The 144,179-nt window shown below is 40.5% G+C and overlaps 5 protein-coding genes and 1 pseudogene across 5 annotated transcripts; 4 read left to right on the top strand and 2 right to left on the bottom strand.

The window, feature by feature from the left end:
• The first annotated feature begins 25,472 nt into the window (after positions 1 to 25,472).
• Positions 25,473 to 27,967, top strand: LOC122659616 (pectinesterase-like). Its single transcript, XM_043854714.1, has 2 exons — positions 25,473 to 26,514; positions 27,255 to 27,967. Exons 1-2 carry the CDS (start codon positions 25,473 to 25,475, stop codon positions 27,965 to 27,967), a joined length of 1,755 nt encoding a protein of 584 aa, XP_043710649.1.
• Positions 27,968 to 39,693: 11,726 nt separating this feature from the next.
• LOC122659615 lies at positions 39,694 to 57,152 on the top strand (annotated as a pseudogene).
• Positions 57,153 to 61,901: 4,749 nt separating this feature from the next.
• LOC122659614 lies at positions 61,902 to 63,952 on the bottom strand. The gene is made up of 3 exons (XM_043854711.1): positions 63,328 to 63,952; positions 63,117 to 63,237; positions 61,902 to 61,950 (listed from the first exon to the last, which is right to left on the bottom strand). Exons 1-3 carry the CDS (start codon positions 63,950 to 63,952, stop codon positions 61,902 to 61,904), a joined length of 795 nt encoding a protein of 264 aa, XP_043710646.1.
• An 11,677-nt stretch (positions 63,953 to 75,629) lies between these two features.
• Positions 75,630 to 107,509, top strand: LOC122660456. Its single transcript, XM_043855766.1, has 3 exons — positions 75,630 to 76,948; positions 77,067 to 77,136; positions 107,031 to 107,509. The coding sequence occupies exons 1-2, from the start codon at positions 75,868 to 75,870 to the stop codon at positions 77,129 to 77,131; spliced, it is 1,146 nt and encodes a 381-aa protein (XP_043711701.1). The 5' UTR covers positions 75,630 to 75,867; the 3' UTR covers positions 77,132 to 77,136; positions 107,031 to 107,509.
• A 3,254-nt stretch (positions 107,510 to 110,763) lies between these two features.
• On the bottom strand, positions 110,764 to 136,999 carry LOC122659612 (importin beta-like SAD2). The gene is made up of 20 exons (XM_043854710.1): positions 136,684 to 136,999; positions 136,353 to 136,525; positions 136,067 to 136,237; positions 133,756 to 133,866; positions 133,573 to 133,650; positions 125,481 to 125,677; positions 125,327 to 125,387; positions 124,700 to 124,774; positions 124,232 to 124,309; positions 124,041 to 124,103; positions 117,989 to 118,072; positions 117,678 to 117,838; positions 116,020 to 116,059; positions 115,788 to 115,931; positions 115,474 to 115,593; positions 115,162 to 115,380; positions 114,212 to 114,388; positions 112,123 to 112,801; positions 111,327 to 111,526; positions 110,764 to 110,979 (listed from the first exon to the last, which is right to left on the bottom strand). Exons 1-20 carry the CDS (start codon positions 136,826 to 136,828, stop codon positions 110,764 to 110,766), a joined length of 3,192 nt encoding a protein of 1,063 aa, XP_043710645.1. The 5' UTR covers positions 136,829 to 136,999.
• On the top strand, positions 123,273 to 142,320 carry LOC122660457. Its single transcript, XM_043855767.1, has 4 exons — positions 123,273 to 123,284; positions 138,431 to 138,437; positions 141,128 to 142,026; positions 142,130 to 142,320. Exons 3-4 carry the CDS (start codon positions 141,132 to 141,134, stop codon positions 142,258 to 142,260), a joined length of 1,026 nt encoding a protein of 341 aa, XP_043711702.1. The 5' UTR covers positions 123,273 to 123,284; positions 138,431 to 138,437; positions 141,128 to 141,131; the 3' UTR covers positions 142,261 to 142,320.
• Positions 142,321 to 144,179: the final 1,859 nt, after the last annotated feature.

The following is a 144,179-nucleotide window of genomic DNA, read 5'->3' as shown; positions in this document are numbered from 1 at the left end:
GCAAGTGTTGCTTCCATTGTTCATACTGTAGACGAACAACAATGGCAGCCACTAGAAGTGGGTTACATTAAATGTAATTGTGATGCAAGTTTGATGTTGGATTCAACGTTGGGTGGTGTTGGTTATGTATGGCGGGATTCTACTGGTTTGCTTCTTCGTGCAATGTCTTCTCCACTGGAGTTTGAAGATATTTTGTTAGGAGAAGTGTTGGCTATGCGTCTATGTTTATTGGATCTACAATCCTTTGGCCATATGAGAATTATTATAGAGTCCGATAATCTAACTCTTATCAGACCTCTATCGGCTAGAAGCACACCTTCACCACTGCTGATACGGCCTATTATGGATGATATTTCTCATTTATCATCTATTTTCACTTCTTGTATTTGTTTCTTTTGTTCCAAGGGAGATCAATACTGTGGCTGACTCCTTGGCCCGGATGGCCCTGTCGCTTACATGCTCAACAATTTGGCCAGTTTCCACTCCTTGGTTACCTAAGTTATGTCCGCTCTCCAACCTTGTGTTGTAGCATGTTTTCCTTAATAAAGTTCTTCATATCAAAAAAAAAAAAAAAAGACCTCTATCCCCTATGTACAAAACCATTTAGTTGTTTCATATTGGTGTGCTTCGCATGCCGCTTGCTCAAAGAACCCTCTCCCCAAAAGAAGTAAACTATAATTTTTTAACTAAACAAGATATTTCAATGAGACAATGGTGAATAACAAAGAGAAACACGATAAGATTATAAGAGAAAGTTTTTTGTTGCCATCTATTCATCCATCGCAGCGTAAACTTATGATGGACTATTTGCGTATGATAAGTGTTAAAAGATGCATTTATCCACCCGTGTCCACCTTTGGATGATCCTCCATGTTAGAGCTCCTGTTCGATATACATATTGTTTCCTCCCTTTCCTACAAGGTCGGTCGTTAAGAGGAAGTGGTTCCAACATGGTATCAAAGCAGGCAGAGGTCATGATATCGAGTCCCCCTGGGAGCGGGCAGATCTTAAAAACTGCATTTCTCCACCCGTGTCCACCTTTGGATAGTCCGGCGTGTTAGAGCTCCTGTTTGATATACATATTGTTTCCTCCCTTTCCTATAAGATCCTCCTTTTTGAGGAAGCAATAAATTTATACGAGAAAATTTTTTCTCGCCATCTTTTCATCCACCAAGGCGTAACCTTATGATTGGATTATTGGGCAAGTGAGTTTCATTATTAACTCTCACCCTCTATTATATGGAGGCAAGAACATCCTTTCCCAGTCTAATCCAAAGGTTGAATGTTGTCACTTAAGATGTTCTCTTTCATCGTTGGTGAAGGAAAACTTGGTCCAGCCATCTTGTTGGTTACAATGTAATAAAGAGTTGTTTGCCTGTTATACAAGACAGAGTGCATCTCTTACCACCAAGAAATACTTTAAGAGACCAAGTTGGTTTGCAAAAGAAATTGTTGGTGAACCAATCTCGTTTTTGAATTAGATGTTTTCAGTGAAGGTGAATTGGGATTGAAAATTTTGTGATACAACCATAGCTTTGCTTTGTGAATTTAATAAGCCAAATCAAGGAATAAGGGGATTAAAATTCTCTGCAATTCGGGCATCTTGTGATGCTTTGCAGTTCGGGCTTGACAGCTCGACACGTGGAAGATGCTTCATCCAACAGTGCGAGCTTAATCGAGCCAGTTTTTCTTTCTTCTCGAGCTTGGCACCCGTTGGATGTTGCATCTTCCACGTGTCGAGCTCTCAAGCCCGAACCGCAAGGCACCACAAGATGCCCGCACTACAGAGGATTATTTTCCTAAGGCTAGCCAAATACTTACGAGACAATAGCTTCAATGGATTCCAAATAGGACAATCCAACAAAGTCGACATTTCTTCATAATGATTTTGGTACTCATAAAAAAATAAAAAAAATAAAAAAAAATTCAAAGTGAAAACCCAATGAAAATGATAAAGACCTATTCACGAAGGGGAAATTGCCACTTCATGACCCCATACAAATAAGCTTACCTAATTAGTCCATGTAATTCTGTCACAATATGATATAGCAATTCTGGATTGGGTAGAAGGGCAACGTCTAGCTAGAGCACACGCAAATGCCAAGCTCAATTCCATTCAAATATTCTCCCTTATATGTCTATGGACCTATGTATTTTCAAAAAATCATAGATTAGAATGCACTCTCAATAGTATTCTCATAGTCCTGACTTTTAAAGCTAGTTTTGCCACTTGGGCCAGCTACAATTGGCTGGAACATGACAGGTGAGTAGAGCACCTTAAGGTCATCGATAAGTTCCACGGGGTGACAAGTCAGCTGACTGATCCAATAGTTCAACAAACAACTCAATGGAATCTTTCATAAAACATAATTATCTTATTATTATTATTATTTTTTTTTTTAAGGAGATAGCCTCCCCTGTTGTATTAACAGTTTTAAGGAGTTTGAACAAAAAGACTGAAGTCAGGGAGTTATAATATATTCAAAACCATAGAAAACATAAGGACACCAATATCAACAATATCCAAGTACTGTCAACAGATTATGTACTAGAAAAGAAAGAATACCATAGAATATACTTAGTAAATATGGTCTTCATTGCCTCATCATTTGTTTTCCCATTCCCAATTAGTTTGTTACCAACCTTAAAATTTTAATTTCACCATAATCTTATCATTGTTCAGACATCAAATTTTAATTTTTTTAGTTTAAGAACAAACTATGTTAAGAAAAGCATTTCCAAAAACAGTGTCAATAAGTTTCCAAGTCAGCTGACTGATCCAATAGTTCAACAAACAACTCAATGGAATCTTTCATAAAACATAATTATCTTATTATTATTATTATTTTTTTTTTTAAGGAGATAGCCTCCCCTGTTGTATTAACAGTTTTAAGGAGTTTGAACAAAAAGACTGAAGTCAGGGAGTTATAATATATTCAAAACCATAGAAAACATAAGGACACCAATATCAACAATATCCAAGTACTGTCAACAGATTATGTACTAGAAAAGAAAGAATACCATAGAATATACTTAGTAAATATGGTCTTCATTGCCTCATCATTTGTTTTCCCATTCCCAATTAGTTTGTTACCAACCTTAAAATTTTAATTTCACCATAATCTTATCATTGTTCAGACATCAAATTTTAATTTTTTTAGTTTAAGAACAAACTATGTTAAGAAAAGCATTTCCAAAAACAGTGTCAATAAGTTTCCATTATAAAGGAGTATAGGACAGCACACAAAACTCACTCCAAACTATTTTAACTTTGGCTTCACATATTCTTGTCTTGCAGTCCACTCTAGTTACGGAAAATTTTTCAATTAGCCAATAAGCGGTAATAAGCCTTATGTCTCTCTCCACCACATAATGTCAATTCAACAAATATATAATGATGTAAAAACTTCACTATTTTCAATAAGTAGTTCTTATAGATGCAGCTTCTCCCCTTTAATGAGTAGTTCAACAGGGGAAATAAGCAGCATTTCTAAAAGCCCTTCTAGTGGCCTGATTAATTAAATCGAAAAGAATTTATGTGAAAAGTATGGCTCACTACCTCACTCTTATCCAAGTAACTTAACTTTGATTCACATGGAAAGATCTTAAGTAATTACAATTGATGGGTAAATTAAATATCCCTTTCACGTCTCCCAAGTGCATTACTCCCAACAAAGGAAAGGAGAGGAATTTTTTTTAAGAGACTAGCATTTTACAGAAAACATGCAAGGGTCAACTCATGTCTTCAGCCAACATTTCCTTCAATTTGAAGGCAAGCAACTTGAAACTTAGATTGATTATTGCATTGCAAATTCAGATAGTTGCAAGAATGGTAGATTCAGTTGTGTGTGTTTTTGAGATGAAACAATAATTTCAGAAAAAAAAATATAAAAACACAAAAGAGGAGGAAACAATGGTAAATATAGGAATAGTAACTTGACGTGTATCAATTACCATGTCAATAAAATGATAGTATATTATTACCTACTCCCTCCCTATTCTATTTATTCGTTTCTACTTGTTCAATTCCATCTTTGGCATTGAGTGGAACAAAACTCTCAATGCATATTGATGAGCACATTTATGTGTGAAATCTTAGGGCATAAAGCATACATTTTACCACATTGGACAGAGTTACTCGGTGCTTTCTTGTGCTTTTCAGGTTTTAGGTGAATTCTTGTGAAAATGGAGAAGATGATGCTAAAAAAATGTTTTTAAGCTGTTTAAATGTGTTAATGGCTTGGATGTGTAGCCCATCGAGTCAGGTTCGCAACGGTTCAAACGGCACTTGATTCCGAGTTGAAACGAAGAAGTTATGGCCGTTTCCGTAACGAAGCACGAAAATGGTCTGTAGGAGTTTATTTGTAATTATTGACAGTCGGCCGGGGACAAAGTGAAGCGAAAGTGAAGATTTTAGGGGCCTTAACGCAATTATTAGAAGTTATATTTCCTGTACCCGAAAGATTGCATTTGGAGGGCTCTGGACAGTCCAACTTCAACTTGAGATATCTTGGGCTCCCGAACTCCAAATTGGACGAAATTTGGGTCTATTTTGGGTGATTTCTCACAAGGAACACAATGGTGAGGCCTATATAAGCACCCCATGCTCCACGTTTTCTGAAGGAAAGAATGGGTATTTTATTTATTCTTGAAGGAATCCTAGTCATCACCCTTACTCTCTCTCTCCTCCAACTTCTCAAGGGCACTTCTGAAATTCTACTTGGGATAGATTTATTTTGAAAGATATTCTCTCACCTATGGAAAGTTGAAAAATCAAAGATGCTTTGATTTTATTGCTTGGAGAAGATATCTACAAAGAAAAGGAAGCACTTGTTAGAATTGGAAGTTTACTTTTCTAGAAATAGAAGGTCTATGTAAACAATCTTCTCTTCTTCTTCTTTTTATTGTTTTTCTTTTTTTTTTAAGATTCAAGGCATTGTAAAAGAGGAAAGAGAAGAGAATATTCTCTTTTCTTAGGAAATATTTCTCCTACACTTCCCTCTTCTCCTCTCTTCCCCCTATAAATACTCCTTGCCCTTTGAGTTGTAAGAAGTTAGTTTTTTAGTTAGTTTCTAGTTCAATTTTAATTCAGTTTTTAGTGTAATTTTTAGTTCATTCACTTAGTAAAATTTCTTTTCTTCTTTTCCTTTTAAGTTGTGATTTTTGGCTTTTCTAAGTTCTAGTTTGCTTTTTGATTTTCATTTACTGGTTGTAATAGGTTTAGTTTATGCTTTAATTTCAATTTAAGTCTTCAATTGGGTTGTAATTTCTTAATTCTAGTTTAGGTTTTAAGCCTTCTAGTCTAAGTTCTTAAGTTGATGACAAGACTTGAAGATTTAGAAGAGGAGGCCAATGTAAGTTTATGAAGTATTCAAGCTTTTCAGTTACATTCATGCAAGCACATCCAGGTTTTACTATCTAAACTCTTAATCTCATTCTCCCTCTCCTCTATCTCTCTCTATCTTCTTCTTCTTCTCTCTCTATTTCTTTTATTTTTTTTATATGGTTGTGGTTTGTGGATGCACTTTTATTCCCTTATTCTTTTTTATGTGGTTATTATGTGTGGCTGCATTTTTATTCCTTTCAATTTGCGTTAGTTTGATAGGTTAGATGCTCATGTGTTAGGATGCCAATTTAATCCCTTAATTTTGTTAGATGCTTATGAGTTAGGATGCATTAATTTTCATTAATTTAATTAGTTTAATTTAACACTTTAATTTGGTTCACTTGGCATTACTTTTAAGTTAATTAAATAGAGTGGCGTATATCTCCTCGTGTTCGACCCGTAGCTACGATTGACCCGTACGCTTGCGGTATTATTTTAACTCAAACACATATCTCTGTTTTAATCATATATCAAACACCATGAATCCTCTCTACGGGGATCATACATGAATAGCTCTCTCGAATCCTTCGCGAGTACAATTTCACCATTCTTTAAATAACATACAGACCTAACAAACATAAAAGACCTCATCCGTGTTAGTTGTTTGATCGAGAACTGATTCTCCCAAGAGTCTCTCATTCCATAATCCTTTATAACCCAAACCTCAACACTGACCTTGTCGAAGTTACAGACCATGCAAAGCTGTCCTCCAAGAACCCCAACAATCACGTCAAACTTATCATTGTCCACAAATCAGCAGTGCCACCTCTCGATACAGCTCATCTTTAAGGTCAAAGAAAACGATAATTTTGGGGACGATGAAAGGTCCTGTAACAGTGCAACCCAATAAAGAGTAGAATTATAAGAACCCCCATCAAGGCATATGTTGATGAGGAAGAGCATGTCCCTGATCGTTCTCCACGAGTTGGTATGAACTGAGCTCCATGAGTAGGTGCTAAGTGAGTAGACCTTTACCTCCCAATTTCAAGAGTAGTCATCACCATAAAATTGCACAATCCTTACCAGCTTGTAATCGTCGGTGGTGGGGTTAATTGGATTCAGTAAAAAATGCTTTAGCCATTGCAGAATCTATCAGGAGAATCTATAGGTGTAATGGGTAGCTTTTGATGCCTTCTAGTAGAAGGATTCCAGAGGAATATGTCCCTCTCCAAGGATATACAAAGTAAGCCATTGTAAGAACCCAATACTTTGATGGTTTCATACCATGAAGATTTGAGTGTATGAATGAGTTTGCAAGCATCTAAGACAACAGAGTAGAGATAGGAGAAGTTTCTGAAAATGAGGCTGAGGTTGCTATTGCTTGCAAGGGATTGGTTGAGGTGCATTTTGACGAAAGCAAGATCGGTTATAGGAGCACATACACCAGGCTTTGAAGAGACTTGATTTGAAGCCTTGAAAGTAGTTCTTAAGGGCCTTATTTTTTATAGAGATTTTCTTATTGACACCCCTCAAGATGTCAAAAAAGTTGTAACCTAACTTTGTATGCAATTTGTTTCCAATAAGATTAATAGTGTCATTTTTATGTGTATTCAGAAAATATGTATGATAATGGACACACACACACACACAAAAAGATAGAGAAAGAGAGAACTCTAGTAAGATGCACGAGAAAAATTATCAAAACGGAACATCCATGAACAACTCTCGTGAATCCTTCACAAGTACAATTCACCATTCTTTGAATAAAATACAGGCCTGAAAAACATAAAAGACCTCATCCGCGATAGATGTTTAATCAAGAATTGATTCTCCTAGGTGTCTCTCATTCCATAATTCTTCATAACCTAAACCTCAACGCAAACCCTGTCGAAGTTACAGACCATACAGAGTTATCATCCAAGAACCCCAATAGTCATGTGAAACTTAATGTCCACGAACTCAGGCAGTGGCACCTCTCGAAACTCCTCATCCTTAAGGTCAAAGGAAACGATTATACTGGGTGGGGTAAAAGGTCCCTTCAAGCGATCTGCAACCCAATAAAGAGCAGAATTTGCAAAAAATCACAGTTAGGCTTGTGGTGAGGTGGAAGGCCATGTCCTCGATCCTTCTCCATGAGTTGGTGCTAAATGAGTAGACCTCCCCCTCCGAATGCCATGTGTAGCCATCATCACCAGAAGTCTGTACAACCCTTACTAGCTTATAATCGTCAATGGTGAGTTCGTAACCGAATCTGTAAGCAATGAAAGGGTTAATGCAGAATTTGACAGGAACCTCTATGCTCCTAAAGGGAAGCTTATGATGCCTTATTGTAGAAGGATTCCAGAGGATTATGTCTTTCTCGCCTTTGGATATGCAAAGTAAGCCAATGCAAGAACCCACTACTCTGGTATCGTATAGAGCCTTGAGCGGATGATTGAATTTTTTTGCAACTTGTTGTTCGCAAACATTTAATTTGATAAAGTAGACAAGGCCTGTTAAAATGAGGCTGAGATTGTTATTGCTTGCAAGGGATCGGTTGACGTGCATTCTGACGAAAACACGATCACTTATAAGAGCACACCAGGTTTTGCATACGCACCTAAGCCTTAAAAGAGACTTGACTAGAAGTATGTCCTTGATGACAACCTCAGGGAGATTCTTGGTCGGCATTGTCTCTTCTTTCCTTTTCTTTACCTTCTTGCTATCCTTCACCATGGCTACGGACTAGGGTTTCCTTCGGATAGAAGAAATGTACGAAGAGAATACACAAGAACCACACACACAGAGTAGTCAGCACAGAGGAACACAGGATGGAAAATGGTGGGTCCCTTTAGAAGCTTGAGCTGACATTTATAAATGATCCAAATAATATTGGCCTTGGGCTGAAAAATTATTCCAAGTCTCAAACACTAGAATGAAATGTCAAATTCTTTCCAGCTTCTGCTACTCCTTTGATTTGATTCTTAGTAGAAGTTTCCTTTAGGTTGTGTGTTGGATGCCAAAAAAAGAAAAAAATGATCTAGAATTGTAAAAAAAAGAATCTAGAAGGATTTTTACCAAATACGAGAAACATTTTTAGGACCCATTTTCTCCTCCCATGGTGAAGTGAGAACCTCTTGACCTACCCTATCTGTTGAGCATCTGATAGTCTAGATAAGTTATTTCGTATCATGAACAATAGGGGTGGGAGTTAATGATAAACCCAAAGTCCATTTACAGTTTCACATCATCTTTAGTGAAGAGATTCTTGAAAGAAAACTTAATCCAACATTTTATTGAGACAAAACTGTATCTTTATCTTGTTGCAATGAAGTCCTGAAAAAAGTGATGTGACAATTGGGAGAAATATCAGTATAGTGCCAGTGTATCTGTCGGGTCAGGTAATCAAGCCTGCACTACCTATGATGATTGGAAGTTATTGAATTGTCCCCTACCGTATCCCAGACCAAGCATCGAAAACCAAGCTGGAGCCACTCACCCTCTCCCAAACTATCCCATCCAGTTTGTTGGCCAAACCATGTCACCTACAATCATCCCAGACTTTCCTTTACAGGCCTATATGCACCCAGCCATTCCCCATTACAGGCCCACCTACATGAATAGCCTAGTACAGCATAATAACCAAATGGCCTATCTCCAAGCTTACCTAAACCTTCATCCTGACCTTACCCATGGGTTGTTAAACCTCTTACCCCAACTTGTTGCATGCTCTATATCAAACCCACAATACAACCCAGTTGTAGCCAATACCTAATGCCACAACCAACCCTAGAAACTTCAAGCCTGGAATCACATCCCATTGCCCTGTTAACCTCCCAACAACTACCTCACTCCCCCCATGCCCCCTTAACTCACCACGCCGTTTTAACCATCACCAACCCAGCTCACCAATAGCTACAAAAAAAAAAAGCATGATCAATCACCAGTCCCCTCAACTAAGTCATCTTCAGGGCAAACTGAACCTCAAACCCCTAGGTGAACCAAGCAAAACTAGATCCAAAGCTAAGAGAGCCAAAAGAACAAGCAGACTGGTAAGTCAAAAAATGGAAATTTAAAATTTAAAAGATGATGGAAATCAATTTTTACTGAATGGCCCTGTAGTGGATGGGGGATATCAGTCTTATGGGTCCCCATGAAAGTCTTGAGCTATAATTGCCAAGGATTGGGGAGCTCCTTGGCAATTCATTCATTGTGAAGCCTCTCCAAAAATGACAATTCGGTTATCATTTTCCTTATGGAATTGCGCTATAACTCGACCAAGCTTTTGTGTATTTGTAGAAGTCTTAATTTTTATTCTCACTTTGTCGTCGATGTAATTGGCACTGCTGGCGGACTTACCATTTGTTAGCAATCAAATGTAAGTTTGAATATTTCTTATTTTGATAATAGAATGCTCGACTGTGTTGCCTCTATGTACTAGAAAGATCCATTCCTCCTTACTTGCATCTACAACGATCCAGTTTGTGCTAATCGCCAGGTCGTTTGGGATAAATTAAATAACATGAGGGCAACGATGAATGAACTATTGTTGTGTTTAGGTCTTCAACTCCTATTTGGGTTGGCATGAGAAGGTTGGAGGAAGTTCCAGCATCTGAAATGACTCCATTCAATTCCAAGACATGATCAATAATTACAACCTCATGGATCTGGGATTAAAAGGGCCTAATACACTTGGAGTAATCACATAACAGGCAATGCTAATATACACATACGCCTAGATCGTACTTTCTCGAATGCAGCATACAGGAGAACATTTGAAGATGCAATCGTCTTTCTTCACCCAGCTCTCGGGTGAGACCATAATCCAATTCTTGTTGACACATCTAGAGGAAAACCCAAGGGGCCAAAACCATTTTGCTTTAAAGCAATGTGGTTAAGGTACCCACAGTGTAAGGCGACAACTTTGAAAGCTTGGCATACCCCACTATATGGATTAGCTGCTTCCCAATTCCAACGTAGAGCTGGTAACTGCAAGGAAGTTTTCAAAGGTGGAACAGAGAAGTCTTTGAGCATATCCAGACCAACATCAATAACCTCAAGAAGGAGCTGGAGCGCTTACAAAGCATGGATCAATCTGGTGTCACCCAAACAAGCATCAAAACAGTGTATGACTTTCTAGAAAACGAGTTGGCAAAGGAGAAAGATCTTTGGGCTCAAAAGTCTTGGGTGGAATGGCTTAAGAGTAGAGATCTTAATACTACCTTTTTCATGCCACAACAGTTCAACGACACAATTCCTACAACATCCTCAAGCTCAAGAAGAACTCTGGTGAATGGACTACCTCTAATATTGAGCTACATAGACTTATTATGGAGCATTTTAAAAGAAGCTTCTCATCAGAACATCTTAACCGTGAAGCTCTTCATTTTGTTATTAGCCAAGTGGACACAATGGTCTCGATGGAGACCAATGACATTTTATGCCTTTAGTCAACTTTAGAGGAAGTTCGGCAAGCTCTATTTTCCATGGGCTCCTTGAAAATCCCTAGCCCTTATGGCCTTCCCCCAATATTCTACCAAAAGAACTGGGACCTTGTGTGCACTGATTTGTTTGATTTTGTAGCTGAAGTTTTTAGAACTGGCCATATGCCCTCTAAGCTCAATAAGGCTCTGATTTGTCTCATACCCAAAATTCCAACTCTAGAGTTAGTTGCTCACTTGAGGCCTATAAGCTTGTGCAATGTTGCATTCAAGATCATCACCAAGATAATGTCTACTTGACTAGACGGTGCTCTTGATAACATTGTCATGGCCAACCGGTCAACATTCATTCCATTAAGGTTAGTATCTGACAATATATTCATTGCTCATGAACTCTTCCACTACTTGAAGAAGAAGAAAAAGGGTCGTAATAAATTTTTGGCTCTCAAGCTGGGCATGAAGAAGGCCTACGACAAGTTGGAATGTGCTCTTATTGAAAAAAATGCTTCTTAAGTTCGGCTTCCATGAAAGATGGATTTCTTTGGTCATGGTTTGCATATCATCAGCCAGCTACAATCTCTTAATCAATAGCACAGTTAGAGGGTCAATAAAGCCCTCAAGGGGTATAAGGCAAGGTGATCCCCTCGCCAGTTATCTTTATACTGTGCTCACAAGCTCTCTCCTCACTTATTTCTAAAGCTATAGCTTTCGATCTTCTCCATGGTGTTAAGATCCACAATAGAGGGCCTCCCATCTCCCACTTAATGTTTGCTGATGACTACCTCTGTTTTTTTTAGAATTTAAGCTTGAGGAAGTGTGTAATCTAAAGGTGTGTTTAGAGTTATATTGCTAGATCAGTGGACAAGCAATCAATGTCAAAAAAATCTCTATTAACCTTCAGTACTAATACGCCCAAAAATTCAAGCGTTGTTTCTTTAGGGTTACCAAAGTCCCTTATGGCAATGGCCCGTCCAAATACCTTGCCTACCAACTGAATTTGGGGTTTTTAAAGCACAGAATTTCAAGGAGATTAATGACAAGGTCGGGAAGAGATTCCAAAGCTAGAAACATCAACTTATTTCTCATGTGGACTGTGAAGCTATTATCAAAGCAGTCGCCTTTTCGATACCTAATTTTACAAGCTCCCACTTTAGAATGCTTATGTCCATCCATACCGAGCTTACGAAGAGAGCGACGAACTTCTTTTGGGTAAGAAGGAGAACTCTTCTAAAATCCATTGTGTCTCTTGGGCTCGTCTTAGCCTCCCAAAGGCCAAAGGGGACCTGGGATTTAGAGACTCGACTCTGCTTTGTGTGCAAGCCTATGCTGGAAGGTTAGAACAGGCCATAAGATTCGGATTTTGGAGGATGGTTGGGTCCCTACATTGAAAGAGTTCAAACTGCAACATCTGAAGCCAGAGGGATGTTTTGCAATGTGTCAAATCTTATTGACCATGACAACAGAACCTGGAATCATGAGCTCATATGTGGTGTGTTCCACCCAGAAGATAAAGATGAAATTTTGAAAACACAGCTAAGCCTATTTCCTCAAGAAGATTCACAATTTGGCTGGCATCAAAGAATGTGTCTTACTCAGTTAAGTCGACTTACCGACTACTTTCAGATCAGAGCTTCCATCATTAACAAGCTTGAGCATTGTCTTCAAGGATTCATGGTTGGAACCAGGTGCATGATAGAGTCTGGGAAATCTTTTGGGCATGCCCAATGATGAGCACATTTATGTGTGAAATCTTAGGGCATAAAGCATACATTTTATCACATTGGACAGAGTTACTCGGTGTTTTCTTGTGCTTTTCAGGTTGTAGGTGATTTCTTGTGAAAATGGAGGAGATGATGCTAAGAAAATGTTTTTAAGCTGTTTAAAGGTGTTAATGGCTTGGATGTGTAGCCCATCGAGTCAGCTTCGTAACGGTTCAGACGGCACATGATTCCGAGTTGAAACAAAGAAGTTACGGATGTTTCCGTAACGAAGCACCTAAAATGGTCTATAGGGGGTTTATTTGTAATTATTGACAGTCGGCTGGGGATAAAGTGAAACGAAAGTTCAGATTGCAGGGGCCTTAACGCAATTATTAGAAGTTATATTTCTTGTACCCGAAAGATTCCATTTGGAGGGCTCTGGACAGTCCAACTTCAACTTGAGATATCTTGGGCTCCCGAACTCCAAATTGGACGAAATTTGGGTCTATTTTGGGTGATTCTTCGCAAGGAACACAATGCTGAGGCCTATATAAGCACCCCATGCTCCACGTTTCCTGAAGGACAGAATGGGTATTTTATTTATTCTTGAAGGAATCCTAGTCATCACCCTTACTCTCTCTCTCCTCCAACTTCTCAAGGGCACTTCTGAAATTCTACTTGGGATAGATTTATTTTGAAAGATATTCTCTCACCTATGGAAAGTTGAAAAATCAAAGATGTTTTGATTTTATTGCTTGAGAAGATATCTACAAAGAAAAGGAAGCACTTGTTAGAATTGGAGTTTACTTTTCTGAAATAGAAGGCCTATGTAAACAATCTTCTCTTCTTCTTCTTTCTATTTTTTCTTTTTTCTTAGGATTCAAGGCATTGTAAAAGAGGAAGGAGAAGAGAATATTCTCTTTTCTTAGGGAATATTTCTTCTACACTTCCCTCTTCTCTCTTCTCTTCTCTTCCCCCTATAAATACCCCTTGCCCTTTGGGTTGTAAGAAGTTAATTTTTTAGTTCAGTTTTTAGTTAGTTTCTAGTTCAATTTTAATTCAGTTTTTAGTGTAATTTTTTGTTCTTCTCCTTCTAAGTTGTGATTTTTGGTTTTTCTAAGTTCTAGTTTGCTTTTTGATTTTCATTTAATGGTTGTAATAGGTTTAGTTTATGCTTTAATGTCAATTTAAGTCTTCAATTGGATTGTAATTTCTTAATTCTAGTTTAGGTTTTAAGCCTTTTAGTCTAAGTTCTTAAGTTGATGACAAGACTTGAAGATTTAGAAGAGGAGGCCATAGTAAGTTTATGCAAGTATTCAAGCTTTTCAATTACATTCATGCAAGCACATCCAGGTTTTACTATCTAAACTCTCAATCTCATTCTCCCTTTCCTCTATCTCTCTCTATCTTCTTCTTCTTCTCCCTCTATTTCTTTTATTTTTTTTATATGGTTGTGGTTTATGGATGCATTTTTATTCCCTTATTTCTTTTTATGTGGTTAGTATGTGTGGCTGCATTTTTATTCCTTTCAATTCGCTTTAGTTCGATAGGTTAGATGCTCATGTGTTAGGATGCCGATTTAATCCCTTAATTTTGTTAGATGCTTATGAGTTAGGATGCATTGATTTTCGTTAGTTTAATTAGTTTAATTTAACACTTTAATTTGGTTCATTTTGCATTACTTTTAAGTTAGTTAAATAGAGTGGCGTATATCTCCTCGTGTTCGACCCGTAGCTACGATTGACCCGTACGCTTGCGGTTTTATTTTAACTCAAACAAGTTTTTGGTGCTGTTGCCGGGGAGATTATTAACCACTTTATTTTTCTGATGTTTAAGTAATTCGAAGTGCTTTAGTTTCTTCTCTTTCTCCTCTTCTCTTAAAAAAAAAAAAAAAAGGTTTTGGAAAACCTCTTCTTGTTTCTCTTCTGTTTCAAATAGTGTGCGCCCAACTAAAGTCCTTCATATGCCCAAACCCAGTCAATCTTGGTGCCCCTTGATTTGTTGGGTGGTTTGGATTGGCATGTGACTTATCTTTGGAGGTAACCACTCTTGATAACAGGAAAGCGACATTGTGAGAGCATTGGAAACATAAACGTATAGTAGTCCTCCACCCTATATCAGAATCCATTTGGAGTCGCCCGTAGGTGGCTCGTGAAGACTATACGGGTTCCCTTGATGTCAACCTATATGACAACCTTACAGCTTTGGAACCATTGTTTCGATTTCTGAGGGATAAATGCACTATCTACCTTGGGCTCCCTCTTGTTTTTAGTATTTTTTTTTCTAGTCTTTTATTTTTCTTTAAACTTTTTTTTATGGGAGACCTCAATTTGGGATAGGTGGTTAATTTAGAATAATGGGAGATACACTTCCATATAAGACTTTGGGGGAAAGATGGACCTATACTAAGGCAACCATGATTTTGGAGGAAATATTTAAACATGTTAGGGAAGCCAAAAGTAGTGAGATAGAGAACAATTTTGCACCACCCCAGTACAATTTTGCTCCCCAACCCAACTATTGGCTTTCGGGAAATTTAAATTGGTCACATCCCCAGACTATCCATGTTATGGAAGGATGCCCTAATCTTTATGGGGGTAGCTATGGTAATGAGAATATGAATCCTCAATTTCAATGCAATTCTTTTGGCACTTACAATCACGGGTGGAGTGATCGTCCTTATTTCTCGTGGGATCAATGGAATAACCAAGCTGGACCACCCAATTTTCAATATCATGGTCAGTTTGGTCCTCCAATGCCCAACCCTCCATTAAATCTCAATGGGCCACCTTTCCTTGAACCATATCACCAACCCATTGAGTTTCAAAACATGGGTGAGGAGGCCAGATTGAATGAGCTTGAGAAATACATAGACCTTCTCACAACAAGCCAAAATACGATGGAGAAGCAACTCTCTCAACTGATAACCATGGTGCAAGAGGAGGAAACGGGTACATTACCTAGTCAGCCTGAACTGCCTCATCCCCAGTTTAATGATATTGAAAGTCCACCACCCCAATTTGAGGTTAATGAGAGTCACTCCCAACAAGATGCTTTTCATGATAATTTATTTATTGAGATTGAGTCTCCTAAAGATATTAGTGAAGCAAGGTTTGATGAGCTACCTGGGGAAGTCCACCTTTTGCCTAAATTTTTTGATTTTAGTAAGCCTAGTGAATTTATTGATTTAGAATCAGATTTTCATGATAACATAGAAAGCCAGGAGATTCGATCTCCCCCTCTCTCTTTGGAAAACTTAGATAATTGTCATTTTGAGGAGTTCATTGTCTCACATGTTGATTTGTCTAAACCTCCTAGGTTTGACGATTTTATTGAGGAGGACAATGTTAGTCATAATGCTTTTCAAACATATTTCCATGATCCTTATTTGGCAAACCAAGTTATGCAAAGAGCGGATAGTTGTATTGCTAGGATTGATTTGAGTAAACCTCCAATTTTTTATGATTATTTAGATGAGGTTATTCATATCCTTTTTATGCTTATTGTGATCCATTTTTGATTGGTTTTTCAAAAAATGGTAGGTGTTCTACATTGCAAACGGGAGAGGAGGGACGGATTTATGGCCTGAGTTTTAATGCCTTCATTTTCCACTATCCCATTAGGATAGATTTTTCTATTGGATATTTCTCAGTTGTGCTTAACTTCCATATTATTTCTCGCTTTACTAAAATTCATGGTCAAGTGTTTTCTGGGTCTGAAGCTATTTCTCCATTTACTGGCCATGGATTGAGATTTCTGTTGCTGCTCCTAGCACTTTTTATAGATCTCATGACTCTTCATGATCCTCGTTGTTGATTATATCCGGTAAGCCCCTTCATCTTCTCCCTTGTCCTTATTCTTTCTTTTATGCATGCATTGAGGACACTGCATGAATTAAGTGTGGGGGGGATGTTGGGCTTAATTGATGAATTTTGATTGTGACAATAGTTTGGTTTTGTGCATATGTCTCTTTGATTGCAAAGCGAGAGAAAGAGGAAATTAGGTGTTCTAGCATGCGAAATAATAAAAAATCCCTTTTCAAGGACGGTAATTGGTTTGTATTCGGTGAGAGGGATTGAATTGAAAAATATGAGCGTTATTTCATTTGATGGCTAGATTCCTCTATGTGTTTTATGGACCCTTTGATCTTTTGGCTAGTAGTTGAGACCAATTTGTTTGTGGCAAGGCAAGGCATGAAAGTGGAAGTGAATGAAAAAAAGAAAAAGAAAAAAAAACAAGGAATAGAAAAGAAATTGGAATTCCTTGGGACTAGACAGGGCACTGTGCCTCATGAAGCAGGGTGACTTGATCGAAATTCCTTGGAAGGAAACTCAAAAAAAAAAAAAACTCTTGCATCAATGTCTCAATGTCTTATGGATATATGCAAAAGCGAAACTACCAAGTATTTGGGTGTCGGTGTATGCTCCACCATGTCATTCGAGAGAATAGTAGTGGAGTAGAAATAGAGTTTGTGGTTGAGAAGAAAAAACTTTTGCCTTAATGCCTGAAAAAAAAAAAAAGTATGGTCAACAATACTCAATGCCTAAGTCTTTGGTTCCATCGATGCTATGGGGGGTTTACTTGAAGGTGAGTAGTGTTCAGAAAATATGAGGAGATCCCTTGAACTTGATGCATGCTTGTTACTTGAATTGATGTGGGGTGATAAAATTCAAGTGTGGGGGAACCTTTGGCTCTTTGATCTTTAGTTGAACACTTTTTGGGATTATGTGCCTGTCCTACTTATGCCATGATTAAAATTTGCGGCATTCATTTACAATTGAATTTTGGGTGTATATTCACCGCAAACACCCATGAGACAAAACTCATCCACTAGGGGTAACCTAGGGGTTTAAAGGCTTGTTGCACATGCTAAGTGCAACCGTGATTCCTACGAAAGTGAGTTAGGATTTTTGCATTCTAGGTTAGTTTTTCTTTTGTTTACTTGAGGACAAGTAACGTTCAAGTGTGGGGGAATCTGATGAGCACATTTATGTGTGAAATCTTAGGGCATAAAGCATACATTTTATCACATTGGACAGAGTTACTCGGTGCTTTCTTGTGCTTTTCAGGTTGTAGGTGATTTCTTGTGAAAATGGAGGAGATGATGCTAAGAAAATGTTTTTAAGCTGTTTAAAGGTGTTAATGGCTTGGATGTGTAGCCCATCGAGTCAGCTTCGTAACGGTTCAAACGGCACATGATTCCGAGTTGAAACAAAGAAGTTACGGATGTTTCCGTAACGGCAGACAAAATGGTCTATAGGGGTTTATTTGTAATTATTGACAGTCGGCTGGGGATAAAGTGAAACGAAAGTTCAGATTACAGGGGCCTTAACGCAATTATTAGAAGTTATATTTCTTGTACCCGAAAGATTCCATTTGGAGGGCTCTGGACAGTCCAACTTCAACTTGAGATATCTTGGGCTCCCGAACTCCAAATTGGACGAAATTTGGGTCTATTTTGGGTGATTCTTTGCATGGAACACAATGGTGAGGCCTATATAAGCACCCCATGCTCCACGTTTCCTGAAGGACAGAATGGGTATTTTATTTATTCTTGAAGGAATCCTAGTCATCACCCTTACTCTCTCTCTCCTCCAACTTCTCAAGGGCACTTCTGAAATTCTACTTGGGATAGATTTATTTTGAAAGATATTCTCTCACCTATGGAAAGTTGAAAAATCAAAGATGTTTTGATTTTATTGCTTGGAGAAGATATCTACAAAGAAAAGGAAGCACTTGTTAGAATTGGAAGTTTACTTTTCTAGAAATAGAAGGCCTATGTAAACAATCTTCTCTTCTTCTTCTTTCTATTTTTTTCTTTTTTCTTAGGATTCAAGGCATTGTAAAAGAGGAAGGAGAAGAGAATATTCTATTTTCTTAGGGAATATTTCTTCTACACTTCCCTCTTCTCTCTTCTCTTCTCTTCCCCCTATAAATACCCCTTGCCCTTTGGGTTGTAAGAAATTAATTTTTTAGTTCAGTTTTTAGTTAGTTTCTAGTTCAATTTTAATTCAGTTTTTAGTGTAATTTTTTGTTCTTCTCCTTCTAAGTTGTGATTTTTGGCTTTTCTAAGTTCTAGTTTGCTTTTTGATTTTCATTTAATGGTTGTAATAGGTTTAGTTTATGTTTTAATGTCAATTTAAGTCTTCAATTGGATTGTAATTTCTTAATTCTAGTTTAGGTTTTAAGCCTTTTAGTCTAAGTTCTTAAGTTGATGACAAGACTTGAAGATTTAGAAGAGGAGGCCATAGTAAGTTTATGCAAGTATTCAAGCTTTTCAATTACATTCATGCAAGCACATCCAGGTTTTACTATCTAAACTCTCAATCTCATTCTCCCTTTCCTCTATCTCTCTCTATCTTCTTCTTCTTCTCCCTCTATTTCTTTTATTTTTTTTATATGGTTGTGGTTTATGGATGCATTTTTATTCCCTTATTTCTTTTTATGTGGTTAGTATGTGTGGCTGCATTTTTATTCCTTTCAATTCGCTTTAGTTCGATAGGTTAGATGCTCATGTGTTAGGATGCCGATTTAATCCCTTAATTTTGTTAGATGCTTATGAGTTAGGATGCATTGATTTTCGTTAGTTTAATTAGTTTAATTTAACACTTTAATTTGGTTCATTTTGCATTACTTTTAAGTTAGTTAAATAGAGTGGCGTATATCTCCTCGTGTTCGACCCGTAGCTACGATTGACCCGTACGCTTGCGGTTTTATTTTAACTCAAACACCCAACTCTTCCCAAAATAAAGAATTTTATGTGGAGGGTATGTGCACAGGGCTTGGCATCGGCAGAAGCTCTCCATCACAGGCATATTCCTATTGATCAAGCTTACCAGTGGTGTGGTGCCCTTGTCGAATTAGTTGATCACATTCTCCTCGACTATAGCTTTGCTCGGGTGGTGTGGTTTGGTTCCTCTTTATCCTACATGGTTCCTCAGTTGCAAGAGCCTAAATTTCACCTATGGATCAAATCATGTGACTATTCACCAAGGGAACAAGAAACTTTCTAAGGAGACAGTGGGTTTGGCATCATTCATTGGCTGGCGAATTTGGTTAGCTCGGAACGATCTTATCTTTAAGAGGATGTTATGGTCTCCTCAGGGGGTGATGTAGGCCAAAATCGATTCAACACCTACATCTTGAGTTCAAGGCCATGCACAGTCCAACCAATCCAGTCCACGGAGCAACTCGGTTCACGCATGTCCAACAACTTCCTCATGTACTAATGAGTCAATCATCCTTTTAGTGCGTACCACATCATCAGTTCTATGCTGAAAAACTTTCCCAATGTCAATTAAGGAAGTCTTGAGGAGCAAGACTTCATTATTTAGCATATGCTTTAATTTTTAGTTGGAAAGCCTATCAAATGGGATTTGCACATGTGCACATGCTTTATTCCTTGCTCCAAAATGGTTATTGGCAATTAAAACCACACATGGCAGCTAAAAATGGACAACATCTTGGCCGATTCTAATTGATTTAATTTTATTAGCAATGTAAGCTTAGGTTAGTTTCCTTTTATTTTAATAATATTGTGTCAAGGATCCCATCAGTTAAGGGTTACCTTGATTAAGTCTATTGTATCTACAAAATCTCAGTCGTAGGATGGGGCTTGAGCTTAGGATTTTCTCTTTTCTTTAAATATGTAATTAGAGCTATGCTCAAAGTAGTGAAAGTTTATAAAAATTAAGACTTTAGTTTTGGATCTCAAGAAGAGTATCCCCACTGCAAATGTTAGTGCTTGTTTGATTGATCAACTCCATGACGAATTAAAGCGTTCTCAATTCTCCAGGCTGCTTCAGGAGGTGATGGAGGCAACTCAAATTGCTCACTTGGAGTTCACCCAACAAGCTGCACACCACGTTTAGAACTTCACCACCAACTTGGATGGACGTCAGCAATTGCGAGGGTGGCACCCTCCTTAGCAAAGGATCCTAAAAATCAACTGCGATGCTTCCTTAAATCAAGATTCAAATAGAGGCTTAGGTTTTGTCATTTGAAACCACCTTGGAGCATGTTTAGTTGTTGCCTCCATTCCAGCTCGATTCAATCTATCTTAGTTGGAGAAGCCTTGGCCTTGAGATCAGCCCTCTTGCAAGTTCTCGTTGATGGCATGGATAGAGTGCAGGAGGAATCAAACAACAAGGAGTTGACTATGCTTATTCAAGATGTAGAAAGGTCCAGCCCCTTTGAAGTCTCCCCTGTAATTCAAGATCATTGCCAACTTGTTACCCTATTTGAGAATTGCACTGTCAACCATGTTTCTAAGGAGAATAATAGTCTTGCTGACTCCCTAGCTAGGAGGGTAAGACGGTTTGGTCCAATTCCACTCCCTGGATCCAAAACCTTTGTAATTTGGATTCCTTGGTTACTTCACATAGATTCCGGATCCTCTCCAACGACATTGAAGAGGATTCCTCTCCAATGACCTTCTCCAAATGCAACATTTGATGTCAATTAACAGAGAGTTAACTTTCATTCCCCTATTTTTTTTGTTTTTCTTTTTTCCTCTCTCCCTCTTTTTTAGGAATTCATAAATCATGATTGAGATGGAATAGGTAATTAAGATAGAGTCCAGAAATCTGAGTCCAGAATCTAATCTCAAATCCCTCTCTCTCTCTCTCTCTCTCCCACACACCTTATGCGAAAGAATCTTGCAACTCAAATTGGTTTCTCTTCATTATCTCTTTACATCTCTTGCTTGTGTCTATGTTTTGCAAAATACACTGCAAGTGCTGCATCAACCAATTTGGATCCTCTAACGTTGCCCGTCCTGCGTCATGTTGCACAGACACAGGGCCGCACACAATGACCGCCTTACCCCTGCCTGCAGCCCTGTGTCTGTGCAGCACGACGCCGGACAGGCTGCACGCCATAGAGGATCTGGATCCTGCATCAACTGCCGTGTGAATTGAGGCCAAAGTCAGAATCGGATCGGCCAATTCATATCAATATTGGTATCGGATCGGCCAATTCGTATTAGTATCGGTATCGGATCGCCTAATTCGTATCAGTATCGGTTGAGACCAATACTGATTCCGGACCGATCCTGTCACACCCCTATCCCGACAAGGGATAGAATACAATATCAGGGTATGATTGGGGTGACACGCGTCATCCCACCTCACCGCCAGGATCTCGATGCAGTGGCCAACTCACAGTCATAAACCAATATTAAAATACAATAATATCAGAGTACGAAAGACAAAGGAATATTACATTCCAAGACAGGTCAGAGTTTGCGAAAGCGTAAATGAAATGATTATAAGATGTTCATTGGCTAATGATAATAAGTAACATAGTTATAAAATTCCTATGACCATCAAGTAGCTACCAAAAAGGTAAAACATAAAAGTTTATACAAAGCACAATGCTCTAAAATAATAATAAAACGGGAACGATCCCAAGTAAAGACAACCCGCAGCACAATCATCATGGGCAACCATCGCCATGATCCTCGATCCACGGTCTCGGCTCCACAAGAATCATCTCGCATCCAAATCTAAAAAGAATGTGTACACGGGGTTAGCTCCACCGAGCTAGTGAGAGAGAAAAGGGGATGCACAATCACACAATCACAAATAGTCCATGGTGCATGCTATTATTAATTCATTTACCACCTAACACACAATGCTAAGTCAATGGGTATATGCTCGCAATAACTCGGGAAGACATTGTGGATCCTTCCATTCTCACCACAATGCAACCTCAATTATTACTATGGAGCCCGCACCGGTCGTAGTCATCACCACCCAGAGGCAGACCCCGATAACCATTACTACCCCTGGCCTGGCCTCTCTAACTCTCCACAGGCAGCAGGTGCTCTGGCTACCCAACACCTAAACCCCTGTTGGTAAGGGTCATAGCATAGGGAGCTGAGCCTAACCACAGATATACTACATGAATCCTATCGTGTTGAGAGGTACATCCGGGTGTGTCAACGTCCCATTCCATCTAACACACGGTACCAAGACAACACGGCGCATACAGCAAGAATGAGATGCAATATATAATTCCACGTAATACGGGGGTTCCGGTGCCAGTACTTCCCGGCACCGTAACCCAACACAAATCTATATCATCCAAATCATCATCATCGAATAAGAATAAATGCAAATATGCAATCATGCTTGAATGATAATGTCACAATATAATTCATAAATGCATGAATAAGCAATAGTAAACAAGCTCAAACAGTCACCCAAACCCACTCACCAATTACTTCAAATAGAATTTGTATAAGCGCAACGATTCCCACTCAAAATCACTCCATTGCACATATGTTGGCGCCTATAGAAGTGAATAAGAGTGTGAGAGAGTGTAGGGGAGGCCTCATAGAGAAACCCCACAGTTTACATAAGTTATAAGCCTTAAAAACTGTATCGGAGGCAACGTCGGACTCAGCAGGCTTGCCTCCGACCTTGCCTCCGACCTTCCTGCAGGCTCAGGCCACATCGGAGGCAAACATCGGACTCACGCAGTCTTGCCTCCGACCTTGCCTCCGACCTTCCCTGCAGGCTCAGGACACATCGGAGGCAAACATCGGACTCACGCAGTCTTGCCTCCGATGCAACCCAAGTGTGATTTCAAGGTCTTTAAAAGCCCAGGGTTGTCCCATTTGGTTCTCTAAGCCTCAAGGGACTAGGGAGGGGTGTCTTGGAGTCTATTTGGGTCTTAGAAACACCCAACATTCAAAGATTTAAGGGGTTTAAAGGATCAAAAGCTCAAAAATCCAGATTTGGGGTTTCCTTTGGTGGTTGAAGCTTTAGAATCAAATAGATTCAGCAAGAGGTCAAATAGAGGTCTTTATAGGATTGTAATGAAAATAGGAAAGCATCCTACAAGGGGAAACTACACATGACTCGAGCTAACCCTTTGGGTTTCAAAAAGAAATCCCCATCTTGGGGCTGCAACCAAAGAACCACCCAAGCTCAAACGAGCAAGGGGGAAAGAGAGAAAAAGGGGGGAAAAGGGGCACTTGGCTTACCTGGTCTGAGATACACAAGATGTGCCCTCTTTAAAGCTCCAAACCCAGCAGCCATTTCCTTCTTCTTCTTCCCTTCCTTCTCCTTCTTCTCCTCCTTGCCGCCTCCTCTCTTCAAAGCTCTCCTCCTTTTCACGATTAGGTTAGGAAAGAAAAGAAAAAGAAAGACTAAGGAATAGTCTTACCCCTCTCTCTCATATAGAAAATCACTTTTAATGGCCTGTTTGGATAAGGCCTCATAAGTGTAACCTAGGGTCTATTTGGGTAGGGTCAAACATGGCAGGACACCCATAGCACCTTAGCCATAGGGTCTCACCCACAAGAGTCCTTGTCGCAGACATTGGATGCGGGTCGGAGGCACCGAACCTTGCATCCGATGCGAGTAGGAAGGTGGTTCCCACCATAAGAGGTCGGGCCTTTGGACCACACTTCGAGGGCTTTGAGAGGGCAGTAAGCACACAATAAAATTTGGTCAACTACTTACCCCTGACACGTCAAGGGGCAACCTCCATGGTCCCGACTAGTTTCCACAGGCAACCTCGTACTATGGTCAATATAGCTGGGTTTGACCACCAGTGAGAACAACTCACCGACATACGTGGTAGTGATAACTACACGTCACGGGGAAGAATTAATAATTAATTATACTCCCGGGGTGCGGGTATAACAGATCCCATCTCGGTGGACCAGTACAAACAAGGGTAAAAATTTAAATTAAAAATCTACTTTTTCTAAAGGAAGCAGGGGTAAACCTAACCGATCTGGATCGGTAGAGACGGATATCGATTATCAAAACCCGTGGTTTTAGTGCATGGTATTGGATCAGGTATCGGTCACTTGCAAAACCAATATGATACCGCTACGGTATCGACAGGGATCGACCATATCTGACAAAATTGCCCTTGATTTTCCTTTAAAAGAAGTTATTTGACTATTTTACCCCTTGTCCGTACCGTGTCACCGATACGATATCAACACAATATCTGGATCGGCCACAATCGAAACCGTTACATATCGCCCCGATACGAGCGATATGATACTGATACATATCATGGACGATGCGATAATATCTAATACCATGTTAAACACTCTAGTCAAAGCTTTCAAATTTAACTTTAACAATTTGTAATTAAGGTTTTAACACGGTTGAGACATATCTTAATTACCTATTTCAACTTAATCACGATTTATAAATTCCTAAAATCAAGGGAGAGAACCAAAAAAAAATAGAAAAATGATAGTTAACTCTCTATTAATTGACATCAAATGTGGCATTAAGATAAGGTCATTCGAGAAGAATCTCTTCAATATCGTTGGAGAGGATCCCGACTCCTTCACATAATCCTGATCATTAAATTTTGCAGTTACCAAAAAACAAAAAAACCTAATCGTGTGTACAGTGTTGAATTCTCACCACTGTCATAAAACCTCTCTCTCTTGTCTACCTGCACCAAAGATCAATTATAATGACGTGTGAGAATGAATCATGGTCGAATAAGGAGGAGCGATGGCCGTGGAGTGGACGTAGAAGCTAGCTGATGTCATTATCTCTCTCTGTGTGTCGCGGGGGCTTTTTGTGCGGTCTCTCAATCAATCCCCAATTGTCAATCCTCTGGGTGAGTGGGCTTCGCTGTGAACAGTGAAGCCAGCTTAATTTGCTTTGCTTTGAACAGTGAAGCCACCGATATATATAGGACAAATCAAGTCACCATTATCTAAATTTAATGTTCATCAACTCAGCTCTCACGAATGCATGGACAACAACAAATCTCTATGTTAGTTATCTGTTTACCCTGTAATTAGGCAGATTCATTTCGTTATGAAAGCAATGCCAGCCCCCCTACCCTACCCTCACCCAAGGTGTTCTTTCTTATCTTCAATTAATCCTGAATTTCTTCTCCTAGCTAGTATATATATATATATATATTACCTATATACATACATCCATTGGCTAGAGACCGGGGAAGTACGTATGTGAGAAGGTCTCTTGTCCGGCCGAGGGCACATTTCTTTCCGAAGGAGTGCACGACCACTAGAGCATGGGCAAAGGCAAAGCAATAATTGCCGGTTCTTCACTCATTCTCGTGGTAGTCGTTGTGGTCGGTTTGGTGGTCGGAATAAACCGTGCTAGCCGCAGCTCCAATAATGAAGGCAGCATCGACGTCAACTTGTTGACGAGGGTGAAGAGTGTTAAGATCGTCTGTGAAGCCACGAGCTACAAGGATGTTTGCATGCACACCTTTAGAGAGGTTTCACAAAATGAAACTGTTTATCCCAAGGACTTCATCAAGATTGCAGTTTCTGCCACCCTGGATGCGGTGCGAACTGCTATGGATAAATCAAGTGTCCTTGAGAAGGATAACAAAATAAACACCTTCGAGAAGAAAGGTTCATTTAAAATCTGTAAGGAATTGATACAAACCTCCATCGATGAGCTCCAAGAGTCGATCTCAGTGGTAGATGAAAATGATTTGAAGACAATAGTGAACGATCGCGTACCGGATCTCGCGAACTGGTTGAGCGCCGTGGTCTTTTACCACGAGACTTGCCGGGATACAATTGGTAATCCAGAGCTGAAATCGACCATGACAAATGTGCTCCACAATTCCACCCAGCTCACAAGTAATGCGCTTGCCATCATTGTGAAGTTCTCCCAAATCCTTGCTGCCTTGAACATACCTCTCGACATAGTAATCCCCAAGTCACGACGGCTCTTGGAGGCGGAGGAGGCCACTCAAGTTGACAGCCAAGGTTACCCTACGTGGTTAAAGGCACCAGACCGCAAACTCCTGGCCGCCAAAGGCCCACCAACGCACAACGCAGTGGTCGCTAAGGATGGGAGCGGCCAGTTCAGGACAATCACCGCAGCTCTAGCCGCCCGCCCTAAACACAACAAAGATAGGTACGTTATCTACGTTAAGGCCGGCATCTACGACGAGCACATCATCGTTCACCAGGTTAATGTCTTCATGTACGGAGATGGCCCCAAGAAAACCATCGTCACAGGAAACAATAGCGTAATGAGCCTATCCAATACGAAGGTGAAGACGGGCATCGACACGCAGGACACAGCCTCCTTCTGTAAGTTCAATAAAACCAAATGGATCTTTACCTCTCAATTTGCCTGCATCCCTGTACTTGACGTAAAGTATCTACCAGAGGGGGCGGAAATGATTATCCTACCCCTTTCCCTAACACACTATCCGAGGTGGGGTCTACGTGGGATCCACCTCCCTCTATTAGAAGTACTTGACGTCAAGCACGAACAGGCAAATTAAGAGGATAAAAATTCGAAACCACATACATATAAATATTAGACTGCATTCAAATTAAGCAAGATCATTTTAATTTTACAAATTCCTTAATTAGTTCCAGTAGTATTACTAGGGATCTTTATCCTCTCAATTACACTGCCCGTACTTGACTCAAGTACATCTAACAGAGGAGGCAGAAATGACTATCCTACCCCCTACCCGAACACACTGGCCGAGGTGGGGTCCACCTCCCTCTATTAGATGTACTTGACGGTCAAGTACGGGCAGTGTAATTGAGAGGATAAAAATTCGTATTACTAGGGGATCTAGATCTTCTATGGCGCCGTGCTGCGCAGACGTAAGGCGGCGTGCATTGACCGCCTTATCCCTACCCGAGCGCCTTGCCCGAGCAGGGGTAAGGTGGTCATTGCATGTAGCCCTGTGTCTGTACAGCACAGGTAGGACAGGACAACGCGCAGAAGATCTGTGTTGATTACTAGCAGCTAGCTAGCCCTGTAATAACTATTAGGGATTAGGTATCTGAATAATAATTATATATATATGCAGCGGCCATAGGAACTGGGTTTATAGCCAAATCAATGGGATTCAGAAACACAGCGGGCTCAATAGGAGAACAGGCCGTGGCTCTCCGAGTCCGATCCGACAAGTCGGCCTTCTTCAACTGCAGGATAGAGGGGTACCAAGACACATTGTACGCAGAGACACATCGTCAGTTCTACCGCAACTGTTACATCTATGGTACCGTGGACTTCATATTTGGTGACTCTGCGACGTTGATCCAAAACTCTCAGATAATTGTCAGGAAACCTAGCGTAGGTAATAAGAATATAGTGACTGCACAAGGGAGGACCGACAGGAATGAACCGAGAGGTGTGGTGATCCAGAACTGCAGCATCGTGCCCGATAAGAAGCTACGCCCCTCAAAGTTTACGTACCTCACATACTTGGGCCGCCCATGGAAGGACTTTTCAACGACGGTGATCATGGAGTCCTCACTTGATGACTTCATCCAGAAGGAAGGATGGTTGGACTGGAACGGAAATACCACCAGACAAAACACGGTTTACTACGCTGAGTACGCCAACAGTGGTGGTGGTGCCAAGACTGACGGGAGGGTCCGATGGAAGGGCTTCCATCTCATTGACAAAAGAGAGGCTGCTCAGTGGACTGCCCAACATTTCCTCACAAATGGATCTTCTAAGGCTTACCATTGGTTGAAGAACACTGGTGTACCTTTTAACATTGGCTTCACACGTTAAAACTTGTTGGAATTTTTTCAATAATTGTGTGGACGATTTTGGGTCATTCTTTGGTTCAATGTTGGTCTGATTTTTTGACGGTTTTGGGTCATTATTTGGTTCAATGTTGGCCTGATTTTTTGGCTAAGGGGCATGTACCTTCAAAGAGACATATCCAAGGAACATGTATCTTCAAAGGGACATGTATTTTTAAAGAGACATATCCATTTGTATAGGTGCATTCATAGCACTTGGATTAGAATCTTTTAATCTAATCTATTGATCCAAGAGACACACCTACACAATGGGGTATCTCCAAGAGACACACCTATACCATGGGGTATCTTCAAGAGACACTTACATATAAATGCTTGGATTAGAATCTTTTAATCCTGTCAACTCATGTCAATGGACACACCCATTCCATGAGGTGTCTTGAAGGGGTACATCTACCACTATAAATAAAGGTGAAATAGATAGTCCAAAGTATTCAATTTTTGTGGTACGATTTCAGTCAGTCAGGCATTAACAAATTCTCTGATAGTTTTAAGTGATTACTATCTCTGCAAATCAGTAATCAGTCCAGCCTGTTTTATCTTGGGAGGCAGATTTGCTGCAACCCAGTGCAGTAATAGGGTGCAAATACTGTCTTAAGGACAGAGCGTTCTCGTTCGACTTAGGCTATCTTTCTGTCATCTTTCTTTTGATTCCAGTATTTCTAACAATCTTAAGACAGTATTTGATCAATGGAGGAGACAACAGTGATGAAAATACCTGGGAACGAGATCACCAAACTGGACAAGTTTGATGGTTCATTCTTTAAGCATTGGAAAGGGAAGATGAATTTCTTCCTCACTGCTTTGAAGATTGCACATGTTCTGAATGAAGAGAAGCCAACAGCACCGACAAACACCACTGGAAAAACTTCAAGTGGAGAAACACCAGTACATAAATAGCAGCGCCAGAAGTGGGAATAAGACGACTTCATGTGCAAGGGCTACATTCTCAATGGGTTGTCAAACACACTTTATGATGTGTATGGGCCCAAATTTGCAGACAGCACGTCGAGAGAACTGTGGGAGGATCTTGACAAAAAGTACAAAATTGAGGATGCTGGCAACAAGAAGTTTCTTGTAAGTAAGTTATTTGATTACAGAATGGTAGGTGATAAGTTTATTATTTCACAAACTTATGAGTTGCAAGATCTCATGAATCAAATAATCTCTGAGGGCCATTCTCTTAATGAGTCTTTCCAAGTATCTACAATTATTTCTAAGTTACCTCTTGTTTGGAAAAACTGTCGAAAAGAGTTGAAACAAAAGAAAGATGCAATGACTATGCAAGAGTTAATAAAGTATATCCAAGTTGAAGAGAATTCTCGTAAATTAAATAAACTTGAATTGGAGGAAAAATCTCCAAAGGCTCATGTTATAGAAAATGCATCTTCTAAGGGCAAAAAGAGAAAGTTTTATGGGAAAGGATCTGTTTCAGAAAAGAAGAAGGGTCGTTTTACTAACCCTAAAGCGGCTTGCTGGAAATGCGAAAAGTCGATCATTTCAAGAAATAGTGTAGAGTCTTTCTCAAGGAGAAGCAACAGAAGGACCAAGCCAACATGGTTGAAATGATGATTGGACTGCTATAATATCTGAGGTATATACAGTGGGTGATGATGAGGAATGGTGGATAGATTCTGGTGCAACCAAACACATTGCCAAGAACAAAAATCTATTCAAAGTTTATGAACCTATAGCAGATGGACAAGATCTCTTTATGAAAAATTCTTCAACTGCTAAGGTCATAGGTAAAGGCACAGTGGTTCTGAATCTCACCTCCAGAAAGAAGCTTACTTTGAATGATGTACTTCATGTTCCTGATATTAGGAAGAATTTAATGTCTGTAATGACAAACATGGATTTAAAATCCTATTTGAGTTAGGGAACATCATCGTGTCCAAAGGGAGAATTTATGTTGGGAAAGGTTATACACCGAATGGCATGTATATGTTTAATATGATTAATGAAAATCCATCTTCTGTTTATATTGTTTCTACTTTTGATACATGGCATTCTAGACTTAGGCATGTTAATTATAAGTGCATGAGAAATATGGTTAAATTAGACTTATTACCAGAATGCACATCTTCTAGTCAAGACAAATGTTCTGTATGCATCAAGTCTAAAATTGCTAAGAAGTCCTTTAAGAAAGTAGAAAGGAATACACAACTCTTAGAATTGGTACACTCTGATTTGTGTGAGTTAGAAGGTATTCTAACTAGAGGTGGTAAAAGATATTTCATCACTTTTATAGATGATTGTTTAAAATATACATGTGTACCTGTTAAGGACTAAAGATGAGGCCTTGGAGAAATTCAAAATTTACAAAGCCGAAGTTGAAAATCAATTAGATCATAAGATTAAAATCTTACGGACTGATAGAGAAAGAGAATACTTCTCTACTGATGATTTCTGTGAAGTTTATGGAATTATCCATCAAACAACGGCACCCTATAGTCCTCAACAGAATGGAGTAGCAGAAAGGAAGAATAGGACTCTAACAGAAATGGTGAATATACTTTTACTTACTTCTGACTTACCAAAGAATTTATGGGGTGAAGCATTAATGACTGCTTGTCATATACTTAATCGCATACCCCATAAAAGGACTAATATTACTCCCTATGAATATTGGATGAAGAGAAAACCTTCTCTTGGATATTTCAAAGTATGGGGATGTAGAGCATTAGTAAGATTAACTGATCCTAAAAAACCTAAATTAGGTGAAAAGGCAATTGAATGTATTTTCATTGGCTATATCCAACATTGCAAGGCCTATAGATTCCTAACGATAGAATCTACAGAGACCGTTTGCCAAAATATAATTTTGAAATCTAGAGATGTTGAGTTCTTTGAGGATTCATTCTCTAGGAAACGAAAGAATGAAGATACAAACAAGGAGGATCAAGATACTACTCAATCAAACTCTGAGAATAATGAGAGTGTTGAACTAAGAAGAAGTAAAAGAATTAGAGTAGAAAAATCCTTTGGCCCAGATTTTTATCAATTCTTGGTAGAAGAAAATAGAAATGAAGTTATATATTCTTGTGTGTATAATGTTGAACATGATCCATTGACTTTCCGAGAAGCCATGAATTCTCAAGATTCCGCCTTTTGGCAAGAAGCTATAAATGATGAAATAGATTCTCTAATGGGTAATAAAACATGGGTTTTAATAGATTTACCTCCTGGATTTATACCTATTGGTTGTAAATGGATCTTCAAGCGAAAACTTAAAGCTGATGGAACCATTGATAAATTTAAAGCTAGGCTTGTAGCCAAGGGCTTTAAGCAAAAGGAAGGTATTGACTATTTCGATACATATGCTCCAGTTGCTAGAATTAGTACAATTAGATTGTTAATTGCTTTAGCATCGATTAATAAACTTGTTAAATTGTTAGATCCTCTGATTCTATTTCTTTATCACAATCTCATTACATAAAGAAAATCTTAAAGAAATTCAATCATGAGGATTGTAAACCAGTTGCTACCACATATGATCATTCTATTAGATTAACTTCTAATGAAGGAAATTGTATATATCAATTGGAATACTCTAGTATCATTGGCAGCTTAATGTATGCCATGCAGTGCCCTCGTCCTGATATAGCTTTTGCAGTTGGTGTTTTGAGTAGGTTTACTCATAACCCTGGACAAATTCATTGGAATACGATTCCTAAAGTACTTAAGTACTTAAAGGGCACAATGAATTATGCATTAAGTTATAAGGATTTTTCCGCAGTACTAGAAGGATACACAGATGCAAATTAGATTACAGGATCCGATAAATCAAAGTCCACAAGTGGTTGGATATTTACTTTGGGTGGAGGATCAATATCTTGGGGATCCAAGAAACAGACTGTGGTTTCACACTCCATTATGGAGTCTGAGTTTATTGCTTTAGCAATGACAGTAAAGGAAGCAGAATGGCTTAGGGACCTATTAACAGAGATTTCTCTGTGGCCTAAGCCAATGCCTGCTATGTCAATATCTTGTGATAATGAAGCAACATTATCAAAAGCTTATAATAAAGTTTACAATGAAAAGTCAAGGCATATCCGTTTAAGACATAGCTATGTAAGGGAATAACTCATTAAGGAAATTGTGACTATTAGTTATGTAAAGTCAAAGAAAAATTTGACTGATCCCTTTACAAAAGGCCTAGGCGGGGATGTAGTATGGAAGACTTCCAGGGAGATGGGTTTAAAGCTTTTAAATGAGAGGTAACCTGCAACTGAAAATCAACTAAACACTAGACCAACAACTAGTCATCTAGTTCAATGAAAAAACACTTGTAGTAATAACCAGTTATGCACTTAATTAGTAGAGATAATATCTCTTATCATCTCAAGGTAGTGCATGTATGTATGGAGAAACAGACAAAGGATAAGATCAATCCTTTAATGAATCTATGTCATATAGGAAATGTAAGTCATACATTTGCATATTATTAGATTCACCTATATAAGTGCAGGAAGTGGGGCCGCTTCTGCGAGATTCAAAGCTTGTCTCTAAGGCACTTATGAAAACCTAAGATGAAAGCACAAGGCTATAAATGTGTGGGTATTTTTGAAACTATGTCAAGTAAATCATATGTCTAGTATATGAGATTTGTCGCTATAAATTCTAAGTTCAAGGCTTCGTCCACTTTGATTTTGACAAGTCCTAATGTATTTTGACAACATGAAGGTTCAAGTCGAAAGACACCTTTATGTACGTATGATTTAAAGGTACAAAGAGGTTATTGACTGAGACTCAATTATTTTAAAAATTGGGGAAAATTGTTGGAATTTTTTCAATAATTGTGTGGACGATTTTGGGTCATTCTTTGGTTCAATGTTGGTCTGGTTTTTTGGCGATTTTGGTTCATTATTTGGTTCAATGTTGGCCTATTTTTTGGCTAAGGGACTTGTACCTTCAAAGAGACATATCCATTTGTATAGGTGCATTCATAGCACTTGGATTAAAATCTTTTAATCTAATCCATTGATCCAAGAGACACATCTACACCATGGGGTATCTCCAAGAGACACACCTACACCATGGGGTATCTCCAAGAGACACACCTATACCATGGGGTATCTTCAAGAGACACTTACATATAAGTGCTTGGATTAGAATCTTTTAATCCTGTCCACTCATGTCAATGGACACACCCATTCCATGAGGTGTCTTGAAGGGGTACATCTACCACTATAAATAAAGGTGAAATGGACAGTCCAAAGTATTCAATTTTTGTGGTACTATTTCAGTCAGTCATGCATTAACAAATTCTCTGATAGTTTTAAGTGATTACTGTCTCTGCAAATTAGTAATCAGTCTAGCCTGTTTTATCTTGGGAGGCAGATTTGCTGTAACCTAGTGCAATAATAGGGTGTAAATATTGTCTTAAGGACAGAGCGTTCTCGTTCGACTCAGGCTATCTTTCTGTCCTCTTCCTTTTGATTCCAGTATTTCTAACAAAACTTTTCTACATCGATCTCAATTTTAAATTAAGCTTTTTCATGGATTTAGAAACGTACTTATCTTATTCTTAATTTGTGGTGGGGGGGGTTCGATGTACAATTAAATTAAGAGAAGAAAGGTGAGCGTGAGAGAGATGAGAGAGAGAGAGAGTCGAGCAATTGTAGATGTTATATATCTGTCTCTTCTTTTTAATCTCCTAAGCGGATTAATCAAGTAAAGAACATCAAAACGTTGTCCTTCTGGGAAGGGAAGGAGATAATTGCAAATGATGGAAATTCTAACAATCACCTCCCCTCCTCTGCCACCAATCTAAATTATATTTTTTTCACCTTAATTATAAATCGTTTTGATGACCATTTTGGTCAGTCAGGGGATCAAAAATGAAAGTTTTCAATAGTTTGATACCATCAATCTTCTGTCTAGTATTTTAATGACGCCAATTCATTCAATCCAGGCCACCGGCTCTGGGAAGCTCCACTACATTACCAGTTTAATTAGTCTCTTATACCCGGTTTGGTTGCACTTCCATTCAGTCGTAAGGTTCTTTACAAAAAAAAATTTTTTTTTTTTTTTTAAAATGTTTTCAGTTCATTTATGTGAGACTGATCGATCTATAGTTGAAGTTTAGAGTTTGGTAACACTGTCCCAAATGGATCTTGAAACACAGAGAAATATTGAAACAGCTTTTGGCAGACATTTGACAGAATCACTCACGTAAATGTCATTACTCTTATCATGTTTGATACTATAATCTCTCTCTCGATCTTACGTAAATGTCATTACAGAACTAGAGTCATTTTCTCACCCTGGATTAATGGGGAAATATCATCCCCCTCCCCTCTAAGCTTCCTAAATATCAATCCAATACCCAATTTTTGAAAAATGATAATGCCCTCCCCTACTTTTTAAATATTCTATCAACCGTACCTTAAGGGGCTAACGCTGTTAAAACAGCAGTTCAAAAGATGATAATGCCCTCCCCTCCTCCTCCTTCTTCTGGTTTTCTAAAAAGGTAACATGTGGGTTCTGGAAAATCGGCCCGATTGCTTCTTTAGTTTAGTATTTGTTACAGAGATGTTCAGAGACTGAGACGCCTCGCCGCCTCAGGCTTGATGGTTGCAAGGTAGATCCACTCAGTCAAATCTGGCCCCATTGCTTCAAATTTTTCTCCTCTCAGGTTCCCTGCCCGGTCAGGTTCGTAGGTTCCTCTCATAGGGAGGGCAAAAATGACGACCTCACCCCACCCGGTCAGTGTGTTCGGGCAGGGGGTGAAGTCATCATTTTTGGCCCCCTATGAGAGGAACCTACTAACCTGATCGGGCAGGGAACCTGAGAGGAGTTAAGTCCGCACCCTCAGTCCCTCACCTCCTTGGTTGCCTTCCTTTCTTCCTTCTTTATCTCCAATCGTGTTTCTATTTTCTACGTAACCTTGTAGTTTCCTTTTGTGTCGACAAACGCCTTTGGAAAACCGCCTCTTCTCGCTAGGGTCTCCTTTGTTTTGTTTTGTTTCATTTCATAATTATATTACCAACACAATCATTCTCTATTAACTGGTTCGATTCAAGTAACAGAATCCCTTACTTTCCCCTTGTTTGTGATTTTAGTACTCGAATTGATCAGATATCATTCGCTGTAAATTCTGGAATCTGATTCTGTGTTTTTCATTTGATTAACATCAGAGTGGGAAGGAACTCTTCCATAATGCCAAGGTCGTTCATCTATAAAGCCACCACGATAAATACCTGCTAGCGGATGAAGATGAAGAATCGGTGTGCCAAGAACGGAACGGCTCTTCTCGGAATGCCAGGTGGACCGTCAAGTTCCTCAATGACCCAAACTTCATCTGTCTCAAGAGCTGCTATGGCAAATTACCTCATCGCCTCCAACGTTTCCTTCTCGGGATGACCGGTCACAGGGTCCTTCAAACTCTGCCTAGGAGGCTTGATTCCTCCGTGGAGTGGGAGCCCATTAGAGAAGGCTTCCAGACGAGGATCAAGACTCGCCACGGCAACTTCTTGCGTGCAAAGGGGGGTCTCCCTCCCTGATAAAACTCCATCACCCACGATACACACCATATAAGTAAAACTAAGGATTGGGTGCTTTGGGACTTTGATATCGTCGAGATATCGGCCTTGATTCCTTGCTGGGCTTGCTTTAGGGGTTTTGAGGTTGAAGAGGGCAAAATTGGAATTAAGTCATATTAAGGGTAATCTGGGGTTTTAGAAATTTTGTACATGCCACATCATCACTTAATGGTGTTTTTTAACTGTTAGGATACTGTTGATAGAATATTTAAAAAGTAAGGGAGGGCATTATCATTTTTCAAAACTTGGGTATTGAGTTGATATTAAGAAATCTTATAAGGGAGGGGGATGTTATTTCCCCTTGATTAATCGATGGAAAAAGCAATTTGGATCCTCTACTGCCGAGCAGCCCTGCAGGACCGTGCTGTCGAGACACATTGAGGTGGGGAATGATCGCCTGACCCTTGCTTGGGCAAGGCGCTCCAGATCCTTCGCTTGTCGTGCCACTGTCTCAGTTTCCATGGTGTTCTCATACCTGCAACTCATCTTCCCCAATCGATTTAGGGGAAGATGAATTGCAGGTTTGTTTTTTATTTTTTTCTTGTAAGGACAATTCTATCGGTTCGCAATATATTTTTTACGTTGTTAGTCATGAATTGACGAAATGTGTGTATTTGTTAACGTTTGTAAATCTCAGGGGAGTATGCAGAATTATCCAAAACTGGGGTAAAATTATACTTTTGTTAAGCCTCAGGGATTGTATATGTAAATTACCCTTTTTTTTTTTACAGAACTCTTTGTGAGGGGGTGTTTTGTTTGTGGAAAACGAAGGGAAGATGGGTCTAACTTCTGTGTTCTGCTAACAAAGTGGAATAGAATGAGGTGGAGGTCTACGGGAGAAGGAAGTGGGATAAGGTTGCGATTTGGATTTTCTTTTTCTTTGAAAGGAACTGGGGGTGGAAATCTCAACAAACCCATCCCCCTTTCTCTGTTTATCCCCTTTTTTTTTTTGTTTTAATAAAACTCTCGTCTTACTTTTACCATTATAGAAAATGGAATCTGAAAATTGGACAAGAGGAAGGAGATGGGTGAAGGATGTATCTCTTTACCCAATTCGTTGTTTATGTTCTCAATAATTGAATTATCAAATGGATTTCTTATTCTTGAAATATTTCATGTTGATGCAACCAAAACAATTTTAATGTCTTGACCACTAATCTATTTGTTGACTATTTCATGAAATCAATTCAAAATTTAAATTGAAATTATACCAAATCAGCCCTAAATCATGAGATAAAGATTGAAACAGGATGCAGGTGTAGGGTTTCTGGATTTCTATTCGGACTTAGACGTGGGCTCAGATTCAAAGTCAAGTAAAATTTTAAGTTTGTGCTTTTAGGAAAAAAGGGGGTGGGGGAGGTTTTCATGCATCGCCATGTAAAGGCGGTGCACAACGATTCGTAAGATAGGGTATTTAGTCATTTTGACTCCCATTGTTCCCATCCAAAGACATGAAACCTTTTGCCAAAAAAAAAGATAGAGCAAATTATTGTTGCTAGAAAGTTATGTTTTTCTATTCTACCACATAGATAGATGATGTGTAGGTTTCGATGGTTGGATAAAGAGCACATGATCTATATTAGCCACATGTCAAATTTCATTCCTTTATGTATTGGCACACATCCCGTGCTTGTCCATACATGTGTACCAATGCTATGAACATTATTATGCACTCTTGCAACTCGATCTATTTGTAAATAAAAAAATAAAAAATAAAAACTAAAAATGAATGGCTCAAATTTGTTTTATGCTTTTTGGAAAGATCACCTTCCATTGTTATATGGATAATTAGATTGAATTTTTGAGCCACGATGAATGAAAATTTTCTTCATTGATGGACATCATTGGCCTTGGATGGGTGCTAGGATAGTAAAGGATATTTTGGACCTCAAATAAATAAGGGGGAGAGTAATAATGACCTAGAATTGCGGATGAAGGATAATTTTCTCCAAAAAAAAAAAAAGAGAAAGAGAGAAGGTTTTTTTTTTGGGGGGGGGGGGTACACCGTTACACTAGCAGCAGCCCTCTCTCTATCTCTCCTCAAATGAAATGACCTCTCTAACCCCATGAACAAAACCATTTAGTTGCTTCATATTGGAGTGTTTCCAATGCCGCTTGCTTAGAGAACTTCTCCCCAAAACAAGTAACTCTATGCGTTTTTTGGTAAATAAATTATTTCAATAAGACAATGATGAACAACAAAGAGAAACACGATAAGAAAAAATGGAAGCACAGTAAGTTTATAGGAGAAATTTTTTGTCACCGTCTTTTCACGCACCACGTCATAGCCTTGTGATTGGACTATTAGGCAATGGAGTTTCATTATTAACTCTCACCTTGTATCGTATGAAGTCAAATACACCTTTCCCTAGTCTAATCCAAAGGTTGAATGTTGTGACTTAAGATGTTCTTTTTTCACCGCGGGTGAAGGGAAACTCAATCCTGATATATATGGCTGAGTACATCTCTTACGCCACGAAGAAATTACCTATTTATTAGAGACTTTATTCTAAGAGACCATGTTGGTTTGAAGGGGAAAAAAAAAAAGAGTTGTTGGTGAACCAATCAATATTGTTTTGAATTAGATGTTTCAATGAAGGTAAATGGGGATCGAAATTCTTGTGATACCTCCATAGATTTGCTTTGTGAATTAAGGCCATACATGATAACATTTCTGTTTATGGGTCAAGTTTCTATTCTAGAAATAACTTTTTGCATTTATGTTTTTGGGCCTAATTTTTTAACCTAAAAAAAAACCGTATTGGTAACATATAGTAATTTCTATTTTTGGAAATAAAAAATTTCATTGAATATCCAAAAATTTGGGTGGGGTGGTGTTGGAGGTGGTGAGAATGGTGGTGGTAGCACTAAAGGTGGGGGTGGTTGTTGGGCAGTGGTGGTTGAAGTTGCATTGGGCCTAAATTTTTAACAAAAACGTGTTGGTAACATATAGTAATTTCTGTTTTTAGAAATAAAAAATCCCATTGAATATCCAAAAATTTGGTGGTAGTGGCAATGAAAATAGTGGTGGGGTGGTGAAGGTGACAATGGCGGTGGTAGCAGTAGTAGAGGTGTTGGTGGCGGTAGTGGTGGTGATTGAAGTTGCATTGAAGGTCGTATTCTATTTTGAACATGAAATTATTGGTTTGCCCATTGATTTAACCATGTGATCATTAAAAAGCCACTCCCCCGTTATGTCTCCTTTTGTATATAGAAGCGTGAAGTTTCAAACTAAAGCTTCTTTTTTGGTTTTCTCAATTATTTTGAGTGTGGTTCAATAATTTTTAGGAACAGTCTGATAAAAAAAATCATTAATTCTTAAGAACAAAAAAATGAACCAACGGGAACAAACACGGATTTCTATTCCTTTCTTATTCTCATGAACCACAAAAAAAAAAATACAGAAATATTATCATGTTGGCCCTAATAAGCCAATTCAAAGAATAAGGTTAGTCTAATACTTGCAACTCCTCAGCTTGGGTGGATTCCAAATTTTATGGACAGTCCAGCTCACATGTTAAATTTCACCTTAAATAGAGTTAGTAAATGAAGGTTTTGTTTGGCTCAAATATTACGCAACAAACAAACATCAATTAAATGACGTGGGAAAATGATGATTCGTTGTCGAAGCAGAGGAGCGATGGCCGTGGACTGGACAAATTAAGGTAGAAGAAGCTGGCATCATTATCTATTTATCTTTCTCCGTCGTTGGGGCTTTTTTGGCGGTTTCTCAATCTTGGATTCAGATCCTCTATGGCACGTTGCTCATAGAGGTCCCAGCCGCGTAGACTGAGCTACGTGGGCAAAGATAGTCTTACTCCTGCCCAAACACTTTGCCCGAAAAGGGGTAAGACGGTCATAATGTGCACGACCCAATCTGTGCCGCACAGACCGCTACGAGCAACTGCACCATAGACGATCAGAATTAGGGCTTTAATTGCTTTGCTGTGAACAATAATGCCACTGATCTAGAACCAATCAAATTTAGGCAGACTCGTTCGGTTATGAAAGCAATATGCCACTATATACTATACTATATATTACCCATGTATATTCATCGACTAGAGACCGGGGAGGTGAGATGAGTCTCTTGGTCGCCGAGAGCACATTTCTTTCCCAAGGGCCACGCGACTAACACAAGATGATGGGCAAAGGCAAAGCCATAATTGCCGGTGTTTCACTCACTCTCGTCGTAGGCGTAGTGGTCGGTGTGGTGGCCAGAATAAACCGTTCTAAACAAAGCTCCAATAATGAAGACAGCACCGACGTCAACTTGTCGACGGGGATGAAGACTGTTAAGGCCGTCTGTGAAACCACCACATACAAGGATGTTTGCATGCGTACCCTTAACGAGGTTTCCAAAAATGAAACCGTTGATGATCCCAAGGCCTTCATCAAGATTGCAGTTTCTGCCACCCTGGATGAGGTGCGAGCTGCTATGGTTAATTCAAGCGTGTTGGAGAAGAAAAACAAAATAGAGAGCGAGCAGAGTGCATTTGCAATCTGTAATGAATTGCTGCAATTCTCCATCGATGATCTCGAAGAGTCGATCTCGTTGGTAGTTGAAAACGATTTGAAGACGGTGGACAATCCCATACCGGACCTTGCCAACTGGTTGAGCGCCGTGGTCTTTTACCACGAAATTTGTCGGGATTCAATTAAGGATCCGGATCTGAAGTTGGCAATGAACAATGTGCTCCTCAATTCCACCCAGCTGACAAGCAATGCGCTTGCCATTATTGTGGAATTCTCCCAAATCCTTAGTGCCTTGAACATACCTCTCCCCGACTGTATCCCCAAATCACGACGGCTCTTGGAAGCGGCGGATGTCAACCAAGTTGACAGCAGTGGTTACCCCACGTGGTTCTCAGTAGCAGACCGCAAGCTCCTCGCCGTCAACGGCGACAAAATTTTGAAGCCAAACGCAGTGGTTGCCAAGGAAGGGAGCGGCCAGTTCAGGACAATCCGCGCAGCTCTAGACGCTTACCCTGCTTACCAGGACAAAAACAGTAGGAGGAAGACGAGGTACGTTATCTACGTTAAGGCCGGCATCTACCAGGAGTACATCAACGTCACCCAGGAACAGATTAATGTCTTCATGTACGGAGATAGCCAAAACCAGACCATCGTCACAAGAAACAGGATGTGTGGAGATGATAAAGATGAAAATGCCCCAAAAACCCGAACGACCCTAACAGCCACCTTCTGTAAGTTCAATCAACCACGTACATACATAAATAAATATTATTGCATGCAGCACGATTGATCGTCTTAATAATTAATTTTGAATATATATATATATATATATATATATATATATATATGCATGCATGCGCAGCGGTCATTGGATAGGGGTTTATAGCCAAATCAATGGGATTCCAAAACACAGCCGGCCCAAAAGGACACCAGGCCGTGGCTCTCCGAGTCTAAGCTGATAAATTGGTCTTCTATAATTGCATGATTGACGGTTACCAAGACACATTGTTCGTATAGACTGTTGGGATAAGAATACCGGCTCGGTCAGAACGAGCTACAGCAATCGTGTAATCCAGGCCCAGCTCGAGAGGACGATCGAGGGACAAAGGTGTCATTGTACATGCCCAACGAGAGATATATCCTACGAAGCTTACGTAGGACACTCCAAGTCTATTAGGTGTTCGACATGGTCCTAGACTTCCGCCCACGTCATGCCCAATCAGGTGCGTGGGAATCGACGGATAAACATTATCTCCGGATTACACTCTCCAACGGTCTCACTCCACTCCGGGATTTCAGCTTCCCTATTCAGGCACAACTCGGACTCTCCACCACCTTAAATAAGGGAGGTAACACACGTATAAGCCATCTGAATTCTAATTTTTCTGACTATTGCTCAGGGATCTAACTTAAGCGTTAGAGTGAGATCACCGGCCTGGCCCGGTACTCTCTGCTAATCCTTGGCTTGCAGGAAGGATCCGCTCCAAGAGGATTTCTGACACAACAGTTTGGCGCCATCTGTGGGAACGATACAATACTCAAAGCCTTAGACTCTCCGTTTAACTGAACTTGAGATCATGGCCGGAGAACCCAACATCGTTCCATCCAATGCTCAAGCCCCACCAGCCATAGACAACCCGGTGACTCGTCAGACGACAAAGAACACCCGGGGTGGCGGGAATGCGGGAAAGAAGACCCAGCAACGGCGGACGACAACTGCTTCCGTCGACCCTCAATTACCCACGGCAGAGGAAGGGGCAAGAACTCAACCCTCTGCCACATTAGAGGCTGACCCAGCGGCGACTCAGAATCAGGGCCAGACCAGCCGCGGCGTACAGGCTTTACCACCTCCGCCACCTGTGCCCCAGGGATTTGTCCCTGAAACAGATCCCGGAGCGCCCGCCAATATCGGCCAAATCCAGGACCTACAATTGCAAGTTCTGAACCAGAGTGGGATTCTAAGAGAGATAGCTCATGAGGTGCAGGTGTTAAGGACAGCCACTGCAGTAGCCACCGCGGCTGCAGGTCTGCCACCAGCACCGATACCACCACCGGCACCATTGCAACCTCATGTACTCCCAAGAACTGCTCGGGAGAATTCAAGGATAGCAAGAGACGACGTACGAGCATCGGGAAGTAGAGCAGGATCATCACACCCATCCAGGCGAGAGCTACCTCCTCCGGGAACAGTGCGTACAGGGAACCTGCCTACTCGGAACAGGCCCTCGCATGCGAAGGATCAATCAATTTCCACCGGCCAGAGAAGTCACAGTCTGTCTGAAACAACTCATTCCAGGGCCTCAGACATACGCACTAATCAGGTAGACCCATCAAGGCTACCCTATCCAGATCTCAGGGACGAGTTGAACGCACGTCGCACATGCACAAACGCCATCAACAACCAGGTCGAAGAAAGCGAGCTTTACCGTAAGCTCAGGGAGATGAACACGAAAGTTACGGCCCTGGAGAGGGGGACAGCCCCGGACGAAAGCTTCAGGCCGGGCCAACATCCCTTTACGAGGGAGCTCATGGGAGCAGAGCTTCCCAAGGATTTTAAAACCCCCACGTTTAAGGCTTATGATGCGAAAGATGACCCCAACGACCACATCAGCTACTTCAATGCCATGATGACAGTCTATGGTGGGTCCGATGTGGTGTCCTACTGATCTTTCCCCACCTCTCTCAAGGGGCCCGCGGCGTTGTGGTTCACCAAATTGAAGCCTAACTCGATCCGAAGCTTCACAGAGCTGGCCAAGGCCTTCGTTGGCCGTTTCCAGAGCAGTGTCAAGCAAAAGAAGACCACAGCCAACTTGTTGGCTGTCAAACAGCGCTCTGATGAGTCCATCAGAGATTATATCACCTGCTTCAATGCGGATAGCCTGGAAATCAAGGACCTGGACGATGCGATGGCTTTCAATGCCCTGCACAACGGAGTCACCAACCACGATCTAGTAAAGTCGCTAGCGCTAGATCTGATAACGACTATGCCACAGCTACTAGATCATTGTTACCAATATGCCAACATGTTCGATATCATGAAGGCGAGAAAAGCAATGGATGGAAGAGCTCCCGAGAAGAAAAGGACGAGTGAAAAGGAAGACAAGAAGGGGGACGACAAGAGAGCGAGGTCAGAGAGGGATTCAAGTCCCGAGTATACCCCAATCAATACCACCAGGCTAAAATCCTGATGGAAGTATTGGATCGAGGGCTACTGCAACGGCCCCGGCCAATGTTTTCAAAATTGGAGGATCGGAATCCGAACAAATTTTGCGAGTTCCACCGAGATAGGCCATGACATAGAGGACTGCAGATAGCTAAAGAGGGAAATAGAAGATGTGATCCAGAAAGCCCACCTGAGGCGTTATGTCAAGGAGGCGAGAGATAACCCTCGAGGCCAAGAAACCACAAGGAATGACTGGCGAAGAGATGATAAAGCCCAAAGAGGGGGAGATAGGGATCGCCAAAGCAATCAGAGAAACAATCATCAGGAAGTCAGGAGAAATCAGGACGAGACCAACACATCCACAGTCCCGGCTATCCTCACCATCCTGGGAGGACCAGGGCAAGAGTCAACTCGCCAAGCTAAGGCGAAAGCAAGATTTGTGGCAGTAGCAAAAATCTCTGAAAAGAAAGCACGCACGGAGCCCGAGATCACTTTCTCAGACCGAGACATGGAGGGGCTGAGCTGGCCGCACGACGATGCTGTCGTGGTCCAGGCGGTTATAGCCAATCGAACCGTCACAGGGTCTTAGTAGATACAGGGGCATCCGTAGATATGCTATCTTACGATGCATATCTACAATTCGGGTTCAAGGATGGTACGTTGAAGCCCGAGACCGCACCCTTATATGGATTCTCAGGAGCACCAGCGCCAATTTAAGGGTCAGTAGAGCTCCTGATGACAGTGGGAACCGCCCCATGCCAAAAAATTGTGAAGGTCAACTTCATGGTCGTTCGGGCAGCAACGGCCTACAATACCATATTAGGCAGACCAAGTCTGAACGAGTTGGGAGCGGTAGTTTCTACCAAGCACCTGAAGGTCAAGTTTTCCACCCCTAATGGCATAGGGGAGTGCCAGACAGAGCAGAAAAAAGCCAGGGAGTGCCACGCAGCATTCCTAAAGGGCATCAAGGGCAACTGTAGAGGAACAGCCTATCAGGTAGAGGTCATTGACAACCGCGGAGGAGACAAACGCTATCAGAGGGGTAAACCAGTTGAGGAGCTCGTGGAAGTCTAAGTAGATGAGCAGAACCCAACCAGGACAATTAAGATCGGGTCCCCTCTTAGCCAGGAAGAAGCCAGGGAGCTCACCCTATTCCTACAGAAGAACAAGGACGTGTTCGCTTGGTCGCCAGCAGATATGCCAGGCATACCCCGATAGATAGCGGAGCATGCCCTGCACGTAGACCCCAATAGAAAATCGATGCAACAAAAAAGAAGGACGTTCGCGCCAGAGAAGTAGACCGCGATGAAAGAAGAAATAGAGAAGCTAAAGGCTTCCGGCTTTATCAAGAAGAGCAATTTCCTACCTGGCTCGCAAATGTGGTAATGGTACCCAAGCCGAATGGAAAATGAAGAATGTGTGTTGACTACACCGACCTTAATAAAGCTTGTCCTAAAGATGAATATCCATTGCCCCGGATTGATCTGTTGATAGACGCAACAGCCGGGCATGAGAGGCTAAGTTTCATGAATGCATACTCTGGATACAACCAGATCCTCATGAAAGAGGGGGATGAGCTGTATACAGCATTTCAGTCAGACCAGGAGAACTTCTGCTACCTGGTGATGCCCTTTGGTCAGAAGAACGCGGGCGTGAGATACTAGAGAATGGTAAACAAGATTTTCAAGGCTCAGATAGGCAGGAATATGGAGGTGTACGTACACGACATGTTGGTAAAAAGCGTTAAGGCCCAGGATCACCTGGCCGGCCTAAACGAGGCATTCCAGGTATTACGGGCCCACCAAATGTGGCTGAACCATGCCAAGTGTGCCTTCGGGGTTAGCTCAAGCAAGTTCCTGGGCTATATGGTATCCCAGAGAGGAATTGAGGCCAACCTGGAAAAAATCAAAGCCATACAGGAGATGAGCTCGCCTAAGACTGTTTGTGAGGTACAAAGACTGAACAGGAGAATAGCAGCACTCGCACGCTTCGTGTCTCGTTCGGAAGACAAGTGCTTGCCATTCTTCAAAACTTTGAAGAACTTGAGAGAAGTGAAGAGTTTTCAGTGGACAGAAGAATGCCAAAAGGCCTTTAAAGACCTCAAAGTATACCTCGCTAATCCTCCACTATTGACGAGACCAGCGCCAGAAAGGGAGTTGCTCCTATACTTGGCAACTTCACCAGTGGCTGTGAGTGCCACCTTGATAAGAGAAGAAGACAGAGTCCAAAGGCCAGTATACTACGTCAGTCACGTCCTATTGGACGCAGAAACTCAATATCCCCAGATCGAGAAGCTCGCGTTTGCGCTGGTGAAAGCGGCCCAGAAGCTTAGGCCGTACTTCCAAGCTTACCCAATTGTGGTCATGACAGACCAACCTCTAAAGAAGGTACTTCATAAGCCAGACATATCCAGAAGATTGACAGCTTGGGAAATTGAGCTAAGCGAGTACCAGATCGAGTATAGGCCTAGAACGGCCATAAGAGGCCAAGCTCTAGCAGATTTCATAGCTGAATGCACCCCGGGTGAGAACGAGCAAGAAGAAGAGATCGTGTCAGAAGAAAAAATCAGCCCAGGGACATCCTAGACAATGTTAGTGGATGGATCGAGTAACGCGGAGGTCTGAGGAGTAGGCTTTGTCCTAACAAGCCCGGAAGGTTTCCCAATATAGTTCGCGCTACGCCTGCACTTTCCCGCCTCCAATAATGAGGCTGAGTACAAAGCACTGATTGGGGGGCTACGAACCGCAAAGGCTGTGCAGGTGAAGAATCTAGCCGTATGGGCTGACTCGCAACTGGTCGTAAACCAAGTCAATGGAGATTATGAGGCCAAAGATGATTGCATGGCAGCATATTTAAAAGAAGTGAAACAGTTGCTCAGCTCGTTCGAGAGCTTCGAGATAATCAGGATTCCACGTTGCAAGAACAAGAAGGCAGATGCACTTTCACGTTCATCTAAAGAAGAACTAGCACAGCTTGACAACTCGGTATATATTGAACAACTTTATAGACCCACTCATCTAGTTCGAGAGGTCGTGTTGGTCGAAGTCGAGCCCAGCTGGATGGATCCGATCGTTGCGTATCTGAAAGACAACGTTCTACCCCAAAACAAAATAGAGGCACGAAAGGTTCAAAGCCGCGCCGCCCGATATACTTTAACAGAAGGAGAGCTTTACAAAAGGTCAATCACAGGCTCGCTGTTGAAATGTCTAACTCCCACACATGCCCTGAACGCCTTGTCAGAGGTCCATCAAGGCATTTGCGGTAGTCACATGGGGGGACGCCACCTGGCCTACAAGATACTGAGAGCTGGACTCTATTAGCCCAACATGCAGAAGGACGCCATCCAATATGTGAGGAGGTGCGAGCCATGTCAAAAGTTTGCAGACATACCGCGGCAGCCCTCTACAGAGCTGGCTTCTATACTTAGTCCAATCCCCTTTGCTATGTGGAGGATGGACATACTGGGTAACTTCACTCTAGCCTCAGGGAATAGAAAATATCTCGTGGTCGCGGTAGACTACTTCACCAAGTGGGTAGAAGCTGAGCCTTTAGCCAAAATCACGCGATAACAAATGGAGAAATTTTTCAGGGACAAGATTATCTACAGGTTTGGCCTGCCAAAGATCCTGGTGACAGATAATGGGAAACAATTTGACAACCAGCAGTTCGATACATTCTGTGCCCAATACGGCATCAAACATCGAGCGACCTCCGTAGCATATCCACAAGCCAATGGTCAAGCAAAAATCACAAACCGCACCTTGCTCGTAGGAATAAAGAGAAGGCTAACTGAAGCAAAGGGAAGGTGGGTCGATGAACTACCGAGTGTACTATGGTCGTACAGAACTACAGTTCGAACGCCTACGAGGGAGAGCCCGTTCAGGCTTGCCTATGGAAGCGAGGCACTGGCTCCAGTAGAGGTCGTGGTAGGATCACTCTAAAGTTTAAACTTCAATGAAAGAACATACCAGGACGGGCTGAGGGAAAATCTGGATTTTCCAGACGAAGTCAGGGAGGACGCGTTGATGAGAAACGTGGAGTACAAACAAAGAACGGCCCGTTATTATAATTTCAAAGTCAAGGAAAGGACATTCAGGGCAGGAGACTTAGTGGTACGAAAAGTTAGCTCCTCCCAGCCATAGCACCAAGGCAAGCTGGACGCAAATTGGGAAGGACCATATGTGATCTCCAAGCAGATCAGGCCAGGGACCTATAGCTTGAAGACCCCAGGGGGCAACACGATACCTCGACCAAAAAATTATCAGTAAGTGATTGATGTAAAGTTATCCTTGATCAATGCGATATCACTTCGCGGTTCGAATATTGTGCAAGCATCCAAGAAAGTCTGACTCCCGTAATCAGCGCAAAAGCCTAGCTCGCAAGGGCTAGCACAAAAGTCTGACTCTCGTAGTCAGCACGAAAGCCTAGCTCGCAAGGGCTAGCACAAAAGTCTGACTCTCGTAGTCAGCACGAAAGACTAGCTCTCAAGGGCTAGCACGAAAGTCTGACTCCGTAGTCAGCACGAAAGCCTAGCTCGCAAGGGCTAGCATAAAAGTTTGACTCTCGTCGTCAGCACGAAAGACTAGCTCGCAAGGGCTAGCACGAAAGTCTGACTTCGTAGTTAGCACGAAAGTCTGACTCTCGTGGTCAGTACAAAAACCTAGCTCACAAGGGCTAGCATGAAAGTCTGACTCCCGTAGTCAGCACGAAAGCCTAGTTCGTAAGGGCTAGCATGAAAGTCTGATTTCAGTAGCGAGCACAAAAGCCTAGCTCACCGGGGTAAGCACCCAAGTCTGACTCCCGCCGTCGGCATGGAGGCCCGAATCGCAGAATTAAAAGAAAGACATGGTCTCCTCAAGAATAGAGCTCAAACATCCGAAAAAGGAAATTCAAGACAAGTGCAAGTAAAAAATAAAAGAATCTTTTATTAACCTCTTCAGAAATACAAGTATAGGCAAAGATCGCGATATACAAGAAAGTCACAAAGATCATTCTCGGTGCAAATACAGTAACCTGTAAGGAGAAAACGTGGAAAACTAAAAGTTCCACGGCCCTATAAGCCCATGGATGAAGAGTCGGCACCGGGGGTCATCAAGGGTGAGACAGGAATAGCATTAATAACCGCAACGTCAGACGGGCTGATACAGAGCCCATCAAAAGTCACGGCCCTTGAGTGACCCAAAAACTGGAGAAGACCGCAATAGTAAATGGGATTCACCATGCAAATGCTCTGGGCCCCAAGAAGCTCAGTCATCCCCTCCTCCTCCTTGGCCAGGAAGAAGAGTTGGGGAGGAGTAAGCGCGAGGAGGCTTAGGGCCCTTCAGCAGCTTCGATAACTTCACATCCCAACCTTCCATGCACATTAACAGTGGAAAGCAGCAGCGCCGGTCTCCTCCAGATCTTCTACCCTTTTGCAGTAACCTTGCCACCCTAAAGAGATTGGTATGAAAGGAAACACAAAGGGGATGCTCCACGGCCAATCGCCGGAAGGACAGGACTTGTTGATCGAGGATTGAAGCCGTGAAGCTCAATGTCGATGGAAGATTGAAGCCGAAAATAGAATGAGACCGAGTCTCCGAAATTTGCAACCCCTGCGTCTAAAGAAATAATGGAGCCACGCGCAGCGGTAGGAGCATAAGTCCTTAGTGAGGATGAAGAATGGTGAACTAGCAAAGGGAGCCATGACCCTGTGAACGATGAAAGAATTGAAGCAAGCAATTCCTATTTAAAGAAGAAAAGCGATGGTTCGATAACCTAAACTGCCCAGGAGGCGTATAAAGCCTCAAGCCACGTGGACTAATCCCGCGGGCTCACATTTTTTAAAGACATCGAAAAGGATACGGGCGCAGCAGGATGATGGTTCAAAACTCGGAGTAACATAAATGGCAAGATACATCGTGAACCACGTGGCCAGATCTTGCTAAAGCACACGCCTCTCCTAAATGCTAGTAGCGGCGTGAATACAGGATTGACAATTCAATTCCCATATATCCAGCGGCACATGGTCATCCCACATTGGCCCAAGGAATAATTTAAAGAGCGTCATTTTCGAGAAAGCAGTTCAAAGGTCAGTTCCCATAAATAGAAAAAGAAATCAAAGGTCAATCGAAAAGAAAAAGCAATAAAGGCCTACTGGGAGGATTCACAGAAGATATTTGGGGAAAGGCCCAACGTCATAATGAAGCACGCATCTCGAAGAAGTAGAAATGTTAGAATTTCAAAGGGAAGAAAGAATGGCGTGACCCGAGGGTCAACTAGCTCGAGCGAAAGAATTCTCGATCAAAGGAAGGAACACGTTCCAGTGCTTGAGAAGGGAGTTTCATTAACAACAAAACCAAGTTTCTACATCTTCAAGACAAAAATAGGTCTCTACATCTTCAAAAAAAAAAAAAAAAACATCAAAGCCTTCAACTGCTAATGGGGGGATTGGAGATAGTGGCTGCCTCAGTGGGAGAAGGATCAACCGAAGAAGGGTCCAACGAGAGGCCTGCAGAGGCCAAGGTCGCATCTCCAGGGGGAGAAGGGGACAGGACAGGCTCTTCTGAAGGAGCCACGATAGCGCTAGGGGGAGACGCCGGGGCAGGGAGATCCTCCTTGTCCACTGGATCTTCTGCGCCCTCGGGCACGTCAGGGGTCACAGGAACAGGCGGAACATAGTAACCGGAGCCAGAGAAGTCATATCCCAGGGTCGCCTCAAGGACATATTTCACAGTGTCATCAACCCCAGTCATGTAGCCCTTACGGCTCACCTCCTTCATACGCTCCCTCAGTTCATCTGAGGACTTGAAGGCCTCCAGTGCCACCTTGACAGCCTCGTCGATAACTTGAGGCTGCTTCTTTTAAAAGACAACGAAGTCCGCTGCGATGGAATCAGTCTTCCTCGCCACTATGGCAGCGTCATTCTTGGCTCTTTCCAGCTCTGTCTCCAACATCGCAATACGCTCGATAAAGCACTTGTTAGCGTCCTCATAACCCTGAGCTACCTCCATCATCTTAGAAATTATGGCCGCGACAGACTCTACTTGCTCCTCCACGAGATCCCTCATTTTCTTCTCCTCCTCGTAAGAGGTAGAGAAGGCCGCTACCCACCGACGTAGCTCGCTCGCCCCCCGAGTAACCTGAGAAGCAAAGAACACATCAGAGAAGACTTCAGAAAGAACTACGAGAAGGACAGCCTGATTTGAGATATACCTTGGCAAAATCCATTGCGAACGAGTTCAGAAGCTCCTCGGCCGGGCGAGATAAAAAATTCTTAACATCCTCGGAAGGATCGTGGTCCATCAGCTCGCCATCCACGCGAGGAGAGTGAAGGGAGGACTCGCCCTCGTAAACCTCCCACTGAAACTGAAGGCGATTCTTCCCCCTGGGAGGAGGAAGAACGTCGGGTGAGCCCTTGCTAGATTTCCCCTTAGGAACGTCTTGGGGGACTGACTTGGGGGCCTTCAAAGCTTGGATGGCCTCCCCCGAAGATGCAACACCCTGAGCGGCTCTTTTCGGGGCAGGATCAACACTCATCGCTTCATCACGCGGCCTCTTCTCAGGGATCTTGGGTGGCATGACCTTGTTGGGCACTCTCTCTTTACCCTTGGAGGAATCTTCCTGCCTCCTGTGGCCGCCGCTGGCAGAAGAGGAATCCCCTATGGAGATGCCTGGGAGCAAAGAACGAGTAGGACGCCGAGACTGTCTCTCCAGTACCTTTTTCCTGGCTGACGCAACCTGTTCGCAAAGATCGTGGGTGTCCGGTTTGTAGTCCACTGGAAAAGATAGACGTAAGGTCAAATACGGATCGTGATCATAAAAAGATAAATCCGAGGCGAAAGGGACTCACCCCGCGCTGAGGTCAGTTCGTGCTCAATCAGCAGACCCTCATTTGCCAAACCACGCACATCAAAAATCGTGCCTATCGCCGCCATCTCGAGAGATTGTTGATCATAAGAGCTTAGCATAGGGACCTGATTCCCAGTCCGCAATCGAGCGGGTCCCTAGTCCGTTCTAAAGGGGTTATTCTCAATACGTGCAAAGAAAAAATAATCTTTCCATTTCTTCACTGAGTCGGGGATATAGGAGACAAAGGACTTGGGTCCATACGACCCCGAGGGACTACGTCGAGCCATATAGAACCACACATCGTCGGAGGGCTTCAGGTTGTAAAGGTACAGGAATAGCACCCACGAGGCCTTACGGCCGATTTGGGCAAAGAACAAGTAGAAGCCTAGAAGATGCTTTCAGGAGTTGGCAACCAGCCGACAGGAGGAAATCCCGAAATGATCCAGCACTTCTCAAATGAACTGGTGAATAGGGAAGCGCAAACCGCACTGTAAGGCAACTTCATATAGACACACAGTATTTGGTCATGGGATGTTCGCCCTCTCAGTCCGGGTAGGGACCCAAGTCTCTACCGATGTAGGAAATCCGTATCGGAGGCGGAGGGCGGACAAAGAGCCATCAATCATGGTACTTTCAAAGGCTGCCACACCAGTGGGCCTCGCCGGGACACCCTCCTCCTCAACTCCGGAGCCACTGTCGCCATTAGCAATGCGCTCAGTAGAAGTTTCAGATGTTGCTCTCTCACCGCTATGCTGAACGGCAGGGTCTTGGGTCAATTGACGGACCCGGGCAGAGAATCTCTTTGACCCAAAAAGTATTGACCGTTCCTCTTGGGTCTCCTCAGAGCTCGCCTCAGGGTCGGAACCCCCACTCGTTTGGGGAGCATTACTGGAGTCCCCGTGGGACTCCGCCTGGGAAGAAGAAAAAGACATGATCGAAGAGACTTACTGGTAAAAGTCAGAAGGGGTCAAGAATGGAATAACCCTGCACGATTGATGCCAAGCCACAGAAGGAGAACTTGGTCCGAGGACTCGCAAATGCGATGGCATCGGAGTAAAATGCTATAGCAAAAGACAAGAATCACTGGAGGCACAAAGCTCAAAAAGGGAAAGAACCAGTAGAAGATTGTCGAAGAAGTGAAATTTCAATTTATGCACGCGAAGAGGAGGGGACGTTTCCAAATCCAATGGCTAGGGGATGCGACCCATCAAATGGCCAGGGGTAGTTGGTGTTTGGCGTCTCCCAGAGAAATTAATGTTCGTGCCACCTGACAAAACTGCATTGGAAGACTTGATATGACCAGGATCAATCATCTATAGGCTTAGCCTAGAGCTCATAATGCCTATGGACACGCGTCCGTACATTGGAGGAACGTCGAACGTCGCCTCGAATCGAGATACCTTTAGGGTTTTTTCTTTCTGCCATGTGGCCTGTGACGGCTGAATCAACAAACCATACTCAGCTGCCAACTTGTCATATCACACATGCAGAGGAGCAATCTTAGCTTGACCCCTCCGGACGCACGCATCCAGGGGAGTGGGGGACTCGTGTTGGGATAAGAATACCGGCTCGGTCGAAACGAGCTACAGCAATCGTGCAATACAGGCCCAGCTCGAGAAGATGATTGAGGGACAAAGGTGTCATTGCACATGCCCAACGAGGGAGATATCCTACGAAGCTTACGTAGGACACTCCAAGTCTCGCAAGGATCGACATGGTCCTAGACTTCCGCCCACGTCACACCTAATTAGGCGCATGGGAATCGACAGATAAATATTATCTTCGGATTACACTCTCCAACGGTTTCACTCTACTCTGGGATTTCAGCTTCCCTATTCTGGCACAACTCGGACTCTCCACCACCTTAAATAAGGGAGGTAACACTCGTATAAGCCATCTGAATTCTAATTTTTCTGACTATTGCTCAGGGATCTAACTTAAGCATTGGAGTGAGATCACCGGCCTGGCCCGGTACTCTCTACTAATCCTTATCTTGCAGGAAGGATCCGTTCCGAGAGGATTTCTGACGCAACACAGACATATCGTCAATTCTACCGAAAGTGTAAGATCTATGGCACCGTCGACTTCATATTTGGTGACTTTGCGACGTTGATCCAGAACTCTAATATTTTTGTTAAGAAACCCTTGCCCGGCCAACAGAATATGGTGATCGCACAAGGGAGGATGGACATTAAAGAGACGAGAGGTATTGTGATCCAGAACTGCCGCATCTCGCCCGATAAAACGCTAGAACCCGAAAAGTTTAAGATCGAATCATACTTGGGCCGCCCATGGAAGAACTTATCAATGACAGTGATCATGGAGTTCACACTGAACGACTTCATCCAGCCAGCAGGATGGCTACCCTGGAACAAATCTGACTTCGGAATAAACACGTGCTACTACGCTGAGTACGCCAACCGTGGGCTAGGTGCCAAGACTGACAAGAGGGTCCAATGGAAGGGCTTCCATGTCATTGACAAAACAGAGGCTGCTAAATGGATTGCGGATCCTTTCCTCAAAATCAATAAAAATGTTACTGAGGCTAACCTTTGGTTGAAGGACACCAGTGTACCTATTCACCCTAGCTTCTTCACACGTTAAAGCTTCTATATCGATCTCTATTTGTTTTTTTTTTTGTTTTTTTCAATTAAGCTTTTTCATGGATTCAGAAACTATTCTTGTTCTTTATTTGGAGTTCGATGTACAATTAAAGAGAAGAACGGCGAGCAATTGTAAATTTTATTTTGTTTCTTCTTTTTAATCTCCTACAGGCCGGGATAATTACAAATGATGGGAACTCTTACAATCACCTTTCCCCCCCTCCGCCGGCCACCATCTAAATTATATTTTTTTCACCTTAAATTGTAAATCATTTGGATGAGAATTTTGGCAGGAGATCGAAATGAAAGTTAGATCCAAATCCTCTACTGCCGAGGTGCTCGATAGGACCGTGCTATCAAGACACAACGAGGTGTGCAACGACCATCTTACCCCTGCCTAAGCATCTTACCTGAGTAGGGGTAAGGCGGTCATTGCGTGCCTCACCGTGTCTTGGCAGTACGGTCCTGCCGGACAGCTCGGCAGTAGAAGATCCAAATTGTCTTCTTTACTATCTGCTTCTGGTTTTTTACACAAAAGTGTTTTTATTTTTCTATAATTATGTAAATATCATTACTCTTATACAAAGCAAGAGATTTCCCTGTGCAACCCAATTCCAATAATTGCATACTAAACCCCCTACATTTTTTTTTTTGGTCATAAAAGGGAATATATTAAACAAGCGAGGTTGGATTACACCGTCTACATCGGTACCTAAGCAGGCATTGCGAGCCATATTCTTAGCTAGGGTTATACACATTTTGTCATCTACCGTCTTAAACTTTACACCATGAGTACAATTATAGATATACATAAACTCTTTAAACAAAACCCACGGCCAGACACGTTGGGTTGGAGAAGGAAGAGTATCTGGAATCAAACCATGATCCACCCAAATCTCTTTGATCTTCAGCCCCATGTCTGCCACTTGATCACAGCCTTTGCGGATCACAAAAAGAACAACTACCAACTCTGCAGTGTTAGAGAGAGTTCCTGTATAACAAAAACTTTAGTCTGCCATGTAACAAAAAGACATAGGACCATCCTGCGGTAGTTAGTCCTGAGTTAGAGAATCCAGCACAGATTAAAACAGGGAAGTCAAACTTGGGCAAGGCTTGAGGCAAACCAGGCAATGATAGATGAAAACTATTATCAATTACAGCCAGGGAAGAAATGGTGGGTGGGGAAATATGAAGATCTGATGACCAATTGTAAATCATGTCCACGACCCATACAGGATCAGGCTTAAGCAAGGCCACAACCGCCTTTTTTCTAGCCACCCAAATAAAATAACAGGTAATGAAGAAAACACTAAAAAACCAAAGGGGCATATATTTATCCGATTTGAAATAAAGGAAGAAAAAATGGCACACTGATTTAGGATTATCCAACTCCAAGAGATCCGTTCTTAACCCCAAAGGACCTCCTGCCCAGACGTGTTTGACCCACTCACAAGAAAAAAATAGGTGCCATAAGGATTCAACACCAGCTCCACAAAGAGCACACGTTGAGTCAATCTGGATCCATTTCGAAAGAGTGGCCTTGGTGGGTAATCCTGCATTTATTAAACACCAAGTGAAAATCTTAAATTTTGGATGAATAGGAACTTTCCAAAAGAATCTCCACCAAGAGAAATCAACATCAGAAACATCAGCACATATAGAATTAATAGAACGAGCGGCTATTTGTGTAGTAAGGATGTCATTCTTAGCTTTAATACAAGACCAACTGTCCTCAACATTAGAGTATTGGAAAGAGCACAGGAAGTTAGATAAAGGTCGTTAGAGCTCAGCCTTAAACCGGGAAAGATCCCCGTAATTACTATGAAGAAAGGAGCTCACCATTGTGGTTCTATCAGAGGACGTTAATATTGAAGGTTGCAACAAGGAGAGATTACCTGACATATTGGGAATCCATTTATCAAACCAAAAGAACATGGTTGAACCATTACTGATTTTTTTAATCACTAATTTCTCCAGATCGGGAATGATTGAAGAAATACTATTCCAAACCCAAGATCCCTTCCTGGCTCTTATAGAGGGGTCGAACAGAGAGCGCTTATGGAAATACTTGCCCTTAATTAACTTATCCCATAGAGACCGTGGCTCCGTTAGTAATCTCCATCCCAGTTTGACCAGTAGAGCCCTATTGTGGGTTTCAGCCTTACGAAATCCCAACCCACCATTCACCTTAGGAGTTAGGAGTGCACATTTTATCCCAAGAGACAAGAGGGCAGCTTTTCTCTTAGACCTATTATAATTCCCCAGCCAGAACTTGAGACACAAAGAATCAATCTGGTGGCAAGTTTTTTACGGAAAGTGGAAACAATTCATATGGAACGTGGGGGTCGAAGCCAAAACTGACTTAATTAGACCACTCCGGCCGGCATAACAGAGGAGATTAGTTTTCCATGAAGCTAGACGGATCTGCATTCTGGTGATCACCCCTTCCAATTCCAAGGGGTTCTGTTCACAACCACGAACCCCTTGGAAGCAAGTTTTATTGAATGCTTATTCCCTCCTTCTTTGGCTTCTGGAAACCTTGACTCTCTTTGTTGTGCACCTACTCTGGAGGAGGTATGAAATATTGTCTTTTCTATTGGCGCTTTGAAGGCTCTAGCTATGGATGGTTTTCCTACTGGTTTTTTTTAAACCTTTTGGGATCTTGTTCAGGCAGATATTTTCCTTTTGGTATGGAATTTTGTTGAATATGGTCTTATCCCACCTGGTCTCAACCATACTCTTATCTGCTTGATTCCTAAGCTGGATGGTGCATCCAAGGTGGGTGATTTCTGTCCTATTAGCCTGTGTAATGTTACTTACAAAGTGCTAGCTAAACTTATTGCCACCCGACTTAAAAACACTCTTCCCTCTTTTATTTCTCCTTTCCAAGCGGCCTTTATTCCTAGTAGGCAGATTACTGATAATATCATTATTGCCCAGGAAATATTTCATTTCCTTGATCACACTCGAGCTAAATCTGGTTTTGTTGCTATCAAAATTGATATGTCTAAAGCATATGATAGAATTGAATGGACTCTGATTTTATCGATTTTTAAATTCTTGGGCTTTAGTGAAAAATGGATATCTCTTATTCGGACCTTGATCTCCTCGGCCTCCTTTTCCATTAAACTTGATGGAAGCCCCTTTGAGTTCTTTAAGGCTTCTAGGGGTCTTCACCAAGGGTGTCCGCTTAGCCCTTATCTCTTTCTTGTTGTTATGGAGGTCCTTTCCCGTCTTCTCTCTGTTTATCGTGAGCTGAATTTATTCCGTGGGGTGAAGATCTCCAGATTTGCTCCAGAAATAACTCACCTGCTTTTTGCTGACGATATTTTTATCTTTTGTAGAGCTGATTCGGAAGACATTCTCACTATTAAGGCTATGCTTGATCTCTTCTCTGACCTTTCTGGCCAAAAAATCAATCTGGCAAAGAGTTGTATTCATTTTAGCAGAAATGTTCCCCCCTCCCTTAGAAGCTCTCTTAGCTCTCTGATAGGGATTAAGGAGATGACATCTACACCCCCTACATTTAACTAAAAGGCAAGAATGAAGAATGGCATTATTACCTCCCCCTCCCAAGGGGTCAAAACAAACCCAACTCATTAAACTGGAATGTGGCTTAGCATAAACTGGCCAAACAGATCAAATATGCGGCTTTCTCACAGTTTCCCTTAGTTCTTAACCTAATTAAAAACTCAGTATTAACATGAGTAGATATTGGCTTCTCATTTAGACAAGAAACATTAATCTCTCTCTCTCTCTCTCTCTCTCTCTCTCTCTCTCTCTCTCTCTCTCTCTCTCTATATATATATATATATATATATATATATATATATATATATATATCTATATATGTAATCCACTTACCTTTCACAACCAACAGAAATACCAATTTCATTAAAAAAGATAGAGGAAATTAAAGCGTGAAGATAAAATACTGCATAATCTAGTACCCTCATGTTGGGTATGACTCCCACAAATCTTTCGATTCTAGACAATAAAAGAAAACGGCCCAAAAGAAAAAAGAAAGATGTAGAATCATAGAAATTCGAAGAACACCAACATTTCTAGCAACGATAGCGGCACCAAAGAAATTGGGGACTAGGTGATGAACAACAAAGAGTCTGGGCAATTTTCTCTGCTTCTATCAGACACAAATCCTCTTTATGTATTCTCCATTTCCATACATTTGGTTCGTATTTCGAGTGATACTGTTGTTAAGCGTCCTCTCGGCCTCCTCTGTCATCTATTATTGGGCCTTCCAAGTCGAGACTAAGCCTTTAGGCTTCGAAAGCTTCTTCGCTGAAGCTCTCTCTGCTGTTGTTAGCTAGTATGTTGAACTTCGGATATTGGGAATGTTGGATATGGTGTCCATCAAATCCAAATAAATGGCTTGTTTTAATTAATTCACATTTAGTTTTATAGGCGATTGTGTGTCCAAAGCTATGACCTCAAAGTGTTCGTGACAAGGGTTGGAATTGGGTTGTCTATTTATATGGTTGCCATATTGTGTGTTTTTGAGAATGGAGATTCTAGACACAGATGTGGGTACAATTTAGTTGAGTATTGAACGTGATCATTCGAGAACCCGGCACGGTCTACTGTCAGATGTTTAGTGTAAATAGGTTCTTGAGATAGTTGTGTGGTCTTTATCGCTGCAAACCGACATGGTGTACCTTAGTGTACAAAAGGTTGAAGCCTACATATGATTGGTTACACATCACTATGCTGGGTCCACTGTCTCTACCTGTAGACGAAAGTGACGGTTAATAAATCCACTTCCCGTGTAAGGAGAATAACTCAAGAGAGAATCCTAAAATTGATTGGATGAAAATTCCGAGTTCGGTGGTTTGTAAAGTATTTACAAAAAGAATTTATAAAATTAATATTATTTAATAAATATATTGTCCAATCACCGATCAGGATGCTTTACACTAGTTGTTCACTGGACAAGGGTAGTGACAATAATTTAATTCAATGCCCCAAGGTCCATTGTGAGATGTTGTAAAGTAGAGGGACCTACACATAATGTTTTCTATCAACTATCGGATTAGTAGTTATTACCAAAACTAAGATGATCTTGTATGCAATTAATGTAATTAGCTGATTGGGTATGACTTAGTGTAGGTTACCTTGGTGCACGATCCAATAGGATTGCACCACTTGACACTAGTAATCCTAATAAAGAAAGAAATCAGGGTTTGGCTATAAATATAGCCTTAAAGAAGAGAGAGTTATGGTAATTCAATTATTAGCTCATAGATTTTGAGAGAGAATTTCACCCAAAATTGCATCTCTCTCTCTCTCTCTCTCTCTCTCTCTCTCTCTCTCTCAGAGTTGGTGATTGTCATTGTTAGAGGAAGAGTGCCGCTGCGTTCTTCTCAATCAAAGCATTGAGTGTAGATTGATTCCTTCCTTTGCAGGTTCGGTGTTCAAGTGTTGTGAATCGTTGGAGGTGCTGCACTTGTGGCACTAAAGAGGTAGCCCTAAACCTATATTGAGATATTGTTTTGAATACCCTATACTGCGTGAGGATCGATTCTTCGTATCGGATCGGAAAAGTTTCATTTCGTTACCGTTTCTTTCTTTATATAATTTAAACTGCTATCGAGTTGAGGAATATGATGGGAGCTTCTTTCATCTTGAGGATAAAGCTTAGGAGAGTTTGCAGTGTTGAGGGGTTTTTATCGCAAATGACAGGGATTTTTTCTTTGAAGTTGTTCTTTCCAATTTGTTCGCGAATAAATAGAACACCAATTTGTTATTTTGTCAATCATGTTTTCAAGTTGGTCTTTCTTCTGGTTCGGTCCGTCATAACAAAAAAATGAAGACGATGAGACTCAAAAGGAAAGCAAGTTCAAGAAGGGGAAAAAGAAAGTTTTCCCCCATAACAAGCAACTTCAAAAAGAAGAGCTTGATTTCCAAGAGATGTGATACTTCTTCAGATGAATCTTCAGATGATGAAGATTCAGATGATGAATCATTTGAGATATTGTTTATGGTTTTGGCAAATAATAATAAGAACAAAACAGTTGAAAATAAAAAAGATGATGAAGAAGAGTCTGAGGATGAGTATGATCTTGAAGCTGAACTATGCATTGAAAGAACTTAAAGTGGAAAGAAAGAAGAGCAAGAAGCTTGAAAATCAACTTGAAGATCAAGGTGAACAATTAAGTTAATTGAGGTTTACCATTGTAGAGACAGGTGATAAAGATAAATTTCTAAATTTTACAATAAACTTTGGGTATTGCCAGTGAAAGTTCTAGGCAGATCAGAAATATTATCCGAGGATGCCATTTTTTTTTTTGGTTGAGCTTGTTCAAAAGAAGTTTAAGAAGTTGGGTGGGTCGATTGAATATAAAATGGGAAGTTGTGGGAGCTAAATATAATAAGGAACATGTGAAGGGAGGGAGTATGGCTGAATATAATATAAGAAATAAAATAAACAAAGACATAAAATAGGAAGGAAAGTAAAACAGGAAGAGGGTTGGATTCAGATCCTCTACTACCAAATAGAGACCTGCCATCCTCCTACCGTCGCTTATGGGATCGACACGTGGACATATGATGATCGAACGGTTATTTTTAAAATATTTCAACAGTTGTTTGAAAAACTTGGTTTTTCTCAACTAACCAAGACGGACCAGTTAGCAGACCAAAACTGACTAAACCAGTTCGGTTTCAAAACAATTTTGCTTGCGATGGAGAAAAGGGAAAATCGTTCGACTCCTCTCGTCTTCTTCCTCATGCACTGAATCCAGGGATCCCACCTCGATATAACCAAGCCCTTCTGGATCCAATTCCTCCATGATCTGAGCTATGTACTCCTCCTCCTGCTTTTTCAATCTCACCAGTTTATTTATTTGCAGACGCAATTAACTCATAATCTGCATTTCAAGTTTTTCACAGATAATTAAATAGGTTTAAAAAAATAAACAGAACTATAATGTCGTTTCTTTCTTAAACAAAAGCTACTCTATTGGATAAAAATCATAAGGGTTCCAAAAAAGTTTTCAAGTTTTCGGGAATTCGACTAAAAGTTCCATCTGACGAGCGTCGCCAGCCAACGACGATGAAGGTTCCTATTGTCACACCCCGGCCCGGTTTATAAGGGCCAAGTGTGATTGGATGTGTCTCACATCCAACCAACCCACCAGGATCGCAAGTGCAGTACTCTATTTGCAATCATATCCATAAATACAGAATTAAATGCAGCGGAAACAATTAAATACATAAATAAGGCAGCAATAAAGGAAGACTAAAACTGGCAGTGATATATATATATATTCAAAAGATCAGTGTTACAGTGATTCTTCGATAACCAAAAGAGTTAATTAAAAGACTTAATTACATATCTATACAAAAGTATATAAACAAAAGAGGGGAAGAAGCCTGCTCTAGTAGTGACTCAGGAGAACGCGCAATCATTGCACGAGCACGAAGCATCGTGCACCACCGTCAGAGGAGTGTCAACTCCACGAGTTGAAGGAGAGTCCTGAGTAGAGGAGACTCCCACAGAAGCACCAGAAGCAGTAGTAGAAGTATCATCTGAAGAAAAAAAAATAAGGTGCGCTCAGGGGTGAGCTCCACTGAGCCCAGTAAGGGAAACACACAAGTAAGTGCAAATAGTCCGTGATGAATGACCTAGATCTAAGAATGCTTCTAACATCAATACTAAGTCTCATAAGGTATAAGTGCTACTGTAACAGCATACTAGCTTCGGTCCCGAAAACACATAACCAGACGTCGGTCACCCAAGCGAAAGCATTCTGCTACGGTGAAGACCCGCCAGTTCCGGCATGAACCATCGGACCCTAGCAGACCCCCAATGACTAACCCTACAGTTTATTCCCACAGCGGAGCAGATCGCTAACATGGGATAGTGAATGGCATTCCGGTATTACCCTTCGGACCTACCACGGGTTATCCAACACCTCAACCCCTGTTGGTAAGGGTCGTAGCACTGGGTTCATGATAATCCTAACCATATGCATACTAACATGAAGGCATATGAATCAATATAAGGTAATCAGGAAATTCTGTCCAGCAATGGTAACAACAACATCAATTCAATAACATAAGTAATTTCATGCATATGCATCATGTAATGCATCCTAATAACATGTATCCTCTAATGCAAAGAAGGAGAAAACTATAAAACTATATGTTCAGAGTATTATTATGATGCATAGTATGGAAAGATTTAACAAATAGAAATTAATAGAATAAACACACCGAAATTAAGTCAAATCCCCTTACCTAATGTTGTAGATTAATCTAAGTCAATTACCCTCCAAAGATCCCAGCAATACTGACCAGAACAGGGAATACAACCCTGAATATCAGACAATTCACAAGGATTAGGTTCAGTGATGAACCCAGGTCAAGTCCCATAAGGTCCAGGTCATAAATGCACTAAAAAAATAAGCAACCAAATGCAGACCTCTAGGGAGCCGGACGACCGCCACTAGACCTACAACTCCATCCGGCTGCCTGGCCAGAATTGGGGTTTTTGGCCAAGATGCATAGATCTTCACATGCAAGGTCAAGTTTTCCGGTTTCTACCCTAATCTAAGGTGGGTCAACATGGATTTATGGTTTAATTATAAACATTACAATTAATTTTCGGGTTTAAGAAATTAACCCCAAATTTCCAACTTAGGGTTTACTAAATTAATGGTTTCAGCTGCAATTTGATTAGCAACCATTTACAGGTCTGAACCATAAATAGGTTCAATTAAAGAGGTTAGAGGTGGGTCAAATGTCAAATAAGCTTATATAGCTAAGGTTTAATGGCAGATTTTTAACATCAAATCAATTAGAGATGGAGAATGGAGAAGATGAAGATGAAGTAGCAGGTTTTCCATGGCCTACCTGAATTTGACAACAAGAAGAGGTGATGGCAGCTTATCCTTGGGCAGCAAGGACTCTAAAGAAGACTTAAAAGCTCTAAGATCAGGTACGTAGTCAAAGCCCTAAGATGTGGCTTCTCAATTTCCTCTTCTTCTTCTCTTTTCTCCTTCTCTTCTATCTTTTCTCTAAGTTCTCCTAAGGTTGGAACGATTCTACTCTCTTTGGTTTTTATGATTTGTGAATTGTGAATAGTGTAAATAGGTTATATATATAGTGGTTTAGTTAGGTGTTGTTTGTTTTCAAAAAGGTAAAATTTGTTTTTTAGAATTAATTCCTTAAATCTGATTTTTATTAGAATTAGTTATTAAATTAGGTTATTCTAATTATATAATGATGTCATATGACATCAGGGGTAATCTGGGTACGGTAAATATTGGAAATAGGATTCTCCACTGGGGATGTGGGTCCCATAGAGGTAAATTTATCGAAATAACCCTATTGATTCTAATCGGTCAGTACGATACACTAATAAATACAATAGATCACACTTACAGTGGGTTTCAATTAAGGGAGAGATTTTGCATGCTATCGAGGCAGCAGATCAGACACAGGTAGCTCAGGTGCGGGGTTCCATCGCGGTCCTCTGACTCCAGAAGGGTAAGTTGGGAAGAATTCCTAGAATCCTCCATAGGTGTGTCGAGTGATTCATTTGTATCCTCGACCGATGCAGCCCATAGCATCGCAGTAACCATAGACTCAGAGCTGGAACCTGAAATCATACAAGTTCCAAAGTTTAAATTTGTTGTGGTTTTCACACTCCACCCTCCTTATTAGAATTTCGTCCTCGAAATTGACATACCTGGGAGACCGAAGAGATAAGGGTATCTCTCTTTCATCAAGTCTTCTCTTTCCCAAGATGCTTCAGCTACAGAGTGGTTACACCACCTGAGTTTAACAAAAGAGATGGTTCGATTCCTTAGGTTATGCTCCTTTACATCAACAATCTCTTCAGGCACCTCTTCATAGGTCAAATCAGCAATAAGCTCAGCTGGTTGCTGAGGCAGCAGATGTGATGAGTCAGGGATGTATTGTCTCAATATAGAGACATGGAATACATCATGCACATTGGCAAGTGATGGGGGCAGTGCAAGCTGATTGGCCACTGCACCAACTCTGGCTACAACCTCATATGGGCCGATATATCGAGGACTCAACTTCCCTCTCTTCCCAAATCTCACAACACCCTTGATTGGGGACACCTTCAAGAATGCCTTCTCACCAACTCTGAACTGAATGTGCTGCCTTCTTCTATATGCATAGTTCTTCTGCCTGGACTGTGTAGCCTTGATCTTCTCTCTTATCAAATCAACCTTCTCACAGGTCCTCTGGATCAATTCAGGGCCCAATATACGTCGTTCTCCAACTTCATCCCAATACAGTAGAGTACGACATGTCTTGCCATACATGGCCTTGAATGGAGTCATATTAATAGATGCATGGTAGCTGTTATTATAAGCAAACTCATTTAGGGATAAATGTTCATCCTAACTGCCAGTCATCTCAAGCACACAAGCCCTGAGCATATTTTCTAAAGTCTGGATTGTCCTCTCTGTTTGCCCATCCATCTCAGGATGATGTGATGTACTATGGTTCAACTCAGTACCCATAGCCCGCTGTAGACTCTTCCAGAACCTAGAAGTAAATCTGGGATCTCTGTCAGACACAATGTTCACTGGTATTCCATGTAGCCTGATAATATTATCCACATAAAGCTTAGCCAATTGATCCATAGAATAGGTGATCTTCATAGGAATAAAATGTGCTGTTTTGGTCAATCTATCTACAATTACCCAGATTGCATTCATTCCCTTCTTAGTGCGAGGAAGGCCTTGAAGTTTATCTGCCCATTGGTGGAGGATAGATTCGATGCGAGTAGTGTGAAATTGAAGGTATTTTACCCTTCGATCTATGATATAGAAATCCCTGATCATCAAGGATTTGCCGTCATTCCAGAGAATTGACTGAAGGTACAACCGATCATTGGTGAGTAGCTCCAGTACTCGATTCAACTTATCGATGTTTTTGGGATTGTAATTGTACTCTTCAATTGACCTTAACACATAACTCATCTTGGGTCGTAGTTACATGTTAAGCTAATGATTCAAGTACCTAAAAAGAAAAAGAAAATATTATATAATATACAGTATACATATACTTAAATACAATAGAATAATTATTCAATTAACTCATGTATAAATACTAAGCAATAATACATGTATAGAAGTCATGATATACTCAGCATATAATATATACATATATATATATACTTACTATAAACATGTACTTATATTTATTTAATATATGTATTATTACATGTATTTAATATGTATTTACATATATATAAAATTATTAATATTAATTCTATACTTATATTATGTTTTTAATACATATTTGATACAAACATATATATCATTAGATATACTTTTAAAAGATAATTACTTAACTTTTTATATAGTTATAAACTTACTTTAAGGACCTATTAATATATGTATTATACATGGTTAATGTGTACAATAGGTTATAATATATATATATATATATATATATATATATATACCATTATATTATTTTATTTTAATTTTTTACTAATTATTTGGGCCAGCCGGATTCAGAGCAGAAAAACTGCCAGATGCACAGGTAAATCAAGCCGGTCGTCCGCCTAACGAAGCAGTAGCTTTATAAGGAATTTCAACCTGCCGGATTCAGACCCCCAACAAGCCGGTCGACCACCCGGTGGAACTGGGCTTTAAATACCCATTCGGGTCCCACTCCTAAAGGTTCTAAACTCATTTCTTTTTCTTCTAACTTCTTTCCAAACTCCTCCTAAGCCTTCTCTAGGGTTCCTATACCCATTTTAAAGCTTGAATCACAAGATTTTCAGCTCAATCCTCAAGTAAGTGCTCTAATCTATGAAATTTCCTAGTTTTCTTGTTTCTTACTCAAATCTAGGCCTAATCTCATTCTTTTTCTTAGGTCTTTAAGATATTTTTGCTATTTTGTTTCTCTTTTGATAATCTTTGACAATGTTTGATATACTTTATGTATTTCTCTATTTTCTCTCCTTCTTGTTTCAAACCTGCCTATCTTGGCATTCCTATGCCTATTTACCAATGCACTGTCAAATCCCTATCTTATTTGCATTAAAACTAACCTTAGGGTTCTTTTTAGTCTAATGATACCATTTTACGCAAACTCCATCTAATATCATGGTATAACTACTAAGATTTTTGCCTAAAAGCTTGCACATACTTATCATTGGACTAAATGCCTTATCACATACTGAATTTAATTTTTTACATTTCAAATAGGCTTGTTGTCCTACTCTTTTCTAACAACCTTTTGTTGCCAAAATTTGCAGCATTTAAGAAATGGCTGCAGCTCAAGGTCGTGGGGGAAGGAGAAGAGGTAGAGGTGGTAGGGGAAGAGGTGCAGTTGTTGCTGCCCCACCAGACTTCAATACTAGGTTCTTTCGAAGTGCGGAGGAAGAACAGAGATACAGTGTATGGTTTATTGAGAGGAAAGTAGAAGAGAAAAGAAACATTGTTTTGGCAGACCTTGTTGCATTCAAGGTCCAAGAGAGGTTTGAAAGGCTAGGGTGGTTGTCTATGCTTGAGCCTGAGAAATACTGCTATCCTAGGCTGGTCCGACTATTTCTAAGCAACCTCTCCTATAGGTATGGAGGAAATGAGTTCTATATCAGCTCCTATGTGAAGGGCATGCCTATCTCCTTCAACACATCCCAGTTAACTAACATTTTAGAGATATCAAATGAAGGGGGGTGGAGATACCGCACTCCAAGTGCTGATGCTTCTGAGTTCTTGGCTGATGAAGAGTAGGAATGGTTGGACTCAGTCCTCACAGATGGGAGGTTCCATGATAGGATGAAGTTTGAGTTGGATCTGCTCCCCTCAACCAGGGTGTTGTCTAGGATTTGTGGACATAATGTGGTCCAGAAGGGTGGCCATCGCACCGAGTTATCCACCATGCAGATCTTAGCCACCTACTATCTCTACACAGGGTTCCAGATTTGCCTTTCATATGCCATTATGCGTACCATGGCACATTTGCATGACAACCCGGGGTGTGGAAATCTGCTACTTGGAAGGCTGTTCACCAAGGTCTTTCCTAGGTTTGGGGTGAACCTTCAAAATGAGGAGGCCTCGTCAGCGAAGTCTTCGAGCATCAACCGAATCACTCTGGTGAAGATGAGCATAGTGCTTCTACCTTTTTCTCCAGAACTGGGGCATCCTGACTACACTGACATAGGACAGACCACTGATGCTGAGGACACTACAGAGAGAGGTCATGTAGAGGCACGCAGAGATCCACCTACTCCTCCCCGACACACTTCATATGGTCATTCGGGTGCTTCTTCCTCATCTGTTGCAGCTATTCCTGCAGATGGTACCCCCTGGGGATAGCTCTTTAGCCGGTTTGAGGGCTTAGAGAGATCCATGAGACAGGGGTTTGATGGCATGAGGAGGGACTTCACTCAGGTTAGCAGCTGTGTCCAGGCAGTAGAGACTGAGTTGGGTCACTGGAGATCCTTCTTCTTTGGTCAGGGACCACCACCACCACCACAACAGTAGAGTTCTTATGTTCCTAGACTTAGCTTTTAGTTATGCTTGTAGAATCTTGTACTTTCTTTTCTTTTTCTTATCTTATAAGGAGTAACTTGTTCAGCCAAAGAAAAGGTGTAACTTGTTCAGCCTTAGTTGCTGAAATTTTGTAACTGACAACTTGAAATATATATATATATATATATATATATTTATCTTACACAAGTCTCACAATCAAGTTTCTTTTTACTTGGTATCTTTTAATTAAGGTTGTTATTTAACCCTAAACTGGACTCACCTTCAGATCAATGAGTCCAAGAGCTGTCGTAACATAAACTTGACTGCGAATAGAAATAGAGCATGATTACTCTGATACCACTTAAATGTCACACCCCGGCCCGGTTTATAAGGGCCAACTGTGACTGGATGTGTCTCACATCCAACCAACCCACCAGGATCGTAAGTGTAGTACTATATTCGCAATCATATCCATAAATACAGAATTAAATGCAGCAAAAGTAATTAAATACATAAATAAGGCAGCAATAAAGGAAGACTAAAACTGACAGTGATATATATATATATTCAAAAGATCAGTGTTACAGTGATTCTTCGATAAGCAAAAGAGTTAATTAAAACACTTAATTACATATCTATACAAAAGTGTATAAACAAAAGAGGGGAAGAAGCCTGCTCTAGTAGTGACTCAGGAGAACGCGTAATCATCGCACGAGCATGAAGCATCGTGCACCACCATCAAAAAAGTGTCAACTCCATGAGCTGAAGGAGAGTCCTGAGTAGAGGAGACTCCCACAGAAGCACCAGAAGTAGTAGTAGAAGTATCATCTGGAAAAAAAAGAAGGTACGCACAAGGGTGACCTCCACTGAGCCCAGTAAGGGAAACACACAAGCAAGTGCAAATAGTCTATGATGAATGACCTAGATCTAAGAATGCTCCTAACAGCAATACTAAGTCTCATGAGGTATAAGTGCTACTGTAGCAGCATGCTAGCTCCGGTCCCGAAAACACATAACCAGACGTCGGTCACCCGAGCGAAAGCATTCTGCTACGGTGAAGATCTGCCAGTTCCGGCATGAACCATCGGACCCTAGCAGACCCCCAATGACTAATCCTACTGTTTATTCCCACAGCGGAGCAGATCGCTAACATGGGACAGTGAATGACATTCCAGTATTACCCTTCGGACCTACCACGGGTTATCCAACACCTCAACCCCTGTTGGTAAGGGTCGTACACTGGGTTCATGATAATCCTAACCATATACATACTAACATAAAGGCATATGAATCAATATAAGGTAATCAGGAAATTCTGTCCAGCAATGGTAACAACAACATCAATTCAATAACATAAGTAATTTCATGCATATGCATCATGTAATGCATCCTAATAACATGTATCCTCTAATGCAAAGAAGGAGAAAACTATAAAACTATATGTTCAGAGTATTATTATAATGCATGGTATGACAAGATTTAACAAATAGAAATTAATAGAACAAACACACCGAAATTAAGTCAAATCCCCTTACCTGATGTTGTAGATTAATCTAAGTCAATTACCCTCCAAAGATCCCAACAATACTGACCAGAACAGGGAATACAACCCTGAATATTAGACAATTCACAAGGATTAGGTTCTGTGATGAACCCAGGTCAAGTCCCATAGGGTCCAGGTCATAAATGCACTAAAATAAGCAGCCGGATGCAGACCTCCAGGGAGCCGAACGACCGCCACTAGGGCTGCAATTCCATCCGGCTGCCTGGCCAGAATTGGGGTTTTTGGCCCAGATGCATGGATCTTCACATGTAAGGTCAAATTTTTAGGTTTCTACCCTAATCTAAAGTTGGTCAACATGGATTTGTAGTTTAATTATAAAAATTACAATTAATTTTGGGGTTTAAGAAATTAACCCCAAATTTCCAATTTAGGGTTTACTAAATTAATGGTTTCAGCTGCAATTTGATTAGCAGCAAGAAATTAGCAGCCAATTACAGGTCTGAACCATAAATAGGTTCAATTAAAGAGGTCAGAGGTGGGTCAAATGGCAATTAAGCTTATATAGCTAAGGTTTAATGGCAGATTTTTAACATCAAATCAATTAGAGATGGAGAATGGAGAAGATGAAGATGAAGTAGCAGGTTTTCCATGGCCTACCTGAATTTGGCAACAAAAAGAGGTGATGGCAGCTTAACCTTGGGCAGCAAGGACTCCATAGAAGACTTAAAAGCTCCGAGATCAGGTATGTAATCAAAGCCCTAAGATGTGGCTTCTCAATTTCCACTTCTTCTTCTCTTTTCTTCTCTTCTATCTTTTCTCTAAGTTCTCCTAAGGCTGGAACGATTCTACTCTCTTTGGTTTTTATGATTTGTGAATTGTGAATAGTGTAAATAGGTTTTATATATAATGGTTTAGTTAGGTGTTGTTTGTTTTCAAAAAGGTAAAATCTATTTTTTAGAATTAATTCCTTAAATCTGATTTTTATTAGAATTAGTTATTAATTAGGTTATTCTAATTATATCTGGGGATGTGGGTCCCACAAAGGTAAATTTACCAAAATACCCCTATTGATTCTAATCGGTCAGTACAATACACTAATAAATACAATAAATCACACTTACAATGGTTTCAATTGAGGGAGAGGTTTTGCATGCTATCCAGGCAGCAGATCAGACGCAGGTAGCTCAGGTGCAAGGTTCCATCGAGGTCCTCTGACTCCAGAAGGGCAAGTTGGGAAGAATCCCTGGAATCCTCCATAGGTGTGTCGAGTGATTCATCTGTATCCTCGACCGATGCAGCCCATAGCATAGAAGCAACCATAGACTCAGAGCTGGAACCTGAAATCATACAAGTTCCAAAGTTTAAATTTGTTGAGGTTTTCACACCTATGAGATTATTTGTCAACGTCTCTAAATCCAAAAAGAAATTATGTAATTAGAGAAAATTTTTAAAGCCCATTAGTTGAAGTAGGCAGAAATTAGGCAGAGGAAGAGGGAGTGAGTAAGATTTTGAACTGGCAGTTTGAGTCATTGGTTTTGATGTTTTTCTCTTCTATATTTACCAAATCCATTTAAATTAGATTTGACCCTCTTTCTTAAAATATTGTTTGAATGGTCACTTGGTCAGATCTTCGTGATTTCTAATCTTTCCATTTCTTGGAATCTTTTATGTTGAGTTACTAAGAGAAAGAATCACTTAAACAAGATTGACTCAGTTGATAGTAACTGTAGATAATAATGGAGGAGACAGAGAGAGACGAAGAACTGATTCAAATCAAATAAGAAGACGAGAGGAAGAAGACGACCCATTATTTTTAAGTTTCAGTTCATTCGCTCCATCACAAAATCCCTCCCTATTTCAGTGCGTGAGAGGAAGAAGACGAGAGGAGTCAAAACCTAGGTTATGTTTTGTTTTGAAACCCAAGCCGACTAGTCGGTTTTGGTCTATTGGGCCGGTCGGCTTGGGTTTGATAGGAGAATAAACCAGATGCAGTTGAATTTTGAATTGTTCTTGAGAGTGACCATTGGATTGTAATAAGGCCACGTGTCACTCTCGTAGATCTTGGCAGGATGATGGCAGGTCTCTGCTTGGCAGTAGAGGATCTGAATCCAAGAGGGTTTGACAAGAAGGTGGGTTGTAATGCATTGAGACTCGCGGTCGGGCAAAGATGATATGTGCAGAGACTTACGGATGAGCTGGGGGAGAGAAAAAACTTGCACCGGTTTATGAGATCACGAAGAGGCAGAGGTGATGATGTGCACAGGGGATGGGGTTGGAAGATTGCAAGGTGTGAGTGCTGGTGGTTGATGCGGACAGGGGCTGAGGTTACACAACAGAGGGTGCGGCAAAGGCTAGACGATTGCCGATTGCAGGGACTGAGGTACAAATGGTTGTGGGAGTGCGAGCAAAGCAGTGATGCAAGTAGAACAATGATGCAAGCAATAGTGATGTGAGCAAGGCGCAATTGGGATCACAAATGTCGAGAAGTTCAGATGGGACCGTAGAAGGACAATTGTAGATGGTAGTGGTTGGCGATGGGTGTGTTGCCAACGGGGTGCACATTGGCAGAAGGGGTTGCAGAGAGTGTGGCAGAACAACTGGGGTGCACAATGGCGGTCGGTGCACATAGCACAATGGTCACAGAGTGATGGGTTGTAGGGAGATCAGAATGGAGCACATGGCAGGTTGCGGGTTGCAGGTTCAAAAGAGGTTCAAACAATGAGACTGGCACTGGCGGGTAGATGAAGGCTGGACGCAAAGTGCTGATCTTGAATTCATGGCTCTGATATCATGTGAGGATTGGGAAAACCATTGAATTGTATTATGTTCAAGAGGAAAATAAATATAAGAGGGATGACTCATACAAGCTAAGGTCACACAAGGCAAGAGCTACTATACAAGGAAAGCAAATATTGTTACAGCTACTCTAATGAGATTTACAATCTATTATAACCTATTACACCTAACAAACATAAGAACATGAAATATACCCTTTGAAAGTGTATTGATTGTTATGGTTCCATTGGGAATCTTGTCCTAGGACTGTCCTATCCCAATTATTATTTAGTACCAAAATCGGATCTCAATACCATCTCGTTTATTAATGAGATGGTCTGGTACCAGGTTTAAGTGGGATAGTTCTGGGTTGGTTCTCGATTCTAGTCCTAAACTGACACCCTTAATGAGGAGAACCCAATTCAGCTAAAACATGGCATGTGAGTAAAGGACTTGGGGGTCTACATATCTATAATTTTCCCAGCCCCACTTGTCATGTAGTAGATCTAGACACCAACTCACAAATTTTGCTACAAATGCTTTCTTTAACGACTGTTATTCGTACTTTTTCCGACGACGCAGGAGACCTGGAAGAGGAGAGAGAAGGGGAAGCCTCTTGAAGACTATATCACATGTGTCTCTGTGTTTTCGTTTTATACGAATAAACAATTCAAGGTATATATCGGTTTTACTAGGCTTAGCCGGTTTAAAATTGTTTGTATAATCGGTTCAAAACTAAACCGAACCAATTATTCATGGATTTCAATTTCAAAACCAAAATGAACCTATTATTAATCGATTCCAATACATCTGAATTGGCCAATTTCATTGTATTTTCACTTTAAGATTAACATCGAGGATGCTATTTTACGGGCTATTCTTATTTTTGGTCAAGATGCGAAATGAGCTAGATAGTGTGTATGATACATGTTTTCTAACAGCTATGAACAAAAAATGCATATCAAAGTATATTTTTTTAGGGAAAAAAATCTCTACTTGGTGGTGTTTCCTACGCCCTCTCACAAGACATTGTGAAATGATGCCTCTACCCCCTGGGTAGATACCCAGACATGCTTTCCTATTGGCCCAGATGCTTGTGTAGAGACCATGCGACCAAGTAGAGAACTCTTGCCTTTTTTTATACTATAAATCTTGACCTAGAATGCAGTACAAGAATATGTATATCAAACACAACCTAAGTTTGAAAAATTGACTAACTTGTCATATGGCAAATAATTATTGTTGGTGTTGAATTTGCTTGAATATTGGTTGTTATTGTTTTAGGAATTGGTATTAGATTGGCTATATCAATATCAATCGATACCTAACCGATATAGATCAACCGATACAATACATATACACATTTTTTTTTAAAATTTAGACTCCATTTGTTTCGGCATTAAAATTTTACCTATAAAATTTTACATGGTAAATTTTACTTCGAAAATATAAAATTTACATGAAAAGTTTTCCAATGCTTGTTTCCATAAAAAAACAAGCATTGGAAAACTTTTATACATTAAAATTTGGGGAAAGTTTTCATACACGGCTATGTAAGCTGTGTATGTGAGAGAGTGGGAGTTTCAAGGCATTAATTAATGGGTGGGGGTTTATGACTTTTCCAACTCTTTGTGAGAGGGGACACGATTGTGCATGCTTACACGACCGTGTATGAAAACTTCCCCCTTAAAATTTTATAGGGAAATTATCAGTGCCACCCCCTGACGTTTGCCTATATTTTAAAGCACACCCACTAACTACCATAATATCAAATCTGACCCAAAAACTAACGGGGTTAGCATTTTAACAGTTAATTAGTGGTGTTAGCAGGTTAGTTTTTATTAAAAGGCAAAATTGCCCTTGTTATGACATGAACTGTGGATGTTCTTGTAATATCAACTCTTCCCCCCCCTCTCACTCCCACTCTCTCTTTCTTCTCCGTCTCCGGCTACCATGGCATCCCTCTCCCCTCCAACACTCCTTCTCCCTATCCCGGATTCTCAGAGTTTCCACCCACCTTATATGTACATTTAAGTACTTCGCAAGCCCTCTGTTTTTTCTTTTTCTCTTCAAAATCAAAAGCTACAAACCCAAAATCGAAGAGTACTCGCCGTAATAATCTGGAATGCCAGAAGCAGCCCAGAGCCGTTCGTTGAATGCGTCCTACAACTCGTCAGTTATGAAAGGGGTTCTACAAAGTGGGCAAGTGTTATGATCATGATCCATCCAACGATCCAAGCAGCACCTGTGAAAGATATGTCGGCAGTTCGTTAACTGTTTGATCTCTTCTCCACCCTCGAACTCATACAAACAAACAGCGTAGCTGTCCGCGTTTTGCCATCGCCGCTAGAGATCAAGTCATCGAACTTAACTACCGGTAGGATTTCTCGGATCAGAACGGCAGATACATGACCTTCTCATTGTTGTTCCACCAACATCTTAGGGCATAGAGATGGTCCCTGTAGAATAATATATCCATGAAAGAATCTGAGGCGAAAAGATTCCAAGCCTTGTGTCCAGGTCTAGAGAAGGCTATTATTCTATCAATTATGGCTATGGCCACAACGTTGGAGGATTGGGATTGAGAAGCAGAAGAAGAAGGACTTGACGATAACACAACCTTTCTCACACTTGAGCGATTTAAGGAGTTGAGTATATTATTGGAATAATTAACTCTCAAAGGATATTGGTGGTCCTTCTCCTCCTCCTCCTCCTCCTCCTCCTCATCCACATCATCAACAAGTGTGGAGGTGGGTGGAAGGGGCAGTTGGGCCCTGGTGAAAGGGTTGATTAGATACATTTTGAAGGTTTCGGTAGGAGGAGTACCTTTCTCATCCACTATAACCAGCCAACCATGAGAGGATTCAAGACAGTGCATGCTCATAAACTCCTTACTTTGAAGAAGACCTGGCAATGTCAGGCTCAAGAAAATCCCCCAAACCCACGAATCGAAATAGCCAGCATATGATTTTTTTGATGAAACCCAGAAAGGAAAGTGTGTGAACAAGGAGCTTTGGAAGGAAGAACTCTGTGTAACCTACTAGGAAACCCATGGAGAAAGACCCCAATAAGAGTAAACGAAACAGAGGAGATTGGGTTCTATACTTGTTACAAAAACTGACAACTGCTGGTGAGGGATGGAGTCGGAGCAGAGCCAGCGACGGCGAGGGAGAGGAGAGGGGGAAGAAGTGTTGGAGGGGAGAGGGATGCCATGGTAGCCGGAGACGGAGAAGAAAGGGAGAGTGGGAATGAGAGGGGGGGGGGGGGGAAGAGGTGAAATTACAAAAACATCCATAGTTCATGTCAAAACAAGGGCATTTTGTCTTTTAATAAAAACTAACCTGCTAACATCACTAATTAACGGTTAAAATGCCAAACCCGTTAGTTTTTGGGTCAGATTTGATGTTATGGCAGTTAATGGGTGTGCTTTAAAATATAGGCAAACGTCAGGGGGTGGCGCTGATAATTTCCCAATTTTTATAAGTCAATTTTTTTGAAGTGAAAATTTTAAAGTAAAATTTTATTTACGTTGAAATTCTCCCATTGGGCTAGACGCTTGTGTAGAGACCATGCGACCAAGTAGAGATCTCTTGCCGATTTATTTATTTAAAGCCAGTGTTTTGATCTTGATAGGCCTGATACGACGATAGATATCGATGTTAGTATCAATATTAGTGACTTTAATCGTGAATTAATTCCTTATGCGTTAACCCTAAGGGGCAGTGCAGTTGGCAAGGGACAAGGCCTAAGGAAGCTGAAGGTCCTGAGTTTGACTCCGCCTCCCCCCTTGGGTCACCCCCTTTAAGAGGAAACTCCATGGTGAACATGGGGCGCCATTATCTCCCGGTTCGTCTGTATTGCGGGTCGTGCAGGAGCCTTGGGACACTTATACCTCCAGTTCCCCAAAAAAAAAAAAAAAAAAAAAAACCTTGCGCGTTGGTGCCGGTAACCCTGGTGACAACCTAAGACAATTATGTAAATTCCACACCTGGAAAGTGAGCCGGTCGCTAAAAAGTGTTTCCTGTAAATGACACAGGCCGGCACACGACCAGTTACATATTTATTTCCTTCCCATTATTTCTTCAATATCCACTCACTCTCTCTCCCTCTCCAAATCTCAAACGCACTTTCAGTTTTTCTTCCCTATTTATCCGAGCGACAGATTTATCTCTCTTGATGTTATGAAACTTATGATTCGTGATTTGTTTATTTCCTCGGGAACTGCGCAAGATTCCGCTCTCTCTTCCTCCCTCACATCTTCTATGTAAGCAGCGAGAACTGATACGGATACGAAGAGTCGAAGAGAGAAGGAGACAGGTCGGGAAAAACAAAAACTCTAACGAATAACAATCGACATCTACAGGTTTATCTTCGTTTCGAATCTCTTTGTATTGTTCCTAAATTTTCTCGAATAAGAACTCGTGGTTTCTAGGGTTTCGGTAGGGCTTTAGATTTCTGTTGCTGTTTCCTCAATGCTGCTGTGATGATGCGAGACCCAGGGTCTGAGTGCAGTGCTTGTGGCTCAGAGGAGCGTTGGCTCCTTCACAATATACGCCATCGAGGTAGCCTCCGTCGGGTTTGCACTTCATGTGTTTTGAAACTTCACCCTGGATCGCTTTGTACTCATTGTTTTGAGGTTTATGAGGGTTCTCTTCCTCCTCTTCACGAGCGCCTTATGTGTTTGAAATGCTCTTCAGTTTCTCACTTGGCTTGTGTCGGGCTAGAGAATGCTCGTCAGTATGTTTGTCCAAGTTGCGTGAACCCTAGCCTTTTGTTTTTCGACGTCGGCGTTTCTAATAAGAAGAGTAAGGGTACCAATGGAGAACCGGTGCTTGCTGGAGGAGGTCAAGGGGTGATCGATCAGAAGTTGGCAAAAGTTTTCCTTGCTGCTGCTCGGATTGCTGCCAGTTCAATGACTAAAGCTGCGACTGCAGCTCGGATTGAGGCAGAGAGGAGAGTTAAAGAAGCTGCCTTGACAAGGAAGAGGGCCAAAGAATCATTGGAACGGGTTGCCTTTCTCATGGTCAAAGAGAAAGTGAAAGAGAGGGCGACATTTGCCCCTGCTTCTGTGTTGACTATGGAACAGAACAAGAAGGCCAAAGGGAATAGTGCAGTAACCACAGCAGTAGCAGTACAGAAGCGGATTCAGAATAATGTCAAGACAGAAGGGGAGTACATGTCTGGAGGGATGCCGATTCCTTTGGCTATTATTGCTCCGAGAGATAAGGATAGATGGGCTGAGGTCCAATCACCAAATATGGTGCGAGGGCTCCCCAAAAATGGTGTTTCCCTCGATGACAAGGATAAACACAGAGGTCCTGCTCCTGTTGTTGCGCGGCAAGTTGAGAACCCCCTGGCACTGAAAGAAAATGAAAACTCTAGCAATTCTCTTAATTTACATAACCATGTAGTAAAAAAGGAGGAGAGTAATGGAGTACTTCCAGTTTCTCCTGTTTCCGTACATTTGCAGCATCCTAACAATCATGGTATGGAAGAGGACAGAGGAAAATCAGGAAGACTTCTAGATTCCAACACAGTTTCTCAGTGGCCCCAGTCAGATCAAGGTTTGTGGCTGCTACATTGTTTTGCTGCTTGTTTCCTCTTCTCGTTCTTAATGCCATTCTTTTCGACTGTGATTAATGCTATGATTATTCCTTTTACTAACCATTGTGTGGAACACAGATGCATTGGCCTCGACAAATAATTCTGGGGTTCTACTCACAGGATCATCAACTACAACGAGCTAGCTTCTGTGAGTTATTCTTGGTGGATGAAGTTGTTTTTTAGGGTTACATTTTCTCTTAGTTTCCAATCATAATGGGAGTCATGTAGAAACTGTTAAGAATATCCTGGGTGCTTTCACTTTACCTAATGAAGTTAAATATGGTGCTCTTGGCTCAATTGTATCATTAATATGAAGAAAACTTTCCCTTTCTATTCCTCTTCGCTGTTCTGGCCTGGCATTTTCAAGTTTTTGTGAAGGATTCATTCATTTTTTTTGCCTAAAAGAAAATATGGAACTGAAAAGCTCTGAACTGTTAAAGGTTACTCACGATAGGGGAGTGTCTTTGTCGTGCGTTATGTTGGGTTGCAGAGTTTAGGTTTGTGTCTAAGTTGAGTCTGAGTTTAGTTGTTAGCCAATAGTATTAGTGTTTATTTTCCTTTGTTATTTTCTTGTATTAGATTATAATTAGGTGTTGGAGTCTTAGTAGTTTTCCTACTTTTTTGATTTATAAATAAAGGAGGAAGCCACGATAGGAGGCACTGAATCCTATTGTGGCAGGTTGGATTCACTTCTGTTGCTCTCTCTCTTCACGATCGCAGGTACTGGTTTCAAGTCCTGGTTTTAGTTACACGGTATCAGAACTGTAACTAGTACTTGCTATCTCATTGCTGATCTGTTTTGAGTGTCGTACAAGGTTCTCTGGTTTGTGCTGTACAACCACCATGCTGTCCATTCCTCTTTGTGAAACCCTAGTTGATAGAAGAAGAACTAGGGTTTCGTATACTGATGAAGATCATACCTGAAGATGATATCGATTGCTACACTGTTGCTATTTTTTTGAAGATGTATCGATTTGCTGTTGGCATCCCTGGTTTTCTTCTACTTTGTAGGCTCGAACCCATTCGAAGTTCCGAATGTTCTGCCTTATGGTCTCCATTTTCTTAGGGAGACCAGGTGAATGTCGTATCACAGTATCAGAGAAGTAAAATTTCCTCTTCAAAGAGAAGACTTTGAAGACTTGTAGAGATTTTAAAGACACACAGCGAGCGAGAGGGAGATATATTTGATCACGCCCTCCTTACGCCACTCCTCTCTTGATCCAATCTGAGGCCAAAACAAGGATTTTCCTTCCAGGGTTCTGAGGTTCAAAGCTGTCCTGTATCTACCACGTGGGAGCAACTACCGAGACCAAGTGGCTTTCCTTCCTTTTTGTTTGAACTATTGAAGCTGTGCAATCAATAGTGATCCTCTATTCTGACCGCTCCCCACAATTTCTAGTCTTTTGGAGTCTTCCCAAGAGAATTCTTCAGTCACAAGCCTCCTCTCCATTCGTTGGGTTGTACGAGGACTAGAGGTTGCTGACAACGATGATTGTAGTTGTTTAAATCTTCTTTATTTCTTGTTCCCAAAATTTCCCTCTTCCTTTTATCTTTAATCTCTTATGTCCATTATTTTAATTTGCTTCCACCCTGCTCAATAAATCAAAACCCTTTCATATCCTCTCCTCCTTATTTACTCCGACCCCATTAAGTTGGGATAAGGCTGAGTTTGATGTTGTACGAGATTGCCACTGGTTGTTAAACTAGAGCTATTTGTTAATTGGGTGGGCTCATAAGCGAACCCAAACAAGAATAATTAAAACTGGAATTATATGGCTTAGTTACATATTTGCCGTTATCTTGTTCATCTTGGCTATAATTTGGTTTGCATACTAGCTGTTGGATCATATTCCAGTTTTTTTTTTTGTAGTTCTGGGCATGCTATGTAATGCAATCTCGCCGTCTGATTAACTCAATATTTTGGGGATTATTGTTCTTGTATGCAAGGAGCATTTGACCAGAATTTGGGAGACATCAAGCTCTCTAGTTTTAGGTTATTAATTTATTACTATTCTACCCTATTTGGGCCCTGCATTGGAGATTCTTATTTATTTTAATCTGAACCGTTGCTTCTATTGATGCTATTGCGGCTGCTCTTGATTATGGGATTTATGTGATGCTCATCATTCGTGATGCTGGTTATTGCTGCCATATAATGGTGGTTATTTGTCCATGTGTATTGCTACACGCGAGGGGGAGATTGAAGATTATTATCATATGCAAACTATTATCTACTTCTGTCATCTTCTCATCAGCATAGTGTCAACTAGTTATTTGAAGATTTTTATTATCTGTTTTTATCGTCTGCTTGTGTCCTCAGCAATATAAGGAGAAAGTTATTTGTGTTATTCAGCAACAAGATTTTATCAGTGGTCCCCAACAACCTTATGCTGCTACTTGTTGTTCCCAACAACCTGATACTGCTATTGGTCCCAACAATATTATGCCGTTACTTGGTTTGCAGTAACTTTTACTGCACTTTTACCAGTGTTTTGCAGCGACATATGTTGCATTTTTATCTGTCTTCTTTGTGGAAATTACTATTGACTAGTTGTCCTCTTTGAGAAGGACTTATGATGTTGTTGTTGCTGTTTTTGAATTGCGGTTGGTGTTCTCTACTGCTTTTTTTGCTCGTTGCTGGCTGGATTTATTCGATATGAAAATTTACCCTACTATTGCTGTTGATGATTGGTGTTCATGGGTTGATATTGCTACTAGAATGAAGTTACTTGTGTGCACTGATGTCTACGGTTGCTATATATGTTCAAGACTTGTTCTGCGGTTAATATCTATTCTTGTTGTTCCAACCTGGAGTCTTGTGATAGAGATATATACTCCAACTTGAGGGGGAGAGTCCCTGTTGTGAGTTATGTTGGCTTGTAGAGTTTATGGTAATCTTGGATATGTACCTTGGTACGAGGCAACGTAAGAAGGCGAAACAGGTTTGCCATAAGATAAGATGGGGACGACTACAAGGAGTTCTCTTAGAGTCGTTTGCCGATAAAGTAGCTCTACAAGGAAAGTGGGACTTTGAGGGAGATACCAACAAGATGTGGATTGAGATGACGACTTGTATTAAGAAGGTTACTAAAAAGGTACTAGGGATTTCAAAGGGTTTGCACCTGGCCCCTAGAGAGATTTGGTGGTGGGATGACGAGGTCCAAACAGCCATTAAGACTAAGAAAAATCGTTTTAAGACCTGGCAAAGGACTAACGAAACAGAGGATAAAGTGAGATATTATGCGGCTAGAAAAGAAGCTCGGAAGATTGTGTGGAAAGCGAAGAAATATGATGACCATTATGAAAAACTTAGTACAAAGGAAGGGGAAAATGCGATCTATCAGATAGCTAAAATAAGAGAAAGGAAGAACAGAGATCTGGACCATGTTAGATGCATTAAGAGTGAGGATGTTAGAGTACTAATACGAGATGAAGACATTTTGGAGAGATGGGATGAGTCTTTTTACAACCTACTAAATGGAAGTACCTTAATTGATAGGATGGAATCGGAAGGGGAGAGGATTGGTCTTGAAGCCAACACACGTCATGGACATTTACAACGAGTTGGCGAGGCCGAAGTTAAAGAGACCCTACGAAAGATGAAGGTAGGTAAAACACCGGGACCAAATGAGATCCCAATTGAAGTGTGGAAGAACTTAGGAGTAAGGGGGATATCTTGGCTAACCAAGCTGTTTAACATGATTTTGAGTACAAAAAAAATGCTAGATGATTGGAGGAGAAGCACTGTAGTTCCGATTTATAAGAATAAAGGTGATATCCAGAACTGCAATAACTATAGAGGCATAAAATTAATGAGTCATACCATGAAACTTTGGGAAAAACTCATTGAAGCCCACCTAAGAAGAGAAATTGATATATCGGAGAACAAATTTGGTTTTATGCCAGGGAGATCCACAGTAGAAGCTATTTACCTTCTAAGGAGGCTTATGGAAATTTTTAGAGCTTACAAAAAGAACCTCCGTAGGATCTTTATCGACCTAGAAAAGGCCTATGACAGACTAGAGAGCTCATTTGGCATATACTAAGTAAGAGAAGGAGCTCAAGTAACTATATGGGTATAATTAAAGACATGTATAAGGGCGTGGTGACGAGTGTCAGAGCTACCGAGGGAGGATCAGCTCGAAGCCCTTATTTGTTTTCACTCATCATGGATGATTTAACTAGGCACGTCCAAGATGAGGTTCCTTGGTGTTTGCTATTTGCTAATGATATTGTTTTGATAGATGAGATAGTGGAAGGGATTAATGCGAAGCTGGAGATATGGAGATCAAGCTTGGAATCAAGAGGTTTTAAGTTAAGCAGAACAAAAACATAATATATGATGTGTAACTTCACTCAAACCAGGAGTAGTGATGAAGTGGTGAAACTTGAGGAGCAAGAGCTACCACAAAGTGAATGCTTTCGATACCTGGGGTCAATCATTAACAAAGAGGGTGATAGAGGATGATGTTTCCCACAGAATTAAAGTAGGATGGATGAAGTGGAGAGGTGCTTCGGGAGTGTTATGTGACAAACGCATGCCTGTTAAGCTTAAGGGAAAATTCTACAAGACAGTAATAAGGCAAGCTATGACATATGGGGCGGAGTGTTGGGCAGTTCAGAAGAGTAATATAGATAAGAAAAGTGTAGCGGAGATGAGGATGTTGAGGTGGATCTGCGGCAAGACTAGGAAAGATAGAGTAAGGAATGATTGTATTAGAACCAATTTGGGAGTTGCACCAATCCAAGACAAGCTCCGTGAGAGCCGATTGTAGTGGTATGGGCATGTCCAACGAAGACTCAGGGATACACCAGTAAAGAAGAGTGACCAAATTCAGCTTAACGGAACTAAAAGAGGTAGAGGCAGGCCTAAAATGACTATTGGAGAAGTGATAAGAAAGAATATGCATGTGGTAGGGATCGACCCTCGTATGACTGCGGATAGAGTTGTTTGGAGGACAAGGACCTGTGTAGACGACCCTGCTAGGGGGATGTTCTTAGGATGCTGCTTTGACTACTGCTTCGACTACTACCTTTACTTGTTTTCTTTTGACTTTCTTTTACTCTATTTTTACTTCTTTTTATTTTTCTTCTTTTTATTTTTCTTACTTCCATTACTGTCATAGCCTCTATAGGATCTATGTAGCCGACCCCTTTAGTTGGGATAAGGTTATGGTTGTTGTTGTATTAATGTTTATTTTCTTGAATTTGATTGTAATTAGGTGTTGGAGTCTTGGTAGGAAACCTACTAAGACTCTACTTTGTTGATTATAAATAAAGGAGGAAGCCACGCTAGGAGGCACTGAATCCTATTGTTGCAGGTTGGATTCTCTTTTGTTTCCTTCGCTTTCTCCCCTTTCTCTTTACAATCGCAGGCACTAGTTTGAGGTCCTGGTTTAGTTACATGAACCATTGTGTTTCAATATGCAACATTTTGGTTCCATGTTGTGAACATTAGGAATGTGATCTTGGATTACTACTGCCCATGGTTGTCATCAATGTTGCTAAAAATTGTGTTGGTTCTTACTTATTCCTTTCAAAATGTCATTAATCTTAGACTCTGCAGCATGTTTGTTATTGTGGCTTTATATGTCAATTGTGCATTGATTGTGAGTTTTAATCTGGTCCTGTTCTAAGCAAAATTCTATTATGAATTGTCCTTTATTCTTGTTCCTTGGAATGAATTTACTCTACATTCATCCAAATTAAAAAAGAATTTTGGCCAGAATAATTTGTGTGAGGAGTTTTTACCATTGGTGAGACAACCTTTGGAGCATAGTTGTCAAGGTGTTGCCTTGGCGTCGCCTGGGAGCCGCCTAGGCGTCCAGGGGGATTTTTTGGGGGCCTAGGCTACTGCCGCCTTAGTGTGATCGACCTAGGTTTGGCCCTTATTTATGTGAAATATCATTTAAGTAAATGAATTCATTTACTTGAGATATTATTCATAAATAAGCAAATAACCCTCTATTTGAATCTGTTGAGAATGTTGAGTTATGTAACCCGATAAGGATATTTTGGGATTTTTCTCTGTTTTTTCCCCATAGCTAGCATAGTCGGCTGTGTAGGGACTTACTTGTAATTCTGCCTCTCTCATTGAAAGTTATAAATAAAGGGGCTTAGTGATCAGTGATCACATTGATCATTAAAACCATTCATAAATTTCTGTTTTGTTAACAGAATCTAATAAAAATAGTTAGAAAATAAGATTCCAGAAGGATAAAAAGTCAACCCCACGCTTCAAGAACAAAAATTGGATTTTTGGTAGTAGGCAAAGTTTTAGGTCTCGGTTTCAGTACTGGTTTCGTCAGGCTGTGAAACCGAGATCTCACCATCTCGGTGAGATGATGCATTTTTTCCCATCTCAACTTGGTGGTGGGTTTCGGTGGTCATATTGCCAAGATAGGTCTTGAAACTTGATATCCACCCTATTATAGGCCTTCTAAACACTATGAAATCATTAGTTAATACAAATTCAAACCCAAAATGATACTTTGACTTCGGACCTTAGGTCATCAGTTTACGGCATATGTGAGGTCTACCCTAGGCTAAGCCACACAATATTTAGAACTCATATAATTAAAGTAGAGGGGTAAAACAACTTAAATAAGCATCAAGAATTAAAATACATCAAACCATAAACCATTTAAGAATTAGCCATCATAGTCATATTTTATAATCATACATGGTAATGGTTCAACGGTTTGTTATTAATTTTTAGAAACTTGGAAAGAGACATTGATTAAACAAATACAAGTGTAAGTATGTAACAAGTCCTACCATTTGAGAGTAGCTAGTACTGAAACGAGTGTTGAGTCGGATCATCATAACGACTACGTTGTTGTTGTCGAATTAAGCTTTGCTCTGATTGAATCACAAAGGCTGGCCATGACCTAGTATGCTAAAAGTAACGCTCGAAGTCGTCCACAACAGCCCTATAAACCGAATCATCAGTGTACTGGAGGTACCCTAACCTAGGGTATATATCTCTGAAACGTAAGGAACTCGATCGAGAGCCACCACTACTAGATGGTGCCTGTGGAACTAGAACCGACGCCGACATGTATGGCTGGGGGGCCGGTCTGGGACCCCAAAGATGCTTTCCTCAAAATCTGACTCAATGGGTGACTGACGCTAATACTCATAGGCAAAGGGTAATGATGATGAAGGGCCGGCCTGCCTAAAGGCCCCAAACTAACCATACCTAGTATAGTGCCCATACTCTGAGCCGATGCTCCCTGTGCCATTTATTGATGATGTACGCCACTGCTCCCCATGATGAATACCACTCTGCATACTTATGCCTCCAATATTGTCAGTCAAGCTCCTGATCGTGTCATTCATGCTATCTTGCTGCTCCGCTGCTAATGGTGCGAATCGGCGATGTGAGCCTCCCTTGTAGGCAAGTCCACTATGGTCCTCATCCTATGTGGCATGAGTATACTGAGTCTCTCTTGTGAAGCGCATTGGCTTAGGCTAACGCTTCGGCTCCAGCTCCGGTTCCTGGTAGTGATACCTCTCTCGCATACCCCCATCATCCCCAATATAGTTTGAGAACTCGCGAGATCTCGCCAAGATCTTGGCGAGTTTCTCGGTTTTTTGAGAAACCGAGACAAGTTGGCATACGAGTTGCAAAAGTGCAACAACTCGACCGAGATCTCGAGAATCTCGACCCAAACTCCTTTATATGAGTGCCAGATCTCGAGATCTTGGTGGAAAATCTGGTATACAGACACCTATCTATGCAAACCTTGGTATACAGACACTTATTTAGGCCAGGAACTAAGACAAACACTTATTTATGCCTAATATTTCATTTACTTAAGATATTATTCATAAATACACAAATACCCCCCTATTTGAATCCAATAAAAATAGTTAAAAAATAAAATTCCAAAAGGAAAAAAAGTCAACCCCCTAGTTCAAGAACAAAAACTGGATTTTCGGCGGTAGGTGCAATTTTCAACTTTCTAATGCTGGGGTTTTTCTCAATCTAAAAATTCCATAAATCTTAATATGGTAAAACATTGCTAAAAACCAAAAGTGCGGTAAAATATTCATTTGTTTTGATGTCCAAGAAAATATTTTCATTCAGAGTGATTTTGACAGCATTCGTACATGCCAAATTAAGTTTGACTGGTACATAACTCCTATTTGGACTTTGTTTTTGCAAAATCTGATAGTGCCATTGTGTTTAAATGGCCTAAAATAGGCTGAATACCAAGTTTCAGACCCAAACTAGGTCTAAAACCCACCGAGTTAAGGGTTCGAGTCGAAAAAAAAAAATGCACCAACTCGGGGAGATCTCGCCGAGATCTTGACTCGACTCGGTTTTTCAAGGGACCGAGTTGGTACCGAGTTCCGAGTTTTAGTACCTTGATTCCCCATCATCTCTATCCCCATCATCACTATCATCACTATCATCACTATCACTATCACTATCACTATCATCACCATCACCATCACCATCACAATTATCACCATCACCATCACCATTACCATCACCGTTACCATCACCATCATCAGCACCACATCATCAACCCCATCAGCTTGAGACTCAAAAGGTTGGGGTGACTATGAATGCACACGGCCCTCATGAGACGATATATACTCGTTCACGTCAGTACCCATCTGAGTTTCTATCCCCGGGTCAGGCCTATCCCCAGCTTGATCCATAACTATCTCGCCTCGATCCCTCACCCATTGGTATAGACTATAGAGGATCCTCCTCATCATTTGAGTCAATCAGGAAAACGTTGGCAAGCTCGATTGGTACGTTATCACCCTCCATGGCTTGGCGTATGTGTTGCATCTTCGATCTCATGTGGTAATTCACAAACACCAACTGCTCCAATCGTTTGTGACCGAGTTGGTTCCGCCTCTTGCTGTGGATGAGCGAGAATGTACTCCAGTTGCGCTCGCATCCGGAGGCAGAACAAGTTTGAGAGAGCACCTTGATTGCTACCCTTCTTAAGTGAGGTACATCTTTCCCATAAGGGACCTACCGTTCGCCTGCATTAGAAGTTTAGAATATTAGGGTTATTTATAGGTACATGATTCAAATAGAGACAAGATGACATCATGACAAATAATACAGTGGACCTACCAGGGTTTGCGGTTTGTCTACTATTCACTGCTGCTTCACGATTAAAACTACCAATTGCATCCCTAAAAGTCTTTATCTATGTTGTCTTTATCTATGTTCATTTCAAACATGCCTTGGATTAGTGCACAATATAGCTGTAAATTACTATTAATAAGTACCAAGTACCAACTCTTACTTCATTGTTGCACTTTGCCTGCTACTTAGCTTTAGGGACCAACTTTGCCACCAGTCACTGATGCAGATTTATCATCAAACTGGGCTTCTTTGCTTTGGAATAAGTCTAGGGTTAGGTTTTATACATGTTGGGCCTTTGATCCCATGCATTTTCAATGTAATAGGTCACTTTTATGGACCTGAACAAGGGGTACATAGGTTACATACGGGATTAGTTCTATACTTAGTTTATTTTCATGTTTTGTTGTTTTTTTTTTGTTCTAAATTGAACCAGTTGAACCAGTGGTCCAATTTAAGTGATTTTAGTAATTTTCTTTTAAGTGTTTAGTGGGGCTGGATTAGGACTCTGTATTGAGTCTATTTCAGCTTCCTAGTCAGTTTAAGTTACCTAATAGGTTAAGGATTGGGTTAGGCCTTTCCTTTTTAGTATAGAAGTATATTTTTGAGTCTTTTATATAAGGTTGTAAGGGGGGCAAGTATTGGACACGAATTTTGATATTAATGAAATGCTTTTGTTACTCTTCTTCTCCATTGAAGATTTTTGTCTTGTGTTTGATCAAGGCTGGTGGGATTAGTGTTTGATCCAATCGACACCTTGCGGTGTGAAGCCCGGGTAGATCGTTTGAAGGAATCGGTGTTTGATCTGATTGACACCTTGTGGTGGGAAGCCCGGGTGGTTCTTTGACGCTTCTTTCAATTCTTTGAGGATCTCCTTCGAGTTCTTTGAACATCAACCAAACAAGCTACTGCCAAGATTTCCCTGCAATGACAGTAAGTTTGATCCATCCCAGCATCATTCTTCTCCTAATCCTCCAAACCACCCGAAAACCCTAATTTTTCCACCCATCTCTTGAAATCATCCTATCTCCCAAAATTCTTAACAAACCATTCAGCTAGCAACTCCTTCACATTATTGGATCAAGTATTCTCCTATCCAATTGGAATACTTGAACCAAGCTGTTTTCCCATTACTCCATTCAAACCACAACATCCCCACCTATTCTGGAGATCATCCCATTACCCAAATTCTTCACAGACCAATCCAACCATCAGAAACACACTATACCTGAATCGAATTTCATTCCCTACACTAGGAATAATCGATCCAAACCCTAGCCCCAAATTCCCACTCTAAACCCTAGATTCCCCTATTTTACTCTTTTCAAAAACCCTAACCTTAACCGATATTGCTGTTAATTCAAATCACCATACTCCCCTTCCATTAAAACATCTCATGACCTTCACTGATAGACTCCCCTACCTCAACTTGACATAACCCATACATCAAACCCTAACCCTAATTTCACCAAAAACCCTATTTTGACCTAGTCGATTCGCTTGTTCATAACAGATCCTGGTTTATTGGCACCTAGTTGGTCCTCATCCAATCTAGGACTACATTACTAACTCCATTGCTTCTTGACGTGTTTCATCCAGCCCAAGGTTATACTTGTACTGATGCTTGGATTGAGATAATATGCTGAAAATTCCATAAATAATTTGTCAGTGTTTATGAATATGTAAAATTGTAAATCGAATGTAAATTAAATATCTTGGACTAAACATATAAAAGAATAAAAAAAACTTACCAACTTTATATAGTGGATGTGACAAGTGCTTCTCCCATCGGTCCTCAATGATTTTGATATACCCCTTCCCACCTCTAGGTATTGTTGCTCTCACTCTAACCTTAATAAATAATTTGTCAGTATTTCTTTCATTAGTTCCATGGCATCATACACATGTGGCAAGGTCGGCTTCTTCTCTGTGTCTACCATCCTTAGAACCCTTACCACTGGATCCAATATAAGAAGGACCCTCTTCAAATCATGTCAGAATTGGTCACTAGAGATGGTAGTCTGTGTTGCCCAACCTCCTGGAGAACCCGACTCTCTCCAACCAAACCACTCCTCGCTAGCAAACATAGATCTCTGGCCAACCATCTTATCTTGAAAGCTTTGTAATGTATTGAAGTTGGTGGCAAATTGAGTAATGTCAGGCCTCACCTAATCCCCTCCACATTTCTCCCTCAATAATTAAAGAATATCCATGGTTATACACAAATATGATCACTTTTCTTCCTTGCTCAACTACACCCGCTACCAAGGATTTTTTACCCATGTCTTTAAGCATGAGGTCGACGCAATGGGCAACACATGGAGTCCAGAAAAGATGCATCCTCTTGCTTTTTCTATTCATCAATTTCTCTCCCACCTTCTTGAAATTACTCCCGTTGTCCGTTACTACTTGGACAACGTTCGCTGGCCCTACTTCCACGATTTCTTTCAACAACTTGTATATGTATTTTATCCTGTTTCTCCTTGGATGCATCCATTGACTTTAAGAAGATGGTTTTGCCGTCACAATAGACCATGTATTTGATGATGGATTGTCTAGTGGGTCTAATCCATCCATCACACATAATAATGAGTCCATATTACTCCCATTTCGGCTTTAATGAGTTGATGTAAATATCAAGCTCCTGCTTTTGCTTGGGCAAATAAACATTCATTAATTCCCATGGACTGAGCCCCTTCACTCTTGCACCAGCCCTCCCAACAGTGTCGATCATAGCTTGGTAATATGTCTCCTGAGCAGCATTAGTTGGGATGCTATGATAGAAGAAGAACTTGGACATTGTATCACCAACTTTCGCTTTCCAACCATCCTCGCACTCTGGGTTCTCCCAAGGCAAATCCCCCTGTCTCTGCTTCTTCCTCTTCTCCCCTGCCGGTCGTGCGTTTGAAACAACAGGTCTAGAACCAGAGCCACCTGCTCCTTTGCACATCTCTATAGCCCTAATCCTTTCCATCTCAGCTGTCATCCGGCCCTCAGGCAAGACTCTCTTGTACTATCTCCACCTTGCCTGTCTCAAAATCCTCCTGCCTGGACATGTACTCATCATCTTTTGGCTGTGGGTGTCTGTCTAAGACTGCCTCATGAAACTCTTCCTTTGCCCTTTGCTTTTCTGCCTTCTTTTAATCTTCCTCCCTTCAAGTGCTTAGACATGCTCTGTTGCACCGCCTAAGGAACTTGTGTGCCTCTGGCCACATCCTTATACCCACCAGCCAAATGTTGCTTTTATTTGGTAGCCCCCTCTAGAATTTAGAACTTTTCTACAATAGTTACATCTTGACTTTTTCTTGTCATTTGACATTGGCTCTCCATGCAGCCATGCTACATCTCCCCCTCCACCTTCAGCCATTGTGCAGCAGTTTTAAACCTTGGCACACTGTTACATCAACAAATGCATGCATTATTAGCTATTCAACATCATTTCAAAGCCCTAAATAAATCATATAGCTAATTATCTATTTCCTATTTCCCCCTTACTTGTATTTTTTCTTTATTAAAATAATTTCTATAATTTTTTCATAAATAATCGTACCATAAGTAATACAAAATTATAATAAATGAAACAAGAATCATCACTTTCCATATTAAAATGCATTAACAATCCTTTCATTAATTTTAAATAATTAAAAAAAAAACATATTTTTTCACTAATTTTTTGGGATTTTTTAAAATTATATTTTAAATTTCAGAAATTAAAATAAATAATTTACTAACTAAAAAAAAAGGACAATGTGAGGCCGTAGATTGGCTAACGGTGTCTAACATATATTAAATTGTGTTCCAAACAATGAGTATAAACCATATTTTTTTGCAACAAAAGTCATTTTATTTTATAGAAAAATACATAAATAATTTAAAAACAGAAAAAAAAATTCCGCCTCCGTCAATCCATAGGTCGATGGACATTGTATCTCATATAATAATTTCATAGTCAACAGACAAGGTTAGATCATGTTTCTATGAATAAAATTGTTTTTGAGACGGAATTTTTACCTAAAAGTGTTATTAAGATGCATTGCAACTCCCAAGAGAGATGTTGAAGCTTCAATGTTGAATGTAGAAGCGTCAATCTTCACTTGGAGCAAGTTGGAGGTGAGATTTGCCAAAAACAAAGCTTCAAAGATGGATTTTCAATTGATCTCCGCGTCTTACCAGTTCGCTAAGTTAAAAAACAAAGCTTCAAATATGGGTTTTCTCTTCACAACAGGCAAGACTAGCGAGATTGGATTGAAATCTTGCCGAAACCATGTATGTAAGTGACTTAAAGATGATTTGGTTCGACCCAGACTGAGATTATTGCCGAGATCTGGCGAGGTACCACGAGATTTTGTACTTTTGATGTGTCGCCTTTAGTCTTGTCTCGAGACCTAATGAAAACGAGTTTTTAGCGAGATCTCACCGAGATCTTGTATCCTAGCAATAGGTGAAATTTTCAACTTTGTAATGCTGGAGTTTTCCCTAAAATCTAAAAATTCCATAAATCTTAATTTGGTAAAACATTGCTAAAAACCCTAAGTGTGGTAAAATATTTATTTGTTTAGATATATAAATTTTTTTTTTTTATTCAGAGCGATTTTGACAGCATTCGTGCACATCAAATAAGGTTTGACCGGAACATAACTCCGTCAATACAAATCAGATTAAACAATCTTGGATTTGTTGGAAAGCTGGTTTTGTGCTCTACCTAATACAAAAAGCCTTATGTAAAAAAAAATTCATTTGACAAGTCAAACTTCTCAGAGGACAAAACATTTCTCTAAATCAAGAGCAGTTTGCTTATAGATACGATCATATTTTCTAAGAACAGTATAAACCAAATGTGAGACTAGGTATACCGGGACAATGAGTTGGAAACTAGATGGGGGTTGATTCTAGTGAAAGAACACAAGGTCTAATAGCAAGAGGAAGAAGGAGAAGTGAAGAAGGTGGAAGAAGAGAGGAAGAGAAAGAAGAGTTGAAAGAAATCGATTGTGTGTGTTGAGTGATTCTCAACACACATATTAGCTTCATTAATTTACTTCTATAAATTACACCGATTTCCCTAGGGAGGGAAATGTAAATAAGAAAAAGAAAGTAGAAATACAACTTTGTCATGTCTTATAACAAGACAGTGACAGAACTACCCTTATACAAAATATTCTAACTACTCTTAACACTCCCCCTCAAGCTTGAGAATAAATGTCATACATTCCCAACTTGCACAATAAGGTACTAAAAAGACCAGGAATGAGACCCTTGGTGAAGATATCTACTACTTGATCACTTGTCTTCACAAAAGGAGTACCAATGCTACCTAAATGCAGCTTCTCTTTGATGAAGTGTTGATAAACTTCAATGTGTTTGGTTCGATCATGTTGATCCAGATTGTGGGCAATACTTATAGCAGCTTTGTTAGTACGATAAAGTCTCATTGGTCCTTTAGTGTCAAAACTCAAGTCTTGAAGCAGTCTCCTCAGCCATATAAGTTCACACACTCCATGAGGCATGGCTTTAAACTTTGCCTCCGCACTGGATCTAGCTACCACTTATTGTTTCTTGCTCCTCCAGGTAACTAGATTACCACCCACAAAATGCAGTACCCAGAAGTAGATCTCCTGTCAGAGACTGAACCAGCCCAATCGACATCTGTGTAACCTTCGATCTTCAAATGGTCATGCCTGGCAAATAGAAGACCCTTTCCTGTGCAGGATTTCAAGTACCTAATGATGCGATAAACCACATCTAGATGTCCACTCCTGGGAGCATGCATGAACTGACTCACCACTCCAACTGCATAAGTGATGTTTGGTCGAGTCAAGGAGGGATAGATTAGTTTCTCAACTAATCTTTGATACTTGCCTGCATCTATAAGAGGAGAACCACATTCATCACCAAGCTTATGATTCGAATCAATCGGGGAGGTTGCAGGTTTACACCCCAGCATTCCTGTCTCTTCCAGAAGGTCCAACACACATTTTCTCTGGCAGATATTGATGCCTTTCCTTGATCTAGATACCTCAATACCCAAGAAGTATTTCAAGAGTCCAAGGTCTTTGATCTCAAACTGTTTAGCCAGATAAGACTTCAATCTGTTTATCTCAGCAACATCATTCTCGACTACTACAATGTCATCAACATAGACAATGAGAGCTGTGAACGTACCATTTCCTCTCATAGTAAACAAAGTGTGGTCAGCTTGACTCTGGTGATAGCCATTCTTTAGGATGACTTGTCTAAATCTCTCAAATCAAGCCTTAGGAGACTGCTTGAGGCTATAGAGAGCTTTCTTCAAGAGGCACACTTTCCCTTCGACTGAGGGACACTTAAAACCAGGTGGGGGCTGCATGTACACTTTTTCTGATAAGTCTCCATGAAGAAATGCATTCTTCACATCTATTTGGTACAATGACCAATCCTTATTAGCTGCCACTGAGAGAAGAACCTTGCTTGAGTTATGCTTGGCTACAGGGGCAAAAATCTCTTGGTAGTCAATGCCATACACTTGACTGTACCCTTTTGCAACCAACCGAGCTTTATATCTTTCCACTATACCATCTGATCTATATTTGATGGTATAAACCCATTTGCATGTAACTGGAATTCTCCCCCTGGGAAGATCAACCCGTGTCCAAGTACCATTCTTCTCTAGAGCCATCATTTCCTCAGACATTGCTTGCATCCATTTTGGATCGGATAAGGCCTCTGTGACATTTTTGGGAATGGAGGAAGAACCAAGGGCAGTGGAGAAAGCAATACCTGTTTGAGATATAGAGTCATAGGAGAAAAACTGGGCTATGGGGTTAGTACAGTCTCTCTTCTCCTTTCTCATAGCAATGGGAAGATTTAATTCAGGAGGAGAAGTGTTACCTGACTGTGGAGAATGAGGCTGAGGATGAGGATCCAAAGAGGGTAGGGTTGCTTTCCTTTTCCCTTCAAGCATTCACCTCTTTTGAATACAACCAACCTTTTTTCCTTGTGCTCTTTTTCCCTACTAGCATCATCATTACCACTAGCATCAACATCCACAACACCATCAGCATCAACAACATCCACTTCGTTGTATTTTCCAATAATAAATAGGAATGGGGAAGCGGAGGTAGGCAAGGGAGATAAAAAAAAGGAGTGACATCTGTAACATCAGCATCCTGTTTACTTCTAGTCATGCTCTCCCCCTGAAGAAGATGCTGAGGGGAAGAAAAAAAAAGCAATCGACTCAAAGAAGGTGACATCTTTCGAGAGGTCGCCTTCGGGAAGGTGGGTGGTAGCATTTATACCCTTTTTTTGAATCAGAGTAGCCCAAGAAGATGCACTTGAGGGTTTTGGGATCAAGCTTGGTGTGGGCTGATTTGTTGACATGATCATAACAAACATAACCAAACACTTTTGGAGACAAGGAGAAGACGAAGGATTGAGGACAAAGAAGTGCCAAGGGAGATTTGGAGCCAAGGAGTAGAGATGGCATCTGGTTAATAAGGAAGGCAGCAGTACGAAGTGCATTAGACCAAAAAGTCTTAGGCACATGCATACCAAAGAGAAGACTCTTGGTGATTTCCATTTTCCAACAAGTGGCAGTTTTTTCTCTCAGCCACCCCATTTTGTTGAGGGGTGTTAACACATGCCAGTTGAATGATAATACCATTATCAGTAAAGAATTGTTGGAGTCCCCCATACATGTACTCACCCCCCTTATCAGACCTAACAATTTGAATTCGAGTACCAAACCGAGTACTGATAAATTGATAAAAATTCTTGAAAGCATCATAAGCATCACTTTTTTGTTTCATCAAAATAGTCCAAGTAGACCTAGAATAGTCTTTCACAAATGAAACAAAGTAACGAAATCCAGACAAAGAAGTAGTGAGAGAAGGCCCCCAAACATCAGAATGAACAAGAGAAAAGGGTACAATAGATCTATACCACGATAAGGATAACATGTTCGACAATGTTTAGCAAAAATACATGGTTCACACTGAAAAACATAAGAAGGAAAAGAAGTAAACAAATGGGGTAACTGTCTCCTCATAACAACAAAAGAGGGATGACCCAAACGTTGATGCCAAAGCATTACAGACTCCAAAGTACTGCGGTTACTCCGACCACAAACATAAGTTGTAGCAATAGATGAACTAGGTAATTGTGGTTCAAAAAGATAAAGTCCTCCTTTCGCAATCCCACTACCAATAACCCTCTTTGTCTCCAAATCCTAAAAAAGACAATTGGAAGGAAAGAAAGTGACACAACAGTTTAAGGATTTGGTTAGATGACTCACAGATAGTAGGTAGTTGCAAAATCAGGGACATGAAGAACAGACTCAAGAGAAATAGAGGGAGTAACCCTCACATTACCCTTACCAGAGACAGAAGAAAGGGAACCATCAACAACCCTTACCTTGTCCCGGCCAGAGCAAATGGAATATAATACTGTGACATACCAGTCATGTGGTTAGAAGTCAATGATCCAAGTAGGAGTAGTAGAAGGTGCAGACGAGGCTTGCAATGCTGAGGTAGAAGAAGTTGACTCTCTAGGGGTAGAACTAGTAGAGGAGTGGCCAAGTTGAGACATCAACCGGCGGAAAGCTACAATATCATCTTGTGAAAGAGAATCAAGGGCAAACTAGGGCCCATATGTCTCAGTCTCAGAAGTCACAGAGTGGGCCCTAGGCCCCTAGCTCCTCCTCGTCTACCACCACGAGCACCAGGTGATCCACCATGCATACCAGGGGCCTGCCCATGAAGAACCCAACACTTGTCCTTAGTGTACCCCAATTTTCCATAGTGATCACATTTAAATTTCTTACGGTGATCACCACGAGTTGGCCATTGGCCTTTCCCCCCACTTCTCCAGTCTTTGTGGGAGCTAGAAACAAGAGCTGATCGCTCCATTGATGGTGTAGTATCCATAATGGCTCTCCTGGTTTCCTCACTTTGCAAGTAACTACACACTTCATCCAAGGATGGAAAGGGAGACCTCCCTAAGATCTGCAGACGAATGGGCTTATACTTTGGATTGAGCCCACCAAATAGAGAGAAGATCCTTTCAACTTCCTGATTCTTGTATACCTTAGCTTCATCTTTAGTGTTGGACAGTCGAAGGTATCTGTAATGATCATATTCTTGCCACCGACTGATAACAGTGTTGTAGTAGTCAGAGTTGCTCCTATCACCCTGTTTCATATTGGTGACCTTTTGGTGGATTGGGTAAACCTTTGCATAGTTACCAACTCGATCAAAGGTCCTGGTGATACTATCCCACATATCCTTTGCAGTCTCCTTGTCCATAAATCTCCTACTTATCTCAGGTTTCATGGAGAAAACCAACCAAGTCATAACTGTGGAGTTCTCAGTCTGTCATTTCAGATATCCTGGATTAGTAGTAGCAGGCTCTTTAATAGAGCCAGTAATATACCCTAACTTTCCCCTATTCCTCAAGGACATCTTCACAGAACGAGACCAGTCCAAGTAGTTGGTTGTGTCCAACTACACAACCGATATTTGGGTGTTGGGGTTATCAAAGGAAGCCATAGTGGGGAAACCACTAGCCGAAATTGGTCCACTGACCTCAGAATCATTCCCAGACATAGTAGACATGGTACCAAAATACCCAACAAATCAGAATAGTGTCTTGCACAAATGGAGAGTAAACACTACCCAAACACAAGTAAGGAATCCGGCAAACAGAGAGCAATACACTGCCCAAGCAGTAACAGCAGCAAAAAGAGAGGATAAATCCTTAATAAAAAACTAAATCAAACACTTCATGTGCATCCCAACTGCATTCCATAACCACCAAAGTCACTTAAGTAGTGTAACTCCATAACTCACAGCAGCCATTCACCATATAACATCCAAAAAACTTCAAACAGAGAAGAAAAAAACACAGCTGACGGTATCTGTGCAGTAGCATAGAAGAGAGATATGCTCTCTAGCCATTCTTCTTTACAAACCGAGCTCTTGGGGACTTAAAAGGGACCCTTGGGCAATCCAAATGGGCTAGGTGTCATAGCAAACCAAGCAGGAAAAAAAAACAGAAACAGAACTGAGAAGGAAAGGCTGGTGGTAATCTGGTTTTACCTTCTAAGAGCTTCAAACAACTTCTACAGCCTTTCAACTCCCTCCATTGAGCCTTGGATTGAAGATTAGAACTCCAATAAGTATTCTAGGTGAAATACTGTACATAGTATGGCCTCTATGGGAACCCTCTACCTTTCTAGGATTCCAAAGAGAGGTGAAGACTAAAGAGAGCAGCTGAGATTGGTCGACTCTCAAACCTGCTCTGATACCAAGTTAGATACTAGATGGTGGTTGATTCTAGTGAAGGAACAAGGTCTAATAGCAAGAGGAAGAAGTAGCAGTGAAGAAGGTGGAAGGAGAGAGGAAGAGAAAGAAGAGTTGAGAGAAATCGATTGTGTGTTGAGTGATTCTCATCACACATATTAGCTTCATTAATTAACTTCTATAAATTACACACACCTCCCTAGGGAGGGAGATGGAAATAAGAAAAAGAAAGAAGAAATACAACTTAGTCATGTCTTATAACAAGACAGTGACAGAACTACCCTTATACAAATATTCTAACAACTCTAACACAATGACCATTTCCAAGAACAGTATAAATCAAATGTATGTTTTTTTTTTTTGCGCCCTAGCTAGTTCCTAGCTTCGGCCTTGTTTGCCCTTGGGCTTGTATATTCCTTCTCCTTTCTTAGTAATTAACTTTTTATTCATCCAAAAAAAAAAAAATGTATGTTTTTGATTGATTTAGACTTCCAATAGCTTGCTTCTTCAGTTCTGCTGTCTTCTAGTTTTATGTTGATTTTTGATGACTTGATGTGACTAAATATTGATTTTTGATGACTTGATGTGGCTTAATGTTGATTTTTGATGACTTGATGTGGCTTAATGTTGATTTTTGATGACTTGATGTGGCTTAATGCTGATTTTGATGATATAAGATATAAATTGTAGCATACTAAATAATGTTAGAAAAGAAGGGAAATAAAAAATAACACTTGGGCGCCTTGGTCGCCTAGGCAACACCTAGGCGGGCGCCTTGTCGCCTAAGCACTTAGGCATCCTTCAATCGCCTTGGGTCGCCTTGACAACTATGCTCTGGAGAGTGGAAAATAGAAGGAAGTCTAGGTTGGTGAACTTTTAAAATTTTTTATACATAAGAATGTGATGCATGGCCAATTCAATATCTTTTTGTGTCTAGCAGATCACAAAAATATTTTGTTTTGTTGATATTTTGAATTCTTTCATTTTCCATGGATGTTCCTCAATTTAACTAAACCCAGCTATGAGCTTTTTCCCAAGTAAATGGGGTCAGCTAAATGGGTCCTGTACTATTCAGCTCTGTTGAAGCAATGCTTTTTGTTAGTCCAAATTTCATATTTTCTCATCACTTAATTTGTAGTCATTCTTGGCCCACTTCTTGTGATGTATATCCCATGACTGGCCAGAAGAAGAAGCAGAACCAGCCCATCAAACCCATGGTTCGAGAACTCGCGAGATCTCGCCGAGTTTCTCGGTTTTTCAAAATCTCGAGTCGTAAAAGTGCATTTTCTCGGCGAGATCTCAGTATCGTCTCGGCCCAGACAAATAGGTCCAATTTCCTTTTTTTTTTTCCTGATTTTTGTAATTATAAAAATGCAATATCTCACCGAGATCTCGGTATGGGTTATGGATATGTGTTTTGACCCATTTTTTGTGCCCAGTTGACCCATCTAACAAAACCACTTAAACTAAGCTATGGACAGAACTCGAAAATCTTGCTGAGTTCTGTCCACAGCTCTAAAGAAAGGGAAAACAGCCCTCTCCCTCAAATTTCTTCCTATTTCCTTCAAATCTTGGGTGGATTGCATGGTTTCAAGTGAGATTCAAGTGCTAAATTGAAGATTCAACTCCAACAGTCCAAGAATCATCACCTATTTGTAGAATGGGCTACCAAAGTAATTCCATGACATGGGAATTCTTTGTGCATCAATATGGGGATGAAGTTATTGCTCGATCACATTTTATGTAACAAATTCAGTGAACATTGATGTAATGTACTTTTTATTTGAATGTTTTGATTGATATGTACTAATTAGAATGTTTTGATTGCTAATTTGCTATGTTTTACTAAATTATGTGTAGAGTAGGTTGTTTTAGTACGACTCGTCGCCTACCAATCTATGGTCCAAAGTGAAACTCATATTTGGACTTGTTTTTTTGGGAAATCTGGGCATGCCATTGTGTTTAAATGGCCTGAAATAGGCTGAATACCAAGTTTCAGACCCAAAATATGTGTAAAACCCACCGAGTTAGGGGTCCGAGTCAAAAAAAAAAATGCAGCAACTCGCCGAGATCTCGGCTCGACTCGGTTTCTGGCTGGGCCGAGATGCCACTGAGACCCGAGTTTTAGAACCTTATTCAAACCAATCCTGATGGCCAGATCTAGCCAGCTCGAACCAACCCAGCTGGCCTTCTAGAAGAACCAAGAGTATGCCACGATTTTGACAAGACTAGTCTTTGACGAGTCAAATCCCCAGCTACCTAGTTTCTATTTTAGTGTCCTTTCTTTTATTTTAAAAGGCTGGATTATAAGTAGTTCTAATTCTAGTTAGTTTCTATTTTTAATAAGTTGCCATTGTCACTAGTTGCTAGGTTTTGGTAGTTTCTATTTCCTTAATAAATATTTTTAGTTAGCCTATTTTTCTACCTTCTATTTTGTAAGCTTGCCTAAGCTATTAACAGGCCCCCTATTGTAAGGATTGAAGAGAATTGAGTAATAGAATTTTGAGGCCATGCTTGTCATTGGTTATGGGAGAACATTCACTGTTCAACAGCTGGGATAGCTGTGGGTGAGAGGCCCAGGGCTGAGAAAGCCCATCCCTACCCCCTTTGTCTTCTCCTTGGCTCCTACTCCTACTCTACTCGATCTCCCCTTGTGCTACTGTTCCTTTGTGTCTAAAACAAGTACTGCTGGAGAGCCTCTTGAAGACTAGAATCGAACCTCCAATCAAACCCAGATCTATTGCTGCTGTATCCAACTAAAAGAAGGCCCTGCACACCCTGCGGCTCTGCTATTCTGCCCAGTTTCTCCTTCAACTTCAGGTTCTAATAACTCTGCTACAAGGCTTCTGAATTAGCAGAGGCTTGGAGGGTTGAATCACACAACCAGGAGCTCCACTCGATCCGTTGTTTGAAGACCCAGTTTCCACTGGTTTGCAAGATCTGCTACAACCTTCTAATTTTAACTCCATCTCATATGTCAGTTGTTAGCCATCAGAATAGGCTGAGATTTGGAGCACAGATCCTTCACACCCCCTTCTCCTCTCGATCCCTATTGTGCCTCCTATCTCCTGCTCCTGTTGCTGCCTCAGCAATTCTTCACTTGAGCTAGGGTTTTGACCCCTTTATGACCTGCTGCTGTGTCTATTTTATTTTCCCTGTGAACAACCAAGGTTCTCTCTATCACAGCCTTTGTTTGTGCCTTCTATTTGATGCTGTTACTTCTGAAACCCTACTGTGATTCTCAGTTATTTGATTGTTTCCTCCCACCTAAGTCTGAATCTCTTTACCTGAGTTTATTCGAGTTTTTAGGACTATTATTGGGTCTGTTACCTTTGGTATACGGTCTTACATTATCTTGGTTGTTTAACTCCTCTAGTTGGCAGCATGTGGTTCCTTCTGACCAGTGCACTTGGTGGTGCCTGCTACAAATGCACATACCACCTCAAGCAGTTCTCCTTTAACTTATATCCTATTGGCACCTACTCATGGAAGTTCCTATTTGTTAATTGCATTTTTCTGCTAAAATTCTAAACTTGATGGTATTGGTGATTGACTTTGAAAATGTCTCAGATACGTGATTTTTTCATGGTACTTAAAGTAGTGTACCGGTAAAAGGCAAGATATATGTAAATCTTTCTTGGTGTTAACGTTTGGGCACTCCTTTCTATAAACTTCTACTAAGGTGGTGAAGCCACTATCCTTGGGTTCTGAATTGTTAGTTCTTAACATTTTTAGCAATTGAAGATTTCTTCTCTAAGCATTTGAACTGTATACGTATACGACTGATGTATAACCCTGTCTTCTAATACATTGCTATGGTGCTAGAGGTATATACATTGGTGTTCTATCTCTATGGTGTGTGCTTTCTGAAGAATGTCAAATCATTTGAGAAGGATTGAAGTATTTTTGTGGCTGCTGTTTAATGTCGAATTTCTTTTTCTTTGTTATTGTTGGAAATAATATTGGATTTTTTTGGGATGGATGATAAAGGTGGAACAGCGTTTACCCATCCAAAGTATGTTGGTTTCAAAGGTTCTATTTATCTGAGTGGAATGAATGGGTGCTCTGCTGGATAAGACCTTCATCCGGAAAAATTAGAAGGTTGACTTGCTTGTTGGGTGTAAATGGCCTAGGCTTGAGCCCTATCATTTGCTAAATTTTGAGTGGATCCAGTCCAAGCTCTGGACTAATGTAATTCAAATTGTCCAAAATCTGAACTACTTCAAATGCTGGTCCATGCGTACTTCGGCTTTCTGGGTTTTGAGTTCAATGAGACGTGTTCATCTCATTAATGAAGTGAGACGAAAAGTAGTAAGATATTTTCCTCCTCTTCTTCCTAGTGAGTGGTTAGGTTTAGTCTTTGCTAGTCATAGCCTCATAGGTACTACACTATGCTTTTTTAATATTATGGTTATCTTTATGTGGGATCTCATTTACCCTGGTTAGGTTTAGTCTTTGTTTGTCATAGGCTCATAGCCTCATAGGTACTACTACACTATGCTCTTTTTTAATATTATGGTTATCTTTATGTGGGATCCCATTTACCCTGCAAAAGGGGAGGTAGGATCGGGTAATGGCCTTGCACATACTCTACTCTCCTAGTCATTACAAATCTCTTACCCTTACCCTACAGGTATGGATAACAGGTAAGATATGACATTACCTGGCACATGAATGGGTAAGGCGGATAAACCTAAATTCAAATCAGATTCCACCTGTTTTCCTAATTTACAGTGTAATTGTTTACCTATATGTACAAAATACTACATTATTACCTAATAAAACCTAATAAACAACCACAAATGTAACTGAATATGTGGGTCCAATATGTAGGCTGGGCTAAATAAATCTTATAAGTTCTGTGTATGTATGTGGGTAAACAGGGAGTCTAGGTGATTGCCCAGTGAACTGAGTAAACATGTGATTAGGGGTCTTGGATGCCCTGCTAGTTTCATTACATGTTTGACATGGACGGTAGGGAGAAAAAGTTACTGAACATGCTTAACCACAGATATGTGTATTTGTCTCTCTAAGCTTAAAAGTCAAAGTTTGCTCTCTAAGGCTTGCAGACTTGAGCTTGAAGATTGAGCTCATGGCATTTTGTGAGCAATCTTGATCTTAATAACTTGATATTGGATTCTACCATTTGCACTTTCCTTTTAATGTACAAAATAAATGAATAAACTTGGTAGGATTATATAAAAAAATGTACCATAATTGTGTATATTCGAGAATTAGTGTAAAAAATCAGTTCCTTAGGCAACTAAACATGGTAGGGTGTAGAGCACATGTATGAAATCTCTTGAAGAGGCGTCATACTACAATTCAATAGGCAGTGTCTACTCCTAAAGTAGGGGAGTGGGTGGGAGGGAAACAGAGGGTGTGCCTGCCCCAAAATTATGTCTAAGGCTTTGTTTGTTTCACTGTAAAATATTTTACTGAAAAATTATTAGCATTAATAAAATATAAACTGAAAAATTATTAGTATTTATAAATATGCAAGAAAGTTCTGGTCCACCAACTTGCTAACTAACATTGTGGTCTGGACTTTGGAGCATTAGACCACTCAAAAAAAAAGGCCGTACCTAGTGCACAAGGCTCCCGCGTTTAGCAGGGTCTAGGGAGGGTCAAATGTACACAGCCTTACCCCTGTTTCCAGAGAGGCTGTTTCCAGGACTTGAACCCGTGACCAAGTGTTCTGCAAGTGAGCATCAGACCACTGAAATGGAATAAAATCCGCCCCCTATTGGACGAATCGTCGAAATTACCATCCCTTTTTCTTTTTTCCCCTATTTCGCCCCTGAATCTTCATGGTCTGCTGACCAATGAACCCCTTCCCATAAAATATTTTTATATTTTTCTGCCATTTTACATTTTTTTGTCTGGACATGACAAGGAAGCATGTTTAGGTTTTCTTAAGAATCTGATCATATGATTTAGGGGGAGTGGGTCTTCATGGATGCCAAGTGTACCAATGATCAAGAGACTTTTTGGGAAAACAACATCCTGAAATTCAAAATGGAAGTTGTTTTCCTGCTATTGTATTGCACTTCAGTAGAAGTTTGTGTTGTAATATGGGTATAAGGGTAAAATTGTTTTATTGTCATTGTACCTCACATCTTATTATTACAAATAAAGGTGGACTGGTGTCTCATTGACACAAGTCACAATTCCAAAAACCATCATGGTATCAGAGCTCTTGGGAGATCGACCTAGGGATTCACAAAGCCGCCGCCGCCATCTCTCTCCTCTCTCATTCTCTTTCTCATTTTTTCTTAGCACCGTCACCACCTAACCACTGTTGTCGCCCTCCAACTTACCACCGCCGCCACACCTTGCTTGTCCCTCTCTTTCGGTCTCCTTTCTAGCCGCTCACCGAGAGGCAAGGAGTTCCGCCTCCCTTCATCTGCCACCCCTCGGTGGTGCTTTTCTCCACCGTCAAGGGTTTTTTCCCTCTTTGTTTGGTCGATCAGCCTTTATTCATGATCTAAAAAGGCTGTGTTTTTTTGTCCTGTGAAGTATTTTGCAAATCTGTTGATGATCTAGTTTTTTCCCTTCAGGTATGTGGTTGATTATCCCGTTTTTTGTAACGATGTCAAATCTTTCTTCTGCCACATCGGGAATAGAGGGGCAAGCTCACGGTTCTCATGATGGCTTCCCTACCTTCCTTGTTTGCTCCGTCTGTTTGGATGGAAGCAATTATTTGATGTGGTCTAGATTCTGTTATCTCAATATCGACTCCCGCGGGTATTTGGGTTATCTCACTGGTGCGAAGGAGAAACCCACCACTACAGTTCCTGAACAAGACGAGTGGAGTTCTTCCAACTCCCTAGTGATGTCCTATCTTATTAGAAGCATGACACCTCAACTTACTCGTGGTTATCTCCCCTATTAGACACAGTTGCAAAAATTTGGAAGGCTGCTCAAGAGACTTATTCGCAAGTTTGGAACGATGCACAGGTCTATGAACTGGGTAAGAGACTTCATGAGAATATGAGATCAAGTAGAAGGAACTCAGTATGTTCCAGTACTACTCTGGGTTGAGCAGCTTGTGGTAGGAATTGGATTTTATGATACATTCCGGGCCTCTACCCTTGAAGATGTGATCAAGTTCAAGAAACTTGAAGATAAATTCAGGGTGACTTAATGTGGAGTATGATCAAGTCCGTGTCTAGGTTCTTAGCAGGGATCCATTTCCCACTTTGGAACAGGCTTTACTCCGTGGTTCAACTCGAGGACAGCCGTCGGGTTGCTATGCTGCCCCCTTCTTCCAAAGGTCGATTGGCTCTTCTATCTAGTCCTCCTGTGTAATCCAAAGGTGGTTTTTTCAGTCCTATGCCTTCTGTTAAGGGGGAGTCTCCAATCCAAGGGAAAACTCCTGTTGTTGATCCACCCATTGTCCATACCTACACTCATTGTGCTCGTGGGACGCAAAATAGATACCACTATAGTTGCTCCAGATCCACCGACTCCTCCTATATTGGATCAACCATCTTCAGATAATCTTTCTCCACCACTTCCTATTATTTCAGATCCTTCTTTAGATTTGTCCATTGCTGCCTGTAAAGGGGTTTGAGCTTGTACGCAACATCCCATTTCTCAGGTTGTTTTGTATGAGTCTCTTTCCCCTTTATACCGTGCCTTTATTTCATCTTTGTCCTCTATTTCTCTTCCCAAAACCTGGCAGGAAGCTCTTCGAGATCCAAGTTGGAAGGTAGCCATGATCGAAGAAATGCATGCTTTGAAAAAAATGGCACTTGGGATTTAGTATCTCTACCTCCGCGAAAAAAGACAGTCAACTGCTAATGGGTGTTTGTTGTCAAATAGAATTTGGATGGCACTGTAGATAGGTATAAGGTCCGGTTGATTGCTAGGGAATTCACATAGACCTATGGCCTTGACTACCAAGAAACGTTTGCCTTGTTGCAAAGATGAACACGATTCGTGTTATTTTGTCATGTGCAGTCAACCTTGGATGGGAGTTGCAACAATTAGATGTGAAAAAGGCATTTCTCTATGGGGAATTGGAGGAAGAAGTATATCTGGATATCCCTCCTGGTTTTACCACTTATGAGACTGGCATGTTAGGGTGTAAACCGTCAGATACTCCTCTTGAAGCAAATGCTTGTCTCTCTAGTAAAACGGGTGACGCTGTGGACAAAGGGCAATATAAGAGGTTAGTTGGGAAGCTGATCTATATTCCCCATACTCGACCAAACATAGCCTTTGTTGTCAGAGTGGTCAGTCAGTACATGCATGACCCATTTACTTTCCATTGGGATGCTGTGATCTGTATCCTACGGTATTTGAAGGCTACTCCAGCCAAAGGAATCTTGTTTTCGTCTCATGATCATCTGCGAGTGGAGGCTTTTACAGACTTTAACTGGGCTAGTTCTCCTGATGATCGACGGTCGATTTCTAGTTACTGCACCTTTGTTGGAGGCAATTTGGTCACGTAGCAAAGCAAGAAACAGATTGTTGTTGCCCGGTCCAGTGTTGAAGCCGAGTTTCGTGTCATGTCCCATGGAATTTTTGAATTACTGTGGCTCCAGGGATTGTTGAAAGACTTGGGTCTTAGTACATCATTACCAATGATGCTTTACTGTGACAACAAGTCTGCTATCAGTATTACCCATAATCCGGTCCAGCATGACATAACCAAGCATGTGGAGATTGACCGCCATCTCATCAAAGAGAAGCTGGAACAAGGACTGATTTGCACTCAATTTGTCAAGTTTGGAGACCAGTTGGATGATGTTTTTACCAAGGGTTTAAGTAATACAGTTTTTGGTCCTCTTGTATGCAAGTTAGGCATGTGTGATACCCATGCACCAACTTGAGGGGGGGGGAGTGTTGTAGTATGAGGTATAAGGGTAAAATTGTCCTAAGGAGTTATGTAATGTTGCCCTAGGGGCTTTATTGTCTTTGTACCTTACATTTTATTATTATAAATAAAGGTGGACTGGTGTCTCTTTGACACAAATCACAATTCCCAAAACCATCAGTTTGTTTTCTTTTCCTTTATACTTCTGAAATTTTGTATTAGTTTTTAGCAAATCCTGGAAAAATTTTTGCGTTAAAACAAACGGGGCCTAAGGAAGGATCTTGTGAAAGACCTTTTCCTATTCCTGGATGTGAGATTAATGAGTGACCCTTGTTTAAATGTTTGAAACATTATCGAAGGTTGAAGTCTCAATGACACACAGTTGTGACCTAGATTGGGGTCTAGGACCCACATTACAAAACATAACTCCATATGAACTGATCTGGCAGTGAGATTGGGTCCGTGTTTGGTTGTGTGCTGAGGAAGCTGTTAGACACCTCATTCCACCCGGTTAAACTGGACTTCACACTTCCTTGAAGGGGTAGCTTGGGATGTGTATGGGGTGGTTTAAAAAGAACTTTTGGGAAAATTCCAATATACATACATGTATAACTCATGCACTTTTAGCCAGTTGTACGTCTTTTTTTATAGGTAAAAAAGAAATTCTATTACTAAGAGCAAGGGAATCGGAACATATTATACAATAGCAACAATGAAAAGTGCATCAATTTTGGCAATAAAGTTACTTTTGGGCCAATTGTACAGTTTTAATACTGAAACCTTTACTTTTTAAGTTTGACCAATGAAGTTCTCATTACCTTTCAAAAAAAGAAGGGAAAATGCCTAAGGTTGCGAAGTTCCATATTTGCAGGTGAAGAGTGATATTGCGCACCATATTATAATCTTTGATACAGTGTAATGCTTGTTGTACTTGATCTTGGTGTTAACTTTGGCCATCGTGTTGTTGACGAATACTTAGGTTTATTCTTCTTTAGATGCCATATACCGCTTATTGTATGCACTATACACATAAAATCAGTTTTTTGGATAATTCTTTGAAATGATATTCTTTTGATATTATCTGCTTGTATTTGTTTATCCTTTGCATTTGATTTATGTAATTGCACCTCTATCGAAGCTTCCATTAGGGTTCCTTTTCGTTTTGCCAACTTAAAGGCTAGTGCCGTTTGAAGTCAATGGGAAGAATATATCTTGGATGAGTATTCAGTCACATATCATGGAATTGAAATATTGTGGATGGTCAATTTTCTGACTGAAATGGCTGGTGATACGGCAATTTTAGAACTTATTTGTCACGGTTGCCTCAACATTGCTCAGATGGCAATAGAAGAGGTGTCTTATTGGAAATACCATTCCTTCTCTTTGAAGCTCTCTTCATAAATTATTTGAAATGGTTGTATATAAATTCACAGATTTCTAGACTGGTTAGAATTGTTGTTGTAATTTGCGTTTCTTTTCTAATGAGCAAGAGTTTCTCCTTTTGGGCCTTTTTGATATTTTGGAGAAAGTACTACCAATATATATATATATATATGGAGAAAGATTCGTTGGCGCACAACACCTTCATGATTTGATGTTAATGTGGAAAACATGTGCTGTGATAAAAAAAAAAAAAAAAGCTGCCGTTTTTAGACTAGCTTCTTGTCTTGGATGTTCTAGATCCCACCCCCTCCCCCCCTCTCAAAAAAAATAAAAAAAATAAGTAGAGCCATAGAGGTAGGGAGCACTACTTGTATATATGGGCTGAATGACCCCAAGAACTCCACATATGTGGCCTGAATAACCCTGATTTACTCCATTTTATTGTTTAGGTAAGGATCAATTGTTGTCACGAAAATAGAAAAGGAATGCCTGAGCTGACAGATGAAGTGAAGCTGCTGTCTTATATGAACTGCAGATTTTGCACCAATAGTGCTGCATTTTAGTTGAGTACCAAGATTGTGCTGCAGGAATGGCACCAAGAAGATAATTGTAATAGTGTTATTGCCATGATATAAGAGCATGTGCTTTGCACCATGAAGGGATGTGGCTGGGGAGAAGCTGTCTTGCATTCACACTGTAGTTGAAAATGAGAGTAGAGTCTTCATAGGGGAAGGTCAAAGAAATGTGATGAAATAAAAGTGTTCATTTTGTGGGTACAGGGAAATTGCTGACGAATATCAACCAGATTGAATGGATGTAAATGTTTTCATATGGTTACTCCGTTAAGATGGTCAAATACTATGGTTATTGGTGGACATATGCTGATTAATATCAACCTGATTGAATGTGTATTTCATTGGTTTTGGTTTGTGTCAAGTGCTTCCTAGTGAATTATGACAGATCCAGGCAACATGAGAACTCCAAAATGGATCGAATGATCTTGGCCTCTTATATCCTCTTTGTTTTTTGTTGGGTAAATGGCCTCTTATATCCTGAAAGGCTATTATATGGTTTCCTAGTACTTCAATTGCCTAGTTGAATGAAATACAATTGGCATATACTAGCTGTCATCGAAAGTTAATGGAAACAACATTTCCTCGAAAGTGGTTTGCTTAATGCATAGGTATTTCCTCACCCAGGTTTTCTTGATGCACAGTTATTTGAACTATGCTACAATTTGCAGATGAAAGTGGCTAAGTGCAGGTGCTACAATTTGTGATTGGTGTTGGGCTGTGAGCCTGCTTTATTTGTGCACTTAAACCTGAACAGAGGTGGATTGATTTCAAATTCATCACTCATGATTCCTGCTGTTTTACAATTTTTTTACGAACCTACTATTCAAACTAAGGTTACTGGATCATGGGACATGGCGGAGTCAAGCAACAGGCTTTTGTGTAAACTTAGATAGTGTTACTCAACTTACATTTAAAAGAGATGAGATTGGAGCCTCAGAGTCTCGACATTGGCTGCAACAGTAAGGTCGAATAGTTGAGTTCCCTTTGCTTATCATAAGCACACTTGCAGAGGAAGTACAAAAGCCGGAGGGTTCTTACTGAACCGCTGCTTTATTCCGAGACAGTCCCTAGGGGAGCTTGTAAGCTTTGACTTGATGAACGATGGTGGTTTTGGAATGGAAAATGATACTCATGGCCTTTATTTGGAATGCATTAACGATGAAACTAAAAGCTAAGGCCTGTTTGATTAGATTTGAAATAAAGTGAAGTAATGTTAAAACTAAAACAAAATCAAATTTTTTGCAACGATTACATAGAAAAATTGTGCAGCACTTGAAGCATATTAATATAGAAGCTAGAGCTATATTTGGTTTCATGCGGTAAAATTTCTCAGGTCATTGACACTGCTATACCTTTGGAAAAAACCGAGTCTTCAATAACTATGTCTGGCTGATCCAGAGCCACTGATAATACTTCTAATATCTAAAAGAAAATATTTGATAGTTAAAAAACAATAAAATATCCAATATCCAAATCGGTTACATTCATTGTTTAGAATATGAATGTATTATCTCATTACCAAATACGTCCATGAAATGTTTCTACTTTCATGAGTAAACACACAACCTAACAATAATGTTAAGGATGACACATTACCTAATCTTTTGCATCTAATTAGACATTTTAGTGAAGGGAAAATCTTCTTGTAACCAAGGTTGGTGGAAAAAACAAGTCGTAACCTTACTTTTTTACCCTTTTAGTATAGAACTTTTTGTCATTTCACATGCCTACTCAAAATATGTGCAGCTTTTAATAATGACATAATGACAAATCACTGTCAAATTATTTTGAAAACCCTTTCTTACGCTCCATTAAATAACTTTTGGAAATAAAACAAAGGGCAATTAAAAGAAGGTTACAACTTCTCACTTCACCATTTTGGTAACAACAAGATGCACCCTTTTAGTAAAGAGAGACTACTTTGTCCTGATTGATTAATATTAAAACAGTTTTAGATTCATGCTTTTCATGCTAGAAGATTTATCCACAAGTTACAACCTACTAACTAAACTGCCATTTTGGACGGCAGCCAAAACGTCTGGCTTCAAGGTCACCCATTTTGGCGTTTTTGGGCTTTTGGGACAGCTCCTTCCTGCCACCATCCTGATGGAAAAACATTTTCCAAAGCAGTGACAGCGTTCATCTATTTACTTTGTGTTCCTAAACTTCCTATCTTAGATCGTTCTTCAAAGCAATGATAATTTAATAATGTGTCTGACAGAATTTTTTTTCTGAAATATCAATAAGTTATATTACCCTTTTTCTCCAAACAAAATAAATATTTCCATCTTCTCAATGTTCCAGATGTTTTCCATGAGTTCTAATTTTTAAATAGCATGTAGAACATTTCCTACATGTTTCTAATTTTTAAGCTACAAACATTTCAAGGGTATGATCCATCCAAGAGGTGGCTCATTTATGCAATTTCTATTCACTTTTCCTGACTAGAGGAGTTCACTCAAAAGTCAAAACCTCACTTTAGTAAAGCTTACAAGAACAAGACAAATGAAAGTGTGCAGCCACATTCTGAAAAAGTAAACATATTGATAACACAACTTCAAAAGAAATCAAGGTTCTGAGATGTGTGTAAACTATGACCAGATCATAAACAGTAGGTATATTTTGATTCCACATTCCACTATTTAACAATGTCAAAAGTTGCTTTAGACGAGCCAACCTGATAAGCTTATCACGATTGCTCACCAATTTTAAGCCACGTGGCAGGATGATGTGGCAATTCTGACCATTGGATAGATAAGTCTGGATTGGATTAGCCACATTCAAATTTCAGGACCTAATTTAATCGAACACCCTCTCGTATATAGGCATGCATCCATGTATCTTTCAGCCATCTGTGTATGCCCATGCACCCTCTTATAGTACCTAGATTTTCAGAGCTTTATTTGCCACTTGGCGAACTATGTTTGGGCTGAAACCCAACCCATAGGTTGGGGACTTTGAGGCCTACCTATCCACAAAAGTTAGGCCCCTCTGATATGCCATGTGGCAGAAACTTGGGCCATCCTGATAAGCATAGCAGGACGGCCCATCCTGGGTAACTTCGCCCATAAATAATTTAAAATTTACAAAAATCCATAATATCAGGAGACACTCTGATTCCAATCAACTTAAACTACACAAAAGAGTACACAATACAAGGGCGTACTCAGTGCACAAGGCTCCCACCACTGGGGGGTCTGGGGAGGGTTTTAATGTACAAAGCCTTACCTATGTGCTTCACAAAGAGGCTGTTTCCAGAGACTCGAACCCGTGACCACTTGGTCACAATCATGGTACAAAAATTCGTTTCGTCTCGGTCAAGATTTCGAGAATTTCGAGTATCTCGGTCGAGTCGAAACAAAATGCAACATTGAATTGAAAAAATGCAATATTTCCAAATTTCGGAAATCTCGGTAATTTCGGTCATCTCGTTTCAAAATTTTCGGAAATCTCGGTCATTTTGACATTTTACACCCACAGAAAAAATACCATATTTCGGCAAAATTTCGATCAGACCGAAACACCGAAACAAAATGAGATTTTAAACCTTGGTCACAATGGAGCAACCTTTCCTATGCACCAAGGTCACAAAAGAGTACAATATCATTCAATAATAGCTGAGCAGCCCAAGACAATTCCCAACTTGAGAGAGAATGAAACCAGTAACTGTCAGAGTATTAACCAGCTTACCCAATTCAAGCTCTTGATCTTGATCTTCCACATCGCCCTCTTCCACAATCATTCCATTTTCAAGGGCAAGAGCTTCTTCAGCATACCGATCTAGAAATTCTTGCTCTGTTTCTTCACGCTCATCTTCAGAATCCTAGTCAAAATATTAAAAAAATTGTTGCATTCTTGTTTCAGGAAACAATATACATAATGCTGGCAGTGATATATGAACCAAACCATCCAATTGTTGAGGTTTTATTTATTTTTTACTACTTTTACTACTCTTTTCCACCATTGCAAAAGAAAAGCAATAGATGGGTTAGGGTAATAGAACCAGGGGCAGTATTTGCTTTAAAAAATCTTCCAAGTGCAGCCTGTCAAAATGGTGGGACTAGAACTGTGCATGCACTAGAGAACTGCTCATGTAGCCCCCAACTGTGAGGGGTCCCAAAGGAAACAGGGAAGACAAAAAATATTGAATAGAAAATTTTGGTACCATACCTCATCATCATCATCATCTTCATCGGTTTCCACATCCACATCATCTTCATCTTCTCCATCATCTTCATCCACCTCTTCCTGCACTTCTTTGAGACGTATGGTTGCCTCCACTAGGGAAACAAAGCAATCCTGCAACAATCCACTCCAAGGACCCCCGGCTTGTTCCAGAAGACGTTCAACCACCTTGGTTAAAATCATCACTGTAATAGTCAACCAGCCATTGGAGAGCATCATTGATGAAACATGAACTAGTCAGTGAAAAAGGACTGATCCAACTCAAACGTAATTTAATAATTTCTTACCCGAACTACTTGAAAATGTTCATTATTGGCTTCTTAAAGTTTTCATAAAAAAATACGGATAAGAATTTTTTACAAGAGAAAAAAGTAGGACAGGTGTAGAACACCCTTTTTGGAAGGATCAAACAGATAATTGCTACGGACATGTAGGAGTAAAGGCAACTACCACTTGTATTTTGGTGATAACACCATTTAGAATAGGCTATTTCTCCAATAGGTTAGTAACAACCACCACCTCTAGACTCATTGAACACCCCAAAGCATATGACTAGGATGATTCGGATCATCAGATCAGAAAACTGTTTTATAGAATTTGCATATATTGAAGATGGACTTCATCAGTTAACAACTAAATAACATAAAAAAAAACACTGGTTGGACAGCAGGTAGCTGCCAGCTTGGTCTACCTTTACCAGGAATTATTAATTAGGAGTATTCTAAATAAAACTAGAAATATTTGTTTCAGCTTCTAAAGAACTATCATGTAAAGTACTAACCAATTAACTTAATCTCGGACTCAGGTGACAGGCCAGGTTCAAAAGAGCTAGTGGAGATGTAACTCAATGCAGATGCCCAGACTGTGAAGCCTTGATCCTCATCCTTCTCCAAAATCCTTTCAACAATATCAGGATAACATAAATAGCAAGAGGAGATAGCAAGCAACAGGGGTTTCCACAGTGCACTAGGCTTGCTACGGATCTCTCTGAAACGAGAAAATGCTGCACGACTGAAAGTAATCACCAATGACTGCTTGACTCCTTCAGTTTCGTATGAGAAGCTCAAAACGTGTAATAATAAATGCACACATGAGCACGCCCTCCAAATTGCAGATGGATATTGCGAAATGGCTTCACTAACAAAAGCACCAATTCCTTCAACAATGGATCTTTGTGGCACAGGTTGTGCTGGAGGAGCTGGGTGCCCTCTTATAATTAAGTTATTTAACTCACATTTTCTCTGTAGGTTGACTACTTCTCGAATGGAGTCAAAGATCGACAAATCCTCTAATTCTTCCCAAGCATGCCACTCTGCAATCAGATCGGCCCAAGCTACAAGCAAGTCTGATAATTTCAGTTCTGAAACCAAACTGGGGTCTGTAACAGACCGCATAATGGCTCGGAGTATTGTTGACGCATCATCTATGCATGATGGAGGCAATTCATGAGAAACCCCTTCCTGAACATCGACACATTTTTACAAAAGAAAAAGTTATAAGATGAATGTGTGCAAATTCTAGAACATATTGGAAAAGGAAGAAGTAAATATTGTTACAACCACTTATCATAAAAGCTCGAGTTGTTAAGGGCAACAAAATGTATATCAAGGCCCCCCCTGGCACGTGCAGGTGTGACACGCACTCACGCGGAAACACCATCACGTGGCATTGAGGGGAGGAGAATGTGTCGGGGAACCCCATTGCACTTCTCCGGAAACGAACACTCCATCTTCCTGCTCTAATACCATATTACAAGTGCTTATCCTAAAAGCTCAAGTTGTTAAGTAAGAGCAACAACAATGTATATTAACAAATCTATAGTTTTGCAATTTGAAAAGAGTCAACCATAACTATCATCTATAAACAAAAATGAGGAAAGGAGGCTGACATGAAAGGATAAAGACCATATCATGAAATTAATCCAACCGAAATCTTTGGGTTCAAACAAAAGTTACCTGATCGTATGGACCCAAAAATAGTGGTACATTATATTGGATTGTAATATTTCATTGAATCAGGTCATTGGGCTAAAAATATGCGAGATGTGTGACATCAAACGCATCGAATGTAGGTTCTGGAACCCCTCTGTTTGGCACACCCTTTTTTTTTTTACAACCAGGAACTACCACTTAGTTTAAAGGTTAAGATATTTGAAAATCTAAAACATGGAAAGGCAGGAATGTTTCAGAAAAATAATAATACTTATTCATTTAGTGCGATTCAAAATATTAAAGGAAATGCAAAAGATCAAAATGAATTTCCAGAGAATTTCATTGGCTGAGAGATCCTACAAAGAATAAACAATAGACAGAATATGTTCCTCCACGAGTCTATCAGATATTTTCTAAAACCAACTAAACATTCTTAAGATTTTGAAACATCATAGAAACTTCATGAAAAACTAGATATTGCACCAAATGTCTCTCCTATTGCAGAGAATGAGGAAAGGATCATGGGATTTTCAAATGAAATTAATATTTAACTTTCAGTAAACAATATATGGGAGAGGGATAGGCACACTGCCTGCGTTCGGTAAGCCAGCGGGCAGCACCAATGGGGGTGCGGGACGAGGCCTCATACAGGAGGGGCAAGGGAGTCATTTCAAGGGGGGGGGGGGGAAGAGAGATAGACACAGCAGGCGCTAGCTTGCAGTATACCAACGGTGCACCCAGCCTTTTCCCATAAAATATTTATAGTTCCCAACCATATATATACTTTCGTTGCTCACATTTGCAAACTTCATCATATCTATTTTCTTTATTCTCTTCTGCAGACCTCATCGCAGATAGCCCCAGAAAAATGTAAACATTTTATAAATTTCTGTATGAAAAAAAATATTAAGATTCAGGACACTGGATGCACAAACACACCTTTGGTTGCATGGATGTGAGCCAAGCCTGCTGTAGGAGAACTGAAAATGTCCTAGCCATGCTTACCCAACCAGATTGCCAGTTGCTACTAGATTCGTCCTGCTCAATTTGTTCAGCCACGTAAACTTCCCATGTTTTGGCCATCACTGCTAGTGCTGCAAACCCTCGCTCAACCACCTAATAAAAGATTATTGGAAACACATCTTTAAGGTCCTAAATACATAGACTAAACAACTATAACAGAGACAAGTAAAAGAAGCCCAATTAATTAAAAAAAAATGGGCCAAATAATATGAGTACCACAACCATAAACTCCTGGTTGCTTCCTAGTGCCACTCCAATTTTCTTTAACCCTTTTAATTCTTGGACACATATGATACTTCTAGCAATATTCATAATCCCAGCAAGCTAAGTTTCAAGGACATGGACATGGTCATCAATTTACGATACACATGCTTATTAAAAAATAAAAAAAGAACTGCTGATGTTCTACACAGTATGGATGGACAAAAATGGTTCGACAAGGCAGCCCTTTGGAACTGTGTTACATACCCAGCAAGCAAAAATTTCATAGTCAAAACAGTCAGAATAATGTCGGCAACATTTGTAGATCAGGATTGAGGAATCCTGTCAATCATTGAATAAGGACAGAGCATTTCACAGCCACAACAAGGACCTCTGGATCAGAAATCTGCAGTGTGGTTAGAAATATTTGAATCTCTCTCTCTTCCTTTTCTTTTCTTTTTCTTTTTCTTTTTTTTTTGGGGGGGGAAGGAAGAGGATGGGGTGGGTGGTGGAGGGATTCCCTAGATAAACTGATCAATAGTAGATCAGGAACTCCAGTGCTACTATCTATTCAGAATATAGATTCACACGAAACATTAAACATGCACACACAGACACACAGTTACTTGCCACTTAAGAAATAGTCAAAAATATCCATCACGGACCTGAGGCCATGGTTCTGGATTAGGAGGTATGAACTTCAAAACAGCACCAACCACAGATGACACAACTGATGGAATGTGAACTGCAACATTTTCATTGCCAGCCTCTACCACAGTACTTAGAAGCTGAAATAGAATAGAGGACTCATTTTCGTCTTCAATATCCACCCTACTAGCTACAACTTGCAATAGGGGCAACCATTCAGGAGGTGGGTAATCATTCTGCACAAATAAACATGAGATTTCAAAAAAATGTTTACATAACATAGAAATTGGGATGAGATAGCTATTACAAGTTTCTTTGGCTGCTCTTACTTCAAGAAGTTCAGCAATAGCCCCAGCAGCAGATACCCGGACAGGATAACAGGAAGTATCCCCAAAATCTGGCATAGTCAGTGCTTTCAGCAATGACGAATATATGTCTGCACTCATCTCCTGAACTAACATGGTTGAATTATTAGGGGAGCATATACAAGCATGTTTTGCATGTAATTTCACAGTAACAACCTCATTTCAATTGTTGAAAATAATGAAATATTGAAATAATGCAAAGCCATCAAAATACAAGTTAAATGTGATAGGTCTAATGTTTAGAAACATAAGAGATACAACATTTCAAGAAATCTCACTTGGGAGAGACATGAGGCAAGGACTCCAAGTACCCAGTTTGCAGTGGCTACCAGATAAGGCAGAGAAGGTGACAAAGAGTACAACGGTAGCACCCGAGTCTGAACCAAAGATGTTGTGTATCCAGGATTCCGCTCTCTTAGGAACTGCACAATCATGGTTAGAACTATAAGTCTTTCTCATGAGATTTCTCCTTCAAAATCAATTACTGAACTGCAGAATGTGCAATCTTACATCTTGGAGACTGCCATAAGCCATCAGAACACCATAGTAACTGCAATGGGAAAAGTAGAAGGTCAATGAAAAGATGGAGAAGAACTTGAAATGAAAATAGAAACTAAAAACAAATAAGTTGTTAATCAGGAAAAGATATTTATTGTATGTAGAGCAACTCCTCTGAGTCATCAAGAACTTCGGCTATTTTTAGAACTTTAATGGGTGATTAACATTTGTGAAGGATACAGCAGTATCTAAATTCTCAATAGAGTTGATCCTGTAAGTAGTGCTAAGTTCAGTGTCTGTACTCTGTCTTGACAGTCAGCCGTATGCATTTCATCCTTGCTCCAGTGAGCAATAGTTATCGTGTTTCCATGCACACAAAGCATTCTACTCACCCCACGATTAAAAAAGGTCTAGGCCATGAGATCAACATCAAGATTTTGAATGTCTTCATTAGAATGGTCCTCACATAAACAACTGTTCAGACCATCAACTCTGAAGAGCAAACTGTCTGATTGTTGGAACATTTAAACCATCAGAACGAAACGGTCAGGCCATTCGAAATCATAATTGTCAAGACAAGTCAACAAGGCAGTCTCTTAAGGGGAAGGCGACCTATCGTCTTTTTTATTCAATAGGATGACCGTCTTGTTTTCCAAGTCACTGCCTTGTTTCCAACATTGATGAGCAGTGTGGTATGGCATTCCTGAAATCTTGACACTCAAAACATATCTGTATAGGCATATAGTAATTATGTTCATCCATAGGTAGAGCTATAATTATGTTCACCTTCATACGATGTATCCAATTAGTGGGCCTTGGCGCAACAGTTTAGTTGCGCTATTGCAACAAGTTGTGGGTTCGAAAAAATGAAACAGCCTCTCTTCGAAGCGGGGTAAGGCTGTGTACATTTGCCCCTCCCAGATCCTGCAGTAACGGGAGACTCATGCACTGGGACGCTCTTTTTATTCAAGCAGTCTTTCTCTCCTCTCTCCGTCCCCCATCCTTCTCATTCTTTTGTTTTTTTCTTAAGCTGGAAAAAAAATTTTGAATCGTCCTGCAATGTCAACATGCATGTCCATGTTCAACATGTATGGCCACAAACAAAGAATGAGAAGTAGGCACATCCATGTTTCATAGGGTAAGAGTGACTAAGTGCTAACAAAGCAACCATTAAAGGCAAGCATTTTTTAGACACTTACACTTCCAAGCTTGCCAAAAGCCCTCAGTTAAAGAATTGGGGTTTAATTTACTGATTCAACCCAACCAAGGAGATAAGTATATTTACATAATTTCTTTCCCAATATTTGACATAAAGAACAAAACAACACTTCGGCAAATGACTTATTGACCGGCAAGAAGTCAATGGTCAATGGCTAATCCATCACCTAGTATGCACCGACAAAATTTATCCCAATACAGTTGATGAAGTCTCAGGTATTAGATTCCGTTTAGTCAGTGCCTAGGTAACTCTTCAACTACACACTGGCCAGAACAGTCCAAACACTGGCCCATTTCCCAAGAAATCTTGTTTGATTGGTTCCAAGGAAATCTAATTCTTCAGCTTCTTACAAGATACAGAAATTAAAGCTTTTATGATTATCTGTGGTCTTAACAGATACAAAATAATATAAGTATTGGATATATTCGCAATTGATTCCTGGTGAACTCACTCATTTGAAATCCTAGCTTGGCCTGACCCAACAGCAGAAGGAATGGGGAACTGTGACAAAAAAGGGAGCACTAACAACTCCCCAACAGAGCTGTATTGCTCTTTCCCCTTCTTCTTGTCACCTTTTTTACGTTTTGATGATGATGCAACCACTGGAGGTCCCTGCAGGCATTATGAACCAAATCAAGAAAAAATAAATCAACAGAACACTTTCTCGCACAGTACCCCCAACTCCCCCCCCCCCCAAAAAAAACCCAAATAAAAAAAAGAAAATTTCTGCCTCTGAGAGCACATAGTTAAGGAAATATCAACCTTTGATATTGAAATAACACCAAGCAAATTTATTGCGCTTTTCCTGGCAGTGAATGAATCCTCTTTCCATCCAGAAATTTCTTCCTGAAGTGAAGGTAAACAACAAAATAAAAAAAAGGTAAAGTAAAATAAGTCTGTAAGTTCTGTTAATTTGGTAGTTTGTGATTGCTGCTGCTCCTTGTGAGATTACATCCTTGTGGTTCTATCAAGGTGGAAGGGATTGAGAAAGTAGGCTTAGACCTGGCACAGAAGGAATGGTAAAACTCATTTGAAAAGATGACCCTCTCCGGTAAGTCTCTCTTCTTCCCTTCCTCCGGCGAAGCGGCCCCCTGCACTCTGTCGCCTCTGCCCTTGCGCCTGTAATATGTCGGCTCTGTCCCCTTCTCCTCCCCCACCTCCTCCTCCCTCCCCCGCCTTGGACCCTCCCGATACTCTGCCTACTACTTGGTCTGGACACTTCTCACCTGCGGTTGGCCCTTCTTTTGATGGACTTCCTTTGCATTTTGTTGCCCCTGCAACTATCGGCTCTTCAAAAGTAGCACTCTGTTCTTCGGACTTCCTGGATGCTGAAGCTCAGCTCTGGGAGAATTGCCTAGTTGGGCATTTTCTCGGCTCCAGACCCCCCTTCCATACTGTCAAGGCTTCTCTTACTAAACAATGGCGAGCCAGGGGTAACTTGGAAACCTTTCTCTTGGACAATGGTTTCTTCATTTTCAAATTCTCCTGTGACGCGGATAAATCTCGTGCTCTGGAGGGTGGCCCGTGGCTCATTGGCAAGAAACCCATATTCTTGCGACGATGGCATTGTCATCTACAGCTCCGGCGAGTGGATCCTTCTTCCATCCCTCTTTGGGTCACCCTCCCTTGGTTACCGCTTCACTTTTGGTGCACTGAGGGTCTCAGCATTGTTGGGTCGGTTATTGGCACTCCCCTCTTCTCTGATGTGAGAAGTGAGAACTAGGCGAAAGGACAGATTGGCATTTGCTAGAATCTGCATCGAAGTCTCAGCGCATGACTCTCTCCCATCGTTGACAACGGTGAAGGAAGGCGATGATTACTCTTTTGAGCAGGAGATCCACTACGAGTGGAAGCCTCCCCACTGTGAAGTCTGTAGGACTTTCGGCCATGGGTCTTCTCTTTGCACTCCAAAACCGATCGTCCTGCCTTCTCCTCCTCCTGCTGAGGACATTGGTGGCTCTGAGAACCCCAGTCAGGTTGGAGATTTTCGCCAGATCTCTCAGGGTAGGCTTCGTTCCCGAATCCGGCACCGGAATCGCCGTCGGCAAGTCAAAGAGCCTTCTTTGCTACCGGAAAAGCAGCCCTTTGCCTGCGACCCTAATAGTTTCAGTCTGTTGGTTGACGAGGCTGACGAAGATTCAGATCCTGGCTCGTGCCCCGAAAAACTCCAATTCAATGCTTTACCTCGTAGCAGATCCAGGATGTCGGAGATAACCCTTGTCGAGACTCCCTTGCTAATCTCTCTTGACGCTGCTTCTGGCGCTGCTCCTCTGATGCCGCCGAACTGCTCTGCTGCCATCAACTCTTTGCCTGTAAGCAGAGGCTCTTCGCCTGCTCCCCTGGTGTCCTCGACTCTCCAGGTCTCGTCTTCTTCGGTCCCTATCTTGAATGTACCTGTCTGCGAAGACTTGATTTTGAGCCCTCTTTGTCCTTCAGTTGTGGGCCCTACCAACTCTCCCCCTGTCGTGGCTCCCTCTAGCCCTCTTTTCTCGCCTGGCCTGGTTCCCTTTGGCTCTGGGCTGGACCCTCTTCCATTTAAGTCCCCTTCACTTAATCCTCTGATTCGGTCATCGGGTCTTCGGGTCTCAAACCCATTTCCTTCTTTCTACCCTAATGATAACCCTCCTTCTTCACCCGTTTCTGCTTCAGTTCGGTCTCCTTCCAATCTGGTCTACCTGGCCACCTCCCCCTTTGGCTGCTCTTACCGTAGACGTTATCGTAGTGAAACACGCTCCAGGTCTGTCTTGTCTAGACTCTCTGAGCCTTTGCTGCCCCTTCCTCCTCTCTTTCAATGATCCAAGGCTTCCTGTGGAACACCAGGGGCCTGAACTCCCCTTCCAAACAGGCTGCTGTGCGCTCTCGGCTTAAGTCCTCTCAAGCCAATTTTTGCTCTCTTAGAAACCCATATAAAAGAGCCTAATTCTGGCATTATTCTAAATTCCATAGCCCCTGGTTGGTCCTTTCTCTCTAACTACCTTCACCACCCAAATGGCCGAATTTGGCTGCTTTGGGACCCCTGGAAACTTTCCATCTCTCTCTGTTCCTCATCTTCCCAATTCCTCCATGTCTCCTTTTCTGATTGCCTGGGCCATTTTTCTTTCTTCTTTACAGTGGTTTACACTCTCAAAGGCTCCCTCTTTGGTCTGATCTTCGTTCTATTGCTACCCAGTTGGGTCCGCACCCTTGGGGTTTGGGTGGTGACTTCAATGTCATCAGGTACAGTTATGAAAAGCAAGGAGGTGACCATCTGGATTTGGAAGCAATCAATTCTTTCAATGATTGCATTGAAGACATAGGTGTAAATGACCTGAGGTGGTCTGGTTTTCCCCTTACCTGGAGCAACAGAAGGGCTGGTAATCATCAAATTTCCTGCAAGTTGGATAGAGTGTTGATTAATGAGGAATGGCCTTCAGCTTTCCCCTCTTCCCATGCTTCTTTCGACAACCCTGATATTTCAGACCATTCCCCCATTTCCCTTGCTATTCAGCCTCTCACCTCTTTCGGTCCCAAGCCCTTCAAATTTTTTGATATGTGGATACCTCACCCTTCCTACTTACCCACTGTCCAAGAAGCTTGGAACAAACCTGTTTTTTATTTTACCAATCCCCTTATTGCTTTTTCTAAGAAGCCCAGAAATGTCAAAGTAGCCCTTAAAGATTGGAATACCAACACCTTTGGTAACATTCCCCAGCAGGTTAAAGATTGCAAGGCAAAGTTGGCTCTCACTTAGTCTCGGTTGCAGGCTGATCACTTCAACACTGCCTTAGCTATTGAGGAAAATTAGATTTCAGCTGAGCTCTCTTCCTTGCTTTCTAGTGAGGAAAGCTTCCTCAAGCAGAAGTCCAGAACCAAATGCCTAGACCTGGGAGACTCTAATACTGCTTATTCCCATCGCTCTTTGAAAGCCAGGGTCAAGTACAACTCAATTGTTAAACTCACAGCTCAAGATGGTTCTACTGCTACAACAGTCCAGCATATAAAGCACTTGGCTGTTCAGCATTTTAAGGACTTATTTAGCTGCCCTCAGTTGGTCTCTACTCCTATCCCGAATGACTTGCTCAACAAGTTCATTCCCTTGGCTACTTTTGATTCATTGAGCTCCATTCCCAAAGAAGATGAAATTGTGGCAGCCATTCATTCCCTTAAGGTGTCGGGTGCTCCGAGTCCGGATGGGTTTAGTATGGGCTTTTTCTTAGCTACTTGGGACATCATCAAGCATGACCTCATCGCAGCTATTGAAAGCTTCTTCTTCAACCCTAATCAGGTCAAGGGGATAAATCACACTTTTCTTTGCCTTATCCCCAAAAAGGATGGAGCAGCCACTATGAATGACTTCAGGCCCATTGCTCTTTGCAATCTGCTCTACAAATTCATCGCCAAGATTCTTGCTCAGAGGCTTAAGAGTGTAGTGGACCTTCTTGTAAGTGACAACCAATCTGCATTCATCCCTGGTAGAAACATCTCGGACAATATTCTTCTTTGCCACGACATTGTCAGAGGGTTTGACAGGAAAAATCATTCTCCTGCTATTCTTCTGAAGATTGATATCCTTAAGGCTTTTGACTCTCTTAGGTGGGATTTCATCCAACAAGTTATGACTTTAATGGGATTCCCGGCTATCTTTGTCAACTGGATCCAGGCTTGCATCTCCTCTACAAGGTTCTCAGTCTTAGTCAATGGCAGCCCGGCGGGGTACTTTGATGCTTCAGTGGGGATTCACCAAGGATGCCCCCTCTCCCCTTACTTGTTCACCTTGGCTGTGGAAGTCCTATCCAGAAAAATTCAAATGAGTACTGATCAGCACTTCATTTCTCCTTTGCTCAAGTGTAAAGCTCTAAAGCTTACACACTTGGCATTTGCTGATGACCTGATGATCTTCTCAAAGGCTTCCATTTCTTCTCTGGATTCGGTTTTGCTCTGTCTTCAGCACTTTCATGATCTTTCAGGCCTCCGCATTAACCCTGCAAAGTCTTTGTTGTTCTTTGCTGGAGTTTCTGAGTTGGACAAGGTGGCTTTTATTGACAGATCTGGGTTCAAAGAGGGACATCTTCCTGTCAAATATCTGGGGCTTCCCTTGATTCCTGTTCGGCTCTCAGCTCATCACTGTTCCCCGATGCTTGATATCATCAGCAAAAGGCTTCAGCTATGGAAAGGAAGACTCCTCTCTTATGCAGGAAGATTAGTCCTTATTAAATCAGTCTTGGAATCTTCTTATATCTACTGGTCTGGCTGTTTTGGACTTCCCAAAGCTACTATCAAGTCCTTGGAAACTCTTCTGGCTTCCTTTCTCTGGAAGGGCAATGACTCCTCTAGATTCATGCATCCTATTAGCTGGTCGGCTGTGTGTCTTACAAAGAAGGAGGGCGGCTTGGGCATAAGAAGGATCAAAGATGTGAATCTTGCTGGTATCATCAAACTCATTTGGAAGATAGCCTCAAAGCAGAAAAGCATCTGGGTCGACTGGATATATTCGGGCCCTCTGCGGCAAGACTCCATCTGGACGGCTTCTTCTTCCTCTGGTTCTTCCTGGGTCTGGCGCAAGATCCTGGACCTTCGTCGCCTAGTTCTCCACAATATTCACTCTCAAATTGGTGATGGTTTGTCGTCCTATCTATGGCTTGATCCTTGGCACCCGCGCGGGATTCTCTCTCACCTGATTACTCCGAGAACCATTTATGCCTCTGGCCTTCACAAGCTCTCCTTGGTAGCAGATATCCTCGATCAGCACGGTGGTTGGTCCCCTCCTCCTACCTCCTCTTCTGAGCTTATGCTCCTCTGGAATGAGCTTCCCTCTATTTCCAGGAGACTTTTGGGCCGAGGTGATTGTGTTACTTGGTTGGCAAACAATTCAACCTCTTTCTCCTCCAGATCAGCCTGGGACCTTATCCGTCATAAAGGCCAATTAGCTCCTTGGAGAAAGCTTCTATGGTTCAAGCATCATATCCCTCGGCACTGCTTCACTGTTTGGAGGATCTTTTCCAAATGCCTTCCAACCCTTGCTTTCTTGCGCCATCGGCATATCCCAGTTTCTACCTCTTGTTGCCTTTGCTGGAACAGTGTGGAAGACTCGGATCATCTATTTTTTGAGTGCCCTACTGCAACAGCAATTTGGAAAGGCATCTTGGCAAAATGCTGGCCGGCCCCTAGAAGAATTCTGCCCTTCTCTCGCGAGTGGATTTGGATCGACATGACTTTTGCAGGAACCTCTATTTGTGACACGGTTGGAAAGCTTGCTTTTTGTGCTACTCTAAATCATATTTGGATGGAGCGAAATTTTAGAAAATGGACAACCAAATCTAGGTCTTACCAGCAGATTTGGGATTCCATTTCCTTCGAAATTAAGGCGAAATTATCGTCTGCCCCTCCTTCCACTTGTCTTGATACCCCAAGGAACAGACTCATTGTTGTCTCCTGGGGCCTTCCTTCCATCTCTCTTGTTGGTTCCAGCTCTCCCCTGTGAGGGCTAGGTTCCGGATTCTTTGTTTTGTTGCTCCCCTAATGGGGCCCTGTATTTTTTTCCTTCTTTGGTAATGAATTTCTTATTCACCCAAAAAAAAAAAAATAAGTTTGTAAGAAAAGAGGGGGGGGGGGAGTCATTCCCTCTATTCCACAAAAAACTGCCCATTTTGGAAAAGGTTTGCATTAGTGTAGTTATGGGTAAAATGAGAAAACAATTAAAATCCACGTATGAAATTCTTAAAATGGGCTATCATTTTGGAACAGCAAAAAGCTCAAAGTGGACAGTCTTTAAGTAAATAGAGGAGTATAAACGAGTGACTGAAAAGCTACTGTGAAATAAAGGCCCCAGCCATACAAGATCAGAGGGAAGATTCTTCCGTATGTATTCATCAGCATCTTCTTCCCACTCTGCAACATCCTAATAACAAACAACACCACCAATTAAATACAAGAACTGGTAAATTAAACAAGTACTCAAATATATGGTGCACAAGTAATTTCAAATAGACCATTTTCCATTTTTAGTAACAATATAAGAAAACTGACCTTCTCTTTCATTACTAGTGCCGGAAAAATTGCAGAGTCCAGCAACGACGAAAAATGGGGCGAAACTAATCTCCATCCCTATTTTCAGATGAGATTCATAACCTTAGAGAAAGAAAGCATGATGCTTAAATACAAGTACTTGTGAAGATCCTGAACAGAGACTAAAAGTCTTTTAACATATTATATCGGAATAGGACTCAAAATGCATTTTGCTTCAAAGTGGTGGCAAGTACAGAAAAATCATCAAAGCATAAAATTAGGTATCACTGAAACTTTCGAACAGAGATGAACAAGCTCTGCCGATAAATGATGGAAGGGAAGTAGCTAAGCTCTAATGGCACAGAGACTGCAACCACTTCCATTGGTGAAGGTTTGTGAAGTATTAAACAAGATCCTGCTGCAACATGAAAACCAAAGCAACTAAAAACGTGTTTTGAATCATAAAGTAAAAAGAGTTTGAGAACTTACAGCTCCTGTCTCCATAACATGTGAAATAACATCAAAAGCTGATGAAATAATTCTCTCTGACAAGAAATCCAGCTTCTGCATGATGCAAAATTTAGATTTTAGTAGAAAATATGAATCATGAATGGGGACAAACCTGGAAAGAATGAGGTAAGCAATATAGAAGCAGGTTGGCTAAAGAGTTCGGTACCCATATCAATTAGAATGAAATTGGTTGAGAAAGCTTTTGTTACAGGATATCACCAGAATCAGTTTAAACCATTATACACATGAAAAATTCGAAAAAAAGTAGAAACAAGTTGATTCTAAAAGGAATTAGAAAATAAAGTATTTCTGCCCACAAACATAATCAATGTTCATTGGTGACCAAAACTGGTAATCATGATAAACTATTAAAAGATCACTGCAACATATAGTATTTAACTCCAAACACAAGAAAATATGACTAGATCTATCCTTTCATAGTGCACACACACACACACACACATTGATTACACATGCATGACCACGACGAAGTGTACAGTACAATCCACATTGAATGGAGGAAAAAATTATGAGGACCCAGAGTCAATCCTTAAAACTTCCTCCAAAGTAATATAATAAGCAGCAGAAAAGAGTCTTAACACTTACGGTGGTATTACAGCTTTGCTTTACAATTCTGAAAACAGAATTTATCATGTCTGGCATCAACCTGAAGTGTTGAGGACATAAAAAATCAGACAGAAATATAGAAGACTCTAAAGAAATCAAACAAAACAGAACCATATCCAATCCATAGCATTACTTATCAGAATGTTTTCGGTGTCTTGTGACCAAAGCTAAGAAGATAAGCAAACTCCTCTTCCCTGTCTTCAGCCTCAGCAAGCACCCTTCTGATGAAGTTGTGGTACCATCAAAAACCAAAGAATCCAGAACCCGGAATAGATTGCGACAGAATGTAGGCAGAAGTGGGACTAAAGCAGATGGCATATGCGATCTCACCTATAAAACTAACTAGTGGTGAATTTCCAACGAAGAAAAAAAAAACCAAGTAGGAAGTAGAATTAGTCTACATGATAATATAATGGAAAGAAAATGAGTTATTGGCAAACTCCCCATTATATATGATAATTCTATCAAACTCAGTGATGAATGCATAGGGCATAAGGCAACTAAGATAGCCAACAAAATTCTTGCTTATGGACCATATTCACCAATGAAAAATTAATAACAACAGACAGATTGTCATCGTATATTCCATGTACCACACAAATCAGCTTAGGCTGCTTACAAAATGTAACATGGCAAGTAATTAAGTTGTGATGAATAGAATTATGAGAAATTTTGTTAAAGGACAATGATACTCAAATGGTGGTAAAAGAGAAACAGATTTATACCTCACCCTGTATGATAAAATTTTGCAGAAGCTTAAAATTATCAAAATTCTAATCCAGAAACATAACCCCATTACTAAGCTGCCAATTTATTACTAGGTTAAAATAAAGCATGCTACTCGTTGCATAATGACATCACAACTATAGGACTTTAACAGAGCTTCCACTCAGCAAAGCAGCTCTTGAGCCAGGGACATGCCTAGGTCAGATGAATAATTATGTTTTTATGCACGGAGAATGGTAGCATTGTTGAAAATGTGTCCATCAAATCCATATTTTTTTTAAATGTTTGAAATTTAATTAATTTGCAGGATTATAATGGGCGGTTGTTGTCCTTAGGTTTTAACCTAAAACTTGTTTACAACTAGGGACAAAATTGGGTCTTCTGTTCATATGGTTGTCACATTGTGTGCTCTTGTGAATGGAGATTCTACACACGTGTGAGTAGATATATGTCTGTATATTGAACTGGATCACAAGAGAATCTTCAATGGATTATTGTCAGTTGTATAAGGAACACGAGTTGCATTAATAGATTGCAATTTATTTATGGACCTAAGGGGGCGTTATAGTTGGGCATTATGGGTTTTGGTGTACCAATCTGACTATATATCGAGACGTTGGATTCATAGTGTTTACCTGTGAACAAAAGAGACACTCAACAAGAAATCCACTTCCCATATTGGGTGAATATCAAAAGAGAGAATGTCGTTTCATGATTGGATGAAATTTCGGTACCGGTAGCATGCTTTGTAAATTGTTTACAAAAGGATTTACAATATATTATGTAATAATATTATTTTCCAAATGTTTTGAAAATTATTTTTGTGCCCAATCGATGAATCAGAGAAAGATTCTCTGAATAATACATTTCCAACAGACTAGGGCGGTGACAAATATTAATGCCATGCCCGTAGGTCTGTGATGCAGCACCAAGTAGGACGAAGAAGTCCTGAACTTAGGGCTTAATTAGGGAGCCATAGCTTAGGATTACATTCTAGTAATTTCCGTTCCATACTTGGTTTATTTTCCCGCTTTTAAAATTGAGCCGGTTCAAAATTGGTTGCATCCAATTGGTTTAATTGGGTCAATTTAAGTTATTTAGCTAAGTGTCTTTTAATTTAAGTTATTTGGAGTAGATAGGTCAATTTATTGTTTAAAGTTATTAGCTTTAGTTTTAATTCCTTCCCTTCCACGATTTATCAAGGAAGAGGTTAATTTGTAGTAGGATTTGGCCTAAGGCCATACTTTAAATAATAGAATATCATGGATGCTCCCCACAATTTATTGAATAAAAAAAATCGTGTTAGCTTGGCTGCCATTGCTGCTGCTCCTTTGCTCCTTGTGAGTGTGTGCATCCTTGTGGATTGTAAGGTGGAAAGGGATTGGTGGAATCCAATTGACTCCTTATGCCGTGACGGCTGGGAGGATCTTCTTCAGTTGGAAGGTGGTTCTATCCTTCTATCACATAGCAGCTGCCTCCATTGAAGACTTGTCGCAACTGCAAGTATGTTTAAAACCCCATCCCCATTCATCTTCTCCTAATCCTCTAATTCCAACCCCCCCCCCAATTGATCCCCTTTATTTTATTTGAATTCCCTACAACCCTAACTGATGCAAATCCTAGCCTCCTCGAATTGAAGAAGGCACCCTAAGCCTAGGGTTTTAGTAGGAGCCTTAGTTTAGTTTATTTCTATACTTAGTTTTTATTTTGTGTTTTTAATTGAACCGGTTTAAATTGGTTGCATCCAATTGATTCAATTGGTCTAATTTAAGTGAAGTGATCCTATTGGCTAAGAGGTTCTTATATCCTATTGGCTAGTAGGGAATCTTCTTTTATTTAAGTTGTTTTTAAGTCATTAGGGGTAGATAAGTCCTTTCCTTTTAAGTTTTTAAGTTATTTTTAAATTGGTCCACCTCTCCACGATTTAAGTGAGAGATTTGATTTGTAATAGATTTAGGAATAAGGCCTTTGGCCTCTTATTTAATACAAACCGTGGGAGAGGCTCCCCCACCTATTATGCTTTAAAAAATTGTCTCTTTATGCTGCTGCCATGAATGCTGCTGCTTGCTCTTTGAGAGTGTTCCTTGTGGGTAATATCAAGGAGCCCTTGTGAGTCATATCAAGGGTGAGGGCTGGTGGACTCCGGCGACTCCTTGCATCTTGTAGATCGGGAGGTCCTTCTTCTTCTTCAATCAAGTTTCTCCAAGCTGCCATTGAAGTTCTTCCATTACAAGTAAGTTATTACAGAATTCTGCAAATAACCCTTCTTCTTCTTATCCTCTAACCTAGACCTACATTCCCCAATCGATCCCATAAACCCTAGCTTCTTCTATATTCATTACAGCCCTATACCCTCATCAGTTTACACTCAAATTTCAACCACAGTTCCTGCTCAGTAACCCTTCTACTCGACCTTAACCCTAGGTCCATTCTCCCATCAAAACCCTAGTTCCTTATCACTCATTAATCCCTTAAAACCCTAAATTCCAGAACCATTACTTCCAGCCCCCAAATACTCATCAAACCTTGGCCGAATCCTCTCCTCTACCATTAGAAGCCTCGACCTTAAGCTCCAGCCCTAATCCCAGCTCTAAACCTAAATCCCATCTCCCCCTTCATTCCAACCCAAAACCCTAAACCTAAATTTCTGAAATTTTAAAAACTTATTCAAACCTAACCAAACCTAGTTTATTAAGACCCTTAAAACCTGCATATTAAAACCCTATAAACCCCATTACCATTAGTTAACCCTAACCCTAATTTCTGCCCTATTTAGCCTAAGCTGTCCCAATCGGCCAGCCTTGTTAGGTGAACCCATTCCCCTGGCTCCTAGTGGGATTACTCCTACCTAGGACTACAACACTAACTCATCTAGAACCTGTCCAGCTTCAATCCTTAATTACAATCTCATCAAAATCAGGTCACAGCTCCCTCTCCTCACCTCTTACACTCGACCCTAGCCCCTGGCCTAAACCATCTTTAGAAACCCTAATTTCCCACCCTTCATTAATTTCCCCAAAACCCTAATTTTCAGATCCTTCACTTCCAACCATTATTACAGCTTCATACTTTGGTCAAGTACTGTTCTCTATCAGTATAGAACTCGATCTTATTCCCTTGCTTTAATTCTTAGTCTAAACCCTAGTTCCAGCCTCAGTTCTAAAACCCAAAACCCAGAGATCGATAGGTTAATTCTGCCCAATTTTGCAGAATTTTCAAACCTATCTAAACCCTGTTATTTTTATACAATAATAACCCCCTAAACCTGCCCAACAAAACCATATAAACCCTATTGTCATTACCTCACCCTAACCCTAGTTTTACCCTACATTACCTCATCCTACTCCAATCGGCCAGCACTGTTAGAGATCCTGATCCACTGGTTTCTAGTGGGAGTTAATCCTATCTAGGACTACATTAATCTGTTATGTGATATTGTTAAGTGGGGGGACTGAAACGCAATTAAACTATTACTATGGGGATTTATATGTTATATCCAACTTAAGGTGAACTTAGAGTAAATAATTTTAATTACTAAGATTGAGTTGACTCATTAGTAAATAGTTCTATCAATTAGTTTGAGTTTGAATCACATAAGACTATCTTGGTAGGATCACCCAATGGGATCCCACCACTTGGCATTAGAGTACTATAGAGATAGAGTTATGAATTTTTATAAATAAGCAGCAATAGGGAGAGGGAGAGAGAGAGAGGTGGAGTCATCAACCATAGCAGAAGAGCACCCTAATTTTCTCTCTTGCAATTTTGGCTGACAACCTCTCTCCTACACATCTTCTTCTCTCTTTCTTCCTCTTCGTGAGTTAGGGTTTTAAACCCTTAAGAGAGAGAAACATTCTGCTGCTGTTTTCTACATCAAGTGTTGATTGATCAATACTTGTTGCGTCTTTGTGAGGATTCTTCTGTTCAAGTGATGTTCTTTTGGAGGCACTGCCACCACTGCGCTTGTACAAAGAGGTAACCCTAAACTCCCTCTAATGATTTGTTTGAATACCCTAATATGCATGAGAAAAAATTCATGGTCAAAATTTTTTACTTGTCACCCTATATTGCCAAATGCAATTACCATATCGATTAAAATAAAATATTTAACAGTACAGAGAGATTTTGAAAGCAACGAGAAAAAAATCAAAGAGAAATTGGTCAAAACTCAAGCTACTTATTGGCTTCCCACACTGACCCACTCCACCCCCAACACACACACAGACAAACACATAGCCGGCTTCTAATGGCAAGCTAAACCTTAGCCTAACAGTCATTCCTCAGCTCCAGCCCTCTACCCCTTGCTTTATTAAGATCAACTGATTAAAGAAGTATCAAATATTTCACCATACTTGTATTTGACATAAGCTCTAGTTTTAAATGGCTAACTTTTATTCTTCCATGTTAGCAGAAATGCTTGAATATGAGTTTAAAAAAACTAGGTTTTTAATTATTGTAGTCAACATTAGGTACACTCTAGCTACAAAGGTGAAGAAACAGAAAGGGTGAAAAAACTATGCCAAGCAAAGCCAGAACTAGAAAATTCTTGACCAATCAAGTTTGGAAAGCTCAACTCAGGTTAGCCCATTCTTTTAATCCTTTTTACTGTTAAACTGAACTCCCTAAGCTCTAGTTTTCATATTAGTACCTATTTTCTTAACAGGTAATCATAACTTGCAAAGAAAGCTCATCTTTGAATTACCAATATAAATTCTTCCTTCTAAACCCTAAATCCACATTCCTTATACATCATTCCATCATCCTAAACCCTGAATTCATGGGAACACTTTCTACCATGGTTTGAGATTTTGGTTGAAATGACCAAAATTTCAGAAATTATTTCGGTTTCGACGTGAGTCAAAAACAAAATGGTCAACTCAGCAAGTATGCAGAATTCTGGTTGAATTTCAGCATTTCGGCCAAAATTTCATATTGTTCATTTTGGCAAAAAAATACAAAACAGGTATTTAAATACCATAATTTGATCATTCAACCCATTTCGTCAATTTCACCAATTTCAACCAAGAGGAAAGTTGCCAGAAACCCCCCAGATTTCTGGATTTTTTTTGCCAAATCTTCAAAACGTTTCTTGGTGGGACAAGGTGTTGGGGACTACTACAACGCGTCTACAACGATGATTTACCAGATTTGTGCAAGATTCCAATTTGGATATTTATTCTTTTTCCCTAAAATTAATTTTTCAAATTTGGAGGTGTATACCCTTTTCCTTTTACCAATGTAACTTGGACCATGTAATGTTACTGATAACTATGATCCGTTAAATTTTTTTCATTCCTAATGCATATTTTAGTTGGTTTAATTGAATTTTGTACATTCTAGTATTAAATAATGCATAGACTAAGCAATATTAGAGAAAGTATACAGCAGGGTATGGCGTACACTAGCAACCTATGTCCGAAGCCAAACTACCATTTTGGATGTGTTTTTTACAATCTAAAGGTTCACATTTTTTAGAGATGCTTAACTAGGATTTCCCCGAAATTTCAAGCCAAAATATGGCCATCTGACCACCAAAATGTGCAGCTGAAATATTTCGGCCGAAATACAACCGAATTCCAAAATATTTCAATTTTGACCCAAAATCTTGAACTATGCTTTTCTACTCTGCTCGCCCAACACACAGTGCAAATCAATTTGACTGAATAATGCAACTAGATTTCCCTTGTTTGTGACCCACCATTAGTACCAGAGTAAATGATTCTTTTGCTAATGATCTGTAGTGCTTGCCAGCCAGCAGCTAAAGTTAAGAATCTAGCAAAAGATCACAAGGTCCCCAAATGGCCTTTTCTTAGGCAAAACTAGCGGAAAGAATGTGTACAATTAAATAGAAAATGTATTCTTCCAGTTTAGAGTGAGTGACTTAGCAAATTTGTGTTGCAAAACATATGAACAATGAAGTCATGGACAATTCTAGTTCAGCACATCAAACTACCACCACTCGCTAATGGTACATAGCTCACTTTGAAGAAGAAGCCCAATCCTATCCATACTGTGTGACAAGAGAATGTGCCAATGGGACCTCAAGTAATATTGAAAGGAAGTACAACAACTTTTAATTTCAACTTCCACATGTTAATGATGGTCATTGTGGACATGAATGAGTCGAGAAATGTTTGAACTTTGAAGTTGGAAGTGCCTCATCTAGAATGCAATTATATTATGTCCATGTTCCATTACTAAATTCAGAGCCTGTAAAGTGTGGCTTAACCAAAAAAAAAAAAAAAAACAGGAATCTGATTTGTCATCACCAAGATGAAGGGAACAAAAAAAATGTGGTGGGTGAAACAACAGGATATCGATGGAAGCCTGAAGGAGTGGAAGAGGAGAAGGAAGACATTATAAAAGATAGAAATACCTCCTCCATTTCGTTCCTTCAGACTACGCACAGAGCGTACACCATCAGTCCAATAGACACTATGTTTAACAACTAAACTAGCAGATTGTCATATATACGAACTGATATATGATTACAAAAGTAGTAATAGCTATGCATCACCAAAGGTTGAAACCACAGATTTCCATGAACCACTTAAGGTCAATTGTATACAGTGAAGGATGCCACCCAGGTGGCATCTCATATTGAATAATATTTCAGAAATCAGCTGTGTCAGGATCCTAGTATGATTACAAAGGAAGAAAGAGTGGTTCAAAACTCATATGTTTACAGCTGATTGTAGCCAAAGAGGTAAGAGATATGGCTTTAATTATAAATGTTTTAGATGTGTCAGTGCATGTTATCACCATTTGAGCATTTAAGTAAGACTTCTGTACATCTTGTAAAGTGAAAAAACAAGAGCCAGTAGAAGATCAGTGAGCAGAACATTTTGCCAGGAGTGAGAAAATTTATCTCAAGCCCAGTAAGTTTAACAATACTATAATAGTAACCTGAGGTGATGCAAAGGGCCATAAAAAAGGGAAGCGGATGATTGGCACATACAGAAGGCGCTTAGGAGTATCCAGAGTAGTAATCACTTAAATTCATGGTCATTATTGCCTTGTTGGTGGCTGGGTTAGGAATCAAGACACAACCACATTTTACATGTTTTAATCATGTGAATAGGACCATACTAAGAAATTATGATGGCCAAGTGTTGCTTAGTAAAGTTCGACATTGAATCATTGAGAAATATGAAGATTAATGGTGGTGTGACATCATTCATTTGGGAGTTATGGCAACAATATGAGGGTGCTTCACGATAGCAATAAGAACATTCACTAAAAATATTTTTTCCATACAAGGCTACACTTGGATTTGATAACAAATTCATGTAACAAACTATATTTTATTTTCTGCATAATGAGGTCAACCATAAATATAACAATTGCATGTTCAAGGAAATAAGTTCAATGGAAAGAATATCTTTAAATAAGGATCTGGAGAGTTGTTATCAAGAAGGAAGAAGAATAAAGAAGAAGGAAGAGGAATAAAGAAGAATAAGACCACCGGGAAGACAGGGCAGGGAAGATTCAAAACTTACAGCAAAATACATGCACTTGCATATAATAAGAAGAATTCTCTCAGTTTCCGTTTCTGCTCCTCCTTCAATGGATAAAACCTGCCACATGGATCTTGAAGCTCATAATTCTGCTTCCTCTAAACTTATTCAAACAGGGAAGAAGAAATTGGAACACTTTCAAAGGAGAAAACTAGTCCATCCAACCTTGTCAACTGAATGATGGAATATAGTAAGCAAAGGTACAAGAATTTCTTTAGCTATTAGCTCTAGTTGTGGCGGAACTGGCTCTTTCACTAGTTTTGGATCCAAGAAGTACTGCAAATGTAAAGATAAATCACCAGCCAAGTATTAAAATAGGCATTTCAAAGAAAAATTACTTGCAATAAAGTACCAAGAGTATTTGGTTTTTCAAGTGCTCTATCACATACACTGAATTTTTTTTAAACCAAGAGCTCACACACATGCAATCAGCAAAGGAACTATTCCTTTTAATCGGTAAACCAACACAAAAGGATTTCCAACATTGAATTTGACCCGTATCCACTAGTTAGAGTCTTAGAGTGAATACAAACAAAAATTGCTATCACCAACCAAGGTGGTTGCTCAGTTTGCAAAGACCAACACCTCTCAATTAAGAGGTCATGAGTTCTCCTTGGGGCCTACCTATCCAAAAAATATATATATCAACTGGTGAGGAATCACAGTATTGAAGCATGTTTCTTCAAGTAGAACATCTGCTACTAAGGTAATGGAAAAAAGAAAATAAAGCAACAAAATAGAAGGATTCATCTATTACTTCTCCAATTTAGCCACTTGGAGGAAGAGGAGAAACATTTGAAACCATTTCAAATTTGGCATTTTCGTAACCTATACAAGAAAATTCGTCAAACAGGGAAAAAAAAGGAAGTCTAAATGAAACCCGCATAATTTTGAATAAGTTCATGTATCAAATAGAAGCCCATCCTGGGGTCTACACACATAGCAAAACAACTTGAGATGGTCAAATTTCGAACAACGAGTAGCAAAAGAAATAATTTAATTCGTACACAGTAATACTATGTACTATCAGGTGTTGGATATATGCATCCATCACATCCAATTTAAAGTGCTTAAGTTAAATTAATTTGCATTATCATTTCATATGTGATATGTTGTCCAAAGATTATAAGCCTTGAAGTGTTTGCAAGTCGCAACTAGAGACATAATTGGGCATTTTGTTCAGTTGGTGGTTCACGTTTTATATTTTCAGAATGTGATTTAAGAATATAAACATGAATATTCATATTGTATGTGTGTCAAACTGGATCATCTAAGAATCTTGCATGGATTACCATCGGTTGTATTAAGTAACAAGATTCTGTGTGATAGTTGTTGGTCACCATACCTGAGAGGTTCTTACTGTTGCAGTTGCACCTTGTGCATTTTGGTGTACCGAATGCTGATGCCTACACTGGCTATATATCGGTGTGCTAGATTCACAATGTTCATTTGAGAATTGAAGAGATACTAAACAAGGAATCCACTTCCCAAATAGCTTGAATATCCTGAGAGAATTATATGACTATGATTGGACCAAATACTGAGCTCAATGGAATTTTTGTAAAGAGTTTCCATATGTATTTAAAATGTTATTATTTACTACATAATTCTATTTGAAAATATTTTTCAAAAGTTTTATGTCCAAACAGTGGTCGAGATTCTCTGACATAGTCGTTCCGATGGACTACGGTTTTTTATGGTGTCCATAAGGCATACCTGTAAGTTTGTTCTGTGATATTGTTAAGTAGAAGGAGTTCAATGTAATAATTTCAATCAGTTTAAAGGGGTTTTGGTTAACCATTTAAGGGTGTACTTATTGGTAAATAATTCAGTACATGCTTAAAAGTGGGACTTTTAGGTAATTGTTTTTTTGTGGATGGTAATTACTTTTATTTACATATGTTGAGTTTGATTGGTTAACCCGATAGGATCTTGCCACTTGGCATGTGATCCCTTTAGCAAATTAGGCTATAAATATAGAGCTTATGTAGGAGATAGGGCATGCTTGTGAGATTAGGGTTTTGAACCCTAATGTGTGAGGATTAATTACGCTGCTCAAGTTCTATGTCAATCGTTGAACAAGGGAACCCACTCATTTGCAAAAAGGGCATGAGTTCAAGTTTCATATTCCATTGGAGGTAATGAGTTTGTGGTACAAAAAGGTAACCTTAAAACAATAATTCTGGTTTTTCGTTGAATACCCTAATGCCTACGAGAAACAATTCTTGTTGGAAATTTTGATTTGGTATTGCAGCCGCCAACATCAGGTTCATCGAAAAATGGGGAGAGGAGTCTAATAAGATGAAACCAGCATCATTTTAAATAAGGGCATGTCTGTAGTAGAATCACATTAAGTTGCCCACACACACTTCTGTGAAATGCAAGATGGTCACATTCCAATTTTCAAACGAAAAGTTATAGACACAATAGTTTCATTCTTACGTAGTAATGGTACATTCTAGAACAGAATATGTACCTGAAATGGTCTAATAACTGCTTGAAGAACGATGAGGCCATTAATAGTGTTCCACCGAAAATTTGCACCTTCACTAATAAGATTACTGTTCTGAATAACAGACCGCAATTCAGATATAAGCTCAGGCCATGAGTTCTCCTTCACAAATTCAGCAACGACAATAATTCGAAACTGCACATTTAGAAGAACACGGAGATAAGTAAAAGAGAGGTAACTTCTAGATTTAATAATAGACGAAGGAATGGAAAGGTAGTTGAATGAATCAGAGACACTGTATAATGCTTACAGCTTCAACTAGGACTTTAAGAACTGCCAGTTCGCTTTGAAGCAGAGCGCCCAGAAGACAAGTCCTAAACTCGTTACTGACTTTTGAAGATGGATTGTTCCCACCAATACGACGCCCGGTGAAATTCTTAAGATATGTAGCAGCCGCAATTCTTTGCCCCTGATTTTCACCTCCTATATAAAAGCCACAAGATGAAAGCCGTCAATAGTCAGAATTCCATTCAAGTCTCGGGTCCAGATGACAAAATTATGGACAAATGAAGTGCAGCGAAATGAAAAGTTAAAAGTACAGCCAATTTGATTTCGGAATATTGAGGAATTGAGGATTCTACCGGTAGCAATGGAGACGAGGGAGAAAGGGAACTCTGCAAGAACAGAGAGACGCTCGAGGGCTTCGGTTGCAGAGCTGACAACAGCATCATCTGAGCTGAGCGTATCATTGAATAGCTGAGCAAGTCGGGGAATCAGAGGTTCCATGGCACGATGTGATCCTTCGATGGAATCCCTAATTGGCAAATCCCAGAGTATGGTAGCACCGTAGCAGTGAGGTGGACAGAGCAAAATGATGGAGGAGAAGCGTTGGGGGGGAATAATGGGCGGGAAATTTGACTTTTATATGTGGCTTTCACTGCCCTCGCCCTCTGATCAAAGGACCGCAGCTTGAACAAAGGAAGTTAAACTCGGAATCGGTCCCTGCCGATTCTGGAATCATATGGACACGGTCTTAAAAACCCTAGAATCGGTCCTTCAGACCGGTAATTTGGTCCAAAAACCCTAGAATGGGTCGCTCCAAAAAAACCCAAAATTGAGATCGATCAGATCCAATTCCGATCCAAATCAGCCTATTTGATCGATCTAATCCCGATTTTTTAAATCATGGGTTTGAAACACATTAGTGATAGGGTGACTATAAAAGTTGCATATTTATCACACAAAAAAAAAAAACTATGAAAGTTGCATCCATGAACCCTTTTTTCTTTAAATAAAAACGTCATTGAAAATAAACTTTACATTATCCCCTCAAATTGTTGGACTTGATGTTAGAAGTTGTAGCTAGAGTTGGGAGATGGGACGGCTGAAAAGAATGAAAGAAATTCAAACTCCCCGTGTGTAAATGAAATGTGCGAACTAGAATCAGTAGTCTATGAGATATGATAATATAGTCGAAAGAAATATATGAACCTTTCTACCACACTATCTATTATTGTTATTGTATTGTATATTGTATAAAATATTGCGGTAATCATATTGAGTGTTCCGTATGGGTTTGTATATATATTTTGGTGGTGCTCCGCTTCTCTTAAGTGCTAATGTTCTCTTGGCTTTAACAAGCTCGTAGTACCCCGCAGCCTAATACATATGTTAGTAATCGACTCATTTTCTTTATCATAGGAAGACTGTCTTATGCAATCCTCACCTCTTCGGTACTTGTTGCCGCTTCTTCAGCGTCTACACCTTCTTCTCCTATTTCCTTGACCATAAAATAAAAGGGGTTTTAAAGCTCGTAGGACCAACAAATTCTGGATGTCTTCCTCGGTGGCTTCTGGGATCGAACCTCTCTTTTCATACCTTTTCGTCCTATGCGAGGAAGTGTTATCCTCTCATTTGGCCATTGCTCATCAACAACAAATAATCCATGGCATTAAAATCTCCAGGCACAGTGAAGGCCATGTGAGAATCTCTAGGCACAACGAGGCCATCTCTCACATGTTCTTCGCTGATGACTTAATCCTTTTTGGAAGGGCTACTATTCAGGAAGCCAGAGTCTTTCAGTCCACCTTGGAAGCCTACTGTGCTCGTTTTGGGCAGTTGATCTATCAATGTTAATCAAGCTTAGGCCCAGTTCAGTCTGAATGTGCTCTCTCATATCCTAAGAGGAAAAGGAGGGAAACGGATACTCAATTTCAAGTGAGTAAACAGAATTCCATACTCAATCTCATAGATACATATAGAATTCTGTGGATAACCGTATTTGATGAAAGTCGTAGGCTTGGAGGGAGATCTTTCATATCTTTCGAGATCCACCCTAAAATATGGGGTCAAAAAGCCAAAATAAATGATTTTAGCCCTTCTAAAAAGAAAACAGATTTTCTTAAAACAGAGGGAGATTTTGAATCTTATATTTTTTCGAAACCATTTTCTTTTCTATTCATTCAAACTGCTAGACTCAGGCCAATCGGATCTAGTAAAAAATAAGATTATAGTCTTTTTGTGTAGATGAAACATCTACCCTTTTTGGTAGTAGATACATGAGGGAGTAAAGAGAAGCTAAAATTTATATCAAAAAGAAAATGGGAGAGTTCCCATGGCTAGGGGTAGATGCATGTCTGCATCTTGAAAGCCAATGTGATACTTCTAACAAATCTGTCCAGATAACTAATTTTTTGCATCCCAGTAAAAGTGCTTCTTCAATTCCTTGTTTGAGTCCTCTGACTTCTATTTCTTGTGCACGTCATGCATGACCAAAATTCATAGAAACTACAATGAAATTTTGACCAACAATGACAATTGATCCCTACCCTCTCCTTATGTTGTTTTTTGGTTGAAGCTTCTATAAAAAACTGAGAATAGGGATATCTGATGTGTCAAGCCCAACGAAGAAAGATGTTGGAAGTGATGGCATTGGTGATACAGGTAGAGGAGGCGGTGAGTCCCAGGGGAAAGCAGCATCAATTCAGCTTCCCATCTAGAAATATACTTTATGTTTGCTAAAAGATTGGGAGAGACACCAGAGGCAGTGATGGCAGCTATACTCTCAGGATGCAGTGACCATCCGATTTTTTGAGTGATGGGTTGGAGTCTCAGAGATGAGTCTGTTGGGGACCAATTTTTCCGGTTGAAGATTAGATCATTTTGAGATTTTCAAAGGAACCAACAAATTAAAGAGGCAAGCCCCATATAAGGATTATTGCTTGATGGTCTTGTTGTGGCCCAAAAATGAGTCCCAACCGTTGAACCAAAGATGAAGCTTGGTATATTCGTCCGCAAAAGCAATGTGAGATGATGAGCTATCAAACCAAACTGCTCTTACGAAGGGGCAGTCTAAAATGATATGATCTATGGATTCCTTAGGCACTCCACAATGATAGCATGAAAGATCAATGTGGATGCATTGTATGTTGAGAATTTCCCCAGAGGCTACACCTTAAGCATATGCTCGCCATACAAAGGATTTAATTTTTGGCAATGTCTTGCAGTTTTGAAATTGTTTTTTCCAAACCAAATCAAGAATGAGACTCCAATTTGATTGTGAGAACTTGATGGCTTTTGTGAGTCAGTTTCCATCTTTTGGCTGGAGAGAAGATGATATGTTGACTTCTAATGTAGTTTGCAGAATTGCTTCCTCGTCTGATGAATGAAAATAGATGATCAAGAGAGTGAGATTCCAAGTTCAATTATCTTGCTTGATGAGGTTAGTAACCAGGTGTAATGGACAGTTCAGAGGCCTTTGGTTTTTGTAGTTTAAAGCCCGACGAAACCCATTTGTCCTCTCATATCCTGGCTTTATCTCTCCTTTCAATCTGCCATATATAGAATACTACTCAAGAGCACTTTTCTTTCTTGTATAATACTCGGCCTTGAAATCTCTAATTCTCATCAAGAATGATGAATCTACCTTCAGTTTCAACTCCATGGCATGATCAAACAAGCAAACTATAAACGGTTGGGATTCCACATAGAAGGCAAAGGGAAATAATCTACACAGAATGTGAGTAGATCGATGCGGAGACTTTTTACTTGGACAACTCTCGCCGTGACAGCTAACTTTTAAGGATGAGCTCTAACAAAATCCCTAATAGGTGATATAATTTCTCACGCTTTCCGTTATATACACACCTCGGTGGGAAGATCTGACCACACGAACATATATAGTGGATTTCCCGTGGAAGCTGAGATTCTTAATAAAGCAGAAGAGCAACGATGCCTGATAGATTAATGAGATCCTTAGGCCCTTACGGCAAGAAGACGACAGTAAAGACTGAAAAGACCTTATGGAACGCCGTTTCAAAATCCCCACGTTCCCAAACAGGATCCGAGCAAGGTGTGTGGTTCCTCTTCTTTCTCCATAAAGAACCCTTTTTCGTTTTTCCACAAAATTCACACTTTCCTGCAGGAAGAAAAACCGACCTTAAAGAGCTTCTCTAACCAGTAATCCGTAGATTTCTAGTATTGTGATAGAAAAAATAACGCTGCTTCATCAATGATACACTTCCATGGCAGAGATCATGAGATGACCAGCTCTTGTCTTATGATTATTAAGCCTTAACCAATCCAACTAATTCTCATTATTTATGTAAACTTACTATCGATCAAAAAAGAAATCTCTTACTTGAATAGTATTACAGAATAGATGTATTAGATTTAGAACTTTTCAAGTAAGAAAAGAGTACAATCAGTAATGGTATACAGCTTACAGCCTTGGTTATAGAGCCGAAGGACAGGACATAAGGTCCATAATTGATGACAATTCCATATTTCCATGGCCGCCCGTTTTTTCAAACTTGTGGGACTCACACCTTTTTTTTTTTTTACAGTAAGGAAGAAGAAAAGATGATGCAGAGGCACATCCAGAGAACATGTGATGATAGGCAAGACAGTCAAAAAGGTCACTAAACAGCTCTCAAATGGCTATCAGCCTAAGGAGGAAATCACGGAAGGAGAACATCATACCAAATAACCAAAAGCAAAACCCTCGTCAGTCGTCACCAGTTACCATCACTCTTCTGGATTCAATTCCAAGCTTAGCCCACAGTCAGCAATTCTCCAATCTCCATTAAAAATGAAGGCTTGTGTAGGACTAGTGTGGTTGCTCATCGTTGTGTTTGAGCTTATGCCGATGTTAACCCTTCTACACCTTAAGCCTGTGCAAAGCTTGAGCCCACCTGTTTTATGCCGTAGCCTCTGTGGAGGGATACCCATAAACTACCCTTTCGGGGTGGACGATGGCTGCGGTGCACCGCATTACCGGAAAATGCTGAATTGCAGTACTGACCTGTTTCTACTCGCCCCGTCAGGCTCCTATAAGGTCCGATCGATCGACTACGACAAGCAGACGATGGTGATTTTCGATCCAGCGATGTCCACCTGTTCGATGCTTCAGCCTCACCATGACTTCGTCATGTCGGAGATCCAATCGGTAGTAATGCCACCCTCGTCCGATACTGTTTTCGCTCTCCTCAATTGCTCTATTGACTCCCCTGTTCTCAACCACTACCGCTCACTCTGTTTCAACTTCTCCGGCCATTCCTGCGATGAGCTCTACAGTGCCTGCACTTCTTTCCGAATCTTCCAACAGTTCCACTCACTTAGCCCTCCTTCCCCTGCTATTATAACCCCCAACCCATTCTACTCTAACGCATCGTCTCCTCCTCCTCCTTCTATCTCCCTCTCTCCTCCTCCTCCCTGTTGCTTCACAGGTTACGATACAGTAAAGCTTATGAGCATGAACATACTGGACTGCACGCATTATACGACCGTGTACGACACGGACAATCTCAAGGGTGTAGGGCCACTGGACTGGTCTTATGGGATGAAACTCGCCTACACCGTTCCCAACGTGGGCTGCGACCGGTGCCAGCGCTCCGGTGGCACCTGCGGCTTCGATACAGAGACGGAAGGGATGCTTTGCATATGCTCTACCTCTTCAAACGCTACTAGAGATTGCGGTAACTTTGGTAAGTTCTTTTTCCACTTTTCATTATTTTAAGTAATCTGCCATGAAAATGAAATTGAAACAAGGTGGAGCATAGGAAGTAACTAGTTTCCGTTGTTGATCAGTGCGAGGAGGCAACATTAACGCAGCTGCAAATTGGGGTCCCAAAAAATCGCCATTGAGGTTATTCCAACTGCTAGTTTTGGTGTTTGGAGCACTTGTTAACATGAACTTATGGAATTTCTCTGTGGTGTGACATTTTACACGCTCAGTATATTATTTCTCCCTGTATCACCTAGAAATTATTCATCGTTGGGTAGTAATTTATTGGACTTGCTAGAGAATGTGACCAAAGTTCATTTGCTGATAGTGCTAGCAGTAAGGGAGACGAAACGTGAGTATTAATTGTTGGGCACCTGTAGGAGTCTGGCCGTGTCTCTGTCCCAGTGTGGCTGATCATCCTCTGGGACCAACTAATGATCATCTTCTTGGTAAGCTATTGGCTCACCAACTAGTTAATCAGACGCGAGCTTCTTCTTGGCCGGATTCAGATAAGAGTGTAGATCGGTCCGGTTTCGATTATTCAATTTGATATACATTTTGACAAGGTGAATTCAAAACTGAATCAGATAGGAACATTGATTGAGGTATCGGTATCAGATTGGCCGGATTGTATCAGTGTCGATATTGGTCTCAGTCGATACTGATACTTGGTTGATCCTCAATCATGTATTGGTATTGGGTCAACGGTAAAATTGTAAAAAAAAAAACTCAATTTTTAATTGAAAGTAGGGGTAAAATTGACCCATCCAGTATGATACCGATTGATCTGGGTTGGTATTGGATCTGCCAATACCAATATTGATATCAATATCTCAATCCCTAGATAGGAATCAATCAAAATCATTTTGCATTTGGTCCTATTCTATCCATTTCTATTTGGTTTTTGTTATGCACTTCAATACCGATTTATATGCGGTTTGTAGTGCTGATTTTGGAAAATGATAACAAAGACAACTTTAGCTTTCTAAATCTTATATATTTTTGATTTCCCGTGTTTCTCCATTCTCTCTTGGTTTCCCCATTCACTCTCTCTCCCACACCTATGTGATGATATAAAAGAAACCATCCCCATTTTTTTACCGGTCCTTCTTAGACTTTCATGTTTCCTATTTTTCCTTTATGTTTTGGGTAAAGTACACGTATCTCCTATAATGCAACCAATATTCCTCGTATCTCTTTAAAGTTTTGAAAAGTCTACGTACCACCCTTGCAAATTTCATGTACTACCTCTACTTTATTCTCTAATTCCAGATAAGTTTAAACCGCTAAGTGCTAAAAACTTCCATTTTACCTTTTCTTTTATATTTATAAATTTAAAAAAACCTAATTGTCCTGACCTATTTGAACAACCTTTTTTGCCCTAACCTAATTTGATAAGACCTTTTTACCTTCACTATTTGTTCTTAAAAACTTAACATAATTTAATTACCAAAATACCCTTGTTAAGGCATAATTATCAAAATACCCTCGTCTTCCCCAGTGCCATAGACAGAGCACCTGTAAGTCAAAGTTTCTTCAAATTCAGCTAACCCCTTGAAAACCCTAGCCGGGCGAGTCTGCAATGCACCGTCCCTTCTCTTCCAGTGCACACAGAGATTGGTATCATTTAAACTGGAAGGCAACCCTTCGACCGCATGTACATGAAAAGTGAAAGAGCAATTGAACCTTCGGCTCCGAATATTGGACAGAGCTTTCCAGGGCTTCCAACCCCATATAGACGATTTCTTGTCCTTCTCCGAAGAGTCTTGTTTTACAAACGCGGGTTTGGATTTTGACTCAGGAACGTGGACTCTTCCGGCAGATTTAGATCTAACATCAGTAGCAGAGACCTTACCCTTCGGAGGGTCTTTATTCGTACAAAGGGCTTTGCTTAACACCTCAAGTTCCTTCAACAATTGCCCGTTACCAGAGTCGCCGCCTTGTTTCTTCCCAGGCTCGACTCTCGCCAACATCTTCAAAGCAAACCCCCCCCCCCCCCTCCCCACAAAAAAAAAATAAAAAAAATACAATAACTGAAAGTTAAAATTTTTCGATCAACCTAAAGAAAACCATTAATCACACATATATTCATCAATTTTTAATTTTTCTCCAGTGTTCTACATGGTTTTGAAA

This window comes from Telopea speciosissima, chromosome 4, assembly GCF_018873765.1.
Source record: "Telopea speciosissima isolate NSW1024214 ecotype Mountain lineage chromosome 4, Tspe_v1, whole genome shotgun sequence".
NCBI classification, from domain to species: Eukaryota; Viridiplantae; Streptophyta; class Magnoliopsida; order Proteales; family Proteaceae; genus Telopea; species Telopea speciosissima.
This window is presented reverse-complemented; position numbering and strand designations above follow the sequence as displayed.

Bases quoted from the DNA above. Each gene is read 5' to 3' on its own strand.
- LOC122659614 (XM_043854711.1), bottom strand. From the start codon at position 63,952: ATGACTCCATTCAAGGCCATGTATGGCAAGACATGTCGTACTCTACTG. The intron at 63,238-63,327 runs GTATGTCAATTT...GTATGATTTCAG, and splicing joins TTATCTCTTCGGTCTCCCAG to GTTCCAGCTCTGAGTCTATG. The intron at 61,951-63,116 runs GTCAGAGGACCG...TCTGATATTCAG, and splicing joins TCCCAACTTACCCTTCTGGA to GGTTGTATTCCCTGTTCTGG.
- LOC122660456 (XM_043855766.1), top strand. From the start codon at position 75,868: ATGATGCGAGACCCAGGGTCTGAGTGCAGTGCTTGTGGCTCAGAGGAG. The intron at 76,949-77,066 runs GTTTGTGGCTGC...TGTGGAACACAG, and splicing joins GTGGCCCCAGTCAGATCAAG to ATGCATTGGCCTCGACAAAT.
- LOC122660457 (XM_043855767.1), top strand. From the start codon at position 141,132: ATGAAGGCTTGTGTAGGACTAGTGTGGTTGCTCATCGTTGTGTTTGAG. The intron at 142,027-142,129 runs GTAAGTTCTTTT...GTTGTTGATCAG, and splicing joins TAGAGATTGCGGTAACTTTG to TGCGAGGAGGCAACATTAAC.
- LOC122659612 (XM_043854710.1), bottom strand. From the start codon at position 136,828: ATGGAACCTCTGATTCCCCGACTTGCTCAGCTATTCAATGATACGCTC. The intron at 124,104-124,231 runs GTCAGTTTTCTT...GTTTGTTATTAG, and splicing joins CACTAGTAATGAAAGAGAAG to GATGTTGCAGAGTGGGAAGA. The intron at 115,381-115,473 runs GTAAGAGCAGCC...TTATTTGTGCAG, and splicing joins CTATTGCTGAACTTCTTGAA to AATGATTACCCACCTCCTGA.
- LOC122659616 (XM_043854714.1), top strand. From the start codon at position 25,473: ATGGGCAAAGGCAAAGCAATAATTGCCGGTTCTTCACTCATTCTCGTG. The intron at 26,515-27,254 runs GTAAGTTCAATA...ATATATATGCAG, and splicing joins GCAGGACACAGCCTCCTTCT to CGGCCATAGGAACTGGGTTT.